This window comes from Seriola aureovittata, chromosome 13, assembly GCF_021018895.1.
Source record: "Seriola aureovittata isolate HTS-2021-v1 ecotype China chromosome 13, ASM2101889v1, whole genome shotgun sequence".
NCBI classification, from domain to species: Eukaryota; Metazoa; Chordata; class Actinopteri; order Carangiformes; family Carangidae; genus Seriola; species Seriola aureovittata.
Window position 1 is genome coordinate 20,165,294 of NC_079376.1, and position 144,179 is coordinate 20,309,472.

Sequence of the window (144,179 nt, forward strand, 5' to 3'; positions counted from 1 at the left end):
ACTGTACAACACATTACCTCCAGGGAGTCACACACACACACACACACACAAACTTTACAACACATAGGATGGAAGGGTGAAGCCGATACACAGGCAGCCGCAGTGATTGCTATCAGAGGAGACAGGGAAGAGGGAATCAAAGTCCTAATCATAAACTACATCTCCTTCCATCTCTTCTCTCTGTCTCCTCTGTCACAAACAGCACAATGATGTCCTGTACAATTAGTTATGTCATTTGCAGAAGGGCTTATTTAAAGCATATAAAAATGATCCAGAAAAAGCTTTTATGGGAATCTGATGTTTTTGTGCAAAACTTTTTTTTTATATTCCTTAAGTATAATCTTTCCGAGAAACAGCTTGACCTCTGTGCATGCGGGTTTATCCAATGGGGTTGATTAAGATTTTCATAAGCCCATAAGGGTTTCTCTCAACCTATAAAGAGACCATGCCTGACAAAAAATGCTATTGGTTGCATTATGGGAAATGTAGCATGTAGAAGTGTATCGGTTTTACTCCGCACTGTGTTGGAACTTATTGATGGTAACAACACCAACAATTACAATGACATCACGTCTCTCTAAGCAGTTTTTACTAGGAGGCTCCTTCAAGTGGTCAAACAGCCATCTTTAGCTCGTCTCGTTTGTAACGTTAAGTGTGAAGACAGCACACAAAGATGGTGTTCCATATTTTCACTGAATAAAGTTTGAATGTTGGCTGGGAGGTAGAGCAGGTCATCCAGTAATCAGAAGCTTGGTGGTTCAAAGTTTTCCTTGGGCAAGATACTGAACCTCGAATTCCCCCCCGGTGTGAGTGTGTGGGTGATGTGTGTGTAAATGGATGAAAGTGACTTGCTTGCTTTTAATGACGGACAAGACTAGAAAAGCACTTAAGTGCAGTCCATTTACCATTTATCACAAACACCTAACCTGAAAATGTGATCACTACACATCCCTAGCAGGATGAGGTGTTTTTAGAGCTTGACCCATACAGAGGACTTAAGTCAATCCGTTTTGACCTTTCTATCTCACTGTCTCTTACGTTATTGCCTGAGTACTCTTCCAGTGAGTATTGAGTGAAATGACTGTATGTGCATCAATCGGCAATTCACATGTATTTCTGTGTGACACTGAAATAAGACAAGCGCAGACGTACACCAGCTTCACACGTGCAGATGGTGCTCCGAGCAGCCAGCGGAAGAAACACTCTGCCAGCTGCATGCAAGCAGTGTGTAAGTGATGTGCATGTGTATTTGCATATCAAATGGTGACATGAAGAGGGATTTTGAGATGCATGTTGATGCCAAGTGAATGCAGTCTGCCTCAGACACAATATCAACACACCCACGACGGCCATAACATTAAAAAGCAGTTACCGGTTGTAATGCTGCGGCCGGGTGTCGATGGGTCTCACCACAAGAGGACAAAACATTGAAGGACAGGTGATGTAAGAGATAGGTGAAGAGGTAGATTAAAAAAAAAAAAAAATTAGAGTGCTCCTCTGAAGCTCTCCAGGCATCTCACTGTGTCCCCAGATGTGACATCAGCCTCGTTAAAATTTACCTTTTCACCATGTTAAAACACACACTCGCACACAGTGGCCATATCAAATCTCTCAAGGCATGTCTTATGCAACCCCAGAGTGTTGTCTGCCAATTGAATTATGCAGAGTGGAGTGGAATCGTCTTTAGTGCTCCTCTCAAAGTTATACATACTGGAGGACAAACGCACACACACACACACACACACACACACACACACACACACATACACACACACACACGCAGGCTCTCTCATTCTCTCACCAACTAAAAATCACATGTGGTTATGCATTTCTAACGCTCCCCTCCATGTCTCCTCTGTTGTTTTTAGTCCCCAGTGTGTCAGTGTTTGAAGTGGAGTTGCTGGAAGCCATTTTAAATCTGCTCTCTCTGTACCCGATATCAAAGACACAATCCTGAATTTATTTGACCATGAAAAGTCTACATATTCAGGTTGATTCTCCGACAGCGTTCTCCTGCTCTCTGCTCTCACTAACCTTCATTACTCAGTATAAAGACGTGGGACTGTAAATATAACAGTCTGTTCTGAATGCAGTGGGTGAACATTTTGCAGCATTTACAGCTGCACAGTGCATTCAGGTGTGTAGAAGTAGATTGTATTCATTGCTACGCTACCTGCATGGGCCGCTGTATCAGAGTCCAGCGGAACCCAGATGGCGAACAGCGTTTGTAACATTTGTGGTAAAGATCATGTCACAAACTATAAGAAAAAATAAAATGAAAGGTAAGTCTGCTGATTAAGACGAAGACCTGCCCCGGCTGGATTCGAACGCTGGCCGCTGTGGTAGGGACTCAGCCTAAATGGTATGCGCTCTACCAGGTGGGATCGGGTGGCACACCGAAACGCCCCCATGTTGTGTAATTTAACAACGCTTCTAGCCCACACTGGGTCTATCAAGGAGAAATGACACGTGGAAACTTATAGTAGTTATCACGTCTGTCCAGTGTCAGATTGATCACTAAGCAGATGATTATTACAACCAAACTTCCTTCTTTTTTTTTCTTTTTTATTTCTCATGCAGATTAAAGCCAAACACATCAACTAAATGTATGAAATGAGCAGTATAGCGCTGGTGAGTGGATGTGTGAAAGGGTGGTGAGAGAACAACCGAACCCAAACAAACCAAACAAAAGAAACCATGTGGTGCAAGGGGGAGATCCAGCGAAGGAGTGAGGTGGAGAACTGGGACGGATGATCTTAAATGCATTCACTGGCCAGGTGCACCCAGTTGCACTAATGCAAACTCCGCCTACCGAAGGGAGACGAGACACAAGCAACAACCAAGGATAAGCCCTACACCTAAAGGCCATGGCAGAGCCAGAGGGCCGTCACACTGTCTAACTGACATTTGCATATTTATTACAGGAAGATAAAGTAATTAAACAGACAGCTTTGCTATTTACTTTACGTTTTTAAGATACAATAACACGAAGGCCTGGTCTGAATGGTCAGGGTTACAGCATTTACACTCCGCTCACATAACACACCAGCTGCTATGAGAGAGCAGGGACGATAATTACGCTCTGTGAAAGTCCCAGAACGTGAAACGAGCAGGAACAGGAGGCCAAAATAACTCACGGAGCCACAGGCAAGCAGGCAAGCCTAAACCCAGTTTCAAATTCTCATGTCATGTATGAATGTTCAAAATGAACAAGCAGTCTACTTGATTAATATAAGTAAATCCTTTAAACGGCATATACAGTCTTTTTGATCCCTATAATCGTTGTTCACTGTAACCATGACGACTATAAGCGGTTTCCTCTGTACGGGTCAAAGTACAGTAGCTGATGTTTTAATTAAGGGAGCAAGTGATGAAATTGCTGCTTTTCTTGAGAGTTACTGTGTTAATATTTATAATGGAATATTTTTATAATGTGATGTTTCCACTTTGACACAAAAGAAGCATCTGAATACTTTTTCTACCACTAAAAGCCTGGCTGTTCTGTTGTCTTTAATCATTCGTCAATTCTTTTTATTCACTTTTTTCTTTTCTTTTTTTTATTGCAATTTTGTTTTAAATCGTATTTTGTTCTATTTTCCTATCTGTTCTTTTATTATTAATTTTCTCTTTTGTATGTAAATGTTGTTATAGCTTTTTAAATCTTTTCTTGTATCTCATTCTCAGCTTTTTTACTTTTCTTTTGAGTTTATCAGTCATCTCTGAAACACTTTGAACTCCACTAACCTGTATGAAAAGTGCTATACAAATAAAGTTTGATTGATTAATTGATTGATCGTGACTGTTGCCTGTATTAAATGTCACTGGTTTTAATACAAAAAAAAGGCTTACTTGAGCACCAGTTAATAACGGTGAAAAACCCTCATCAACAGGACACAAGTACACATGAATAAACTTCATATTTAGAATATGCACTAATAATATCCCACTAATGAAATATGGGACCTCATGTGTCCCGGCCCAATTTCACTGTTGATGATGATAATTATTAACATTACTGGCGACGATGGGAAGGTCCAGTTGAAACTTTCCCTTCTGTAATTAAAGCTGATGCCCCGTATTGTCCAAACTGCTTCTGAGTTGCTTTAATAACTCTGCAATAAATCAAGTATGTACCGTTTTAGAAATGAAAACACTTTCTTGTAATTCAGTGATTTGTGTTGATCTTGATCTCTGTAGTATTTGTCCCGTCATATTGTCTTCTCTTAACAACTGGTCCTTCCATTGCTGTTCACACGTGTTTTGATAAGTGATATATGACTAAAGGTTACTCTCATTTCTATATGACGGGGATTTTTGCTGCTTTCTTCTTTATTACCTCTCTCATCTGTTTTCTGTTGCTCCTTTACCGAGCTGTACTGTTTGTTTTTTAAATTGCTTATTTAAATGCAGGAATGACATTGAGGTAAAAATCATTTCTGTGTCTCTCGCTGTGGCGGAGTGGGTTTTTGTTCTAGACATGCTGATTTAAATTCATGTCTGACAGGAGGATTTTTGCTGTTTTTATTTTCTGTTTTTCTTTCCCTCCACTCTCCTCTCATCACGGGGGAGTCATGCTCTAAAGGAGCTTATTTAAATTTGGGACTCACTGATTTACTTTACTTTCTAAGTTGTCATTCAGTCTCTCTGTCTCTGCCTCTTTCTCTGCCTTCACCTGCCTCCATCTCGCTCCATCTTCTCCAATTTCAGAGTTTAGCTTTTGCAGAGATTTCTTTTATAGCCCAGCAGTTTGACTTACTACTGTAAAATACTGTGTGTGTGTGTGTGTGTGTGTGTGTGTGTGTGTGTGTGTGTGTGTGTGTGTCAGAGAACAAAAGCGCAAAATGAATTTGACCATTGGCCATCTATTGTTGTGCCTGGCTGGAGAACTGGACTCAGTCTGCAACTTGGTTGATGTGGCTTCTCAGCCTGTATTCAACTTAAATTGTCTTCTTCTTCCCTTTTCTCCAGTTCCATTGGGCATCTGTAGCACGAATGTACAATTTTATGAAAAAAAGGTTTCCATGTTGTGCAGCCCACTGCACCTGCAGTGATGTTGGTCTCTCCGGCCCTGGACAGAGACACACATGACAACCATGAAAACAGCTTTTCTAGACTCTGATGAAGATTTAAAAATATTCAAACCCTTGGTTGATGATGATAATAATAATAACAATAATAATAATAATAGTAATTATTATTATTATTATTATAATCATCATCATCATCATTATCTTTATTTATAGAGTACTTTTCAAAACTAAGTTACAAAGTGCTTAACAATAGATAGAATCAATAAAATCAATACGTTTCAAAGCTAAGAGAACAGACAACATTTAAAATAATGAAAACCAGTACTGAGTCATTTTAAGAGAAATAAAACACTTCAAGAATAGGTAACACCAGGAAAAGCTCTCAGATAAAAGTACGTTTTAAGAAGGGACTTAAAGGAGATCACAGATTCCGCCTACCTGATTTCCTCGGGCAAGTCGCTCCTGACTGTAAACGCTCTGTCCCATGTCATGTGGCCTCTGGAACAGACGGACTCAACTATTCACCGTACAAAGAATAAAGCCCTGTCACACCAGTAAGTGGCAAAGTGACTGTTACGATCCCATGCTGGTCCAGGGGAAAGGGGAGTAACATAAGTCCAGATGAGGAATTTGAGGAGTCATATGGTTCGCGATTTTCAAAGATTTATTGCCAACAGACTTTAACAACTACAAATCGAATGGTTCAACAAACATATTTAACAAACAAAAAGTCTCAGCTGGGGGCGCCCCGCTGCCTCACCTGGTGGATCACGGACCACGAAGGCTCAACAGTGACATTCACCCATGCCTCACTGCGAAATCAGCAGTGTTATAAGCAAAGTGACTTACCATGGGACAATAATGTGTCTGCGCCATCGATTTCTCTCTCATATCTTTTGTGGGGCAGTTGGGGAGGTTGAATTAAAGTGGATAGTCCAACATAAGGTCATAAACTATTTTATTTCTCCATCAAATGTGAGCACTGTCGCAACAGTTTGCTTTTCAACAGCACAAATCTGTGTGACTGAGTTCGACTCATCATCCTCTGTCCAGCTCTCTTATAATGTATCTATGCGCTGTAGTCACATTCAGAGCATAACACTTCTATATCTAATTTTTAGCATTTATGGTCAATATTCAAATGTGTTTCAGATGTCAGATTTAACTGTCAGACATGCTTTTTGAGAATATAAAATGAAATATGAAACAGTGCATTTCTGGTACTGACTTTTACTGTCTAATAATGAAGTTTATAATAATTCAATATTTTCAACACAATTGATTCAGGAGGTCTGTGCATATCATCACCTGCCTGGTCGTGACCAGACTGACACAATCAGCTCAAAACAGGGTGACAGAAAGTGTTACTCATTGCTCTAGAAAACGTATATTAATCTTCAGCTCAATGATTATCACACACTGTCTTTTAGAGTAAGAACATTTAAGTCAGTATTGAAATTTCTTGACCTCTGTGGTGATCAGTTTAGGGTTCATTCGAGATTCAAGGTGTGGCAAATAATATCAGAAGACACACACACAAAAAAAAACATGACAATGTCTGCAGGGGGAATTGATCTTTTTGAGCCTTCCCTCTCCCTGTAGCACCAAAAGCAGCTCAGACCCCGACCTCTTGTCAGTCTAATTATCCCTCTTTCGCTCTCTTTTATGCCGCTCTGAGGGAGAGGGATTTCAGGCAGGGAGACTCAGATGGCTAAGTGAGGATAATACTGTCATTAAAGAGAGAGAGCAGCGAGACCGAGCAGGAGATGTGGACAGAAAGCGGGAAGGGAGGGAGGGATAAAGCAGATGGGGAGAGCGGAAACAAAAGAAGCCATTCATGAGAGACTTAGTGGGAGAGAGCAAAAAAAAAAAAAATAAATAAAAAGTCATTTTTATTATTTGGGTTTTAGCAAAATCCACTGATGTCTGCGCCTCTTGCAAGTGTTGGATTTTAGCCCCCTGCAAGAATTTTTGGGGTTTGCCAGTAAGCACCTTTGTGCCTCGCAACAATAAAAGACACTTGAAAATGAAAAAAAGCCAAAGAGAGGGAGGAGAGCAGAGGAGAAGAAAAGAGAGGAGGATGAGAGGAGTGGGACAGAGAGAGGAACGGATTCAGACAACGTACTAACTAGTGAGATTAGCTTGTCTGCAACCCAAGGATACACAACCCTGTGTTTTCTTTTATGCCGACTGTGTTTGTCCCGTCTTTGAGAGATGACTGAAGACAAGTCAGAGTAATTCAGGTGCTTCACTCCATAATACCTGAACTTCCTGAAATGTATACATTTTTCTGTTGTTTATAATCGAATTAACACAAGGCAGGAAATGTTACGTCAGCAAATGTGATGGCGTCTTGTGATATCTTTACGTAGCTGGCGCTCTTTTCTTTGTGTTCAGTCGTAACGGAGAGAGCTGGTTTTATGCACTGTATGTATGCACTGTTAATTTCCCAATACGAGTTCCTTTACTTGTTAATCGGTTGCGCGCGCTGTTTTCTTTTTTTCATGATGTTCAGCCGAATACAGCAAACTAAGGAGCTGTTCTTGATGTCAGGAGGTCACCGTCACGTTTTCTAGTGCACACGTGTGGAACATTTCTGCCTACACATATCACTGATTGTAATATCTACAGAACTGCATGCACATCCACTCGCATGCCTGCTGTTGTATTTCATTTATGCGTGAATTTGAAGTCAGGTTTTACTTTCTATTTCACAATATAATCTTTGCTCCTCAGCTATTAAGGAATGGACGACAAGAAATATGTTCAATAACTAACAAGCATTCTAAAGAAAAATACTACATTCGTTTTCACCATTCAAAGTGGAGGACAAGGCACTAGTTTCAAATAGAGTTGTTTTGATTCTGATACTATGAAACTACTGGGTATTGGCCAGTAAATGAATCTATGCTCCGATCTGACGCCATGCAATTTATTAATCAACTCAATAGTTTCCCACCAAGGTAAAACAACAGTTTCACTGTTCACTGGCAACTACAGGAAAACTCATAAATAAGCCATTTATGCAACTTTACTCAGGTCATTTGCGTTTAAAAATAAAAATAAAGTGACACAAAAGGTTCCAATTGCTTTCACATTGCTAAACCCTGCTTAATAATAGCTGTAATATTTATAGTAAGAATAATACATTCAGTTTGTTGAATCTAATAAGCCAGTGCCACAGTTGAATGTCAGGAGAATTCACTGGGTGGCTTTTGTAATGTTGGCAAGTGTCATACTGCCTACACATATAATGCAAACTGTATCATTGCGGCGGTTAACAAGGAATATAACTATATAGCAATATGACTGCACTTGTGAGGGAGTTTGCACTTGTGGCCTGAAAATGTCAGCTAACAGGAGCTTTAGAGGAAAGAGACGGCGAAGGAAAATACCTTCACACAGGACAAGTTTATTCAGCTCTGTAGTTACTGGCATTAGATATAGGAAACATGCCTCTCTGGCCTTCTGCGTGTTTCTGAAACAAACCATTTAACTCAAGCCAATTAAAAAGCCACGATCAAAGATGCCAGCTGAGAACAAACATGCCATGATAGTTATGTAGCTCCATATTATTATCATTGAGCAGGTGAACCCAATAGAATTAGCATAAAGAGCATAGGACAACAGGGATGACTGATTCTTTATCTGTCGGTAAAAACCCATCTCCTAATGAAATCTCTGGTCTCTGAAATGCAAGTATCATGCTTCAATATAAAACAACTAACAAATGTCACAGCACGAGTGAAGTGCAGGTACTAATTAGCATTACCGTTGGTTAAACAACTGCAACGTTAGCCCCCCGTTTGCTCTGGCAAATTACCCTAATAAATGTTATCATGTGACTAATGTGGTGACGCAAATGGAGGTGAAATAATTAAAAAAAAGAAATGTACTAAAATGACAAAGAGAACATAGATTTGACTGCCGTTCTTATTCTTCCTAACTTTATAATTTTTATGTGTTAATTTTTTCAAGTTCTGACTGAGGGAGTTTGGGTATGCTTGTTTTTGTAATGTCCCACAATGTTCTGTAGAGTTTTCACCCCAGGAGGGTCGAGTGAAGCCTTGGCCTTGATCCTTCAGGAAGAGCCTAAGACAGAGATTTTTGGTCCCACCCACTATAAATCAATTTGTGATTGGTTAATTCACCTGCCACTTTCAGTACAAACACATGCATCTGTGGGGGCTTCAGGCCTTCTGTCCCAGTTATGAAGTCCTAACCAATGAGTGAACCAGCTAACCTTTATTCTGTCCTAGAGACAACAAAAAAAGAACAATCTGATTAGATAACTTTGTTTGGTTTCTGAAGCAAATTTGATAAAAAAAAAAAAAAAAAGCTAAAATTAGAATTTGAGGAAAATAATCATAAAATTAGAATTTAACTGAAGGCCGAGAAGGCCATGACAGTTCGCCACTGCAAGATTTTTCTTAAGGTTTCTTATCTGTGTTGGGATATATCTGGACTAAACCATAGAAAAACAATTTGCAGTTTTACAGGGGGTTAGTTTCGAGACTGTTTTTTTGGCCGTGTGCAGTGACTTCCTGGGCCATCAAAATAATTCATCCATGGTTTTTTCAAATAATCCCAAGAAAAAAATCATCTAAAAAAAAAAAAAGCTTCATGTTTTTACACTTTTGTTTTACTATGAATTAAACAAAGAAGATATAAGGTTTTAATTTGTGAGCTTTAAAGACACTGGTTGGCGGATTTCTTATTCCATGGGGAGGAGCAAAGCTGACTGTTTCCCCCCTACTTCCAGTCTTTTATGCTAAGCTAAGCTAACTGTTCCCAAGCTCTAGCTACATATTTACCACACAGACATGAAAGTGGTGTCAATCTTCGTATGCGAGTCTCAGTTAGTAAAATGAATGTGTACTTTCCGAGCTGTCCAACTCTTCCTTTGATGGCAACCTGCTCAGCTGACATCAACATCATTAGGCTCTGTTCTCTTCTTCTTCTTCTTCAAGTCACCAACTCTGAAATATTGTTTTATCCATTTTCAGAGGTAGAAAAAAAAGCTCCATTTATTTCCAGACATTTCTAAGAAAATACAAATTTGAGCACATTACTCTATAATCTTTTCCATAACAATGGTAGTTGCATGCTATAACTATCAAAGCAAGCAAAGAATATATAGAGTAACAATGAATTCTTAAGAATGAAGTAAAATGTTAAATATATGATGACAGTATCTCTGTCCATCTTCCAGAACCAATACTTTCTTTGCTTTATTGGCATGAATATTGGATGGTCTATCACTATGTGTCTTTGGGTTCCCTTACTGGTGTACAAGGACTGTAATTCCCTATTGACAGAGTCTGCAAAGGTAGAGGCCATTAGCAGTCTTGCTGTGTGCCGTGTGTGTATGTCTGTGCACTCTCAGAGTTGAAGGTCAGGGAAAGGAGAGGCAAACGCCATCACACTTGTCAATCTGAACATGAGAAAGAGAGAGAGAGAGGGACGTGGCCGAGAGACAGAGATGATGTGATGTACTGATGATAACATTAGAACAAGGGAGAGAGGGTGCAGGTAGAGAAAACAGAGGAAAGAACAAAACAGGAATCAGTACAGACAATGAATAATTGAACCGGCGCGGAGCTTGCGTCGCCGCTGTGAAGAACTGCTTTGAAAAGGAACACCCCCACAGACACACCCAAACACTCCGCACACTATAACCCAGATTCGTTCCTCTGATTTGGTGTGTCTGAGTGTGTGTTTTACTGCTTTTACCGTCTCCCTTGCTGCCAGTTCATCAAAAACGACTTTTTAGAGGCGGCCTAGAAGCTTGTGTGAACGAGCTAACACTTTGAAGGAACTAAAAGAGAGCCACAGTCATACAAGTCTCCCATGCTGCTGTTAAGATATAAACTACCAGCCAAATGTGGGGTTAATGAGCCACATTATCTGGTTGCAAAAATATGTTTTCATTTATGCATTTATTTGCCAAAGAATGTGTGATTTATACGGGGAAATAAATGTTTTATTGTGAAAATGTAACTTTTATTACAAATCTTAACATATTTGCTGCGCTGTAATTCTCTCATGCAAATGAGAATTCACAGAACTTCATTCAAACAAACAAACCAGTCCTTTGTTTTGTCCATATGCCATTGGCACACATGCACCGTGAAAATGCTGAGAAGCAGAATTTGTAATATTTACTAGAAAACCACAAACATGATGTCTAGTAAAAGAGGTGCATAATCAAAATTTTGCAGAGTGGGCCACGTGTGTGGACATACACAGACCTGTTTAGCCATGATAAACGCAGTGATAAATCCATCGTAATCACTCGCTTTCCATGCCCCCGTGTCACGTTATGCGACGTGTTGGGCATTATGTCGACGCCGTGCCATCTGTCTGTTGGTCGGCGTTTCCTGTAAACAACAAGCGCTTCAGGACTGTACTTGAAATACACAGAATTGGTAGTTACACCTCTGGCTTGTGTGAAAATGTGAGGCTAAGTGTGATGACACACGATTCATAAAAGCAGCATTCAGACTGCTGCAACCTCGTCAATCACAGCATATGGCAACATCATCCATCTTTAAATAGTCCAATCGATATACTGTATAGTCCTTGAAATGCACTTATGGTATTATAACTGAATACATTTTGCTGCGGTTTTTGCAACACCTTACACCACGCAATCTAGTGGTAAGATATATTGCCGCCCTATAAAATATATACATTCTTTTTAAATCGCAGTAGCTTGTAAATTTATTATTCATTATCTTCAGCTCTGTGTTTAAAATAAATTTCATTTATTTGTGAAATCCTGGCAAAAATCGTGATATTCTGTGAAAGGACTGATATGAAAATCATGGGAAATCATTCAGATCACAGCTGGCTGGTTGGCAGGTTTTGTTCCAAAACAAAGCGGAGCCAAACTTTAAAGCTGCTGGCCAGTTAATTGTTGAATCAATGGTATTGACCAGCACCCCATTAAACTCATGTTACTAATCCAATGTGTAAAGTGACCTTGTCAAGCAATGACGCAAGAAAAAATCTTTTGCATTGGATTTGAATGGCTACTATCACACGTTGTTGCCTAGGAAAAGAGTGAACTTCCTCCTCTCAGGCAGCACATCACATGGTTAAACCACTTCCCTGTTTCCAAGTCTGAGAAATTGCCTGAAAAACTCTGTGGCCAGCTGCTCATAGCATCTTATATACGTAGCAGTTTGAGGCTACATTAGGGCATAACACATCCAAATCTTCCACTGAAGTGTTGCCGGTCAAGTTGCATTGCGGGTAATGTCGGCACCAGGTTTTGAGAAGGAAGAAGAATACGAGGAATAGACGTGATCTCTGGTTCTGTTGCATTTTTTTTTTAAGTGTTCATTGTGAGTCATTGCAACATGTGATGGTGGTCATGTGATACCCATTTCACATGACTGCGGAGGGCAGTACTATGGCCACAACATTGCATGATAAAAGGTAGCAATGCACTAATAACAGAAGAAGAAGAGAAATGGATTTATGTTTGTAACCCTCAAGGATACACACAGTGTGTATTGGTGAGATATGAGCGGAAATGTTAACAGTGACTCCAGGTGAAGTATTGAAAACAAATTGCTTGAGTGGATTTAAAATAAACAAAAAAACCAAAATGTTATCAGATGTTTGGAAGGATTAAAGTGCGCCACAATACTCAGCAGCATCATTATCTGCATTTACACAATAACGGCTCAGCACAAAGCAGTTCTCTTAGTTATAATGTGTGAATAGGGCCGAGTGTTTGTGCGTCCAGTGGCATGACAGACGAAGAGATGGCCAGAATTTGTGAACCATGTCAGAAGCTAAAACTACAGGGGTGAGCGATACTGCTCAGGCAGCAGCGCCGCCACATAGTTCCTGCAGGGCAGAGTAAGACGTCCAAAAAAGAGGAGCAACGCTACAAAAACCCAGACTGGTGTGACTGCAGATGAGAGCCTAAAATAAAGGGACGACTGCAGCTACTCCTTCCTGTAATAAACTGTTTACTAAATGTGGGGCTGCTTTCCTGAAACCCTCTCGCTCCTTGATAAGTGACCGGACACTAATGGAGTCTCCTCTCATGTTTTCTCTAGTGTCATTAAGCTGATGGCGGGATGCAGCAGTTCAGTGATTCAGATCTAAACAGGCATCTGAAGGACATTTACTGTATTTTCAATGCGGTATTTAAGGTCCTTTTCTAAACATAATAAAACTTAAAATCACAATAAAGCTGAATTGCATTAGACCAAGCACCAGCGGATTTGTAGCACAACACCCAGTGATCTCTCTGCCTGAAAAGAGAGGCACAGCACCTTTGCTGTGTGAACGTAGCCGCCCGCAGGGACGGTAGCGTGTGTCTCACCACCACAGAAGCTCTTATCGGTCAGCAGTGAGCAATTTAGGACAGTGTTAATGTTTTTTTTCATTCTCTCTATAAAACCCAAAATGTACAGATAAAAAGTGTCTTTTCTGCCAAAACGGTTGACCAGTCTGCACTGAGAGGCAACGGTTATATCTTAGAAATCAAGTTATTATCTAGTTCAGTAGTCTGATTTACTCTGTTAAGTCTGTGGCAGTTCTGGTATGAATACCGGTCATATTTTTTTTTTTAAATATCAGGTCATTATCTCTTCTACAGTACCTCTGCCCCTTTAGAGAAATAGCAATTTCTGCAGGAATGCCTCATGCAGTATATTTTAGTCTTTTACTGGTCAAGCAGGGTAACTTTTGAATCATTTTAATTACATATTGGATATTTTACAGACTAATGTTGGTGTATTTCCTTGCTGATGGAAAATTTTATTTTTTTATTTTTTTATCTCTGAGTCATAACTAGAGGTACACTGCTTTTCATATTTTAATTGCTTTAAAAAGCTTTTTTTTTTTTTACACATCACAAAGGTGATTTTCACAATTTCCCAAACCCCCCACCCCGAAAAAAAAAACTCACCTATGCCCATGTTCACTCTTTAAATTTCATGGAAATGCTCTTTATGAAAGATTACTTTAATCACATTTCTGCTACATTAGACACCTCACAGTGAAAACAGACAGAACAGATGTCAGGGCGTCGTGCAACAAAGGTTTTAGGCTGAATTCAAACCCAGAGTATGACAGTAGCTAAGCCCCAAAGTCACCCTGGAAGAGATTTGTACCCTTTCATTTTCAGCCTGTCACATGCCACTGGGTTTGAATGAAAAACCTGCATACTCCTGGGCTTTGACAGCACATAGTTTGACACTACTGCAGCATACAGAATGCAGTGTTTTCAAAAGGAGAACAATTGTTGGAAATAATGCTGAGCAAAAGTCCATTATTCCGGCAGATGCAAATTAGCAACAAAAGATGAAGTTTCACACAATTTATCCTCTACTGCGGCCATGAAGACAAACCTGACAGCCATGCAGAAATAGATGTAGACACACATGTGATCCTTCTGATATTTTCATTTCCATTTGGCATTGATCGATGGCATTTTTAATTCAGAATTTATTTACAATACAATACTTTGTACACTGCAACTGTTTTCTGGCCTTCAGACCTGTTGGTACTACTTCTTTATCCACAACCTGCGGTAACAAACGGAGTCAAAGTCATAAGGACACATCATCTGGGTCAACCGAGTCACTGCTATCTTTATAACGTGGCTTAAAAACATTCAACCTTCACTGAATTTCACTTTTATCTCAGTGCCGGCTGAGATTAGTTAGTTGTGTTGAGAGAAATAATTCCAACCGAGAGCGGCAACACGAATCTAAGTTAAGCTTCGCAGGGCAATGTTATGTGCTAATAAGTCAGATTTGGACAATTTAATGCATGTGTTTTTCAATCGTTGCCTTGTCTTTGGCATGTGTCTGCCTCTTGTACGTTATCAACACCTGCAGCAAAAGCAATTGTCCGTTACAACGTGGACAACAAATGACCTGATTCTTCTTTGTGTTATTTTTTTTTTCTTCTTCTGTATACGGGGATATGGAAGCAGTTTTTCTCTTGGTTTTTCCCTGTCGGAAGGTTGAAGGCCAACAGCAGCTGAGTAAAGCCGAGAGTGCAACGGAGACCAGCAACAAACCACAGATAAAGACAACATCGATTGAATGAACACAGCCAAGATTGTATCAGCCAGAAGCTATCGTAATCATCTCACACGTACCACAGAGATTAATGTGGAGCCCATAAACCAAGACATTTGTTCTCTGTATCTGCTGCACAACTGTTAGAAGACAACCATTTCCAAAAGAAACAGTCGATATACACGAGTAACAACTGACCCAAAGAATTTATTTAAGAATTTAATATCACACATGGCCTGTTGGAATTGCCCATTAATCAGTTAAATGCCAGATCAAACTGTGCATGTGCTGTTTCTCTTGCTACATCGTTCTGGGTTAATTCTTTTCAGCTTCTTATTGACCATGTTTATAGGTCACCTTCGTGACTGCGATAGCAAACAGCTGACAGTTTGTGTATTTGACGTTGCTTTTCTGACAAAGAGTGAAAAATTAGCCCTGATGCTCAAAAAAAGTGGATCAGCCTCAAACAGGCCTTGAGCGATGAAAGTCTCGGCTTGCTGCATTGCATGACAAATTTGTCACTTCCTCCCTGCTTTATCCTGAACTCCAACCTTCACACCGAAGACGGCACCTCGCTCAGCTGTGATGGATAGAGCTTCTGAATGACTGCCTGGCTTACTAAATGACTGGCTGGCTGATTTCTCTGTGTATATTCATAAAACCTGAGATATTTGCTTATCATTATGTTACAAGCTAAAACGTGATTTTAACTCAATCAACACATCTGGTCATTCCCATTATGCTTTGCTATAAAGTGTCCCTGCAATTAAACCATGTACCAATGTTCATAACAATATATTTGGCTTCAAACTGTCAATAGTTTATTTCAACATCTAGAAACTAGAAACCTGTTGCATAGCGTCCAGTCTTACCTGAAGAAGTAGCACAGCTCAGAGGGCGTATTATAACCTCGTCTTGTAAATGTAAGGGTAGCTGCAGCTGAGGTTGGCTATGGAGCAACAGCAAAACCTACAAATAGCTACTTTAAAGTTAATTCAAAACCCAGCTGCAGGAGTTTTAACTGGAACAAAGAAACAAGACCATATTTCACCCATCCTGGCATCCCTGTACTGCCTAACCTTTTCAGAATTGACAAGTCTTATTGATTACTTACTAGTCTTGAGGGTCCAAGTTCAAATTACAGTATACAGCTGTCCTTTTAGTGCTTTATGTATGTGCTCACTCTCTCAGTTGCTTCGTCTCTCATTGATGCAAGATCTAGACTCAAGCAAAAAGGTAACTGCCCGGTTACCAGCTGACAATTATAGCCTGACATTCTTGAATATTAGTTTGCTGTCATACATTGTTTGCTGCCGCAGCTCCCTCCAGCCCCCTAGCCTCCTCCTCTTTTGAGGATTGTTGATTAATGGGTTAGTTGATTGACAGAAAATTAATCTTTTTTGATATTCGATTAATTGTTTGTGACATTTTAAAGCAAAATGTCAAGCAAACTGAGTACATGCTCCTTTTTTTGGTCTTCCATTATATGAAATATTTTGGGGTTTGGACCGGGGTATTATAATGGCCATTTTTCAATTCTTCAATTTTTTTTTTGGACCAAATGATCACGCATCAAATAATTGGCGGATTAACTGATTATGAAAATAATTATTATTAGTGCCCTTATTCTCTTTATTCCTTTATCATTCTCATTAATATTCATATATGTGTCTGTTGCGAGGGGGATTTGTTCTCCCAGCAGAATCCTTGTTGCTGCTGCTTGGATTCCTAAAAAAAAAAAAACTAACTGTATAACTTTCTAAAAATGGTCAGCGTCTTCATAAGCCTCTGAATGTATTAATATCCAGGTCAATATCAGCCCTAAAGCATTTTATGGTTTTCACTGTTGGTCACCTTTCAAGTCATGTTTTCACCACAGTGATTTTACGGATAAGTATATGAAGTTAAAAATCAAGCAATCACTTCTGGCTCCAAGGCCTTTATTCAGTATGCACTGGACAGCATGAAGACACAATTGTGCGACACCAGAAGACAAATAAAGTATGCATGGCTGTTCAGATATATTTGTCTTAACTGCTCACAAAGAGCCAAAGAATAGGACTTCACAGTCAATCATAATGCAGAATTCAGCCAGCATAACGTGACTGCTGCTATGACTGTACTCGGCAGAATGATGGATACAGCTGTCTCACTGAATCACTCCCATGTGTGCGCACGTGTCACTTTATATGTACTGTGTGTGTATGTGTTTTTTTTTTTTTTCCCAGAGTGTGTGACTGTACCAGACTGAAGATGAAGGATGCAATTCCATCTTAGTGACTTGGTGTATTTTATGTGTGTGTACGTGGACTTGTTTTTGTTTGTTTGGGTGTGTGTGGATTGTGTGATCCTGCAGTTGATGGATGTGTGTGATAGGTGTCTTGTATGTGATGGATGGCTGGTATTTTAGCGGTACAGACGCATTGGCAGGCAGCCAGAGTATCAGTAACTTGCTGTGGCCAAAAATAACATTACTGTGGTGTGTCAGTCTTCAACTCAGGTGACAATTTGAATAAAGGTACAGTAGTTTTAATGACGCTTATGGGGAAACTGGGTCACAGTAACTGGAAATAGTAACAAGTAAGGATACAGCAAAGAAAACTGAGGATTTAAAAAGAGAAGAGCAAGTTTTATTTGCACACTAAAGTATATGAACTGGAAATATGGGAATAAAATTCTGACTTACAGCATGAATCAAATAAAGATGATCGCACCGAGGGCTGGTCAGTTCTGCATGCTGGTCTCAGTGTGTTCACAGAAAGGATGTGCATGACTGACTTATACAACAGAGTAAAGCTCTCAGCTGAAAAGATGTGAAATATTGTGGTATGAAAATCTTGTTTTTTTCTGGCACTTGGTGGTTTCACTTCTCACCTCGCTGTGATGTTGAAATGTACTGCACAGTGTGTCAGTATGCTGTGACATCACTGCTTGGTGTGGGTACAGGTGCAATAAGACACACTTACAACCACACTCAAACGCACATTTAGTTATGCTGGATGTGCTCAGAGGTGAAACAGACTTCAAACGCTGTTTTTCAGTCTGGTATTAAAGGTAACCTGAGAAGTTTTCGACCACTAGTAGAACTGTTGAGAAAAGTTATTACAAGTGGGTCCCCATTTTGCCATTTTGTTTTTGATTGCACATATGCATGAGGACATGCCATCATGCTTCTGTGGTGATAAACATTCCTGATGCCAGTTTAATGCTTTTCCCCTGACTGACAGTAGATGGCTGTAATGTGGAGAGAAATGTAGTAACAGAAGCAGTGAAGAAGAATATTGTGAGATAGCTTTGGATGTAAAAAGTGCACGATTTAAAACATTAATTTTGAAAATGCTGTGCAAAAGTTTAATGTGGAAGGAAATGCATTCTGTACTTCAGGGATACAGACAGTATTCGGGTAGAGATTTGAAGTATCTGTGTGTCTGCTAAATATTTGGTTGTACGAGCTTTAAAAGCTTGGTGTCGTGGTCTGGTGACAATTCACTAGGCTAATTGGAGATTTGCTGTAGCTCCCCCGAGCTTCTCGCTGAAGTGTTGTTTACTTCCCCTGGCATTTTTTTCACTGCTGCGCTCCGTTTCATTCAATACATTTTTTGAGGGGAAAATAAAGCTCTCCAAGCTAACAAGCTTGCTAACTGACCATTTACAAGCTTGTTTACTTAGTTGCTAATGGGACAATAACTTTTTTTTTTAAAAAGGAGTTTTTGTACCATGACCTTCCTGTCTCATATCTTCATAGCATTGTGGATGGAGCAACACAGCTATCAAACTATGATAGTTTTCTGCATTTCAGAATCTCTGGCTTTCCGGTCCCTTAAAAGGTCAGAATTGTCAGAATGGCTAGCTACTTGGCAATGGTGCAAATTCACAGGTCAGTGTTGACCGAAGTTGAACTTGATGCAAAAAAACTAACACTCACTTGTTTCGTCCACTAATCACAGCAATTCCACTTGGGTGACCTTTGTCATGAAACTGCACTGTTTTAAAAGCTGGTGTGACCCGGGGGTTGGTTTCACAAAGACAGACTTTGACTATGGCATAGATATTACAAATACTCTTGTCTAAATGCATCTGTTGCACAAAACAGTTTAGTTCTTGATTATCTTAGGTTGGACTATGGTACAATGAATTCTGAGTAAAAAAATTGCTGCAGTCTCTAAAACTCTTTCCCTTCTCATTGCTCAATTTTCTGTCCTTAGCCTAAATTTGTCAGCCTTCATTTTTGTGAAACAGTTTTACTCGCACTAGATTAATCTATGAGCAAAATTAAGACTGGCCTATCACTACAGACCAGTCTAACATATCCTTGTGAAACCGGTCCCAGGAGGTGACTATGAATGTAAACACACTTTGTTTAGGGTTCCTGTAGAGTTACTAGATGAGTATTATGGTTGGTAATGTAGTTGATACACAGGCACTGCAGCTCAGCTTTTTCACATTCTGGTAATTGTAATTTTAACCTGCTACTGCTAATTCAGCCATTTCCGTTTTTGGTGTATGAGGCTTTAATATCTATATGTACGAGTACAGCATAGATCAATAGAAACTATATCCCATCTGGTAAACAGATGAACTCAACATAAAATAACAGAGTGTAAGACAAGGGAAGCGGCAGAAAAATTGGGAGGAATGGCAAGTGATGAAAAGTAAGAAATAAGTGCAAAGAGCGGGAAGAGGAAGTGACAGGCAGAGGTTAAAGGAGAATAAGAAAAGGGCAGAAGGAGAGAAACAAAAAATTATGGAAACACAGAGACAAAGAGCAAGTCAGCCAGTCAGAGAGAGAGAGAAAAAAAAAGGTGAGCAGAGTCTGAAAAAGAAGTAAGCGGGAAGAGAGAGAATCAATCTGCCATCGCAGGCTGCCACAGCTAGACTGATTACAGCTGCCTACAAAACGGCCTGTGGTGAATGTGTGTGTGTGAGTGTGAGTGTGAGCATGTGCGTATTGATTATAACCTCAACCCTTTGACTGTTACAGCGTGAGGTGTCCATGACTTACCCAATCACTGATGAGAAGGAGCCTGCTCACTTCGTAGTCTGTTTCTCCCACATGCAGACACACACACACACACACACACACACACCTGCACTCTTATCAGCAGTCCTCTTCCTATCTCACTGAAGCATCAAATTATATCAGTCTGCAGGTACACATGCGGCCTCAAAAACACACATGTACACATACAGTATGAACACACACACACACACACATACTACAATATGATAGTAACACAGTAGGTTTTCACTCTGCTGGATTGGTGCCAATTGCTTGACTCAATTGTCATTAACAGAACCAAGGAGAGTGGAGCGACACCGGCCGGGAGATACTGTACTCCAGTGGACTGCAGATGAGTGTAAAAAACTCGGGGATAAATTGCTATGTGCTGCAATTCTGAAGCATGTAGAAAACATCCATCAGAGGAGTTGGTTGTCAAGTATCCGTTCTTCATTGGGAGACACGTGTCGCTTTTGTAAGACTTTTCTTCATTCTTTGTATGTTTGACCAAAGACCAATATTAATTCTGTGCTTTTGCTGTTTCATACTTTCCAACTCCCTCAGTGGCGCCCATTTCTCACAAATGTATACTTTTATCTTTCAAAAAAGCCTTGGTTATCCTAGAACAGCTGGGCACTGTAGGTTTTAGGAAGCATTGCTCAAACAGAAGTAAAAACTGTTCTTGTTAGAGACTATTTTCAGGTATTAATGCACATTTAGAGATGGTAATCCTTGGACGGGATTTCTTTAATGTATGAAAAATGTCGATCAACCTATTGTTAAATTTTTGTATCCCTTATTGGAAAAATTTGTGCCCTGATCTGTCTGTAAAATTTTTGGCAAGCCGAAGGTGGTGAAGAACTTAACTAAAGCCCGGACAATGGAACTAGCGGTGATTTTGCGCAGTGGCACTGCTTCAGGAAAACAAGTGGCCGTTGTTCTGGGTAGTGGACCAACACAGTCTATTATGACTCGCTCAAATGACTCTCCGATGGCGGGTATGGGACACAATGGAGCCGGCAGAATGATCGGATTTGGTTTGTCTGCCAACTGACAAATGTGACAAGTGTGACAAGTGTGACAATGTTTAGTAACGTCCAACTTTAAACTTGGCCAGAAAAAGTGTTTCAAAATGCGATTGTAGGTTTTGTTAACACCTAAAATGACCATTGTTAACACCTCGCGACCATCTACGCATTAGCACGTCGCTGTCAACAAACTATTTCAGGTCTCCATCCCCACCCTGACCATTATTCACCACATCAGCAAAGCATTAACGGAAGGTTCAATCTGTTTTCTGAGCCGCAATGAGTCGTTCCCGAGTTACCGGTAGCCGGAGCCCGTCTGGCGCCAGGACACTGATCTTCCTGACCTCTCCGTTTCCAGTTTTTGCAGGGGATTCAGCCGGCATGTTGGTGTCCAATTTCGTTTCAGGTTGCTAGTTTGTCAGAGGGCTGACATATAGAGACAAACGACCATTCACACTCACATTCCCACCTACGGGCAATTTAAAGTCGCCAGTTAACATTAGCAACTGCGTTCCACCAAAATAGTTTTGTGAGGGAAGAACCTCCACTCAACACCACTGTACAACCGCGAGTGATAGATGATAACAGTGGGCTTTCCACTTCCTGATTCAATTTTTTTCCATATAGGACCTCTCTCTTTACTTCCTGACAAATATTTCCCATACCACTTCATGTTGTTTCTTTCCTCTAAAGTCCTTGACCAAGTCCAACAGACTGGCGTGTTAGAGAGAAGTATAATAAAATTTAATGATGATGATTGTCATAGCAACACGAGATTTCCAGAGGTTTACATTGAACTGGAATGAGTGCGCTTGTATGTAATGTGATGTGATGCACATGGGGCATGGAGAGGTGCCATGAAAAAAAATAATTACCCCAAAAGAGGTGCCAAGGTTGTGGTATAAAACATTTAGGGAAAAATAATGTTTGTATCGCTGAATTCTTTAACCAGTGAAATACATCACATCCAATGATTTAAGATTATCCTTACGGTTATGCTTTTGTAATCTGTTCTGTTCCAGCCTGTCACCGTCCTCTGAGGATAAGAGCACAATCTCAAACATGAAAAGACATAAGCTTCTTTATGAAACGCACAGAGGAATAATAAGAGAGGAAGAGCTGCAGCATATTGGTGAAAAGTTACCCTCATTTACATATAAGTACACACATACACATTAGAGACAGATTTGACACACCTGGACAGGAGAGACACTTTAAAAACAGAACATATATATATATATAAAAAAGAAGAAGTGAAGCAGTAATGGCAGTTTTGGGAAATACACATGTGAGAATTAATAAATTAGATAGTATAGTATCTATCTAAGTATCCCTGTTGCATTTCAGTCTTTATTACCCTCTGTTAGGTACACCCACCACTCCACACAAAACACCTGCTTTGTGTGTACGTACTTGTGTGCAATTGTCTGTCACTTTTTATTGCTGTTTTTCTTACCTAACTGCCCATGTAACTGTGTGCGTTTGTCTCGAGGAATGAGGTTAAAACATGGATTAAGTTAAAGGCAGTGAAGGACGTTTCATTAGTAAAAACTACTGCTGGCAGAAATACAAAGTGCTCTGTTTTACCCTCTCTGCTCTGTTTAGCTTGTTAATTGATTCACTGTACGGAGATGGAAATAACTTTATTACATTTTGGTAATTTGCCCATTCTGTCTTATTTTGCTCTGGCTGTGAAAGTGGATTTTACTTCACTCTTCTGCTTTATTTACCAAAGGTTTGTTCATGTCTTCATTTTCTTCCATTGCTCTTTTGTATTCGTCATTTATTTTTGTTTTCCCCTTATTCCTTTTTAGGGTTATGAACAAGCTTTTGGGAACAGTGTTGGGCTGTGTGATGATTTTGCCATAGTGGCTATAGTTGGAACTTTATGTCATGGTAAACGACTTGTGTTAATTTGCCTATATTGGTAAATGCCAAATACAACCTAATACACCCATGGTCTGAGAGCTAAATGTTTGGTCTTTGGAAAAATAATTCATAGTCAGTCTGACATTGGATCATGTGCATCTCTCTTTAATTGCTTAATTGCATTTAATTGCATTTACTTTTACTCATTTTGCCTCTTTGTGGTATGTAGAATGTCTTTCTAATACATCACCTGTTTGCATCCAGTTGTGATTATATTGCATCTATTTTTTTTCTGCGTGTCGATGTGGTTGCTTTGAATCTATTGAATCATTTTGTGTCTCTTTGTTTTGCATCTTTTTGGAGTCATTTAATGTCTCTTTAAGAACGTTTCTGCATCTGTTTTAGTCATGTGACTGACTTTCCAACAAGAAATAAAAGAGGCTCTGGTGCGGTGACCGCCCTGGCCTATTGAGCCTCTGGAGCTTGTTCGGAGCTCCATCCATGGAAGCAAGATGGTGCAGAGCATCGGTTTGCAACCTTTTCCAACTCAAGGACCATTTGAAAATCTCAAAAATGTTGGCAGCCCACATCTGACCCATTTACAATATGGAGGCCACTCTCCAAGCACTTATTATTTTAATGGTAATGATCAAACATTCATGACTGAACTGAAAGCAGGGGAAACATGTAGAAAGCTGTTTTTTTTTTTTTTTGATCACCATCTTTCTCTTGACTCTCTTTCCTTTTGATCCTTCCTTTTGCTAACCAGCTATCCACTTTAGTACTCCAGTTTTTGCCATGGATGTAATCTTTTAGTGAGGAATCAGGCTGAGATAGCAAACAAGGGTATGTGATCCAGCAGTGACATCATAAAATCGGCTTACCACAATAAAAGCCCTGAAAAGTTTCTTAAGACTTGTTTCATTTGATTTTTTAATTACATTTTTTCACCAAAATTGTACTGTTTTGCAAATTACTTTTTGCCCGAGTTGCAATACCTTAGGGTGCCACTGCTGTAGAGCTCCTTTTAAATTACCAATGTTGATTGTATGTGCTCTAAGTGCTAATATTGCTAGTTTTGTTTAGATGTGGTGGGAGCTTTTCACTAAGTAAGACTTGGGCCAACAGCCTTGTTTTTAGATTTAATGGGTTGAGGTCAGCGCGGTTTGACACCACAGAAAAAGCGGCCACTGCGGGATGCAGAATGGTGACTGTCAAAATAACTAGCCCCTTTGAGATGGATGCGTCATTTGGCGAGACTGTGGTTAAAGCACTTCCTTGCTGCACTTGGAATGGGATTCTTAGTGTGATATCACTCCTGCTCTTTATTTGTCAGTCATGTAGAAATTACTGCAGTCTGACGCCCTTCAATAACACAACATGATATTATCGCCAATCAGTGACAACTAATGGGCCATGAGAGAAATAATAATTTGAGGGACAGAGCGACACAAAAGTGTTCCCTCTGAGTCATAAATCAATGTCGGCGATGGAGTGACTTCTGCGGAGTTTACTCAATATGGAAACAATTCAGCTCTGGAAAAAGAGCGATGTACCGACAGCTAATCAAGTAAACTAGCAGCAGAGTTATTCATATGATTTCTCCTCAATGTTGGGAAGACATTAAAGCAAACACTGCAGCAGAGAGCATGAAGACTTAACTACTGCACTACAAATGACTAGTCAGCAGTGAGGTAAATATTAGCTCTGCGAGACAACAGGATACAGGTTATTTCAAGATAAAGAACGAGCTGAAATCTCATTGTTGTGCACAGCTCCAAATTCATTAAAATACACTGTAGATTTTGGCCCTTATAATTAAATATTGGGTTTGAAATGTTGTGTTGTATAAACAATACCTGATAGTTTTTCCATGCATGACTACCGCACAATTACCCTGAGAGGATGTTGAATAGTTTGGAGGCAGTTTTTTCAAGTTTGTGTTGCAGTGCAGAAAAACATTAGTAAGTTTTAGTAATAAGTTGTATTCCTTCTTCACTGAGTGTTTCTAATACCGCTGAAATTGCTCTGGAAAACTATTTCAAGAAGTAATGTGTAATTCTTGATTTCATATCCTTTCATATCCCTAAAATAAATCTATGTAATCACACAGTAGAATTAGGGACCATTGTTTCCATGGTTTCCATTGTAGCTCAAATTCTAACTGAATTTTGAGAATATCAGCAAAAGAAATAATGTATGTTGTTATTCAACAGTATTAAACAGGTGGTGGCACTAATTCTCCAGATGGTGCCATTAAATCATTGCAGAAGAAGATGCAACGAGATGATGTCATTAAAGAGCGCCAGTCAAACCTAAAATGGTGAAAAACAATGCAGAAAGCATGACAGAAATATGGCCTTTGTGAACTTTTGATTTATTGTTTAAGTTTGTTTCCACTACAACACCTCCACCATAGCATAGAGTAAAAACTTTTTTTGCGATATTTTGCTTCTTTCGGGCTTTTGCCGTTTCCATTCTAGCTTTTTTGATGCACACATTGAAGATACATAGGTGAATGGAAAGCCAACTTTTGCTAACATACAGATGTTAAGCAGGTTTAACAATGTTCAACATCTCAGTTTAGCCTGTATCATGCTAACATTTACTAATTAGCATTAGCTGAAGCTGTTGGAAAATGTTACTGACACCATTGGTGGTATTTGGTCATCAACCAAAACACTGGCCAGAAAATGGCTGGCTAAAAATTCACTATTTAATAACAGCTAACATCCTATCATGCATGTTGATGAATGCAAACAGAACAAAATATAAATAAAATAATCATTAATAATGATACAAAATATGTAACATTGTCATGTCAACAAAATCCATTTGAATCTGCCTCAGTGGAACTCCCATAAACGATTGAGACAACAAAATGACCAAGCACAAATCCTTCACTCACACACAAACACACACACACACACACATAACACACACACACACTACATCCATGTACAAGATGTACCTGCTTACGTACACTAGGTACAGTTGCTTAGCAAATCTTTCAAGTGTTATGTGGTGCCATTAAGTCTGAAATGTCTGTGTTGTAATAATTGCAGAGCTTGTATAAAGAACAACTCCATTCGCATCTGACCTTAAATCACCGCTTGAGACACTGCAATTTATCACAAGAAACACAAACGCTCAGACACATTCACTGAATGTCCAACAAGTTGCTTTCATCTTTGTTACTTTGAACCCCAACTTGTTACTGACCTCAGAACTGGATATTAAAAAACAAGTTGGAACAAAAAGTTGATAAACAGTAACTTAATCATATTTCCTGTCACAGATTTTCACCCAGATCACATCTGTTGCTGATAAATTCCAAGCAGGTACACAGAGCTGTATAGTTGCAAATTCAGTCAAAGAACTTATCACCAGCATACAGAATCTTCTTCTAGGGTTAGTAAACTACTGTAGCGGATGAAGTAATGACTAACATGCTAGCCCCCTCAAGCTTCCTTCTATCCTCTTTGTACTGTGCTGTTTAAAGACATGAAAAACACTTTTAGGTTAGCTTGGATGTCGCTAACAAGACATTATAGAGTTCTACATGTGCTCGTTTCATGACAGTTCTATGTTTATTACATTATTATGGTTATTAAATGTTGTATTCTCTCTCATCAGATATGTATGTAAGATAAGATGCTCTATATTTTACTTGGCTAATCAAGCAATATAACTTTGAACATTGTGGTAATAATAGCTGGAGTTGTGCTTCAGCTAGTCCTGTAGACTAACCACAGGGCCAACAGGCTGGTGGCAGCATGTCATTTCTTCAACCAGACACTTGGTGGTGAGCTCCCCTCTCAGGTCTGGCTCTAGAAGGGTGCCACGCTTTCCCTAATCTGGGCGAGGTGAGGTATCATCTATTTGTTGTGTGACCAAAAGAACGAGATTGTGGTTACAAACAGCTGAAATTAGTTTCCTTCGCAGGCTAAGGCCTTGGAGATAGGGTTAGAGCTTTGTTATCCAGGGGGAGAACGGTGTAGAGCCGCTGCTCCTTTGTGTCGAAAGGAAGCCAGTTGAGGTAGTTCAGGCATTTTGTTAGAATACCTCCTGGGAGCCTTCCATCGCGGGTCTTCCTGGCACGCCAAACCCGTAGGAGGTCCTCGAGGTAGAACACTGGAGAAAATCATTTATCTCATCTGGCCTGGAAACACCTCACAGTCCCTCAGGAAGGGCTGGAAAATGTTGCTGGGGAGAGGGAGGTCTGGGCTACTTTACTTAGCCTGCTGCCACTGCGTCCCGACCCCAGATAAGGGGCAGAAAAGGGATGGATGGATGGATAGAACGATGGATAGATACAACATCCCTTCATATGTTTATACAGCAGTTAAAGGCTAAGGCAGGAATTATAATACTTTCATTTATTATCAACAAATTTTAGGGAAAGACCAAAACCAACAATGTATAAGTCCTGTCTCTTTTTGACTTCCCTGCTTCATTCAGCTATTGTCCTCATTGTCCTCAGGTAGTTGGCCCCTAATTGTGCGAGACTTGTGATGAGTGTAATGTCTAAATACACCTCTCTTCCTCAAACACCAACATTTAAAAAAAAAAGTGTAAGGAGGTCAGTTGTCCTTTCTCCTCTCATTATAGTCTTATAATCTCTCCTGGAAAATCATTTGCCCTTAAAAAAAAAAAAGTCATAGAGCCGGTCAAATAAAATCCACATCATACTGTATGCTGTGGGGAAATCAGGGTCAGGTTGCCTTGTAAGTCAATAATGTGTTTGCAGTGCTTGCTTGTTGCTTGTTTAAAATGTCAAATGAGTGGCGAGATCACAAAAAAGCTTGCTTTGATTTTCCAGTTCATTAGTCAGTGATGTATTGCTAATGCCTTGATCGATGGAAAGAGACACTTTGGGGAGTGTACACATTTTCACACATTGCACCTGCAATAATGACGTTATTAAATATGACATCATCTTAATTGATCATAAACTACAGTTCCAATATTTGTATCCCAATATCACTAACTATAACACTGTCTTCGTTCTTGAAGAGATGATCATCTTTTTTCTTTTATGTCCCTGAGCAAAGCACTTAATCTCCTATTTCTTATTGTTGGACTGCTGTAAACATGGCAAACGCCAGAGTCATATTTAATCTCCAGCTACTGTCGCTGTATGTTTTTAGGCTCAGGCATTAAATATGTCTCTAGTCTCAGTGCGCAACTGCAATAAAACACCTCCTTAAATAATATATTAGCTTTTTGAGGTTGTTAGTTGGAGGATAATACCCAGCAGCACAATTTGTGAATCTTGGTTAAAGGGGCACATATTCCTTTTCCTGTAAATACATGCAAACCTGTATTCCTTCATTTAATGGCTAAATAATGGACAAGCTGTAAACACACACACACACATACCTTTTTGGTAACAGGCCAAACCCTTTATTCTCTGTATTCACACTGAGAAATGACAAAATAATTATGTACTTGGTAAAAGGCCAAACAATGTTCTCTCTCATCTTTAAACACAAGCGCACACACACACACACACACACACACACACACACACACACACACACACACACACACACATATATATAATGACACACATACTAACAAAAAACTGAAAGCTAATAGCCTTTTGGTCCAATTCCCAGTAGTCTGCTTAACTTATATACAATACAATTCATCATATACTTACACCGAGAATAACAGACAACACATAAAGAGATTAAATATTCATATATTCATATGCTCCTTTTTACACACATACACATATTTCCCTAAAATGTGTAGTTCATTGGTGTTCTGCACGCTGTGCACTGGTGTGGGACGTTTCAAAGTGTGGACCACAGCCTCAACATTCAAGCAACACTTCAAATCAATCCTGACCGGACCATACCTCACGTTTTACATAGGCAGATATTATCCTGGGTATACGTGTTGCAAGTGAGACTGAACATGCACACATGCTGATTATTACACATGTAACAACGGACAGACTTTGCAGACTCCCACACCATGTACCACCTCCCAGTGGTGAATCTAGAGTCCATTGGGGCCCTGGGCAAAAAATGGCAGGGGGCCCCTCCAATCAGTGTTCATCACAATTATGTATTAGATAAAATGTATGAAATTTATTTTTTTATTCTCCAAATGTTCACATTAGTACAATTTTCAAAATATAGATACAAAGACCATAAAAACCAAAATGAATAACTAAGTAAAAAATTGTAAATAACACACATTATGAGGCAAGGTAATTACTGTCAGTTTATTTTGATTTATAATAATTCTATAAATTCCATATAAATTCCATATATTTATAATTATATATAATAATTGAATTATCTTTGTTTAAGTGAAAATTTTGAGGTGTCATTGCACATCGTCTATTCGTTGTTTATAACATTTTGAGATATTGCTGAGGAGTAAAGTTTGTCGTCCCTCGGAGGCCCCCTAACAACCTGCACAAGGAGTATAATGGTATTACTGTGACATTGAGTTGCCACCAGTCAGTGACGTACAAACGTTATCATGAATGCTAGCAGCAAGATGTTTGCAAAGTTTGCAAAGAAAAGACATTTTGACAGAAAAGAAAAAAAAACTAACCCAGCACTAACCGTCTGTTTGGACTGATGAATACATAGCTCGATCAGCGATGATGTGGCGCTTTAATGCCCGAGTTGAAAGCACTGATTACAGGCCAATGTGCCATTCCTCCTGCTATGTCAGGCCACCACGCTGTCTAGTTGTTGGAGTTATATGGTGGGCAATTTAATATTTTTTCAAAAAAACATTTTTTTTTCAAATTTTTAAAAGATATTATTTATAGATTTTTATCTTTGTTGGTGTGCTGGTTGTTCTGTACCTCTTTCCTGGGGTAAGATTTAAATGCAGAATCTGTGTTTGACGACACCTGATCTCGTGTGATCACACCAACTGTTCTTGTTAATGTTCTGTTATTGTAATCATATCCCAACAATTATGTTAGTAAAGTGTGAATCAGCATCTTATATGTAAAAATACATCACTTCATTTCTAAATCTTCTATTACCACAGTGACAAAGCCAAAGCCAGTAAATGACACTGAATATGATGATATAACATTTCCAGCTGAGTCATGAGATGTGCCAGTGTCTACCACTATGGCTGGTGTAATAATGGTGTGTATTTGTGTACAGGAGTGGGCTCAGTGTATCTATGAAGCAGCGGCATTGTCTTTCAGTGGTATAAATTATTAACATTCACTAGAGCCACTGTCCTGAGAGACAGAGGGCACTGAATGAGAAAGCAGCACAAAGAGAGATGATATAGAGAGAAGGGAAGGAAGAGTCACTGACGGGAGTGAGAGGGGACAGACATATCCAAAAAACCCGGTCAGCTGTTGGGTCCTACCAGAGAACACATATGGAGTCAAACTAGCACTGGAAGCAGAAAATTGAGCAAATAAAACCTGTACAACACAAAGAATCAGAGTTCAGTGCACAATATACAATATGAACATAAAAGACTGCTGTGAATTGAATAGGCTAACTTTCTCAATCACATAATCATAGACCCTTTCTCAGCAGTCAGTGTGTCCCCCAGAGGTTTGAAACTAACACTGGAAACACACTTCCTGCGTTGCGTATCCATGGCGGCGTAACTGATTCAGCATACAGACGGACAACTATAGTGGAAGGTGTTAGTTTTATGTAATGTTGCTGGTATTGATGTCAGATGCATGTCTCACATGTACATCACGCAGGCAGTGTGACAGCTCTAACCCGTTAACGTGGGCGCCCAAATGAAAACCAATACGTTCCACGGCCACGAGGCTCACGCGACACAATCAGTGTGTTCTGGGCCTGAGATGTTGAAAAACAGTTTCATCCCATTTTTTCAAAAAAAGAAAGAAAAAACTTGTAACTCTTTGCACAACTCAAATATTAGTTTGAAATGTGCACTGACATGGTCTTGTGTCAATATTCCCCTTTGTTTTGAATATTGAAAATATTCCAAGGAGAATTACACAAAGAGAAACCATTTGAAAGATCATTAGGGCTGAGTAACACACTGTTGCCCATAAAGTTGGAATCATTTTGTTTTCAGACACCATCCTCTCTTTATTCCTATTTAAATGCATCAGTAATCACTTTCGACCAGGTGCAATGATTACATTATGTGTCCCAATTACCCAGGTGAAATGAATTCATGCATAACATTTGTTTGGCACTATAGAATACATTTGCTGTGTTTCCTGCTTAAAGCCTGTATGCAATAGGTCAACGTTTTCAGAATTGTCTGAAATAATTTTCAACCAAATTTGACACAGAACTTCCCTAGGCTATGCCTCGTCCGACGCCACTGGCAATACGCCAAAAAGTGCTTTCACTCCGACAGGATGGACACAAACAAGCCGATATTGCTGATTTGCTTGGAATATCCCAAGGTGCAGTCTGTAAAATCCTCAAAGTTCATCGAGAGGAGGGTCATTGGAGGCCATGAAAATCTCCAAGACGACCACGACTGACTACCAGACGAGATGATTGGCAACTCCTTAATCTGTGCCGTAGAAACCGGAAAATGCCATCGAGCCGCCTTCATCGTTTGTGGAGAAGACACCATGGAATCAACGTTTCCCGCCAAACTGTAAATCGAAAGTTGCTTAAGCATGGTTACCGAGCAAGACGAATGACCGAGTGTCCACGCCTAACTGTTCAACACAGAGTTGCTCGGCGTCGCTGGGCTAGGGAGCACAAAAGATTACAGCTTGGGCACTGGCGACATGTTATCTTTACGGACGGGAGCCGCTATATCCTTAACCATACAGATGGAAGACAACGGGTTCGGCGATTACGTGGCGAAACCTTCGCGATGACTGCATTGAAGAAACCACTCAAGCTGGTGGCGGCTCATTGATGGTATGGGCTGGTATTCATTATTGAGGAAAGATACCATTGGTGGTGATGGATGGAAACGTCAACACCGTGTGTACAGGGACATCCTGCTGAACCATTGCCTTTCAACAACAACTTTCGACAACGCTAGAGCACATAGGGCAGCTGCAGTGAGAGAATTTCTTGATGCAGAGGGGGTGCAGCAGATGCCATGGCCCGCTTGCTCCCCTGATATGAACCCCATTGAGCATGCCTGGGATGCCTTAGGCCGAGCCATCAAAGAGAGGCACAATATTCCTCAAACTCTACAGGAGTTAGCCCAGGCTCTGACCGAAGAGTGGGACGCCCTGCCCACTGACAACATCATCAAGCTTGTGGACAGTATGCCACGACGTCCTAATGCACTGATACGTGTCAGGGGTGGCCATACTCGATATTAGTGACTGTGTGACATTTGAAAGAGTAATATTGGACATTGTGTTTCCTGTTAAACTGACCAAGGCTGAAAAATTTAAACAAAGCTTTAATCCTATTGTTTCAATACCCCCAATTTTGTTTAAGCCTGACTACAGTTTGTAAAGGTTAATGTGGTTTTATTTTCATTGTGATATGTTTGGAAGAGATTGACTACTAAAGTTTTGAGAAGATATACATTTTATCTGTCAAGAATAAATCACATTGTCACAATTTTCATGGAAATAATAATAATTAAATATTATTATGATTTTCAGCTGAATTATTTTTTATTATGCTTAATTTCTGTAGAATTAATCATTCTGAATAAACTGATTCACAACTAATAAAAGCTGTTATTGGATATTTTGTTTTACATGTACAACTGCATCCTCAAGCAATGTTTAACAGTCAGATATGAAAAACAATTTTTCATTATTTCATAAATTTTATTTTGCATACATTTGTTAAATTGAAATGTATACTGGTATTTAAAAAATCCTTAGTATAATAACCGTTGCCCAGCTGGATCACCATGAATAGTATCACCAGAAGCTCAGTGATGCAGTTTGTGAAATGTAATCTTCACACACACAATGTCACATACATGAACATGTATTGAGCATGAAGTTTCAAAGAAATTTATGCATGGTCATGTTAGTGAACCCTTTTATCCAGGCCAGCTCACCCCACAGGAGCAAGCAGGCTCTGGCAACATCTTTGGACAATGACCTCAGGAACCAATTTATCTTGAATGATTTGAACACCCATTTTAAGTTTACAGCTTTGGGTCCCATGCTAGTCTCTGAAAAGCTCTATATGTCAAGAAGAAACAGCGGCTATCCTCTGTAAACCAGCACCATGCAACAATTTCCAGGGGCAATGTGACACAAAATCCCATTTCCCACTCTACAGTGGTTAACAGGATGGAAGACTCTCTCTCTCTCTCTCTCCTTCGATATGTCCTTCTTGCTCTCTCGTCTCCTCTGTCTACCTTGCTTTATCTCTCCCTCTCTTTCTCTAGCTCTGTAACCTTTGCTTTGAATTGCTTTCAAGCCTGTTTTTCCCTCACTCGTATCCTCCCCCTTCAGTCTGTTCTCTCACTCTCTTCTCTCCCTCTTCTTCCCTTCCTGTTTCTCGGATCTTTCTCTACCTCTCTCAGCCTTGCTCGCAAACACGTCCTTATTCTCAAGCTAATCCTCTTCCTTCCTGTTCAGCCTTCACTATTCTCACTCTGGTCTCTCTGTTCTTCTGCCTTTGCCCTTTCACTCTCCTCTGCTTACCTGTTCCTGATACGTCTACACAAAGACAACTATAAGTGTGAAAATGCTGCTTACGCAAAGCTGCCATCTCTCACGCACTGAGCAAATGACCCTTTTCACACCTTCTCACGCCAAACCTCCCAACCCAATTTCTCACACTGGGGCAGTTATTTCCATGGTCATCAGATTGCAGTTATATTTAGGCTGTAGTGAAGAGACCCGTATGACATTTACAGTCAGGCAAACTTATGGCCATCTATAGTAGGACCCCTTTCAAGACGAGACGCCGGGACCAAACTTTTGCTTTTCATTAAGAAAGTTATGGGCAGTTTGGGATTTAGTGCCACTGTTTTCCTTGACATCTATCTTTCCGCCTCTACTTTCCAAAGTCTGTGCGTACAGGTAAGTGTAAGTTGCTTATTTATGAGTATTTGGATGAGTTTATAAACTGCTACAAAACATGTAAATTAAAAAAGGACATAAGATAAATAGCAAGGCTGTACGTTAACTTTTTGGACTTAACACTGGTGCTACAGAGGCTGAAAGTTTTGTAATAATAATAATAACAATGATAGGAAGAAGAGGAGGTTAGAGGAGAGAGGGAAGGACAGGGAGAAGAAGGAAGAGGAAGTAATAAGAACAGGAAGGGGGAGAGGAAGGAGGACAGGGAGAATAAGGAAAAAGTAAGAGGGAAGGGTAGGGAAGGAGGACGAAAAAGGGGGAGGGAGGGACACTGATTTGTGATATATTTGTTTTTATTCATTATGTATTTATTTCAGCTTGTTTAAAAAAAACAGCACTTTAATTTGTTTTTGTTCCATTTTACAAGTCTTTTATGTTAATTATTTATTTTTTCTTTTTCTTTTCTTACAAAATGTATTTTGTCATTGTCAATTGACTTGATCAAATTAAACATATTCACAAATTGAGCGATGCTGTGTCTTGTGTCATGCTCTGTCTGTGTATGTTTCTTTTTACAAAGTTAGTATTTTCCTGGACCCTGTAGTGTGTGGGAAAGGCCCAGAGGACTGAATGTCTCTCGCTGACTCGCTGATTGAATCCATCCTGTCCACATACTGAGGTTGTGATCTTTGGCCGCCAAGTGAGTGATCCCTCCGGTTGCCAGGAACTGGTTGGGTTCAGGTTAAGGATGATTAGAAGTCCTGAAATGGCGCAATCCCCCCTACCCACCCAACCACCCACCCACCCAAAAATCCACTTTCTCACTTCAAGGTTTTCTGAAAAGTTGGCAGCCCTGGCTTTCGTGTGCAAACTAAATGCATGCACAGTAGTGTTTTTGTAGAGGTCTATATCCAAAACATCAGGAAAGCTGCTAAATGTCTTCTTTAGAGGCAAAATTGGCCTCACAACTAAGCGTGGGACACAGCCAGGTTACTCTGCTGAGTCTCAGGTGGTTAAAAGAGGTTATGCAATAATTGTTGTCCTAAGCACAAACACAATATAACACTGCAGGGCTTGGTGTTCACCAAACTGTGGATACGATCATTACTTGACCTATCAAGTTTGTTTTATAAATCCCAACTTTTCTTAACTGCTGACAGAGAAATCTCTGTCAGTGTGTTATGCTAGTAGCGGCTAACGTAGCCTCGAGCAGCAGGGATTTGGAGTCAGCCACAGAGGTCTGGGAAGCACACTTCTTTCTTACTCCATACCCTAAGATTTTTTTTTTTTTTCTTCATTTTCAGACTTGTAGTCTTCAGATCCAGCCGACATGAACTCATGAGGCAATTTATCAGACTTCACACAGCTCTCTCTGGAGCCACAAAAGGCTTCATACAATTTTCTTCACATATATTGTAGTACTCCTCAAGACTTTGATGTGTAGACTCACACACAGTATTTTTTTTTAACATTTTTAGATGAAAATAGATGACATATGCAACTAATTTTGTCCCATAGCACAACAGATGCAACAATAATGTATATTGGGAATTATTTTGTTAGCCTGTTATGGTCTTATAGTATATTTGCCAGTTCTGTTTCTTAAGCATGCGCTTTGATATATATAATCAAATAAAAATATTGTGAAACAATGAATGTTTTCACAAAAACTTAAAGAGTGAAAGAGTATTGTTAGGACTACATAGTTTGATCACGGTGTTACCAGTCTACAAGTAACTACACCTTTGTTTCTGAGTGTACTCTGAAACTTCTGACCATACAAAAGGAGTCCCAGAAATGCAAATGTTGCGTCTTGGGTGGATTATTAATATATTAAAGTAAATGTCAAATCCAGCTCCACTGACTGCAATCTCTAGGTATTGGCAAGGTATCATCTGAAACTGCCTCACCTCTGCCCCAAAAGTAAGTGTGTATGCACACAACAGAGTTGTTATCATTGGTGTCATCAGGTTTTTGTCTTACTCCATTCGTGACACACAGCCACACAATAAGACACACAGGGGAAAAAACATAGCTTCAGGTGCTGCTTGTTAGAAAGAGCAAAACAAAACCTAGTTCACTGCAGAGTCACAGACACATACAATACACACCAACAGTCATCCTCACATAAATACACTCACACATGCACAGAAAACACTCTTATTGTCGTGGTTCTCAGAAGAGTGAACCCAAGAGCACGACTCAGGAGGCAGATGTAAAAGTAAAGAGTCTTAACTCAGAAAAAAAAACAAAAAAAGAACAAGGATACAAAAATCTAAGCTGAACAACGTACAAAAAAACCCCAAAACACAGGCAAGGTCAAAAGCCTGATCAGGATCAAAACAGGCAGCCAAAGAACAGTGCGCTTGAAAGGTAAAATGCATGGCACAAAGACAGGGTGTCAGAGAGCAAGTGGAAATGGGCTGGTATATATAGTAGGAAGCAGGGGTCAGAAACCTGCGGCGCTTTAGCCCCTCTCTAGTGGCTCCCTTTGTCAAAAAAAAAGGAAATGAAATTTTTTTTTTCTATTATTGTTGGAGTGTTGGAGGCCTGAAGTCATTCTCACATAAGTGTAAAAATATGTAGCCTATACACCGAGTAAAAAATATTTTAACACTTTATCGACTTAAATGTGCGTCATACACGCTACATCAAAGCCAGGCGCCTTTTTGCCGAACTCAACAGCGATGGCTTTAGTGGGTATTTTCCTAAGCTAACTAGATTTAAGGGGAAAGCAGAGAATTTAATAGTGCAACAGTGGACAGAGTGGACAGATTTGTTTGCTTCTGGTTTAATGTTTGATCTGCAGCAGTAACAAAGATAACATACAACAAAAACCAGAAAAGTATCCGGCTGGGGATGAGTGGTTTCAGCGCTGCGGTGGAAAGCCAAGCAGAGCATAGGTAGTTTTAAGAAATCGATCCAAACCCCGCTACTACTGCTAGTTTTGTGGCAGCTCAGGAGATAGTAAGGCGTGGACAGTGGCAAATTCATATACGGGTGACATGGGCAGTTGCCAAAAAAGTTACATTAGTGCGATCAGTTATATATATATATATATATATATATATATATATATATATATATATATAGGTGTATTAGCCCAGGGCACCATACAAGCTAGAACCACCACTGGGCGTGAAAAACCTTCATTAAGATATCAACAGCTGTTCTCAGACTTCAAATATGAAACTGAGATAGAAAATGAAAGATGTGCCCTTCTCTGCAAAGACCATCAAAGACAGGGCCATAAAAATGGCAACAAATATCACCAGTCATCTCCAGCTCCAGGGTACTACACTCACTGCCTGTAATGACACCTGCGATGTGAATGATATTGAGCACGACAGCACTGCTATGCAGGTATGTGAACTCTGATTCGTTTATGTTGTAAAACATATGAGTGAATGCTCAATTAGACCTATTTGTAATGTTGATAGGATAATTTAGACTAAATGGCTGTGGTACCTGCATTTAATAAGGGCTTTAACACTTTTTGCAGCTCCCGACAATTATATTTTTTTTTTTCCTGGCCAAAATTTGGTCTTTTTATAGTAAAAGTCACTGCCCCCTCCTTGGGAGCTAATGAGGGAATGGGGAACAGGTGAACAGGTGAGTTGGGAGGAGGAGCAGGTCAGGGGATTTTAGTGGCGGGAAAGGCAGGCGGGAGCGGCAGGGTCTGAAATGACGGCAGAAGTAAAACACATGCACAAACAACTGGACTGAATGAATAAGAGGATAAATGAGCAGACTGAAACTCAAAGCAATTTCACATATATACTAACAGGGAATTGATGGAGACACATATTAGAAGTACAGTCCCTCAAGTTGATAATATATATTTTAATCATTCTTAATGTATGTGTACCTTGAGTAGCAGGATGAGCACTTTTCCTTTGCTCTACTCCTGGTGTGGTTCCGTCCCTTTAATTGAGCCCCAGCGTATATAAGAGAGAGGGACCCTTGGTGCTGCCCTTTCTCTGGCAGCTGGTGCACACTTCCCCTTTCCGGGTTACCTGGTCTCAGGTGCTGCAGACGCTCTGCACTCCTCTCTCCTCCGCTGTCGTGCATTCACATCTGACAGCGCAGACACTGGCAGTGTCCAAAATGTTTGGCTCCCTCTCTCCCTCTCCTCTTGGTGCTTCAACCACACAACGCTGACGGGGTATGCACATGTTTGTTCTGGCCCTCATCAGCTATAGCCATCCGGTTCCTAATTTTACTGTACTCACTTTACAGATAGGACGAAGGCTCGGCACCTAGCCGGCACGAGCCACGCCGCTCTGCACTCAGGACCGCTGCTGCTTTGTGGGGCTTCAATGTGCCGCCGTGTGGCACCTTAAAAGTACCTGTGCTTTTGCTCCTGCTGATGAAGATTTAGTAAATTGTTTGTTTTAAAGTCGCCCTGTGCTGCTCAGAGCCTACAACTTTCTTTGTTTTGGCTGTTAAATTGTTACTGTTTTCTTTTGGTCTTCTATTCACCCTCCTAGTTAATTTTCTTTCATTTAGTTATTTTTGGTTTATGTGCTCCAACCTGAGCCTGCTCGAGCTACACTACTGGCAGCATTTCTTTTAGTGTATCTGTAGCAAACAGGAGGGGGAGAGTGAGTGTAGTTTTCTTTGTTTAATAATTTTGGGGTTATTTTGATTTTCTAATTGAGATTATTTGTCTGAGTTCAGTTTGAATCATATCATTTTGATATTTGTTATATTTTGAGCATTTTGTTGAAATATTGTTTGGTTTTGTTAGTATATTTGTGTGCTGACCTTTTTTTGGTTGCTTTGTTTCAGTTAGTGGGTCAGTCACAGTAGTTTTCTTTAATTCTTCTTTTTTTTATTTTTTTTATTGTCATATGGTTTCATGCTCCACTAACTGTTCCTCTCTGTCTGCTTACTTCCAGGTGCTGAGGGCCTCACTGGTGACCTGCCCCTCTATTTTGTAATTTAAGTACTCCCTCGCCCGCCACACTTGCAAAAAACATAAAAGATGAAATATGGAAAAAAATGCATTACATGTGGTACATACTATTAGATGATTAGTATATACATACAATGTGCTTGTGCCATTAAGGAGTAAGAGGTCTGCAAGCACATGAAGGTCAGGAGAGAAAGGATTAGTGTGATTATATGTTTGAAGTATCGGATTATCTGAAATCAAAAACCTTGAATTCACAGCCTGCCCTCTTCATCCTGACATTTCCAACAAAGGCCACTTAAGAGTTGAAGATCTTTCCAAAACAGTGTGTAAAGTAAGTTGAATCAAACAAGTCTGGTTTTAAGTTTGGCCCTTTTTCTGACATTTCAGGATCTTGTACCTCTTTTATCTGAAATTCTGTCCAAAGATCTCTCCCATAACACCTGCACCAAGGCCAAATGTTTTGCAAACTGATTCTGCACTTAAGTGTTATATCATGATGGTTCCATGACCTTCCCCAAATAAAGTACAAAGTGTCCCTGTTCAAGACCCCTTGATCCTGGTATTAACCTTCAATAAAACAGTTCAAAGTAAAAAAAAAAAAACTTGCTAGGGTGTGGATGTTCAGAGACAAGTTGAGCTGTCAAGTAACGGCTGCAGTGTGGATACAGATAAGGAGCGTTCGATAGGAAACCGGAGACAGGCTCATTCTGGGGGAAAATACAAATGTGCTCAGTGTCTCACACTTAACACAGTGTCTCCACAGAGAGATACTTAATGTTCTGTAGAGCAGTTATAACATTGTGCGGCATCTGTATGTAACAATTTGAAAGGGTCAAAGTGCATGTTGATCATGTTTGGTCACTGGAATAAAAATGCAATACCCAAACATTTAATTGTCTGTTCACTGTCACGTGACTTTAATACTGAGGGGAGGGGAAAGGGCATTGATTAAAAACAGTCCCGAACTTCTTTAATGAAACATTAGATAATTAGATATTGAAGTCTGGAGAAATCAGCGGAAGACATTGCTTCAGTTCAGGGACATACACCAAGTTGTCATCTGCATACAATGATAGCGAACAACTGATTCTAGACTTGAGGAAGTCACATTCCACTTTATCAATGGGAACAAGCGGCTGCACCTGACTAATGCCCAAGGCCTGTTGAAAATAAAGATATGTAAAGCCACTAGAGGCTTATGGGTTAGCATTCATATAGCAAAATTACATACGCACATAACATACTTAGGTCAGAAATCTGGGGCATGGGCATTTCAGAGTTGTAAGTGTTGTGTGCTCTCCTTCAGGTGCTCCAGACATAGTGGGTTATATACTTTTGAAAACAGGCTTAGATTCAGTCTCCATCTTGGGTTTTTGACCAGCTGATAAAAGTATGCTAACAAGAGATATGATAGCAAGCGATGATTTTCAGTATAGAAAGAGATTGACTTTTTTATGGACTTTAAAAACCATGCAATTAAGGGAATTCAAGGCTTTGCACAGACAACTCTTTTTATACCTAGTCTCATGAAAAACTAACTTTGGTTGAGTGCCTTGTAGAAAGAAGGCTGCTTTTTTCTAAGCTGTCTATTTTGATCTTGGAGAATATGGCAGAGACATCCTCGTCCTACATATTCATAATCTGAATTTTGAGATCATAGAGTTCTCCATTCAAGGTTGAGCCAAACTGTTAGACTGATGGCCATGTTTCTTCTGCAGACATTATTGTCCTGGATCTGTGCAATCTTGGATCACATTTTAGTGTGAACAGGTGGTACTGTTACATTCTTGCCTTGTTAGAGCTAGAGTTGCCATATCTTTGTTATTGAACTCACATTAGCCATGCTTACGTTTTAAGTGTAGGAAACATTTAATTCCCCTCACAGTTTCTCAATAAATCGCAAACACATACACACTTCCTTATTTTCAGTGCGCCTCAAATGCAGAATATTGGTAGACAAAGCCATTTAAAGATGTTCCATGAATGCAGGACATTGGTAGATGCTACAGCAAACACCATCAGGGGGCAACAAGAATGAACTGCATAGTCACTTCATGGGATGATGAAGGGGGGGTTTATAGTTGTGATTGCAAAATGTGATCTGGACCCATAAAGCAAAACACAACAGGTTTGGTGGGAACGCGGAGAAGTTCATTATGTGTTTGGAGAGGCTGGCACACTGGTTGAGGGTGGCAGAGCAAGTCAAGCTGACAGGTAACCGCAGAGTGAGGCAGACGACGGAGATCCAAACATCAGGTGCAGCAGGTAGCTGGACCTGAGGCACAGGGAGGAAACTGGGTCACAAAAAATCCAAAAGACATGAGCAGGAGAAACTAGAGTCAGCTGAATCCTAATACCACTCCAAGTGACTGAACAGTCCGGCAGAGAATGAAGAGATGAGCCGGTTTTAAGGACTGCCACGGGGTGTGGTGTTGATTGGTAGATGGTGAACAGGTGTGCTTGAGAACTGGTGAAACCAAGGAAGCCACGCCCAGCTAGACAGACACACACATACACACACATACACACACAGAACAAACTGAGGGAGGGGAAAACAGCAGGGATAAGGGTGAGAGAGACCTAATCCTAATCCTTGAAACAGATCACCATCCCGATGTCAGTATAGGTGTCAATATATTATAGTTCTGGTTAGACACAGGAAGCTGCATTTATTTTTAGAGAATAAATTACCACAAATCAGAGTACCGATGCAGAATGCACATGCCACTGAAATGCTTCTTAAGTATATGTGGTCTGCTTTGTAACAGGAGGAGGATTTTTTTTTTTTTAAATCTATGTCATATTGCATTTGAGTTTGACTCTGTTTTAATGAACCTCAGTGTCAATATCCAAGAATTTTAAAGACTCAACCTGACGGGCCGAGAAGTGTAACACGCTTCAGAGTGGATTTTTATGACTCACTCGATTTGTCTTTATTACAAAATATAGTCTGGGTCGGGATCGCCCCAAGGTCTAATATTTCACTGTGCTTCCTTTCATAGCAGAGTGCCTGAAAAGCAGGTACATGAATCATTAAGATTCAGAGACAGTTTTCACCTTATTTATGTGTTTACCTTTAGCTTAGTGAAAAAATATAATACTAATAACACAAAAAGATAGTCTATCTACCTATCTATCTAATTTTGAAACATTTGTGATATTGTGAAAAACAGGAATCAATATTTCCTTTTCATTACAGTGAACTGAGTGTGCGTTAGTGCATGTGTGAGTCACACAGAACCACGGGCGTCAGTGCAACTGTGTATGTTGCCATGTGTTTGTGTGCATCCAAGTTGTTGTCTAGGAGGCAAGAGAAGATTTTCAGATGCCTGCAATTCTCCTGACAGACCCTTAGTGCTCTCACACACTCCCACACACACACACACACACACATGCAGGTACACACACACACACACACACACACCTAGCATGGCTCACAGCCATCCGTACAAGCTGTCTAAAAAGGATTTGATTCCATACGGGCCTGTCTTCAATGCATCAGACCTCCCTCTTTTTTTTTTACGTTCCCTCGTTCTCTCTCGCACGCAAACACAAAAACAAAGAAAAGCTATGACTGCTCGAGCATCATTCAGCATTTTTACTCGAGGGGGTTTCTGACTGTGTGAAGGGGAGGGAGGGAATAGTGCAAAAGAGGGAAAGACGGGTAGATAGTGCATCCACCTGGAGCCGGGCGAAATGTGGAATTGAATCTTTTGCTATGGGCTCTCCATCCACACTAAGGCAGCGTATCTCACCTCTGCAAACAAAGCTTTTCTGAAAACGCTCTGTCCAACTGAACGATGGCTTCACATTTCCTAGTTTACAAGGAAAAACCGATGACGACAGTGAAGTTAAAGGCACAGGAAACTCAAAATCATGAATTTGTAGCTTATTTGGTGTCAGATATATGAGTTGTCTTGCCATCAGCTGTTTCTCATAGTTGTGAATTTGTTCTAGGTTTTTTTTTTTTTTACCTAAATGTTTTTGTCTTTATTTCATTACTTTAGTCTGATTAGGTCCAGATAGGGAATACTGCTCCACTTGGGCATCTCCTTCCATGTCTGATTGACAGTCATGAATCTCAGTAGCGTTGACAGGAGTTGTTGATGGAAAGTGCAGGACTATTACAGGTGAAGAGAGATGACACAAGCTGTCGGACAATCATAAAGGAAGTAAACAAACCGGCAGTTTAGGGCAGATTATCTCGGCCACCTTATCTGGAGGAGAAACAAAAGTGAGAGAGCAGTGTTTTTTCTTTTAATCAGGTCTCATGTTTGACTGGTCAAATCACAATCTTATGATGTCTCATAACCGAAAGAGAAAACTTTGTGAATGATAATTACATCGTGAGTTGGGCTGAATGAAAAACAGTATCGGAGAGAACAGGAGGGGGCAGACTGGAGGTTTCTGCAGCAGCTGTTTAATAACTTATCAAGTACCTGTCTCAGAACCAGGATTAATGGCTTGAATCGAAGAAGATACTTTTACCATTTAGTGTATAAGCATGAATTAATTAGTATATGTGTGTCTATGAAAATATGGGCATTGAATACACAATTATTTTGAAAAAAAAAATGCACTTGTAAAATGAACCTACTAAAATATGACATAACATTCCCATTACATTCCTTGTCCACAGAGAAAAGTAATTAGAATTTGGTTTGAACTACTTTACTTCAAAACTGTGTTTTTACAGCAGTGTACCTAGGTGTCCTTTTGTGAGCCAAATCCTCTCACTGAAATGTTTTTATTCCCCAATATTTCAAGAAATAACGTTTTGTTTTTTTTGTTTTTTTAATCTTCACTAGATTCTCAAACCCCTCAGAGCTCAGAAGAAAGGGTTGGAAAAATGATGCTCACACTAGGTCCCAGTCGGCTGTGGAGCTCACCACAGCGCGGCTGAAATGCCCGGGATGATGCCAGGATGCGTTGGCAGGTTCTGGAAAGTGTAGTTGATCGCCTCTCTGTCGTGAATATTTTTTGTTTATTTGTTTGTTCATTTTTTTTTTTTTTTTTTTTTTTGTCTCTGCTATGAATTTAATTCGTTTTTTTTGTACAAATTCTCTTCAGTGAAAACGAGTGCGCTGTCAGGGGCACGATGCAGGTGCACAGATTGGACTGCAGACGCTCTCCACCACCTGCATTTATCAACTGTGAAAATGAGAGAAACATCAATATGCTGGATTTTTTTTTTTCAAAATTTAAACACAGTATTTATCATTTTTGCTTCAGTGTTAATGTCCCGCTGCTGGCCCGTACACTGGTGGTGTGGAACAAAAGCGTTTCAGACATTCACCTCCTGTCTGACCACTGGGTTTAATTTCAGGATCCTTCCTCTGTGTTGCATTAGCGGCTGCTGCGGCCATAAACATGTCCTCATCATCAGTCCTCATCATAAAGCGGGAAGAGTTTATCATAAATACACTCAAAAAGCAGCGCTGCAGAATTCTGCTCATTTATTAAAATTTAATTTCAAACTATTTTGCTGCACATCACTAAATGACGCAACCCAATTGACTTTGGAAAGCTGTGATGCAATCAGTCTGAGCGCTGTAAACATATAAATACACTGGTGCATGATGGATGCACTGGCAAGGTTGGAAGAACATGTGAATGGAAAGCTTATGAGGGAGCAGGTTTTCAGGGACTGTCATAGCGTGAATGGGTGTTGAGCTGTGTGAGGAGTGTAAATGGTGTGGTAGACCACCCACCCCCCTCTCTTCAGTGAAGATTGTTCCAGTTTGATGAAGATGGCTTTGTTCACTCTTTCAACCCACCGGTCTTCTCTGGTCAAAAGGTGGACTGCAGAGTCCTGACCTGAGGAGTTGGCTCTCCTGTGTTGTCTGTGTGAGGAATGCCCACTGTGAATCAGCCACTTTGAAGCTACTTTAAAAGCACAGCTTTGCGAGCTACCAACGACTTCACACTGGCAGAAGCTGAACTACAGCAAAACTAACCTAGACAGAAATCTAGCAAGATTAACTGAAGCTACTTAGAAAATGTAGTTCTAACACATGCCAGTTGATGTCAAAAACTGCCTACTTAATTAACCCCCCCCCCAAAAAAAAAAAACAATAACTGCTTTAGTGTTGCCATGGTGATTCAGGAGGTGTATCCATGAAGAAGGTGTCGCTGTGTGAGCACTGAGCAACACCTGCCTTTGGCTTTTGAACATGCACCTGCAGGTCAGGTGTGTGGTGGTGGCTGCCTGATGAATGCATTTCCAGGACATGTCTTCACAGCAGTCGCAGCTAGTCAAAAGGGGGTTCAGCTACAGTAGAGAAGCAATGGTGAGATAAAAATAGTTTCAACTAGAATTACCGCCTCACAGTTGTCCGCCTCTGCCGTCAGACTAGTTTCATGTTACATCCCTGTTTATCCAGAGTCATATCAAATATGATAAAATCATGTTTTGTGAGGTCCCCACGTTTTGACAAGAAAGAAGAATGCATGGATTAAAAAACACTTCTGCTGCATCAGTTGTGATTCTTTTTTCTGCCTCCTCGCCGGCGACAGCCAGAGCCTCAGGCATATTGTTTTCAGGTTGTCCGTCCGTCCGTCCCATTCTCGGGGACATGATACCTCAACCATTCCTTGACAGAACTTCTGCAAGAATTAACTGATTACATTTTCGGGGTCAAAAGTCAAGGGCATGGTGACCTCACAAAACATGATTTTGGCCTTGTGAATGCGATATCTCCAGAATCCCCTCCAATTTGGCACAAACATTCACTTTGATTCGAGGATGAACTAATTCGATTTTGGGGGTCAAAGGTCAAATGTCATGGTCACGGTGACCTCGGAATACATTTTTTAGCCATTACCCAAGACAGCAATTAAGACAACACATGAATTAAGACAATACATGACTCTGGATAAACAGGCTTGTAACCTGTAACTAGTCTGAGTGGTGGAAGCAGACAATCGCAAGGCGGTAATTCTAGTTTTTAACAGTGGTATAGGAGAGCAACACTACTAGTGCACTGTACTTCTTGAATATGCGCAGTTTCTATTATATATGACCTTTCGTTTTCATCCCAGCAGCCACTTCTTTGTTCTGATTCTGGCTCACATTTATTTCAGACCACAAAAAACTGTCCATGCTCCGTACAACCTCAGTGCTTAGAGTGTTGTATTTGTATGTAACATACAACATATTAATCTAGTTAATCAAACAACAGCCATGTTTGGGAATACAGGGAGTACAGTGCAGTACATTATAGTATGCACTTGCATTTGATGTCTCCACCTATAATCTATCAACTCTGTATGACACACTCACACCTCCAATAACCTAGTGCATGTCTTTCATTATGTCTTGCGACACACTTTGATGCACTTATTAGTGTGTATTAACCTTGTGTGTTGTGTGTCAGCCTATGACTGACTTGTTGTGACACACTGATCACATCTGTGTGTGTGTGTGTGTGTGTGTGTGTGTGTGTGTGTGTGTGTGTGTGTGTATGTTTTAGCATGTCTCAGGCTGCCGTGAATTCACTGTGTGTGTGTATTCACTGTGTGTGTGTATTCATTGTGTCAGATGCCTGTGTGTGTGTGTGTGTGTGTGTGTGCATGTTATTGTGTCTGTCAATTTTTCTACACTGTTAATTTATGAAGTCTGATAATTTGGCTGCATGTGCCAACTCCCTCATCTAGAGGATTGATAATTAAATCTCATGGCAATAACAATGGTGTGCACGCACACACACACACACACACACACACACACACACACACACACACACACACACACATGCACACACACTAGGTTAGAGAGAGAGATATACATTTATATGAACTGAGATAAGAAGCAGAAAAAGAGTTTTAGCTGGAAGAAGAGGAAAGAATAAAAAAATAAGGGAATGGATGAAATACGTGGAGAAAAATCAAGTAAGAGAGATTGAGAGACGGTAGTGATAACTGAAGAGTTCAAGTGAGTGAGATAAAACAGAGACACAGCTGAGGAGAAAAAGAGGGAGAGAGAGACTGAGTAGGAGGATCATGGGAGAGTTGGCTACAGAGAGCGTGGGTTTAAAATGCCAGGAGACAGTGTGCGGTAATTAAAAAGCTCTTTATGGCCGGCTGAGCGATTTAGTAGATTTATCCCCTGACAAAGGTCAATGCCGGTTTGGAGCATGACCAAAACAACAACAACAACAACAACAACAACAAAAAACAACTTGTGTCTCAAGCCATAAATGGCATGACCAGTAAACAAATATGACAACAATGGCAGACGGCTCCATGAGGAACAGAAAAATGAGCTTGGAGCAAATGAACGTGGACAGTTTGAAATGAAAAATAAAAAGCTTAACAAGTAAAAAAAAATCCCAAAACATGAGCTTCAGCTGCCGATGGAATTGGAGGAAGATGCGGCTGGACACAACAGGAGATACACAGGGCTTATAATAGCTTGTGGATGTTGTACTAGAAGATTTGCATAATATTTGGCGCTCTGTGGTGTAACCAGGAATGGAAATGAGCCAGATTTCATCCTGAGAGTTAACATTTGGAACAGCATCCCCGCTGAGATTTTGAGAGTTTGGTTTTCTAACAAGAACATGTCTCTGTAAAACATTAACCATCTTGTCTCCAGCAAGTCTCTCTGAATGAAATGACAAGATACAGTGTTCACTGATGCACTCTACATCACAATCTGATCTGACACTCCTGGCAACAGGACGGCATCGATTGTGAGCATCTGTTTCATAATGTGACAACGCTATGGTTAAGGTTCGGTTAGGTTTAGGTGGTGGCGTGCCGTCAGGGCAAGCAGGCCGAGGAATTTAAGTGATAGTTTTGGGGTTTTTTTTAATGTAGGGTTGTGTGAGGTACTTATCTATAGTCGGTGTTTGTATGCATTAGCTGCAGTAGATTCCGATCAGCACACTTCGCACAAGTAGCAGGAGCTCCGGCACAGAAGCTGAGCGATGTGCTGCTGTGGACGGGGTCACCAAAAAATTTATTTTAGCCACTTAAAAACATGACCACAGAAAAAAAAACCTATTACCATTTGAAGTGCACACTATATTTTGAATATTTTCACCGCTTTATCTTTCCCCTACTCCAATAATATATATATTGTAGGAGGCCAAACACACTATGTCATGTTCCTTTTTTGAGGCCTTTAGAAAATATAGACAAACTCAATTTGCCAAATACTGGGAAAACATCTCCCATCAGCTGCAGTTTGTGTAACATGTATGAAAGACAAATGTAAAGTATAGAAAACCTCAAGAATGACCATATAATTTATTTATTTATCTTTCATTTGTTTGGATCCCCATTAGCCACTACCTAAGTAGCAACTACTCTTCCTGGTGTCCACTCCAAATTACATCATAATTCAAAACAATGTAAATTCAAACCAAAGGAAAAAAAAAAAAGGAAACAAGAAAATAACAGCAAATACAAACAGTAAAAGCGCTACTGCACCGTGAACATTTCTGACTAGTTGAAGACTTGCTGCATTTTATGTCACCCGCCATGTTTAAAAGTCCGCAGCAAGCGAGCGAGCACCGAGCGAGCAAACACATTTTCCACACCGCGAAACAGGTCCGGGAGAAGGTAAAAAAACTGGAACAGTGGCTAAGGTTGCCACCCGTCACGTATAATACGGGATCGTCCCGTATTTGAAAATGAAATCCCATGTAATGTATTGAATATATACGGGACGGAACTTGTCCCGCTTCTCCTTCATGTTATGTCCTCAAAGTGCTGTGAATCATTTCTAACTAAATAAGTTTAGGCAGCGGTGGAAACACAGACAACAATGGGCCACAGGAACCTTTTAGTTCCTGAAGAAAAGTACCTGCAACTTTTAGTTCGAGTTTTTGGTCGGTATATTGTAACTCAGGAAGGGAAGATTGTGACCATGTATCCTGCAACTTGACTGGTTATCAGAGGAAAACAACTGCTGCAATTCTATTTAAACATAAAATAACAACAACGCTTTTTTTTTGTTTATATGTATTATATGTTAAACTGTAAATTGTGATAATTCTAACTAATTGTTCAAAGTAATAATGCAGTTGATGAAACACAATTTTCATTTTAATTCTCTTTCAAGTCTGGTGTAATTTAAATCCTTACTTTGCCTTAAGTTGCTTCAACTCATTTTCTTGGCTTCTTCAGTCTTACAGTTCTACTAACAAGTTTTCCCCACTCAAATGACCAGATAACAGTATCATCAAGAACAATTAAGTACGAGGACGCCGTATCAGGGGCTGAACAACTTCTTGTAGACCTGTGGGGGAAAACAGTGGGGGTGAAGGCACATGGATGAAAAGAGAGGGAAGAATGATCAGAGAAACGGTTGTAGTGAGTAGGAAAGAAAAAAGGGTGAATGAGGATCAGTGAATACATTGTAATCAGAACAAATGAGGGAGAACGAGTGGGCAATAAGGGAGGAGATGGAGAGGGATTAGAGCAGAGAGAGACAGCGAGGGAGAGAGAGAGACAGAGGCGGGTCTCTGGTGGAATAAAGCGAGGTATTATCATTTTAATGATTGACTTAATATTCCTGCTTGTCAAATATGTGGGAGGCAGACGTACATAGCCTACATATCTGCTTATCCTCCCTCTCTTAGTCACTCATTGCCGTTATTTTTATGTTTCATCTCCACCTCCTTTTAACGCCTGAGCATTTTTTATTCCATTGTTCCATGTAAAGCTTTGTTTAACCAGGATACTCCCTCTGAGATCACAGGCTGCATGTTTTTTTTTTTTTTTCCTCCCGGAGACCTGGCCAACTGCCATTCAGTAGGACAAAAACAACAAAACACAAGACAAGAAACAGATTTCATAAGCAGTAAGAGACAGAGGAAGAAAAATAGAGAGGAAAGTGATGAATGAGGACAAACACTAGCCTGATTCTTCAGCTCTCAACATTCAACAGCTTGCAATTCATTACTGGTGACTTGTTGATTGTCAAGTCTTCCTGAAGGCTATTACATCCACAACTTTGATGAAAAACAAACCATTACAATGTCAAACTATTCTACTACTACTCTGAATTCTAGGGGATAAATAAAGTATCTATTTATCTATCTATCTATCTATCTTCTCTTCATATTTCCGAATAAAAACACATAAATAGGGAATTTCCTTTCTCCATTTGTCCCTGCTGTCATGGTTTTCATATAATTGCTCCCCATGTGACACAGAAAACGTAATGTGGATTTGAATAAATATTGAAGCCTGCATTTATTCGTTCTTTTTGTCCATATAATTTTTTTTTTTTTTTTTTTTTTTATCACTGCTGCTGACTGATGGCAACAATGCCAATCTCCTTTAACCGTTTTTATCATCCAATCATTTTATAGATGAAAAATATCCAAGATCTGCCTAAATCTCTTGCATTCAAGTACATGGTTAAAAATAAAAATGTATTTGGTAAATCTGGGTTGGTACATAATAAAAATACACAAGCAGCTGTAATCATAATAATAACATTAGCAGATGTTTCCATCAGGAGTTGGTGGAGACCAAAACAAAGCTAAAAGGAGAAGGAATATTCTACTTACAATCATCAGGTGGTCAGAAAGGAAATGAATGACAGACACAGTGAAATGGAAACAATAAATATACATACATTTTCTAAATTCTAATCCTGTGTTCATGTGTTAATTGCGTTATCTTGTTGTTAAATGCCAAATGTATTTAAAGAGCAGCAAATCATTTCTGTGTATTTCTGTATCAGAATCCTTCTCCTTTCTGTGTAAGATGCCACAGTATCTTCGATTGACTCATCCTGCATTCAGCGGCTTCGGCACTGCACTCGACCGTTAGCTGGAGAGCGTCAGTAACTAGCAAAGTGATCATCAGTTGGAAACAAACTTCACATTTTCAAAAGAGCGTGGCTGGCGTCCAGTGTAATAATTTCTCCTTCATCCACCACCTCCTGATAACAACACCGGTGAGAGAGATGTGGGTGGAGTCCTCAACTGCTGCGTATCTCCACGTTACACCACTGTAACTGCTTGACTGTCATTTTTTTTTGTTTGTTTGTTTTTACGGCGATGGTATTATATCACGGTATTACGAAGTGAAAAGGGATGCTCAAACAGAGTTGAAAAGTGGTACTGATTGACCTACGCACTCTAATAGAAGGTATACAGGAACAATGACAATGTGTGAAAAATACAATGTCAAGTTGTTTAGTCTGATAGATATAAGCTGCTGTCATTTTATCTCTTCAGATCATTTTTCAAACATCCAATAACAGCCATTCTTGATTAATGACATCTACATACACTTTATACTATATAAGTGTTCGGGAAGCAGAAGGTCTTTTGAGTTGTGTGAAAACGCTGGGACCTCAGAGCCACCTGTGACATTTAAAAGATCACTGCATCCAGTTTGTGTGGCTGCAGTGATTTTCAGAGCAACTACTCCAATGGCCACTTATTGGTCTTAAGGGCAGAGATGCCTTAATTTCATAAATAATTTAAATAAAATGTGACAATGCATTAGCCTCAGTGAACCCTGTGACATTTAAAACAAGTTAGTCACTGTTTTTCCTTCTGTTCTCTCTCTCTCTTTCTCTCTCTTTCGCACACACACGAACACACGTGCACACACTCTAAAGGGCAAAATGTGCATACATAACTAACATTAGATATTGTTGCATTTAACAGAAGATATCAGCTATAATTTTAGCTCAATTTAAACATAAAGCAATTCTCTTTTTGTAAGAGTGAGTTGCGTGGACTCTGTTCGTCCCTGGAGATATTTAACAAAGAGGGAAATAGAATATTTGCAGCAGACGGATGTTCATTTCAGGCCAAACAGCTGCTGTTTTTTTTTTTTTTCTTTCTTTCTTTTGTCACACGCATTTACAACTAACTACGATACGCCAAGCAACCTCTGCCTTCTCTGTGTGAAACACTCAGGCTCTGCAGAACTGAAAGGTGACAGTGTCAAGTTTGGATTTCATAGCAGATTCCGATAGTGACAAGATTCACAGCAGGAGAACAGTAACAAAACATTCATTGCTTCACAAATAACTTCGACAGCATAATCCACCTCTCTGCTGTCGATAAGTCAGCTCTGGAAAACAGCTCAATGTTGTGACGAAAAAGTCTCCCTGAATTATTTTGGGATATTACTTTGCAAAGAATGGCTGTGTTTTATTAGGATTGTTTGGGATGGGAGTGGTTCATACAATAACCTCTTCTGACAAACTTTCATCAACTCTGCTTAAATCTACAGAGGTGGAGCTCAATATCAGGAAGGTGCTAACTGAGTTGTAACACCACAGAACTGAAACTAATGGTAGAGGATTTACTGGTAGGTGGATGCCAGTTAAGGTACTTTAAAACAGTCGTTCTCAACCGCTTTTTCCCTTCAAATTTCACATACCAATATCATAATGTAGCAATTATAAAACAGATTTGAGGCACTGAGTGAAATTAGTGTGTGTGAATCTTGGAGGGAGAAGTCATCTCCTCCAGCTGGAGTGGCAGATTGACTGCGGCACAGCTCAGAGGCAGATGCTAAACGTTAGCAGCCTACTGAAAAGAGGCTGATATGGAGCGATGGCTTCTCTAAAAAAAAAAGTGCCAGGAGACAAAGAAGAGATATGTGGAGGTGGTGCAAACTGAAAGTAACGTTACACTGTCTGTAATGCAAGGTTTGTGTACATCTGGTATCTCATGTGTTAGAGTGTGTGGTTGCAGCAGAGAGTCGCTCAATCTTCCACTGCTGTGAAGTCTGTGTCCTGTGTGTAAATATGCGCTGAACACTGCGTGTGTGTGTGTGTGTGTGTGTGTGTGTGTGTGTGTGTGTGTGCGCGCGACTGTGTAAATAGCAGTGTCAACAGAGGCGGCAAAGTGAAGCGGGTCACTGCAAAATGTGTTTAAAGGGTGAGTCGTGAGGGAGGAAGTTGCGAACCCCCGAGTTAAATTTTTCGGGCAGGGTCACGGCTCACAAAGGTTGAGAAACACAGCTTTAAAACCTTAGCACCTGCTACGATTAGCATCAAAATTCATACTATGACACATATTTTAAGACAGGGATATTGTTATCTCTGATGGTCATGGCAAATAAATGTCCACAAATCTGCTTAAAGATCTTAGAAAAGCGACACTCCTTGTAATTCAACCTGCCAGAGAATCATCACCTTTTTAAATCAAATCAAATCAAAATAACTAATCCATATCCAGTGACAGTTGTCTGTACATTCATGGGTACGCTGCAAATGGGAACTGCTAACAGCTAACAGTGGCATAGTTTTAATGGCTGCAATTTTTCCACAATGTAAACAATTTTTAGCCCACAGCTAACTCCATGGCAGCATTATACTTCCTGTTTGTATCTCCCAAATAGTCATTGTAACCGTAGTTCCAAAACTTAGAGCATGTCTATCCCGCAAATCGAAATTAGGCAAAGAATAATAAGAACAGTGACAAAATCCATAGATACATTGATACTTTCGTCATGTTGGATTATAATTATCTGTTTTGACATTAGAGCAGAGAGACAGGGGATGTTGGGGGGGCTCACGGTGTCAGACTGTACATGAGAGTCAGGGAGACTTTTTTCCTGATGTCCATCCAGCACACCCTCACTACTCACCCCCTCCTGTATTGGTGCTTAATTCTGGTATTAATCATCACATGCAGAAGCGTCCGATATGGATATAATACCTGTGGTTACTCTGCTGATTTTCCAGACAGGTTACTCTCTCTTAATAGTAAAATGTCAAGTGTGATCAGTACTTGCGAATCAAATTTATTTGGCATCTCCCCATATTTGCATCTATCATCCATCTTCCCTTTTCCCTCGTCTTCACCCGTGAAGTGGGTGTGCTGCTTGGGAAGGCAGACGGTCCATAATCGTAATGCGTTCTACTTAAGTGCGGGTGGGTGAGGAATCGCATGGGCAAGTGAGTGTATGTGTTCCTAGTGTGGGTGGGGTGGGGGTGGGGATTTTGGGAACATGAATTTATCAGTGATGAACTACATGTAACTGTAGGCAAGAAGACACGCAAACACAGACACACTGATACTGTGAGAAGTAAGTCTATTATGCTGACAATGATAGCTTGCTCTCGGCTCTTGGCTCCTGTTCGGGGCCAAAGAGCTGTTATTACTGAGCAGGAGATAACAGGAACACATGCACAAACACGCAGTCAGAACTACAGAGTAGAGAACTGTTGAGGTCAGCAGGATTCAGGATGTTTTAACACTGTAATAAATAGGTGTAATTTCTGCCGTAACTTCTTGTTCTGTCATTATTTCTGCCAATGTTTTGTCTGTTTTGTTGGTTTGTTTTGTTTGCCAGCAGGATAACGCAAAAAGTACATGAGAGCATTTGATGATGGAAGCTGAGTGGTGTCCATCCACTCATCAATAATATGTAAGTGTGAATGTACAAAATGAAAATGTGATTCAACCTGTTTGTTAACATAACCTAAGCTGAGAATGTCGCAGTCTGATTGCACGCCCCTTAAATAACGTTAGCAAAAGAATTTACAGAGAACATTTCAAAGATGCAAAAGTAAAGGTACAGTGGATATACAGTTCCAATGTGACTAGATATTGTTAGCTAACCCTTTTCAAAATTCCCTATGGTAACTGAGCATAGTAGCCTTCATCTAATGTCTATATGTAACATCAGGCATGAAGCAGACACCAGACCAGCTCAGTGAGCACCAAAGTAAGGCCACAAAGGGTTGATTTCACACTCTACTACACCACAGGCACACTGGGCACTAATGTGCATTTATTCATTTATTAAAAGAAGCATGATCCAGGAGGGAATGTCAGTCCAAATAGACACAAAGTTAACTAGACCAATTAACTTCCAAAATGCTTCCAAGATCCAAAATGCAGTGGACCTAAAAAGCAAAACAGACCTAAATAGAAAAAGAGAACACCAAGCATGATGTGCCACCAATTAACAAAGAGCAGCAAGAGTAGTGGTACATGCCATTTTTTCACAGTTCACACTCCACAGCTCCCTTAAAAAAAAAAAACACACACACACACATTTTTTTTCCTGTGATGACAATGATGCACCATTTCAGGTTCCCAACCTTTTGTACTTGTGACCCCTCTCAGGACGGTTTTATTTTCTGTCCTGAAACAAGACAAAAGCCTCTATTCTAATGAAAGTGTGCAGACGCAAAAGCAAACAAATTCTCCAGGCACAAACGCAAACAGACGTGACCAGCTAATTCTTCAGTTTCGGTGACCACATGTGCTGGCACAAACCACGCGCAACGTGGAAGAGAGGATGAAAACATTAGTCTGAAAAATACAGAAGCAGCAGGTGGAATCAGAATGAATTTTTTATGAAATTGCATCCTTTTTTAAAAGCAGCAAACAGTGAAATGAAGAGAGAGAACTCTCAATGAAGCACCTCAAGTTACAAAATAGAAAAACACACCAAAAATTAATATCCATCGCTCCAGGTATGCTGTTAATAGTCGAATGAACAGACAGCTGATGCATGTTGGTGCCTCAGACACAGGAATATCAGTGCTGCTGGTAACACAAACATTTGATGAAGTCTAATCAATACATTTTGTTCTCAGTTTTTCTCCTCTGCATATTTGAAAAAACTCATTTATTTCCAATAAACAAAAGTCCAACAGGTGAGTTATCATGTATTCCCAGTGTTCTGTCAGGGGTTTTTAAAGGTTTAAATACTTTATGACGCCATAAAATAATGCTTTTGTGGGAACTACATCACCTCTGTTTATGTCTTCATATTTCTCTCAATTCACTAGTAGATATGTTGATATAGCAGCAGGCCAGACAGGGCAGTGTGCTTGTTGTTGTTTGCACTGTGTGTGTGAGCATTAGACCGAGATTAAATGAAGAGGGAGGAAGAATGACAGGGAGTTTTCATGTTGAAATGGCCTCAGGTCGGGTTCTGGCAAAAAATAAAAAATAAATAAAAATTTGTTAGATAGCGAGACCAGGTCAGGCTAAGGCTGAAATTTCAGGCAGTACAGGGCAGTAGTCTGACAGGCAAGCAACCTCTAGTCCACACTTCTCAGACAGTCCAGAAGAAGCTTATTGAGTGCTACATGTGGAAAAACCTGACCCATCCCTTCTCTCTTCAGTCTTTCAGCACAGCTTGAGTCATGAAGTCACTGTTAGTAAATTGTCTTATAAACTGGATGCGATTTTCTATTAAATATTGAAGTTTATAAATAATTGTCTTGGCATGCCTGGCGAGTGGCACTGTCCATGGTGCTGAAAGGGGGATTCAATTCTGCCATGTGAAATAAGCATTTAACCTTTGGTTGTGTGTGATTGCATCCACCATGTGTGTGTGTTAAGATAGGGTGGGGTGGGGTGTGGGTCTCTCCATTCACTCCCCACTGACTTTTTTTTCCACAAATTATAAGAAATTTGGAAATAACAGGTGAGTGGTGAGGTGAGTGGTTGTGAGAAGCATGATGAGTTTTGTACTAACCAGGTGTATTTATGATCACATAAACCTTTACGGTATAATTTAAAGCTTTCAAGCAACTTAAATTGTATGTAAGTTGAAGCATTCATCTTAGTATAATGGACAAATTTCTATACAGGACATAAAATCTTGTTGAAGGTTAATACTAATGCATTTCTCTTTTATAGCAACAGAATCTTTGAATTGAAAAATATGTAAAATTCATTAGGGAACAAAAGGGAAAAAAGTGTACCATGTACAGATTTTTGCCCAGATGAATGGCATTTTTGATCCTATGAATCATGAAGAGGAGCCTTTGTGCAAAACTGTTACAGAAAACAAGTGTATGATGTACAAGCTGGTAGAGTTAGGGTACACCTCGCATAGGGGACATCGCGGGGCTGACAAACAACCACTCACGTTCACATGCACACCAAAGGGAAATAACCTAACTTGCGTGTCTTCGGACTGTGGGAGGGAACTGGAGAACCCGGAAGAAACCCATGCAGGCATGAGGAGAACATGCAGAGAAGGGCCTCTATGACATTACAAGGGAAATAAAGCGAGAGAGCTGAGGAGATACATAGGAATGAAAGACAAAGACAGAACAGTGATCCTGTAGCACTCTCCTGGAATCATTTTTCATGAACTATAAACCTTTACACTCCCCTTGTGAGTTTGTTTCATTCAGTTCAACTAATGTCTGACCAGGAAAAAGAACATTTTGGCATTTCAACAGTGCCTATCACACCATCCCCTCGTATCACTCAGCAAACAGGCTATGGATGAAAGCTGTGTAAAACCTGTTGTGAGGACATCAAATCAGTGGAACAGGGAAGTTATAACGGATCTACAGGTGTGCTTAGACTGTACTGCTGGGGAAGCTTTCAGTACTTCTACCTGGATGAGTTCACAGAGGCTCTGACATCCTACATCAGCTTCTGCGAAGATTGCCATATACCATCACAAACCCTGGTTCGCAGCTAAGCTCAGCTAGGAAAGGTTGCAAAAGGAAGAGGCGTTAAGGAGGGACAGGTTTAGAGAGTCAAAAGAGAGGTTTAACTAGGTATTGAGAGAGGCTAAATGACTGTTCTCAAGGAAACATGAACACCAGTTCTCAGCTTCTGTCTGGAAGGGGCTCAGACGGATAACAAACCTCAAACCTAAAGCACCCCACCCCATTGATGCCTTACGCCTGGCCAACAAGCTGAATGAGTTCTACTGGTTCTAAACTCTACAGGTAAATTCAGACTGGACGTCAAGCAAATTTCAGATAGTTGGATTGCATACAATGTCTATGTTGTCAAGTTGAAAATGATTCCACTTTAGCAAGGTTTGATGGATCAACTTCAATCGTATTTAGTAGGCAACAACTAACATATATACAGTCGAAACATTTGTTGTTTTGGACCAAAAAAAAGGGTGAAAAATGTACCTCTCCTTCAGCTGAACACACCATAAGAATGCTTCAGCCCTGTGCTGCAAAAACCTCTTCTGAGGGTAATAAATCAGGTACACCCTCTTTGGCCCCATTATGGATATAATTAAACAGCTGGCGGGGTACTGTTTCCTGTTTACACTCACCAACCTGCAGATTCCTTCCACCACACAGGTTTTTTTTTATTGAACCCATAAGATTAGCCAGCTCACCAAGACAAAACCAACCTCTTCATTAGGCATCTACAACAACTCTGTCTTACACAGGGTAAGACACAAAGCCCGCTCCTCTGGCACTGCCTCCCACAGATGGTTTGTCCTATGGTCAGTCCCTGGACATATGGGTGGAGAGAGTGCATATGTATTGAGGTAAATGAGCTGCTTTGAGAATAGTAGAAATATGAGGCTTCACAATGCAGCTTTCACTTGGTGAACACAAAAGCTTTGTAATACTGATTAAATTAGTAATGCTTTCTTTGAATAATTTCACAGAATTCTTTGTGATGCCTTTTGAATAAGTAATGTGCTCTCCCTATGAGTTGTTATGCGAAGTAAATTAAAGCATTTTTCATTTTATCACTCAGAAATTCTCTTTGGTTTCAGTGATGTGTTGGCTGTCTTTGTTCTTTTCTTGTTTTGTTGTTTGGTACCATGTCTTTCTTCCCTTGACCCTCTGCCTCAGGTAGTTTTGCATGGCGAGGTCTCTACACCTTTCACAACAATGAGACTCCAACTTGAATAAAAGGATCAAAAACAAATTGCACTGCTGAGCTTCAATGGTTCCCATTGGTCAAGCATATTTCATTACCATGTTGTGCCACTGAAAAAAGTCAAAGGTTGGTAGATCAATCAGTCATCCTTTACAATTGCAGATGATTAAAGGGTGAGTACTTTTTCAAGTCCATATTTCCAAAATACTCCATGCCATATGTACATTGAAACACGTAGTGTGCACTGCAATCATTCCTCTTCATCATGTGGACTCCAACTGAAGAGATGGGTGTAAACCTTCTTTCTGATGGTAATATCGGCCATCAGCACTCTGAGATAGCAAAGTCTTCATCCTGGTATTCCTTTGAAGGTTTATTTTATTATGTATTGGAGTAAGCCTACATACAACGGCCAGATCATAATGGAAGAAAAAACTTCAGGGAAACATAAAAATTTTATTTTGTACTAAAGAGAGAAATAAAGATGGAAGACATTAACGATGTTGATTCTCCAGTTTTTTACAGATCGAGTTGTCATGTAATATACTCGATTCCAGATTTAGTGATCACATCTAGAAGTAGCCTACCATATTGGGCAGAATATTAGACACTCCTGATCATAAGACGTAAAAGTATAACATGAAATACTACCATTAAAGGAGCTATTTGTAAGATTTGCTATTGCTGCATAGCCAGTGTTAGCATTAACATCATTCGTTAATCATTTGTTTATTCATTGCGAGTTCAGCGTCAAACTTCCTTCCTTTACACCAAGAGCTGTCGCCAGCGATGGAAAGCAACAGCAATGTTAACTCTTGTGTCTATCATGTCTCTATATCAGTGGCGATTGCTCTAAGACTGCAAGGGAAGCTCAGCTTCCCCTAAAATGTCAACAAAATAATTGGTCAAATATGTACTGTTGTGTGTACATTTCATTGACTAAATATGCGCTAGAACACGTTCATCTTTTGTTCAGAATCAGCTACTTATCACAGGTAACCGACACGACTTCTTCTCATTCATCCCCGCAGCGCCACAGCGCTTTACACAGTGTAGACGCCGAGCGTCTACTGACTTCAATGGGGAAGCATAGAGTGGGTTGTTCCACTGCAGCGAAACTAGACGGTCATTGGATAAATGCTGGGCTTTGTCTCGCCCATCAGACGCTCAGCGTCTCTGGGGGTCTATGGGACAGTGGGCTGGCCCGGAAGCTCGGCTTCTGCATGATGATTGGATGATCTGTCTGAGGCTGAGTCCCTTTTTGATTGACAGCGAAATGAGCAAATCAGCGATCTTGAAGTATAAGCATCCACCGGAGCAGTTTTCAAGTTTTTCATTCCGTTGTTCGGAGTTGATCTGGAGACGTTACTGATCCTCAGCGACTTTTTCTTTGTTAAAAACGACTAGCGTTGTGTTTGGCGACTCTCTTCTGTCTCTGCGAATTTACATTTAAATAAACGGACACATTTTATGATGTAGGCTGAAAAATGAGCTTCCCCTCCTTATAAGACCAGCAGCCGCCACTGCTCTATATCATATATCAAGTATCAAGTTAGCACACTAAGCAGCTGGCCCCGGCCCGTCTTGACAGGTGCAAACAGGTTTTTTTTTTCCATATGTAAAAGAAAATGGATCAAATTGAAAAATAATGAGTAACACGACAGAGTGAATTAGTCCTACACTAAGGTGATCTGTGCTGTCTGTGAGCTTGCTAACAGCATCCTAATGGGATCATGTGAAGACTCAACATGTCAACCAATGAATTCTTCAGAATGACAAAAAGACGTGGGAAAAAAAACTCACATACTGTTCACAACAGGAGTCTAGACCTCTGGAGAGTAAAAGGCCTAAACATATCTGTATTTAAAAAAGGGCTGTACAGTTGTAAATAAACCAGTAAATCTGAATCTAGAAAAAATTGACATTTGCTGCCAAGTGGGCCTCCATTTCTATCTCCTGCAACCACAAAGCAGAAAAGTAACAGCATCACACTCACAGCTTGTATAACCCGACTGCTGAGAATGCAAATGATTTCCTATATCTTGTTTCAATTTAACAGGGCAGGATCCTGTTTCACACACGAGTGCTCGGTTCGAATTTTGTTGTAGAAATTGTGATTATTCAGAGTGAGATCAGAGTACAGCAGTCATGGAGGGTGAACAACATGACACAGCTTTAAGAGCAGTTTTCAAGATAAATTAAGTTCAGTTAAATGTTTATTACCAAGAATTTGAATGACTTTATCCCTTCTTAACCTGATTAATGTGGCACCGAGGTTAAAGGCTACATCGGGGCTAAATCACACTCTGTAGTATAGAAAACTGCTGCTGCACTGTGGCTGCACTCCAGTCATCTGTGCCAGTGTGCTTTGTGTTTGGTATCAGCGAGGATGGGGAAACCTGCTCACAGTTTTTCCTCAGCTGCTCTGGCACAATTCTCAAATGATAATCTTTTAAAAACATGCAAATCTTCACAACATCCAGCACAACAGATTTCAACTTGTCGTTTTTTTAAACAATTTGCAAATGCCCCTTTAACAAGATCAGCTCCAACATTTAATTGGTTCTTCCCTCGTCCATGCAAATCACTTCAGTACTAAACTTTTCATGACCACTGTCTGTTAACCTTTTTATAATGACTCAACTTGACTGGCTTGACTTGACACCACAGTAACTTGGGACTTGCTGGAGATGTGAAGATTAAGATTTGAGACTTGCTTGTGACTTGTACATGACATGTATGTATGTGATGTAAATGACTTACTCCCACCCCTGCATCTTACATCCACCAGTCACACAGTTTGTCAAGTTAGCTGACAGGTGCTACGAAGAGAGCGGAGGATCTGAGGTGTTGTAGTGAGGGGAAGAGAACAGAATAGAGGCAGAAAATTACAAAGTCATAAAGCTGTCCCAGATGAAATACAGGCCACAACTGTGGCCCATGTAATTAACCATGGCCTTACAATGGCAAAGGCTTCTCGCCGAGTACAGCCTAATGTAAACCATGCTACAGTAGCTTCAGTTATCTAAACATCCCGCAGGGAAAACAGGTAGCCTTTATACTCAGTCAGTACTGGAATTAATCATGTTGCAGTATTCCAGCTGTAGTAATACAGCAGAATTAAAGAAAAGAATTACAGTAATATTATAAAAAGTCAATAAAAGGCAATGCATCTTTGAAATTCATCCTGTAAGGAATACGTGAGGCGTACAGTACAGCACATATACAGTGATGCTATCTATTTATGAAATGTGTAGGACTAGATGTATTTTTACACCTCGACAAGAGCAAGAGATCTGCAACATGGTGGTAGCGAATAATGCTATTACACTGAGAGAGATCCAGAGGGTAACCTTAGAGGGCAATGGCTTCTTTTAAAGAAGATCAAGTCTGTAAGCAGTGAGTTAAAAAGAAATCAGATGACCATGAATCAACTCTACATGGTGCCATTTGAGAGAAACTTACAGAATGGAATAACTGACATGTCAGTATGTACAGGTAAAGCAGCGGCGTTTCACTACATCTGGTATACTGTGCAGTTTTATGGGAGGCATGCATATGCTTACATTGTATAGGCCCGTGTATACTGTCCTGACATTTATTGCATCGTAGAGAAGAATAATGGAGCAGGAAGGAAGTGAAGTCTCTCACTCTCTTGTGTTTGTGGATGAGGCTTGGTTTCAATCTGGCCACAGGCAGGAGATGTGGTCTAAATGTTATAGGCCGCTGAGCCAGTATCACTGCGGGGCAATATCACTACGTGTGCTACAATATTTGAAAATGGTGTGAGTTCACATATTCACAATATTGGCCCATACAACACCCAGAGACCCCTGATGTTCTTGCGCACCCTCCACAGGATTCTGTCCCTGAGAATGAGAGTTGTTTGTCGTCAGGGGATGGTTTGCTGATGGCGCCTCATCCACTAGATTCTCCGGTCCTGAATCCAAATGAGGAAATCTCTTTCTGCCTGGAGGTGGAAGGTGTATGATCATCCGTCTCAAGACCAAATATCTCCGCAGTGAATGCTGCTTGTTATGACATCACAGCAGAACATTGCAGGGGATGGTTGCGAGACACAAAGGCATGTGCCTACCTGGTTTTGAATAGTGTGATGACTGTACCCACTCCAGATGAGGTTTGCATAGCTAAAATGGAGTCATAAAAATGTACATAAAAGGTTTTTTTTGAAGGAGCTATTTGTGAGTTTTGCTATTGCTACATAGCTGGCGTTAGCATTAACAGCTGTTTACTGACCAGTTGCAGAGTCAAGAGGTCAAAGGAAGAGTGAAGATGGAAAACAAAACTGAAAGCGAGTGATAACGTTGCTCCTATAACTGCAGGATGTGTAACCGTTAACAATTTAAAAAAGAGGTGATGATATGTCAGTCAAAAGGTGAAAGATGAAGCCATGAGAACCAACTGAATAATTGTGCAAACTCGTCTACATGCTAGCCGGGCAGCTAAGGCTAACTATCCAGCTTTCTTCAGATATCAGGTTCACTTAGTTTTATTCACCTGGCACTGACTCTCCATAGCTACGGATATAGGATGAGCCATTCGAACATGCAGACAGACAGTCTTTTAAGTGGTGCAGACGTTTAATTATTCTGTCTCTCACAATGAGACCTACAACATGATGTTTTAATAATCAAAACCAATTAGGATTGTAATATATACCCAGCTTAATATAAGAAAAGATCTTATTATTCAGCCGTATGATTCATCTCCATACGCACCCCAGTCAGGGACGTGTTCAACAAGCTGAGCGCAGAGCAGATTTCTACCCACCCTTAAAAGAAATGTTGGTGTGTAAAACATCATCACCTGTAGGTAAATACTGTACGATCTCTGTTGAAATCCAAACTGTTGAAATTAATTGTTTGGATGGTTCTTTCAAGATAAAGCTAAGCTTCAATTTCACACTTGAAGAGCAATTTTGATTAAACTTACTCTGAATGACATCAGTGCGAGGCAGTTATGAAAATGCTTCATTAAGAATTACTGGAACAAAAGCTCTGAGAAAACTGATCCCGATGTTTTATTAGCCCTCAGTGTGTCTCTGCAGATGTACACTTTACCATTCTCATTTTCTTCAAATCGATTTCCATTACTATTATGGTGAAAATGTGTTTTTAGCAAGATAAAGTGACATCTCTGTGGCCGTCTTCTCCCCCTGTACCGACCTCTGCTGTATGATTAGCCACTGTGGGACTTCATCAGTGCCGGTGTATTGACTGCAGATCAGCTTAATGAAGGTGACATTTTAACCCACCAGTCAGGACCATGTCATCCGTTCCCCAGGGGGGCCGGGAGTGAAGTGGAGAAACAGGAAGTAATTGATGGATCTGATTAGCTGACCAATTTGTCCTGTATCCTTATACATCATAGGTGTGTGTGTGTGTTTGTGTGTGTGTGTGTGTGTGTGTGTGTGTGTGTTTGTGTGTGTGTGTGTGTGTTTGTGAAAGTTTGACACTGTAATCTTTTGTGGCTTCATTAAAATGATCACTGTAAATCATTTGCAAAGCTTGGCTCACATTTGGTGGCTTTTATTATTCTCACTATTGTGCATTTCAGCATTATATTTCACAGTCTGGGATTCAGTATGAAGACTCATCATTGATTCCCGTTCTGTCACAATCAAGAACAGCAGGGTGTCTGTCTGGCTTCCTCCAGAGAAAACGCTCAGAGCCCCAACAGTTCAATCTCGGTTTCATGAGACCAGACAGTCTTGTTTCCCACAGTCTGAGTCCTTTAGGTGCAAATCCTCAAGGAGAAGAGGCTTCAATCTATTAGCCATAAAGCCCAGATGGGTGGAGCACGGCAGTGATGGTTGTCCCGGAAGTTTCTCCCATTTCCACACAGGGAAAGACAAGCAAAGAAGACGTGCAGTGTACCAGTGGAACTATCCAGCTGCCACAATTAAGTAATTAGCACACAAGTGTTTAACAGCATTTGTGTGCAAGTGATAAAGGCTATGTGCGGCACAGTCACACCAGTGTGTACTGTATGTTTTAACCTTAAACGCTCTGAAGTAAATCCATACTGGACATTGTGACTATTCGACCGACTTCTATTCTCCATCTGCCAAATTAACAGCCGTTTTATGCAGCTTTTAAGTAGGCTGTTAAAACTGGTGCCTGCCTCGGTGTGAAATGTGGTTTTAAAAGTGTGATGAGCCAAAACCAACTGCTTTTTTTATATTTTTTATTTATTTTTTTTTTTTTTGATTTTATCTACTTATCTGTTCACGGAAAACTCAACTTTTAAATCCATTATTCCAACAGGCCGTGCCCTTATTTACCCCGTTCACTGGATCTTCAGTCTCACAGAGGCCGGAGACGAGAGCAGCTGAACTTCCAGCCTCACAGATCCATCACCTCTACACTGATCACTGACTCAGCCGTGTGTGTGCTGAGGAGGCTCGCTGGAAAGCCAACTTTTTTTTTTATTTATGATATTCAGTCTTTTTGTCAATTTCGGCAACTCTGTGTGTGTGTGTGTGTGTGTGTGTGTGTGTGTGTGTGTGTGTGTGTGTAATCTGCTGAACCATCAAGAAACACTGGACTGTTTTTTCTCTCTCTCTCTCAGTGTTGTGTTTATGGTAATTCTGTTTTAATTTGCCCCTGCAGCACAAATTGCTATAAACTGTAATGGGACCCAGACCGCTGGAGGTGCGAGAGACTTTACAACCTGCGTCTTTTCATAATCTTTCATACTTTACCCTCTGCTTCGCCAAACTGACTATTTGAATGCTGTGACTCTTAATACGGCCAAACAAATGTGTTGTGAGCACTGTTTGTGCCATAACCCGTTAACTTAACAGCCGTGCTTTCGATTAACATTTTAAAAAGTCTGTATTAAAAAAAGGCATGTTGGCCCAGGCAGCCTGATGGACACTTGATATGACAAACTGGACGTCCCTTTATGAGCTAAATGTGGCACCAGCTCACAGATGATGTTTATGCCACTCAGCATGCCCAGGAAGTAAAAGCGGTCATAGAAAACGGTACATTATCAGTATAAATGTGATGTATGGAAATTAAACTTGCTGTGTGGCATTGTTGGTGATGGTTTGCAATGAATGGCTGATATTAAATCTAGAGATTTTAGCAGCAGTGTGCACTTCAGCTTTACTGTGGACGTTTTTTCTCATTAAACTGTGAGGTAAACAAAGTCCTGTGCTTTTATTTAAATAAATGTAAAGTGCATTTCATACGACACCCAGTGCATGTACTTGATATGTAATAACCACCTGGTCTTTGTTTATCATCTTCGTGATGGAAAACAAAATCACTGTAATTCACACTATTGCTTTTTAATGGTGCTATTTTTTCAAGTTAAGGTACATTTAATGAAAGCAATGCTTTACATGGAGATAGTTTTCCGATTTTTTTTTTGTAATGATGATCCCCAACACCGCTGGTTAATATGTACACAAGCTCCTGTTGTGAGCTGTTTTATGTGTTGCAGCTAAATGGGCTTTAACGTACCTGTGCGTTGGCCTACAGTGGGTGTCGGTGTGCTGGTTTAGTGGTCGAACCCCACCAAAAAGAGACGATAAAGAATGGTTATCCGTGTATCTGTGGTAGTGTGCATGTGTGTTTGTGAGCTGCGTGCAGTAAAAGTGCTTTCAGACAGTGAGTGGTTGCCATCGTCACCGCTGGACGAGAAGAGGGAGGGCGGCTGCTCCTCTCATGAGCATGCACAGCTACAGGAAACAGACCGATCAGTGAAGAGAAAAACCGTGATGGAGCAACATCAGCTTCAAAGTCTGATAATCCACGAACAATATCCAGAGCCATAGACAATGTTTATCATACTAGTTAACAAAACATGGTCTTTCAACCATGTCATGCTGCTAATCATTTCCAACTCTGCTCTACTTAGCTGCATGATGTAGGAGGAGATTAGCAGCCTGTCTTGTTCAGGCTGGTGGGATTGAAGGTTAACACTTAACAGTGAGTAATAGCTTCACGCTGTGTAATACCATAAGCTGGAAGTGAAAGGTCTGCATATGTGACAGGTCCCTAAAAAGTATAAAGCAAGGGTCAGCAACGTTCACCTGTGGGCTGGTTTGTGTCAACATTATTTATTAGAGGTCAACGTTACATACATGTCGTAACTATTTATTGTTTGTTTATGTCTTTCAATTAATTTAAGAAAGTTTAAAGCTGCTAACAGAGACACAGCAGATAGTATTCACTTGGTGTATGTACGTAAATAAATATGTTATATATTCTCCACACGCCATAAACAATGTCCTTCCTTTACAGGAGCTCAGAAAGGTCATATTTACAAGGTTGTTATATTTATGTTGTTTTATTGTTTATTTTGTAATGTATCCTTGAGCAGCTCCCAGGTGGCACCAGGATCAGCAGCTAAAAGATTATTCAGAGCTGTACATGAAAATAACAGAAAGCTACTGTACCTTTATCTCAGTGGAACTCAACATCATTTCAGACCAGTTAAGTTTAAGTTCACCATAGGCTCACTGTGATCAAGAGGCCTCCAGAAAAAGACATGTGAACCTGTTGAAAGGGCAAAAAAAAAAAAAAAGAGATATATATCATCTTGAAAGATTTGCACTAAGCCGTTGAAATAAGCTCCTTATTTTTCTTTTTTTCTTTTTTTGATTTCCATAATGCTCAGTTAAACCAACTTTATTTCACTGTTGTGATGATCATGACCAGCATCCTGCTATATCATGCTTCTGCTCATATTACTGTGGAAGTGGCTGGCTTGCAGGTCCTCATGTGAGCTTCTGGTTCATTTCCTGGACTATTCAAGTCAAAGTCCAGTCTGCTGGCAGTGACAACCAGCTTTGTTTGCATGTCACTGAACCACATCTCACCTTGTCGGCTTTGCAAGATGTTTGGTGGAGCGGGACATAAATTTTCTCTCCCTCTTTTCAAATATCCATTGGTGCCATTTTGTCAAATTAAATTCAGCTTATTATCCTTTCATCTCCGCAGCCAAATGGCATGCAAAAGAGAAAAAGAATCATGCAGTGCATTCATACTCAGGTAGCAGAAGAATAGTTAGGAGATTTGCATAGTGGTAGTGAATTGAGGATAAATTATGGACAGAGTACCGAGCAACTAATTATACTCTTTTTCAAAATGTGTTTCCTAATTAAAGTTTGTAAATAAAGCTAGGTGGGTATTTAAAAGGAGATTTGAAAAACTTGCCCCAACCTTCATGCTTATTTAACTGCAATGCTTTTGCACTGTCTGTGTGAAGACAGGTATGAGTGGTATACGTGCTGGTGTGTACTGTATGTGTTTGAGAACATGAATTATGACTGACTGGCATGTCTCCTGTGAGCTTCTGGCATACGTCAAAAACGGAGCACACACATACACAAACAGTTCAATCTGGTTTACAGCCCTGAGACCACCTGTCTAAGTCCATGTCCACGTCCTGCACAACTGCTGTCAGGGTGCCACTGAGCAAAGCACCAAACCCCCCCAAAAACTGATTGAACATAAAGTATGGAGCTTCTAGTATGGACTGTTGGTACAGTCAGTGTACTTATTATTGTAACCATGACAACCAAGGTCTAGTACATCTGCCGCTGTAGGGGCACTATTTCAGGAGTCACTCCTATGGGTCAGATCATATGATTGAAAAAAAAAAAATATGGTTGTTCAGGTTGGAGGACTTGTAACAATATTCTGTCTCAAACTTCTCAAATTTACTGTAGAGCTTACACAGATGATGGATTACAGCGAGGGTTGCCACCTTTTATGTGAAGAAATAAGAGGATGACATGTAGCAAAGGGTTACCACGGGTCACCACGGGTCAGACTCAAACCGGGGCCACTGCGGTCAGGATCTTAATCACATGCGCTCTACCAGGTGAACCTCTGCTGTCTGCTGCATTTTTTCTCAGCACACGGAGCCCTTCCGTCTACTGCTCATTCATAAATTTCTCCAATCCACTTGTAGGCTATAACCGGGTTGATTTTACTTGACATTACATTACTCACAGCCCTTTGAAGATGGAAACATGGGACAACTTGTGTCCTGTAGTGAATCAATACAGGATGCAGCATTTTTTATTTTATTTTTTTTTAAGTATATTTTTTGGGCTTTTATGATAGCACAGTATAGAGAGACAGGAAATGGGGAGGCAGAGAGAGGGGGAATGACATGCAGTAAAGTGACATCCGATGCGGAATTCGAACCGGGGCAAACTGCAGCTTCAACATATGGGGCGCCTGCTCAACCCACTGCGCCACTTGACGCCCTAGTGTTCTAGTTGAAACATGGGACTATCCCATAATATACGGGACAGGTGGCAACCCTAAGCACAGTGTAATTTTCTCGTTTACCTGCCGCTGCCTCTTAATGCTTAGGAAGAAAAGACTGCGGAATTCTAATATGCAAGTTTAGTCTACACACAGGCTTGCACATGCGTATAACGTGTGCAATATCGTAACTGATCTCAGATCAGTGGAAGCTGGGTCAAGGACAACCTGACAAGCACACTTTAACTATAGCTATTCAAAGATCCCAGGGTTATCCTCAATGTGCAAATATTTAGGAAATGCTGATCTCCTCTTCACTTGACAAGCCCCAGCCTTTGTCGACAGAACACGGTCACGCCTACGAAAAAAAACAGACACTATAGACAGAATGGTTACTAGTCAAACTCAGAGACTGTCAATGAAGATGGATGTAGCTTCTGTACGTCACCCATCTGAAGAGCAGAGAGCGAGCTGCTCCGCTGTCGCTTTCTTGCCAGTTCCTGACTCCGCCAAACTCTCGGCTAGAAATGGGCAAGGAGGAGGGGAGCAAGTGGAGCCGAGACTTCGGTGCACGCTGGTTTGTGGCAAGCATACGTTCACCCGCCTGTCTTTCAAAGTGGACGCGCCCTCAGCTTTATGCGACAGAATGCTTTTCTGAGATCAGACGTAAGGAGAGATATCACTTCCTCTCTGGTATCATTCTAATTGATGTCTATTTTTGGCTTTAACTGGGTAAGCACTGCTTGCCTTTGCTTGTCCTGATGGTACGCCACCGCTTTATCTCACTGATGATTCTACTCATTGCACTTGAAGATGAACTACTGCACATTCACAGACCATCCGCTCAGTAACACCACATTGCATTAAGTATTTTGCACATGCTGCCAGCTCCTCCACATAAAACCAGAGTATGCTGAATTGATTTTCTTAATGGTACAAAACTACAAAACTCACTCCAGTGAAGGTGATGTCTACTTAACAAGAGAACATTAAGACCCTTACATTCTGCCCAAAGAGGTAAAAGGTAATATGAAATAATACACAAAGGCATCGGTAGAGACATGAAGTGATTTGCTGGTATTATGCCAGTCAAGGAAGGAAAGGGGGGCAGACAATGATTTATATAGTGTAGCTGAGTTAACTTTTTGGCGATATTTTCACATGACACACTGGGGGGAAATGGATTGTACTTTTTTGTCCTACTTGTCACATGATCCACCATTCACAGGATGTTAACAACATTGTCTCTGCCTTCAGTTTGTGCCCGTGCCCTCAGTGAGACAGCACTGCCAGCATTATAAATATTTCAACAGAAATAAGCCTGACACATTTGATATCTCCTGATCTCTTGGTCAGTGAGTCTCAACAATGAACCAAAACAGTTATTACATACTGCAAGTTATTGAGGGTTGAGTTCGGTTTATTATAGGAGGACAGAGTAAGGCCCTATAAGTCATGAGTCAAAGCACACCAAGTTTAATCACATTTTATGAGTCAACTCTTTTTTTTTCAGTAACCTGCTTAACAGTACACAGAGAAATGCAGGTAACACTATGTCAGGCTGTTATCTTCAATTCACCTGTCTTAAAATGACTGAACCACAAAACTAACTGTGACGGACGACGGGAGGGAGGACTGTGCTGATCCGATTCTCTCAGCTCCAGTGTCTGGCTGACAGTGCTGTCAGCAGCCCGGCAGGAGACACACTCCTTGGTAGGATTTCATACATGAGCTACGACCACAACAACAACTTTTACTTTCTCTGACTGTGAGGAAACCTGATGTTTTCAGATCCCTGATGATAAAACAGAACAGTCATATACAGGAGCATCATGTGGGGCAGCTGCACTCACACTACATCTGCAGAGGAGTCCATGATATATTCCGTCCATTTGTAGATATAAGAGTAGTCCTTAGTAATATTGCTAATTGTTTATTAAAAAAAAATGAAAAATTAAAAGAAAAAGAACCAATTAATATACTGAAGATGACCCAGCTCATATCAGTTAATTAATGTTAATTCTATGAGTAACTTTCTAACAGGCCAACATTAAAACTTGTCGTCTGGTTTGTAAGCTCTCTGCAGCCAGTATGCATAGACTGTATATAAAGATGGATGCAGACTCCGCGACGTCACCCACAGGATTCTGAAGAGTGGTTTTGAAGCTCAGAGTGAGCTGCTCCATCATCGCCATCTTGGCAGTCCCTGACTCCTCCTAACTTCCAGCTAACCCAAACCGATACTTCGGTGAATGCCGAGCATACGCTCCTCCGCCTGTCACTCAAAGTGGCCACACTGTTGTGGTCTGGGTTTTTTTCTGCGTTTACTTTTTGCTCCTGTTTGACTTCTCTCTCCCCTTCCTGCAGTGAGTGCCGAGAGGGGGGGGCGATCTCCGGGAGCGCTCTTCCACCGACACACCTGCAGCTAATCAGCACCCTACTTAAGATTCACTCTCCTTGTCCCCAGTGCCGGATTATTCCTTTGGCATCCGCCTGTCCCCCGCGCTCCCGTTGATCTCTAGCCTCTCGCCACGCGATGTCCTCCCTGTGTATCCCTTTTTGTCTAGTGAGCTTTTTGGTGCTTTGACACTATTTTCTGTTGTACTTTGACCTTGTGCCTTTTTTCCCATTTGAATGGTGATTTTCTGTTCTACGATTTGTGTTGGTACTTTGTTGATCTTTTATTTGGTACTTTACACTCATTCCTTCCAAAGTGATTTTTTGTTGCTACTTTGTTTAATAAACCAGTTTTTGTATTACTCTGCATCTAGGTCTGGCCTCCCTTTGTCTGGCACGTAACACACACCCTCAATTATGCAGAACTTTAAGCCTTGATACAATGTAAAGAGGAGAGTCATATAAAAATTCACACCCCCATACAGTTGTCATGAATTTAGACCAAAACCGTTTTGTGATCCAGGCTGTAGACAGCTCATTTCTGCTGTAAAGGTAAAAGGATTGACTCACTTTTGGAGCCAGACTCAAGTGGCCATTCAGGGAACTGCAGTTTTCAAACACTTTCGTGTTGGCTTCATTTTGCAGCCCCAGAGGTTGCAGATTGCCAGTGTGTGTACTCTACAAAAGAAAAAAGTAAAAAGACAGAGGAAAATAAAGTGTGAAGTTTTTGTGATACAGGACCTGCAAAGCAGAACACAAGCCAAGGGTTGAGGGTGAAATCATTTCTTTATTGCAAATCCAAAGGGAAGGGGAAGTTGAGCTGGGGATGAGCATGGTGGAAAGAAGGCTCTGGGGTTTGGGCAGGACGACAGAGAGGGGAAGTGTCCAAGGGCAAAGCTGTTGCAGTGTAAAGGGATTGGCTGCAGGCAGAGAGGGGGAGGGGGCGAATGGATTCCTCCATGGATGATGCTGTAGCGGGAGTGGAGCCAGGCGGAGAGTCACAGGTGACGAGAGCTCCTACAGATAGGTTAGATGAATCTGGAGATCCCTTAATTCCACAGACAGATGAGCACAGGACCGGACTGGCAAACGAAAAACAGAGATGGATCTGGCAAACCGGGGAGAAGAGAGATAACCTGGGGCACAGGAAGAGTTGAAGTTATCAAAAAAAAAAAATCCAAAATAGCAAGATGAGCCCCAAAAGATAAAGAAAAGTTTGTAGCGCAATACCACTGTGGGTAACCGAATGATCTGGCAAAGAAAGGTGGTCTCTTTATGCTGCTGCAGCAGCATGTGGTGTTGATGGCAAGATGAATATCAGGTGTGGAAGCAGACTGGTGATAAGAGGGAGCAGAGAAGGCCACGCCCAGCTGCACTGACACATACACACACACATACACACACACACACACACACACACAGACATACCCAGAGCATGGACTGGGGACAAACAAACACAAGAGGGCAGGGAACACAGCAGAGGAACACCAGGAAAACACGGCCAGCAGGACCTAATCCTAGCAGAAAGACGTTCATGCTTGTGAGAGATGACCGTTCACTCTGCCATCGCAAAGTGTTTTTGTAGTTCCAGCAAATCCAACAAAGTGAGACGTCTTCTCTCCAACACATCACGTCACAGTCTCCAGTGAAACTTTCATTCATATCACATCAATAACGTACATTGTTGTATTGTTAATTCTAAACATTTCTTTCGAATCAGGACCTTCAGTATTATATCAGACAGCTTATGAAAATAAAAGTTCAAATTCAGTTGCCTGCAGCTGTAATTTCAATGTGTCGGATACATATTTCATAAACACTTCAATATCGGACGCATCCAGCCCATGGATGTATTAAGAGAGCTGGAAACAGTGACTCAAGCTATTGCAATGAAGAATCCCCACTCCAACCCAAAAAGCATTTTCACCATACGCCACCACTGTCAAAGAGATGTCTATAAAACTGTTGACAGGACACCTTGAGCTGCAGACAACATCGGCTTTTAATCTTTGTATTTTCAATGTTTAATCCATGCAGGTTTTATATTTGTAAAACTTTCCAAGAGTCTAGAAAAAGCGGGTTTTATTTTTCACACAGCCCAAGGACTTCGCCGCGGCGACTGACGCCAGGTGCATTCGATTTAATATACAAGGGAGAGGGAGCAGGAAAATAAAATGAAGCCGACAATGAAGTGGGGACAGGACAAAATATGTAGACCGAGGCTTTCTAAATGGCAAAAACCACAATGCAGTGGAATTACAAATAAATTAGAAGAATTATGAAAATGCCACTTTTTCTGGAGAGTCTTACATTTACATAATATCTTCACGCTTCAGCAGGGTCTGCAGAGGGACTCTAATCGTGCTTTAATTCTCTTGTTTTGAATCCTTAAAGGGACCCTTCAGCCTGATTTATTATGCACATAAGAGATTCTCCAGTTTGCTGAGCTCAGGACCCTGCGTGAGGAAACAGGGGTGCTGATGCTGGGAACCAGTATGCGGGTGTTTTTGTCATCATCGGGGGACCCAGTGGAAACATTTTGGAGCACAGGCATCCGTTTTTTTTCCTTTTTAAATCCTAGTAATCACACAACAGACATGACAGGTTCATGCCAGTCCCGGACAGTCGGATTATCAGAATACACATTTGGAGCGACCTCCGTGCCGGCCTGTTGTGAGAAAGGTCACCAAATTCCATTAAAACACTCTGGGCTATTTGAGTCCGCAGATTGAACATATGTATCACTCCTGCTGCTGCGGGTGTTTAATCAGCTGAAAGGAAAGGAGCCACCATTCTGTGAGCAGTTGTTGATGACGTTCCTGCCAAACACAGGCAGTGGATGTGCAGTGCAAAACTCTCATTACATTCAGTGACATGTGAACAGTATTATTGGTGCAGACTGTTTAATCTAAACCATTATACCTCTGTCTAATATTGTATTAATATTATATTAAAAGCCTCATTTTGATGGATTAACTCAACATGCGTAAATTAAAGTTTTATTTGTTTTTATGCAGTGACATCATAACCCCTGGAGAGCAGTCACGTGATGTTTGAAATTTTGGAACCAACTGACAACAGTGGTATTATGATTTGGTTCAATATTTCTATGGGTGTGCACTACAAATAGTTCATAATATCCAGCCACAATAAACACATACAGAGAGCCAGTACCTACTATAAAGTACAGGTTTCGATTGCAAAGTATAGAACACACAGTATCTTACCTTTGTAGTAGGGAATGACTTGAGTTTGAGGCTGGCTTCTTTACCACAGAGAGGGCACTTATCAGGGTTATCTATCACCTGGACCGGAGCCTGCCTCAGAGGAAGTGGGGGCTTTGGAAGAGGGTGAGCCAGGCTCAGTGAGAGGTGAGCAAGGCTAAGGAGAGAGATCCTCCACTGTGTAGCCTGGAGATTGGTTACTCTTTGACCTGAAGGACTTTGAGAATGCTTTTGGTTTTCTTCATGGGGTAGTCTCTTGAAAAAAAAAAAAAAAGAAGAAAAGAAAAGCTTTTTTAATTTATAAAATTTTGTTAATTCATCAGCCTTTGACATCCATGTCACCGAGTCATCGGCGCCGACCTACACAAAAAGAAAAGGAATCAATCACTAAATCACAATAAATAAAAAACATCCTGTATTAACATTCATTGGCTATAAAGCGCTATGACGTGCTCAGCTGTGCAACACAGGGTCGGCATTACAGTTAAAACTGTGTTTCTTATTAATGCATAAGGGGAAGTGAAAATTCAGTTTCAGATTTGTATTGTTGTCCTATACATGAAATTCTTAGCTACATTTCATGGATTGATGAGCAACCCACGGACCAATTAGGTGAAATGAACAAAATGAGTCCCGCAGTACCCCCGCATCGTCAGGGTGTTTTATGGTTTGAGAGAAAAGCTTCATATTGTCTTGTTAGGAGCACTATGCCTATATAGGCTTTAATGACACCCATTACATGGAGAGAGAGATGAGGATAGAAAGGTTAACGCAGCCTTGTTGGGTTCACTATCACTACGGCTCTCTAATGACACTCATTCATGTTGTTCAAGTGATTACACCTCATTTGTGAGAGGAACGGTGAAGCAGAGAGAGAGAGAGAGAGAGAGAGAGAGAGAGAGAAAGAGAGGGAAAGAGTGTGGAAACTGACTGAGGGAGAAGTTACAGAGGGAATGTGCCGGAAGTGCCAGACTGAATACATCATTTATCAGAATTATAGGGACGACTTATGTTGCACACACTCTTTCAGTCACACACACACACACACACACACACACACACACACTGTGATCCAAGCAGGGAGCTATTTAGCTGCTCTCCCAGCTTAACTGTAAAATGCTAAAGGCGCACTAATGTATGTGTGTGTGTGTGTGTGTGTGTGTGTGTGTGTGTGTGTGTGTGTGTGTGAACTTGTAAATACTCAGGAGAAGTTGAAACTTTTTACCTTGCGCGAAGTTGTAAGCATCAACTTAAAGGTGGCAGTTTACATGCACAATGTGTGTATGAGTATTTCAACTTGCATGCACATTGGTGTCCTTTTTAGCATGGCTTGTGTGTGTGTGTGTGTGTGTGTGTGTGTGTGTCTGTGTCACTCCTCTGCAGCACAGTGGCACTGAGACTCAGCAATTCAGACTGTAAATGCTATTCATTTACTTCCCAGCAGGCACTTGGCTACCAGCTTTTTAGCACTGTTCCTAAAGTTGTTGTCAACGGGGAGAGAGAGGGAGGAGGAGAGCAATGGAGACAGACTTGACTTTGATTATACTCTGACTGACTCATCCTCTACAACCGCCATGTGAAACCTCTCAACAAGGACCGGGTGGATTGAGATTCCTCTCTGCGTAAGGTCAGGCTTGTACTGAAAGCCAACAAGACAAAACGATTTCAGTTTGCATCTCCTCCAAAGAACACCTGTGAATTTGGCTGGACAGCTCCCTCCTTTCCAAACAGCATGTGGAGCAACTAGCACAGAAACTACAGATAAAAATGACTTTCTTATATCAGAATAGAGCAAGTTTCTATCGTGCCTGTGCCCAGCTTTATCCTTTATTCTCATTCATCTGCCTTAAAACTTCATATAGTATTATTGTGCTTTGCGCTTCATTACAGGAGATAACTATCATACTCATCACTGTGGAGCACATGACAAAGTGGTCCGTCCTTCACCAGCAACAAGAAGAGAACTGAATCCTATCATTTTTATTTATGAAGGTTTCCTGAAAAAGCTGCCTCAGTACAGCTCTTCTCTTCTCAAATTCAAACACACTGTTCACCAAACCAGGTCCCTTATTTATAACCATTGTTTATGTGCATTCAGGCATGAAAGAGACGAATGTCACTTCGATCTATAGTGCGTTGGAAAAGTATTCAGACCCCTTCAATTTTTTCACATTTTGGTATGTTGCAGCCATGTTGGGACCTGGGCATTCACACAGCAATACGAATGCCACTAGGTCCAGCTGCAACAAGGTCAACTCAGCTCTGTCATCCCAAGCGGCTGAAAAATAAAGCCGACACAGAAGCGCCAAAAAACTGCAGTTCTCCGAATGGCCTGATACAAAAAAAAAAAAACGTTTTGATTTTATATAACTCACTTGTTTGAATGTCATGAAAGCTCAAAGTGATGCATAATTGAGAGCGTGCCACTTTGAGTGACAGGTGGGTGCTGTCACAGTTGGCTAGCTGCTCTGTGTGTAGCTGCTAGCTGTCTGCAAGGCGTCACCTCAGTTTATTTGAGTCACTGAACCTGACCTGACGTATTTGTGGTGTCGGTTTCCCCTTCGAAGGCTTTGTCATGCAAATATCAGACAAATATGACTTGATTGACTAAAAGAATATGAAGAAGTCGGCTCCTGTTTTTTGAGGGGAGTGAAATTCTAGTATTATTTCATTTATGCGTTAGCAGCAATAATCACCTATAAATACCTCAGTGTCTGAGTCTACTTCACACCCTTTTCTTAGTCCTTTAGGCTTTAAAAAGAGGAAAGGTTTAGGTTTTATTCATTTCAATATCAGGAGCATTATTCAGCATAGAAAAACTGGACCAGCTGAAAATCCTGGTATCTCAAACCAATCCTGACATTATTGTTGCAACTGAAACATGGTTAAACTGCTCCATGAAGTTGCCTTGGATGATTTGAGCTTGGTTTCAGTGATCGTTGTCCGATAGCTTGTATTCGAAATACAAAGATGAAAAAAATAAAAATAAATTGTGATAAGTAGGAATTTTAAACATTTGGTTAAGCAAGCCTTCCTGTCTGATCTTTATGAAAGTGACATGATATTACTAAAATCCCTGATGTTGATTTTGCTCTTCACCACTTTTGTAAGACTTTGGTCGAAAAGAACACACCCTTTAAAAAAAACACAGGGTGCAGAGTAGGTGAAGTCCCTGGTTCTCAGCTGAAATCTCGTCCTGCCTGAAAGAGAGAAAGAGAAATAAAGCCTGGGTTCTAATACTTTTTTTTTTTCATATACGTCTGTGTAAAATCACTGCAGTGAACACAACAGTGCTGTCAGGTGCAATGGAGACGCCTCAGTGGCTGCCACACACACTCTTCCTTCAACAGCCTCAACACTCAACACCACTTGCACTCAACTGTGACAGACTAAGACTAAATGTTGGATTTTGGAATTAAATACAAAGTTTGTCGTGTTTTTTCGTTTTTTTTATTAGATATTTCATATGTGTGATTTTATCAGCTATGTACGTGTCTACAACCTATACATGGTTACCATGAGATGAGCCTTGGTGTCTTTCTGTGGGCCGGGTTGTACGAAAAACCAAAAAAATCTCAGCGCATAACTCCTCTTCTCAGATCACTTCATTGGTTATCAGTCCCTGAAACTTTAAATCCTACTACTGGTCCATAAACCACTGCATGGCTTAGGTCCAACACACTTATCCTATCTGCTGAACCAATATGAACCTTGTAGACGGCTCAGGTCGACTGGTTTAGGATTACTGGCTGTTCCCAGGGTTAAAACTAAACATGGGGAAGCTGCCTTTGGCCACTAAGCTGCCCAAAGTTGGAACAAAATGCCAGAAGATCTGAGACCAGAGACTGTGCTGAGCACCTTTAAGTCCTCAACTTTTACAGTCACATTTAACTTTTTTCTTCATTTTCCTCTTTTGTTCAAGCTTGTTTGTTTTAGTGAGCAGATGTTGGATGATTTTATCCAATAGTTGTTGCTCTGATATGGAAACATAGCTGAGACAGAGCAAATTACTGGACCTACTTGGATTCCACTAGGATTTACATGTGTCAGAGGAGGAGTAGCTTAGGCTTATGTTGACTGCTAAATGGTAGTGGGGTCCCCTTAGTTTCATACTACCCCTAGTCAGCTGCACATAGTGTAGAAAGTGGACATTGCTAGTAGCTCTGTGAGGCTTTGAGCTAAATGCTAACATCATGAGACTTCTTACTCAACAAACTACAAATGCCAGCCTTATGGTTTTACTACAGCAAAAGCCACCTTCTGGATCACCAATGAATGCCTGGATAAAATTTAAAGGCAATCCATCTAATAGCTTTTGAAATATTTCAGTCTGGACCAAAGTGGCGGATCAGCCGATCGACACTGCCATCCCCAGAGCCACACGGCTAAAGTGGCTAAGAGTTGTAATCCATAACATAATTGGAGTCACCTGGTGTGCGTTCAATACGTTTCTCTTGATAAACCCAGGGATGAAATATCATTCCTGCGGGCACTTCTATTTGATGTCTTTACCTTTAAAATCAATGAAGCTTTAAATGGAGGCAACTCATCTTTCTGTCACCCATGTAGCAAAATAATAAATACTGTTAAAACAGTCACGCCATGGGACCTAGGGCTCATTAAAATGCATTACCGCTCTAAGCATTTGGGGAACCAGCTCAGTTAGGTCCATCGTCCATTTGACCTAACTAGTGTAATGAGCTCAGTGCATTAGAATACATGGAGAGCAGTTATTTGAAGTGTTGCGTGTTCATTGCTTGAACATATTATGCAGCACAGCCGCAGTGGCTTGGTGCTTGTTAGAGGCCAGAGCCACTTCACATTTACATTTCAGGCAATCAGTTGACACCTTTATCCTGAAAAGCTAAGGGCAACAGAGAATACGCTTCAAATCCCAGATCCCACTTGGACACTTAGCACATGTTTTGACCCAATGCATGACACAGTGTGCTGTTCAACTTTAAATTACTACACCGGTTACTGCAGACATCTCCTGCAGGTAGTTTCAAGTCACCAAAGCAGGAACTGCTACAAAACAAAGAGCTCTGCATTAGCAAGATAATTTATCAACAATATCATCTGCAGTTTTATCTCAAATGTGCTCTAATGTCTGCGTTATATTGCATATCCTTTAGTTGCCCTACTTTGAGTATTTTCTTATCTATTTTATACTTTTTTTAAACTGCTGCTGTAAAATAGTTGTCCCCTGGGCAATCACTAAATATTCAACAAATCTTATCTTACACGTAACAATGAGAGAGTTTTTTTTATATACAGTAGTTACCAATATTCAGATATTATCTGGAAGGCTTTCCTCAAAGAAGCAAATGCAGATATTTGTATCTCAGCATCAAATATAGTCTATCACATCCATGTCCTAATTTTACACAGAGTGTGAAAGAAAAAAAAGAAAAAAAAGTCATGCTTTACAAGATTATTGTGAACGCCTGTATGAAAAGAACTTATATTTGGGCAGATTTCCACATGTTTTAAGAAGTTACACAGTTGCTAATGAGATGTTTGTTATTGACACTATGGCCTAAACACTGCATACCCGCTTACCTCCTAAAGCAGTAATGTGCACCTACTAAATACAATTAACTGAGTAGTTAAATTAGTTTGTGGGGTTCCTGCTCCCCACCAGCACATCCATTTTACCATGCAGAAGCTGGCTCTGGATTAGTGTGAGGTAATGTGTGGCTCTATTCAGGATATTGTTTGGATATTGGAAGTTTGAACCTCCCACAACACCAGCCAGTGTTACCCAAGATAGCATTATGACATTGGCTAATCATCAACCTCAAAGCTTTTACTCTTGTAACAATTTTAAAATACAAACAGATAGTTAGCAGGAAGCTAAGCAGCTGGAAATAAGAATTCAGCTTTTGTCTACCTCTGTCTAAAATCAAGAACCCACTTTTTTTTAAAGGTCCCATATTTTACACTTTTCCTGTGCTTTAATTGAAGCGTTGATATCCATAAGAAGATATATTTGTGGTCTTATGAACCAAAAACCATCTCATTGTAGTTTTACATGCCCTCTCCTCTCTTCTGGTGCTGTAGTAACAACAGGTTGGTGAGTCAATCAGAAGAGAGGATCCTGTTCCTCTCTTCTGATTGGCTGATTGTTTTCTGAGTGATCTAATAAATATACAGCAGAATTCAGGTAAACACTCTGAGAAACCAAATCCTGCAAGGTTGGATGGTGCATCCAGGTGGGTGGGGCTTGGGGCATGGCTGAGGGTGGTGACTGATTCGCTGTGACATCACAAAGTTAAGGAAGTCCTAACGGCTCGTTTTAAGGCTCAGTGTCTGAATACAGGCTGTGTGCATTTCTCTGTGGACTGAGTGCTTTGATACTTTCACAGTATTGATACAGAACCAATACCTGCTATATGAGAAAAGAAATCTTGCTTTCTACAATATGGGAACTGTAAAAATGACTATGAATTACCATGTGAAGTGTGTGAGGACAAAGAGCTTAACAGGTGTAGCAACAGTAACTAATGTGGCCAACATGTGGCTGTGAATTTACATTATATGCATCATCAATCATAATCAAAATGATATACTTGCTTGGCCTGATTTTCAGTCTGCCTACATTCCAGTATGTTTACGCAGATGCAAAGGTTTTCCCTGCGTATAGTAAATGTTGTGACAATCTTCAGACAGCAGTTGCTCCGTCGGAGGCTTTTTCCTCTTCCTGTGACCCACCTTTGGCCCCACACAAACTGTTTGACAACCACAGCAGACTCAGTTCAGTTTGTGCTCAGCAATCAGGAGAATAACTGTGTGACTAGTAGGGTGTGTGATGTTGTCGTCTTCTAAGGCCTGTGTTCACACAGCGAGGCTCAGCGAGACAGAAATTGCGTGGGAATGTGTCTGTCAGTGTGCTTTGTGTTAGTTTCACTCTGCTGAGCACCACTCCAGTTTCACACACGTCTGTCGTCTTCTCGTTCTCAGTCGTCTCTCGGCGTCTTTCTTCCCATGGCTTCTCTCTGATGCTGTTGTTTTTCTCTTTACATTGTTCCCTTCTCAAACTCCTTCCTCCATGTAAATTACACGCCGCAGGTCCGGTCACAGCGTACCAGCCCTCACAAGCCTTTTCAGATTCAGCTGTAAAGATGGTGCACTGCCTGCACTTGGAGGCTGCGCACTTTTCCTGCCCCTGAACTCCAAATACCTGCCTTAGGGAGTAATTTATCTGCTAATACATTTTCAATCAAAGAAACTTCTAACAAGTTGACCTGCCCACTTATCCATTATTCAAAGACCACTAGAACATCTAAGCTATGATAAGTATGAGATTCTTAAATGTAAATCTGTATAATGTGGTGAACACTGTGATTAATAAGTGGGAAAACTGGTACTACGGTGGAGCTGACTCAACAACCACCACTTAAATCTGTCTCGATGGATAAGACAGTAATGTTCAATGTGAGAAAAAATGGTCTGCCCTGCCCTGAAGTGATTCTTTCATTTGACCAAATGTTTGGATTCTTGTTTCATTTTGAAACTACTTACCTGTGTCTCGTGCTTTCTGATTTTTTCCTTCTTGTCTTTGTCCAGCTCCCTCCATAGTGATTGTCTGCCCCACCCTAATGTGTTACACCTGTGACTTGTAATCTGCTCCACCTTGTGTGTATTTAGTATTGCTTAGTTTTGTTTTTCACTTTTGATTCACTGCATTACCATCCAGTAAGTTTTTTTTTTTCTTTTTGTGTGTGTGTGTTGTGGTTTGAATAAAATCCTTGAACTGCATCTGCTGATGTGTGTCTGCATTTGGAAATCCAATCCAATCAAATGTAACATGGTCTGAATCTATCCTTGTTTAGGTGAAGTCACTAGTCTGTGAAGCTTTGGGTCATTTCCAAACCGTACTGTGTTTCAACCGCACATGAAACTGACAAACTGTATTTAAAGGTACAAAAACACCTGAAGACTCGAGTCCAAGACGGTGTTCATCGGAGACGGTGTCTGAGAGTCAAATTCTCCAACTTTAGTCAAAGAATCAAGACAACAGATGATACACAATGGTATGAAAACAAGGAGGAGTTCTAAAGGTGAAGTGTTTTATGACTGAATTTTGATGTAAATTATGTAATATACAGTGCTCACAGAAAAATAATGGTTCCTCAAATGACTTCTCCAAAGAACCATCACCAACTGAAGAACCTCTTAATTTAGTGGATGGTTCTTCAGGTACTTCGTATCCTTCTTTGAAGAGCTAAAGCTTCTTCATTCATATTCGTGACATGAAATGATTTCAGTGAATCGGCTTCTGTGATTCTACAGAATGATAAAGTAGCGAACACTAAGGCATTTACACAGATAACAAATACATACAAAAACTCTACAAAAACTGTCAACACACACACAGAGACTGTAGATAATCTCTATTGCACGTCATACATGGAATTGAGGTCGGCCACAGTTTAACAAACCTCCGGAGACCAGGCACAGCCAGATTAGTGGGACTGAAGAGTGAAAAGGAGTCAAAAAAAAAAAAAAAGGTTGTGGGATGCACAGTCACTCAGACAGAAAGCAATGAGCGACCCTCGTGAACTTTCCTGCACAAATAAAACAGCTCTCAGTGATGCCGCCTTTCTCTGGGTCCTTTTACATCACAGCAGAAACACTTAGAGGATTAAACAACTATTACTCATCTGAAATAAATGGATGGCAAAGAATTTAGTAAGCAATTCATTCAGTGAAGCTGTAAATCAAACAAGCGGAACATTTTCTGCTGTCAGCTTCTCAGTTTTGCAGCTTTACCAGTTATATGTCATTGTAAGGTAGAGGGCACTTGTGACTGGTACTTGTCACATTTAACAAACTAAATGAGGATTTGATTACCAAGAAAATAATTCATACACATATGACTATGTAAACATTACATGTACAGTTCCTATGAAGGTGGAAATTAGCTATAGAGACAAACATTGTTTTTGTGCAGGTTGTAAACATGTTTATTTCTGCTGGAAAGTTGGGGATTGACTCACTTTTGGAGCCAGCCTCAAGAGGCCATTTGAAGAACTGCAGTTTGTGGCACGTCCGCGTTGGCTTCATTTTTCAGCCCCGGAAGTTGCAGCTTGTTGCAACGTTATCCTGTCTAGCACAACAGATCTGTATGCATTCATCAACAAATACTTAAAGTGGATAATAGTGTTTAGGATGCTCTGCACCAATCAGTGAGAAACAAGCTCCAAAAGGAAAGAAGGCATTTAATGAATGTGGATAGATAAAGTTTGATAAAATTAGACGGAAGTACTCATCAAGTGTTCAGCCCTGCATCCCTTTTAAGAAAAACAAGGCAACTTTAATCGACACAGAGTATTTTGTTTTGTTTTTCAATTGGAGCTCTTAAAGTGTTTCTAATAATGAAATCATATTGTATACATTTAAGCATTGAGGTGCAAGATGTAATTTTGTTTCCAATACGCTGACCAGCAAACTCATGATGATGCTCACAACTTTTTGTTGGGCTGATTTCTCCCCAGTTTGACGGACAGGCTTTGTATGGGACAGTCATTTAGTATCTGAAACTGCCTCCCTTTGAGCCTTCAGCAATAAAACTGAAAGTCCCGCGTATACTGTATATCTTTAATTTTCTATTCTAGCTTCTTGAGGAGGCAGCATCAGTGCTGCTCGAGACTGGTGCCGACAAACAAGCCATTCAATAATTCAATAATGTCCATGGCGCCAAACATCACAAGAGCCTCTGCCTACAGACTGCTGACAAGAACCAAACTGACACTGAAAGGAGTGGTAATCACGCATGGCAGTAATGAACTAAAACATTTTCTCCACTGTATCATAAACAGTTGTCACCATTTAAAAATGAGTGGCAACATTTCTCCACTCCTGCCATCTCTGCACTGATGCCCTTGCCCCCACAGAGATCTGTCCAAAAGCTTGGTGTTTACACTGAAGTAGTCAGTTAATTAGATATACACGTGCAATCCAACTGAGTCAAACTCACAGGCCGCACTAATAATCTGCCTGTCAGATTGAATTAAGATGCAGATTCGACTCGACAGTGATTTTTGGAGTTGTACTTTGTGGCAGCTCTGAAATAGACTGCATTATGCTGAAAGGTGTTTCTACACCCTTTTCTAATTTTATTAACTGAGTGGGCAACACATTTGTATGTGTTTATATCATTAGTTCTTTTGCGGGTCAGTTGGCAAATGAAAGACGATGCCTCATCCGTTTGAAGTTATTTGTGGGAATTCATCAGGTGTAGAGAGGGGAAGTCTTCAACTATTCCAATGCTTTAAATGAGATTTACACACTTTGGCGTCAAACAACCCTTTCCTTTGGGACTACAGTTTGTGAACAGTTGAACTACCATATTCAGAATACATAACACTAGCCCTTACCTGGCTGCAGGATACAAATAGTTGGGTGAGTGGGGTAGATGGAGCCCCCGTGTTGCTCAGCGTGTTGGGTTAAAGTGGGGGAGGCGATGGTGAGGCTGTGCTGAAGTCTATTGAGGGCACATTGTAAGCCACTGGCATTAATCACGATTAGCAGTGCTATGGAATTAATATTTTGAAGAGAGGGTGCCTGTAGTTTGTATCTCATGTACAGACAGATAGATAGATAGATAGATAGATAGATAGATAGATAGATAGATAGATAGATAGATAGATAGATAGATAGATAGATAGATAGATAGATATTCATGCTCTAGGGGAAATTCATGTGTCCATTAGCTCATTATTATTATTAGCTCATGTATTGCACAACGATGCAAACATGATGTGATACATTGTCCAGTCAAAGGTTTCATGCTATATGACTGACAGAAATGATTTCATTCAGATCTTTTTATTCCTAAAGGATACACACACAAGGTGATGAAAATGGTGAATAACTTCACGGGGTACCTTTAAATTCCCCTTGAATTCTTAGAAAAAGTACTTTAAACATGATGAAATTTCCTATTTTATACAATGTACATTTGAAATAATCATAATGTACGTACAAGAGTTCCACATTATGTAGTTATTTTATTTTCTTCCTCCCTCAGAAACTGGTTTGGATGAAATGCTACCAGTGTGTTGGTTCTGAATGAGCCAGGATGTATTAATAGAGGATATGGGGCCGCTGTGCTGTCAGTGTCCATCTCTTCCTCATCATCACAGACGTCATCGTCTCTGAGGGTTTTTGCTGCAGTGACCTTTCCTCTGACCTGTAAATGTGACTTAAACAGGTAAAAGACAACAGTGACAGCAGTGTCGACAACCTGAAGTGTGATAGAACCTTTTGTGGACTGTAATGTTGTCGGTTTGACCTTTTCAGAAGCTTCACCCATATGCTTTCATGTAATTGTTGACATTTGGATCCCTGGGTGTACACACTGCAGCTCCTCAGCAGACTGATGGCTCTTTGATTGGAACACTTGGTCCTGCTGAGAGGTTAAAAAGTCTTGCTTAGAAGTCACAGAGCTGTATTGCTGGGGGGCTACTGCACTCTCTGTGGATGCTACACGCCAACTTTCATTATGTTGGTGATGTGAGGAGATTGACTGTAACAAGCTTCCTCTGAGCTCCAGTCCTCAAAGGTTTGGGATGTCCAGAAAGGCCTCCAGCTACCTCCTATTTTTTTCTTACCAGGGGGTGTCTGGCTATAAACAGGGTATAGCTACATTTTAGGGCTGACAATCTAATAATCGTGCATAAATTGACCAGTGTTTTCTTCTGTTTTTTTTGTTTTTTTTTTTTATTTTCTGAGCCCACTTCTAAGGGAATTCTGGAGCAGATCAACAGTAAGAATATGATGTGGTAATAAATAATATATGTGACATTGGTTCGGTATTTCAAAAGCTACAGTTACATTTACACAGTCCAACGGTTGATCATGAGAACTGTCAAAGAATTATCCAGGTTAAGTTGGTAACCATGGTAACATATACTGTATGTGCATCAACACTTGAGCATAGGGACCAAAAAAACATTTCTATCTCTCCATCCATATTTTTATTCTCATTGACAAGGTCCAGCTTCAGTCTTGACTAATGCTGCGGAGCTATTTCTAACCATGAGAAGAGACAACACGCATAAACAGGTGCAGTACACTGCAGCATGACTTCCTGTCAGTCACTTCCCCTCTGTAAATCTGTTTAGACCCTAAAACTCTACAATGAATGAGATACCTGTCAGTCCATATATCTTCATGTTTACACCTCTTGGTTAGTTTGTAACTTCAACACAAAACGGATCATAACTAACAGGCAACAATGTCCTATTTTTTTTCCTTTGTCCAGACCAAGGAAATTGAACTAGAATGCAAATGTATAGACTTTACCAGCTGATACGCATGTTAACTATTGAGACTGTCCTCCTGTAAAAAACGAGCCAATAGGTCGTTTGTGCAGCAGGTTATTATGACCCACAGTTGTGTTTTGTTGTTAAGCGACATCGAGCTTCTGTAGTAATCACGCAAGCAGCAAAGGAAAAAGTGCTGTGACGTAGGACGTAGAGCGACAAATCGATGGGTCAACAAAACACAAGACTATCACACAGGAGAGCGGTGTTCGATTCCCATGAGAAAACAGCTGTTTATAAATGCAAAGGAAAATACCGGGTGCTCCTTGTTATGCTGTAGTGAGTCTCCAGGTGAATGCAAGGTGCCCTTAAAGTTGAAATGTAGACATAATGAAGCTGTTGGGCTAACTTCAGGCGCACTCGCACAGAGGCAAGGATATTATTAAAATTACATTTTTTTTTTGCTCAGGTATATCAGAGTAAAACGTCCAGATCAAAGATCCCCGTTTCGACCAGTACAGGGTCTTCCTCAGGGGATGGTAGGAAAGGGAAGTAAACCAGAGTGGAGCGTCGTGTTTCCTCATGTAGACAGATCGCATCATTATAAGTAGGCTATATAAACAAGAAGTTATTAATTGTCATCATGATTATGTTCAATAAAAAAGTTAGCATAAAATGATGCCAACCATTTTTAAACTGTAAATAGGAGGTTAGCCATGACTGTTTTAACATTGTTATAATTATAACCATGACAATTTAGATTGTGTTATGTTAAGGATTTATTTATTTTAACCCAAACCACAATCTTTTCCTAAACCTGTCCAAGAAGTTTTTGTTCCTAACCCTAACCAAGCTATGACCATTTATTATTGTAACCATGGCCAAATATATTATATTTTTAGTATATTTTCGGAGACACACCCATGAGTCGTATCAGGGGGTTGGAAAAAAAAAGATCTATGGTTGTTCAGGTTGGAGGACGTGTTGTTACGCAGCTGAGCTCAGGAACCTTTGCCTCATTAAGCTGTGAAAAAAAATTTGCTACGGTAAAAGTTTGGAAATCTTGTAATTGTTTAAAGGAATGTAAAAAGGTCAGATTGAAAGATTTTGAACATTAGCTCAAAACGTATAAGCTCTTGATATATTCAGCCCTGTGAATATCTCTTCCAATTCATTCTTCAGACGCCCTTATCAGTTAAACCCTGCTCTCTTGCTCAGGCATTATGAACGAACCAGAGTTCACGTCAGGTATCACATAGAACTTATGTGTGCTTCCTCTCAGCTCGCTGACTGCATTCATTTGCATGCTTTCAGATGGATTTTGAAATCTTCACTGCTGGCTGAGCTCTCTCCCTCATTGCTTTAAATCTACATTCATCACAAGCTAAATTAACTGCAGTGGGTTCACCCTCTCCATTCAGATTGTTTAGTCGTAATGACAGTGTATTAACAGATGCTCTGGCAGAGGAGAGGAAGAGAGGGGAGAAGATAGTTTCCAAAAAGCCCTGTTTTATTAATGTTAACACGGTCACTGGGCAGAATGATCAGTCTCCTTCAAGCATACATAATTACTATAGTACCACGAAGAAAGAGGGAGATAAAGAGCAGAAGGGGAGAGGGAGAAAGGTCCAGACAGGTGCAGTGAGGTGAACAGCGCCGGGGAGAGGAGGCTCCATTAAGTTTGTCATCAGCAATACCCTACCAGAGGTCACTGCAGATGATGACACTGCCTCTTTCTCTACCCCCCCCCCCCCCCCCCCAAGTATCTCTATGGGCTAATTGTTTGCGTCTTTCCATCTCATCTTCTATACCTGTCTCTCACGCTCGTATCATTTCTGTATTTAAAAGCCTCTCTACCCATAAGGGCGATTACAGGGGAATAGAGTGTGAAGTCAACCATCCCCCCCCCCCCCCTCCCCCCTCATTCTGTACCTCATTCTGTATTTAATATGCATGGCTCTAACCATTACGGTGAATGGAGCACTGTATTCTAGTGTACCTCAATCCATCTCTCTGCCCATTATGCTGGCACAATAAAGAACAATTTAAATCAAAGCCTTGCTCTGGGAGCTGGGGCACGAAATGCATTTATCTGATAATGTAAAGGAAGTGAATTTTTATGTATAAGTCTGTCTAGATAACGATGAGAGTAAAACGTCAACCTATAAATTTAAATAGAGTGGTGTTATTCTGATAGGGCGACAAGGTTTAGGATTATTCAAATTAATGCACAGCAGTTGACAAATTTCATATTATCCAATAATGTGAAAAGGGAGAATTATGTTCCTGTGATAGGACGTACGTGATGTAGTAGAGAGGAGAAATGCAATAAAACTGATAAAGGCAGTAAAATCAGTTAATATACACCAGTATAATGAAATACATATTTCATAATGAATTCATTTATAGAGATTGTTTTATTCAGGAATATATTTATTTTGTACAGAATTCCATATGTTATGAGTAACAACTTATCTCTAGATGCCATTTAAGAAATGAAAGGTCAAAGGTTAAGTAAAATACAGATTCAAACTGTCATCATTTCATTTTAAATTTTTCATAAAAATTTTCAAACAACACAGAGCAAAGAGAACTGACTGATAATATGAGTCATGTCTTATTACAGCTTATACTGCTCTTTCACCCCCTCATTTTAGTTTTTTTTGTGAAAGGAGCTATTTATAAGGTTTGCCATTGCTACACAGCTAGCATTAGCATTAGCAGCTGTCAGTCTCGAAGAAGCGTCTCGAGTTCAGCATCAAACCTCATCGCTTTACTCACCAAGAGCTGTCTCCGGAGGTGGAAAGCAACGCCAATGTTAACTCTTGTCTCTAACACGTCTTTAAGTTAGCATGTTAACCAGCTAGCCCCGGCCCGTCTTGTTACTTTCCAATAAAGACTCACCGTAGTAATCCTAGTGTGCACATCTATTTATATGGACATTGTGATAAGCATTTTATTCATGTGTGTTTATGCTTAGGACCAATGCCACCCCCAGTAATAGTGAAGGCAATCACATCCAATCACTGTTGCTTCTCTTTTTTATTTGACTGTGGTCTATTTAGCTCTTAGTTCCATTGATTCAGCAGTAAATTGCTGCTTTGATGAGGTTAAACTCCTAATATTTGTATGCATTTTAAATATAAGCAGTGGCTGATTTTTGTCCTTGTTGAAGCATTATTCCAATAAGCCCATAGCTGCAGGCTACCACTTAACAAATGTCCAGCACTTTTCCATTACGGTAACTCAATTTAGGCCTGAAAAGAGACAGAACGTGTGAGAAAAGAAGGGAAATGGAGAACAGAGTACGGTGGTGAAGAGGTCACCAGAAAAAAAAAAAAAAAGAGAAACTATTTAGAAATAGATGTAAATGGTCAATGGAGAGGATGTACACGAGAGAGAAAAGGAAAGGAACGGTGAGGGAGGCAGTTAGATGAATAGATGGACATGTTGGTCCACAGAGAGCGACAGAGAGAGAGCAAGAGATAATAAATGATTGTAAATGATCCTTTATTACTGTGCAGTGTGCAGCACTCAGCATTCTGTAAACTGATGAGCCATGAAAGGTGGTGCGTATGTGTGTCCTCTGTGAGTGTGTGCTATCCTCTGAGAGAAGGCAGTGCTCACATTTATTTTTCAGCCCCTGTGGATTCCTGTCCTGCCTACTACAATTACTCTGGCTTTTTGTTTCATGTAGAGATGTGTGTGTATGCGTGTGTTGGAGTGAGAGAGATAGAAAACGCCCTGCTCTTTCTTTTCTGGAAAACATATTCAAATAATTGATATTTCTCAAGCAATATTAGATATTTTAAGTGTCATAAGTCATATTTGTATTTTATGAATGTCAAAATTCCTCGATGTTTGTTTTTATGCTGTGTCTAGTGTTTTTGTTGTTGAGAGTACACCAGGGAGTCTGTGGTGTCACTGGAATAATTCACCTATTTTTCATTTCAAATATACCACAGTCCGGAAGTCCATAATGGAAATGTCATGGAGGTGGTCCTGCAGAACCTCTCTACAACACGGTGAAAACACATTGCTGCCACAGTGCTTTCCCCAAGCACCAGTAAGACGTTTTGCCAGAGCTGCAGCATGCCAACGTGAACATTGATCATACTGTACTAATAAAATGTCTTATTAGTTTCATGCACGCTTCTGGGTGTGTTTGTTTTGCTGTTGTGTCACACACAGTGTCATTTGTGTTTAATGTAGATCTTTTTTATTTGTATGTGCCAGAGTAACGGGGACTCCACTCAGACTCTTCTTAGGTGACTTTGACTTCGACTCAAATACTGTTGACTCGAGGCTCAAGTCAGACTCGAGGTTTAGTGACTCCACTACAACACTGGATCCAGGTGTGTTCTAATGGGGACGACAAATTCTTATGAATGGACCAGAGTGAAAAAAACACACACAAAAACCGATGGTGGGCGCGTGCAGATGTACATACAAGCATCTCTGTGTGGTCTCAGTCTGTAATGTGTGCCACATTTGGTCCAAATGCACACTAAAGGAATATGGACACATTCACTCATTCATACACACATGTACCACAGCAAGTTTCTGCACTTTTGTAACCCCTGCAGGTTCTTGAAGCTTAGCTGCAGATCTCAAAGTGGATCTATATCAATTTATCAATGGATGTGATTCTACTGTGGAGGTGGTGTCAGCTGATCTCATATAAGCTTAGTACTATAAGCTACTGTGGTTTAAGTCTAGTAAGCGGGAATCTGATCTATCACTTTTGGAGCTGCAAACACACACACACACACACACACACACACACACACACACACACACACGACACACACAGTGGGCAGACATTAGTTTTGCATATCCTCTGGCTAACAAACATATATAGCTGTGAACAAAAATGTGTGCTGTGTGTGTTTGTGTGTGTGTGTGTGTGTGTGTGTGTGTCAGCTTAGACCCCCATAGTGTCAGAGATAGAGTCTGGTTGACAGTGAATGGAGACAGGCTTTGTGGACACTGTGACAGGACCCAGGATGATTTTAGGGGGATTATCATACTTCTATGACAGTTGGACACTTTCCAAAGTTTTGACTCAATTTGCAAAGAGGCACAAGCCTCTCTGGGAGCAGAGAAAAGACAGGAAAGACAAGAATGTAGTCAAAGATTTGAGTATTTGTTTCCTTCACAAAGAAATAAAGGACATACACAGAACAAGTGAGGAAATGACAGAAAGATAGAGAAGCCAACTGATGTATAAATGAGGATGAATGGATGAATACAGTGAAAGCATAAACAGTAGGGTCCAAAAAACTGAGACCACTTTCCCATTCAAGTGAGTATGAATGATGAATATACTGACCTGTACGAATGGAAGGTACAATTGAATGGTCCTATGGGTTTGCACCACAATTACAGTATAATCAGCATAGAAGAACATTTAAAAGAATATCTTGGCCACTTGGCAAGTTATGTGTTATAGCCTAATTTAACTTAATTTTATGAATACCCCCCCCCCCACCATCCACACCCCCTCTCACCCAACTTCTAACTGAGTTTTGCCCCAGTCAAATTTAATTATTTTTGACACAACTGAATGAGCATAAACAGTGATTTGACTGTTGGTCATTATTAATGCTGTTAGCCGTTACCAGACAAACTTGTACTCCTTTGTGAGGGTTGTATTGTCGAATTTTGGTTGAAACTGTTTTAGAGAGTTGTTGATTCAACTGAGAGATCATTTTGGAGGCTGTAGTCTGTGGTGCTGTTCAACTGTATTGCATCATACAGAGAGATGTTTCTGTTATTTAGCCTACACTCATTGATATGAATGTGATGGATAAAATGATAGAAACACCTGCCTGTATAATGCAAAGAAATTCAATAGCAACAAACTTCAGCCTCCAAAATGATCACACAGCTGAATCAACACCTCTCTGAAGTACAAACTGAACATTATTTCCATCTTGAATGTAAGATTTATTACTGGTGCATTACACTGCATTAGTTTTAACTAGGTGCATGTAATAGTTGGTTGAACAAATCAAGCAACTTCAAGCTGTTCTGATATACAAAGAGGTAGGGCTTCTAGTTCTGTTTGCTCCACTGAGTCTGGTCAGCTCTTACAGTCTGCACATTTATACAATTCTGGCTGCATTCAGATATTTGCAAAAGAAGCACAGACACTCATGGGCAGATAAGAAAAATTTAAGTCATAGAGGCCCTTGCAGCTATCTGGATGCAGACAGAATAACTTAAAGCAGTACACAACGACAACAAATGCATGTGTTTGGAAATACCCTGGAAACAAATAGCACCACCACAACATCAAGGTAAAAAGAGAATGAAATGTAATGTTTCCATGTATGAGAACATTTTGTGAGTCGATCATTGGTTTCATCTGAAAGCCTCTGTAACAGAAGACAGAACACAGCAGGAAATATGAGTGATAATAATGTTTGCGTAACTAGCAAGTCATTACATTTTACATAATTAATTTCTGTGACCCTCTGAGTCCAGCCCAACCTGAACTGTTGCAGATCTCAGATTGGACCAAAATAAAGTTATTTATCACTTGTATGTGCTGCATCTTTATTCAGGAAGTGAATGTGAAGACTTTATATTTATGTTTATGCTATGTGGTAAACAGTAGTAGTTTTACTAGGACTGCTTGATCTGGCCTTGTTCTCACCCATGGGTGCTACAGTTTGATCCCACATCAGCCTACGGAGTTGTTTACCACTTTGAAACGCCACTCAACCTGAGAACAGTCAGTATAACCCCATCACCCTGTGCCTGCTGAGAGACTACGACGTTCATCCTCAAACACACACAAACACACACACAGTGGAGTGTCTTAAGATCCTGATACAGGGTGGTTTGGACAGAGTTGACCCTTTAAGGAGCTGTAGAATGAAAGGAACACACACACACACACACACACACACACACACACTCACACAATGAGACCAGTTGCCAGACATGAGGCACCATGTGTTCTCACTACGCCTGGTAATGCTGCTAATTCCTCCAGGACAAACCTTTCTCAGGTGATTCAACCCTACTACTGGGTGAAGGCTAAATAGAAAAAGATTCCACCCAGCTGACACTTTGTGTGTGTGTGTGTGTGTGTGTGTGTGTGTGTGTGTGTGTGTGTGTGTGTGTGTGAGTGTGCGTGCATGTGTGTGTGTCTTTTCTGACTGTTCATTACTCTTCAGTCTAACACAGTCATTGTACCTGTGTTGTGTTACCTTAAGCATTACCAGACAACAATACTGTCTTATCTTTAAGCTAATTATGAAGCTAGCAGACATGGTAACCTACCTTAACATAAAGACAGGAAGCACAGCCACGGTTTTGACACTCTTCAATCAAACGAGATACAACATGTTAAATGTTGAGGTTTAAAGTGCTGAAAGGCATTTTACATTTCTGCATTAGCATTAACGTTTCCCCCACTGGCAGTCTTTATGCTAAGCTCAACAAAACCTGTTTAGGTTCAAGCGTCATATTTACCATAAAGAATCGAGCCCAATGATCAGAGGAAAACATTGGTGGTTCATTCTGTGACACTGATAGTTCAACAATAAAATTGTATATTAATATATTATATTAATGTATTTTGTCACATCTTTTATTCTTCATTCGTAATCAATCTTTTTTTTGTCTTACTTCCATTTGGGAAATAATCATACTTAGACATACAGCTTTTGGGACATTTTGTGTTGCCATGGAGTCAGTGCCTGAGCTACAATTGGAGCCTTATTAACCATGTATTTCTTAACATCTCATAAAACCAGCTCCATGAAAAGTATGCTGAATTGGCTACTATTGGGTCTTGTTTGCAATGCATCCCTTGGGTGTACAGACAACTATCACTGGATTACTTTGATACAGCAGAAAACTTAAAAACATGATAATTCTCAGGCAAGTTCTGTTGTCATATGGAGAGTCATCTTTCTTTTTTATGATTTTAAGTGGATTTATGGATTTATTTAAAATTTGTCTGAGAATGAAAACTTAAAATAAAAACATATATATGTATAAAATCAGGGGAAACTGCCATTACCACTAACTGAGCTTTGAGTTACAACTGCAGTCAAAACAAAACCTTGAGTGTGCGTGTGTGTGAGAGAGAGAGAGAGAAAGAAAGAGACAGAGTGAGAGAGGCCTTAAGTTAATTAAAGTTAATAGAGTTAATTTATTTTCTAACACCAGTGACCCTACAATCCGGCTGTGGAGAATTAACCTCATGTATCCTCACTCTGTCACACCATCCCAGCCTGTGCACACACATACACACTGCCGAGTAGCGTTCAGACACAGACACATTTAATGTGTGTGAATACAAAACAGAGTCTTGAACTTGAACCACGCAGTCCTATGAACACCCTCACGGTAATCTCTAGTCATGTGATCCAGCTGATACCTAATCTGACCTTTGACCTGACCTCTGCAGCTGATCAGTAGTGTGACACTCCGCTCTGTGGAACTGTGGGGAACTGCAAAACAGGACCGGAGGTAAAGTATGCTCACTGTAGCGCACACACACGTAAAACACACTGTGCAGCTTCCTGTCACTCAGCACAGCATGGCTCTATTGAAGTGTCAGCACAAAACAATGGAGCCACTTATCTAACAAGTTCTTATTACTGAGCAGCAAAGTCTTCCAAAAATCAAAAACATTATTCTGTCTTGTTATAATCTGGAACATCAATGACATATATACAAAATGTATTTTAATGGTTAAATCAAAGGATCTCATGTTTGCAGAGACATAAGAACATCTTTTTCATGATGCAGGTGAAGGTGAAGATGCAGGTGAAGCGACGCAGTGGTGCTTAACCCTGCTCGTGGTTTCACACTATCGCACAGAAGTTGATGAAGCAGCTATCCACACGGACAATTCCAGTGTTCCAATTAGACTTCTTGGAAAAGTGGATGTAAACAATGCAGGTTTAAAATTTTTGCAAAGACCTCTGCTTTGCAAATGTTTTTTGAGGATGTAAATGTGTTCATTTGATATAGCTGTTAAGGCTTCAATCCTTTTTTTATGAGGGAGAATTTGGTTATTTTAGAAAAGAATGAACTGGGTACCTTTAACTCAGAGATATATACCTGCAACTAATTCTTGTAACTTGTTTCGGGAAAAACAATCCGTCAGTTTGACACCCCAGGTTTAGACAGTATGAAGTCTGGATTTAGGCTCAGGGTAGCAACATTTTGCAATACAACATCCACAACTTTCTTTCACTGCCTGTGGAACAATTCATTTCTCATCTACTCAGAAACCTTTTCTCTGTCCCTGTGGTCTGGTTGTTGACAACTGGACAAACTGAAGTTCATTAGGCTGCCGACAGGCTTTCATCTCATCACAGTGGCTCTGGTTCTGTCCAGATTTAGCAGTAGTCAGTTTTCAAGTCCACATGACCACCAATCATATTTTGATTAGTTTTTTCCTCGTGACGAGTCGTTTTGTTGCACTTTGTGTAAGTCTTTTCCTTCACTCTTTTGTGTGGCTCTTCACTGTGTGTGTTTGTTTCAGAAAGTGTATCAAGCTCTATTAAAGGAGGGTGGTGTGTGTGTGTGTGTGTGTGTGTGTGTGTGTGTGTGTGTGTGTGTGTGTGTGTGTAGTGCATGGAATGACATGATTTTATTCCTAAATCTGTGATTCATCGCTGAAACTAAATTGATTTCAAATGCATGTCAGTCATTTGTGGGTTCAACACAAGAAAAAAATGTTTTCACTTATATGTCCTATAGTTTCACAAATCCAGCTCAAGTATTCTGACATGATGCACAGGTTTGCCTTTGATGTAAAAGTCTGAGGCTATGATGTCAGATTGGATTAAAAAATCTTATTTAATGTTTTAACAGGGGATCAGGGCGTCCTCTGCTTTGATGAAGGAATCAGTGTCTGGTGTGTGTTGCATTCAGTGGTTCTAGCTGTGGTGGTATTCTGGGAAATCAGAGTGACTGCCTGATGAGGATTCACTGTCACAAAACTGAAATTAAGTGGTGGCAGCTCGAATCCAGTGGGAGAGAACAAGAATGTTTGCACTTGAACTGCAAGTGTGCCAGAGCGTGATCCACAGCTGAACCGTATAAAAGCAGCTTCTGACTGCACCGACGCAACAGACAGATGGGCTATCTGAGTTATCTGAGTTCATTACGTACAGATGTAAACTCTTGTATTTGATAACGTTGTCCCTTGAGGACTTGCCGTACAGTGGCGAAGGGACAACAAGCCCCGAGGGACAAATAAGCAATCCCACAGCAATGGGCAACTGACAGTGTTAACTGCAATTTAATAACGTCTGCTTACATTGCTGTCATCCTCCATGAGGACCCAACTGAAACAAATCCCACAGGCTGGTAGAGAGAGAGAGAGAGAGAGAGAGAGAGAGAGAGAGAGAGAGATGGTACATGGTTAGAAGAGAAGTGAGGCAACTGGGGGCTCAAGGGATGTGTGGAGGGTAGAGGGCTGGGACATGAGGAGCAAAACAGCAATTTAAAAACGAGGGAAATTAGCAATTCAGAGTTTGATGCAAACAATAGCTTTTATTTATTACCAGAGGTGATTCTGGGCAATTTATTTATTTGATTATACTGTACATTTAATGTTTATGTTTATAAGGGGCGTGTATATCACATTGACCAGTGCCGCATGGCTTTGCATTTTTAGCCTTTTCATAATTTGCAATGATCACAAAACTCAACAAGAAAATACACACAAAACCAGTGGTGAGAAATAAATAAGTATTGTATGTAAGTACAGTTTCGAGGTGTTTTGAGTATTTACATTTTCTAACAATATGTTGCTACTCCATACTTTTACTCCACTACATTTCAGAAGGAAATACTGTAACTTTTACTTCACTACATTCACCTGACAGCAGTGATTAGGAGTAATTTTACAGATTAAGAATTTACAAAAATGTTACAATCAGTTTAGAAAAAGTAACACACTGAATAACACGACATTAAACCAATGATTTCCAACCTTCTTGGCATGTGACCCAAGTTTTAGATGTTGAGTTATCAGCAGTTCCACCAAAGAGGGACTTCCTCTCTAAACTTCCGCTCATAGTCCAAATTATGAATACAAATATACACTACTTTAGAATACCCCCATTTTTTCAGTTTTTATTGAGTCTGAGGCTATATTCTAATCAAGGGTTGCTACAACAACGGAAAATGAAGTGTCTCTTATGTGACAAAGAAATTGTTTTAATCTTTTTATTTTTATTATCATTACTAATAACCTTTATTTATGTAGTATTTATCAAAAGCAAGCTTCACTAGTATACAAGAACAGGTGAAACTATATGATGATATGTCGTGAAGAAAAATGCAGTTCAGTAAATGTAAAAATAAAAGCCTTGGCCACAGGGGCCGTGAAAGATGAAAGTTATTATCTATAATGTCATTGTGACTAATATGAGTTTTTTTTTGTTGTGGTTTTGTTTTCTGTTATCAATTCTGGATCTTTTTGGATTCTGTTTGGGGAAAAAAACATGTTTATATAATAATATATATGGGCAAAAACCTGCTTTTTCAGCTATTAAGATAAAACCGTGTGCAGCTTGACCCACACACCGTTATGAGCATATCTGGCTTCAGTGTTGGGGAGCAGTGAACTACATGCAACTAAACAGTTTAACCACATTTAGCAGTAGCTTTCTGGTAATTCAGCTACATTCATGTGTGTATAGTGATTCAAGTAGTTCAGTTACTTTTTGCCATTTTTGTGTAGTTGGGCCATAAAAGTTAAGGAATGATTTTTAAATTTTTTTTTTACTATTTTACCATTACTTCTTTGCTGTAGTTGAACCCCCTTTGATGAGCCCTGACCACTGTGAAGGCATGTCCAGGAAATGCATTCGACAGGCAGCCACCGCCACACACCTGACCTCTGTATAGTATATGTGCAAAAGCCAAAGGCAGGTGTTGCTCGGTGCTCACACAGTGCCAACGGCATCATGGATACACCTCCCGAATCTCAGCCTGAGGAGGAATCACCATGACCATGCTTAAGCAGTTCGTGTTTACAAAACCAAAGCTGACATTTGTTGCATTTTGCCATGAATAGTGGGGTATTTTATTGTGAAGAAGTAGACACTTTTTGCAATAGAATTTGAACGGCTTTTGTATTATATTTTCTCAACATTTTGTATCACATGTAGGCTGTAAAATAAATGATGAACTTGACAAAGTAATTTGAATGACTTTTTTCTAAGTAGCTTTTGTTCACTAAACTAGATTTCTCCCTACAGTAGATTTGCTGTAGTTCAACTTCTTCCAGTGTGAAGTCACAAAGTTATGCCTTCAAAGTATAGCTTCCCTATTAATCTCTGGCTTTACACAAGGTTTCAAGAGTGAGGATATTCTACTATATAAAAACCTGTATTGAGCGTTACAAGGTTTTCATATTACAGCACTGCTGTGTGTCTGAGTCTGTTTAAATGTGCGACTGCATGGGGCGGTATAAGTGTGGGCAGCTGCTTCACAGACAGAGTGGATTTTATGTAGCTGAGAAACAGAACACGTTTCGCCCAAAGCGAGAGACAACTGAGCCAATACTCCACTGTTATAATCTTGTCAAGAGACACTGTCTGCAGCTATTCTTTCACTTCATATGGGGGACTGACTCTGTGGATTCACATTGTTTGCCTCAGCCTTTACACCCAAGTGACTTTTATTTCAGAGTAGCACTAACAGCTCTGAAGCAGAAAATTGACCCCTGACTAGCAGTTCACCCTCAGTACTGCCATTTGTTCACAAAGTCAGCCAATTTATGTCCTGTGCGTCCTAGTCCTGTCAGCACTGGAGAGCATCCCTCGATGACATCACAGGCTTTAAATGCAGGGCTTCTCAGCTACTTGTTGTAGAGATGTTGCTGTGTTCTCAGATCTCAGCAAAAGTCAAAAATAAATAATTCAAATGGAGTGTAAAAGGAATGTGTACTTTTCCTTTAACCCTCACCTGCTGCATCACAGTTCACACACACACACACACACACACACACACACAATGCTCGTATCTTCATAAGATCTCCTTTCAAGTGTGTCTCTTCTCTTCAGGACCTCGATGGAAATATGTGTTGGACTTTTATTTAAAGATGTCTGTGATTTACTGACATCTCCTGAGCTCCTGTAAAATAACATTGTTTGCTTGCCATCTAAAATGCTTTAGCTACTTTTACAAAATTTATATACAGTAATCCTCTAGCTGTATGCAGTATGTGGATGATTAACTGCACCCACTGGCTGGTGTAGGGTGTTTAGATGTTTAGCTACCAGCATTTTCATCAAGCTAACAGATAGCAGAACAATTGTTTTGATAATTTGGGGGCAGTGGAAGCAACTTGTGAACTACAGTGACAAGATGTAACATATGTAAACTTCATAGACTATGATGCCGCCGGCTCTTTCTGACAGATCCTGTCAGTATGCTAATGGCCGGCCGTCTCTCCGAAGAGAAAGTCTGTCTTTTCTAAAGAGCTCCAGGACGCTTCCTCCTTCCTTTTGTGAGGTACCCGGCAACAAAAATGCTGCGTTCATGGTGTCCATGATGTTGAAATGCACGCTGGGTGAGTGTTCTGAGTACTGAGATTTTCCCCCATCCTGACGTAAACGCCAATGGTGTATGTATAATATACCATAAATACATATACATGTGCATGTGCATGAACATGCAGTACATTTATCTGTCCTGGTTTAGGGGTTTCAAGATATGGTCACCCTAAGTTGGTATGGCAAACTTTTGAGCAACCTGTTGCTTATTTACACATCCAGCAGCTACGAAGCAACATTAGCATTCATTTGGAGTTGTGTCTCTGGCCACCTGGTAAATTTAAGTCTGATATTCACCCTCCTTTATGTTAGGAGTTGGTGGAGACCACAGTGCAGACCAAAAGCAGCGGACAATACAACTTTTTAGCTGATCCACTATGTTCATCAGTGAGATGCCAACTGTGTCTGTCTGACAAGACTTTTGGTTAGATTTTAAGGTTATAACATTTCAAGCATATTCAATACATCCGTTTTTTAATTTATATGTTACGATAATTATTAAGAAGAGGGTACATATTGAAAATTTGCGGGTGTAATCTCATGACTCCATTTTCCATTACCTGAAGCCTGATTAATTCATTTGAAGTACCTCTGAAGAGCAGACCCCACCTCATCCATATTTCTCTCCTGTCTCCCACAGACTGCCTTCAATAAAAATAATATGAAGTGCTTAATAAATTTAATATTTTTTTAATGCAGTGGATACATTTCAAAGTGAATAAGTAAGAATGTTTAGACAGCTATTATTCTTAGCCCAAATTATACATGAGTGGCTGGAAGTGAAAAGTTTAAATGCAGGCAGTGTTCGTAGTCGCTCAGAAAAGTATGTGGAAAAAGTGTAATATCATGACATAGAGGTATGGACCCCGTATTTACATCTGAAACAACTATGATAGACACAAGACCAGAAACATGAGCTTCTGCTCTTAAGGGTTGGTTGAAGAAATGGAGCAATGTTTTCATGAGTGGGTCCCTGTTATGTGTGTATGAATATAAACATAACTTTTCTTTGTTTACAAGAGGACTCCTCAGGGCACCTCCAACTTAAGCAACTAAAACTACTAGATTAAGGTTAATGTGTTAAGGCTAGTTTGGGAAACCAAGTGCAGAACAGTGAGACTGAAGGAGGATTATTTATTAACAGCCGGAGGGCAAATGGGGGGCGAAGGAGCGGGGGCTGCAGCAGGGGCAGGAAGGAAGAGGGACACAAGTATTAGCAAAAGGCTAACGCTAAAGAACTGCTGAATCACAAGAACAGATGGATCTGACTGACTGTATAACTGAGTCTACGATCTGGTGGAGAGTTGAGGTTGGAGGTATTTATGCCAGAGTGGGATGATGATGATGATGAGGATGATGATGATGATGATGATGAGCTACAGCTGCTGGCCTGACCTCCTGCGCACCTATCTTCACTCCTGTGATCAAGCGCTCACAAAAGAAGTGAAGTGCGGGACAAAGGATCGGCAGAGGCAGGTTTAACTTGGGTGAATGGTTGGATGAATACAGAGAGAGGCAGAAAGCACAGGGACTGATAATGGATTCAATTTTTTTTAAAAAAGGACCCACTTAACTTTTTGAACTCCACTTTAAGAGGGTCTCTATCACCTCACTGACCTGCTCTGGGTTGGTATCCAGAGGAGAGGCTGGGTGTGGCCCCCGGGGTGGAGCAAAAAGCCTTCTACAAAATGAGCAGCCTTGTAAAAACGGTAAGTGATGATGAGTGTAATAGTTTTACCGTTAGATGGAGGGAGACCGTTCACGAAATCCAAAGCGATGTAGGACCAGGGGTGACTATGGATTGGCAAGGGGAAAAGAAGGCTGGAGCTGGGTCTGGATGACTTATTCTGGGTGCACATGGGAAGTAGGCTCCCAGAACCCGGTTTACACCAGGATGGCAGGTGAGTCAAGATGAGTGAGACCACTGCAGGACTCGAGACAGTCAGGGAAAAACAGGCAGTTAGGGGGATCGTGACTCCCAGGTGATGGTTGCAACAGAGCAGGTGAACAGCAGGATGGGACTCAGGATCTGCTCCTGGACAAGGTGGTTGTGCAGGTCCAGTTTGGAGAAGACAGTGGCACCATAGTGGGGAACAAAAGCTGAGCTGATGAGAGGTAGTGAGTATTTGACTCCTCCCCTGATAGCATGTAGCTGCATCTTTACTGCAGACTGGATGGTCAAAAACCTTTTGCATCTCCTTCATGAAGTGAACGAATGAAACGCAGATTTCAGATTGCTTTTCCCATTCTGCAGAGCCCCAAGTGAGGGCGGCTCAGGGCGGTACAGTCTATGGCAGGAGCACTGGGTCAAAACAGGGACAAAAGTCTCGTGGATAGTGGGGGGTGGACTAATGGCCTGGTCTATTGGAGGCACTTAGGGAGGTTCACTGATGCTGTTCTCTGATCCTGCTAAGGTTTGCATAGAGGTCCATGATGTCTTCTAGGGCTTGGTCATGCTCTATAAACGAATGCCTTGTTTAACAAGGACGTGGCGGATTGCCTTCTGTGTCTGCGGGGTTCATTTTAATGGCCAGATCGTACTGTTAAAGCCAGTCTGGGAATCCAAGTGCAGAACAGGAGGCGAGTTTAAACCAAGGATTACTTATTAACAGGTTGGTAGAAGAGGCAGTGAATGAGCTGAGCAGAATGGATGGGGAACTGAGGCTGAAAGACGAGGAGCAGAGGTTGAGGCGGGAGCAGGCAGCAGGAGGTCAGGGTGGAGGCTTCTGCTGGGAAATGGTGCTAAGCAGGATGGGGGTTTTGCAGTCCAGAGAATGGGGAGGCAGAGCGGATCCAGTAGGCGATTAAGGCGAGGTGGGGTGGGGCGATGTTGGCTGGAGTCAGACCAGGGAATACTGGAGACAGCTATTAGCAAAAAGCTAAAGCTAGAGAACTGCTGAATAACTGCTGGAGCATGACTGACTGCATAAGCGCAGATACAAGTGTTGCAGTCGGAATCAAGTATTTATGGCAGGGTAGGATAATGATGACGAGCAGCTGGTGGCCTGACCTCCTGCGCACCTGTCTCCAGTCCCGCAAAATTGAGCACACACAAGACAGGAACACAAAAAGAGAGAGGGAGAGGGAGAGTGGCTGCCGGCGAGCAGGGAGCGGTGGCACAAGTGGAGGGCCTGACATAATGCTGCTTACATTTTGTTGCTTCAGTGATAATAATCCAGTTATGTAATACAATAATAAAACAGTCTGAAAGGACCACTCTGTCTGCATAGAGTGCGTTTACTTTTAATGCTTTTAAAGGCATTTTACTGATAATATGCTCCCAGCCGAGGGAAAACTCTGGCGAAGCATGATAATAACACTAGTGACAAGACCTCAGCCCTCAGTGTTATTCTTAAGCCATTTTCAGACATGGGATGTGTAACGTTGTTGGCTTCATCCACCTGTTACAGTGGAGGCTTTTTTTTTTTTTTTTTTTTTTTTTTTTCATTCAGACATGGGTGACTTTTACATGAATCTTCCCGACTGCTTCATTGAAACGCGACGGAACATTCATGGAAAGAGCCACAATGCTCGCCAAATATTTTGCAGCAGGTGCACATGTGTGAGAGAGAGAGAGAGAGAGAGACGCTTCAATAAATGACTTGTGGTGAGCACCTGCTTCTCACAGTTGATCCATTTGCATGAGTTTCATCATTTGACATTATGAGAGAGTCAGAACTGTTGCCTGTTTCATGACATCCGACAGTGCTGAGTTGTAGTTAATCTATTCGTCCACACAGTTGGAATGAAATTAACACTGAAAATATGTGAGACTGTTGGGCGGATCGGTTTTACGAGGTGTTTTTTTTTTTTTTTTAAGTCTTCTGGACCAGTAACATTTTATTTTTATACACTGCTGAGGCATCAGATCAATTTAAAAGTGGCTTTTTGACAGCAGAACTGACTTCATTACAGTGATGTTAGAAGGTGATAACCTTAAGACACACATTTCTCCCCGTCTTTCTGTGCATCTTCACCTTGTGTTGTGCCATGTTGACAGTGTTATAATATAATAATACATCCACAGTTGCATATCTGAAAGGGGATTCATATATACATAAACATTTATATATAAAATACACAAAAAGGAATGAAATAAAAGCAACCTATAATTACCCACTCCAGCAAAAAGGAGGCGGTTATTTAAGAGGTTCAGCAGTGCTGCTGTTTTTCTGATGAGGACTGGCGAAGAAATGTGTTTTATGAGTAGGCTCTCTCAGGTCCCTCTCTGCCCTGTGTGCCTGTTGCTCGGTTTGTGCGGCTGTTTTCTTTGCAGGTACGAGAGATGGGTGTGGCAAAGGGGGTCGTCTGCAACTTGGCTCATCAGCAATCCTGGTGGAAGTGCGCCCCGCTTGCCAGTGCTGCTTTGTAAAACTGTGTTGCAGCTCAGGTCTGGTTCTCTCTCCTCCATGAGGCACCCAGCTGATGTTGGTTGGCATTTAGTTTGTGTTGCTGCACCATACAACATTGCAATCACACATTTCTTCACTCAAGTACCCACTTAAGTTATTTTCTCTAGATTTATTGTTCTTTTGTTTGTTTGTAATAAAAACAAATGTGTTAATTGGCTTGTTTGTGTGTGCGTCTGCCTCTTCTGTCATGTGACATTAGCTGTGCCCAAATGGGGTCAGCCCTATTGAAAATTAGGGTTAGGGCTGTGGGAATATAGGGCTGTTGGAACATAGACACGCTCCCGCCCAAAAAAAACTGAATTAAACCTGTGCATTTTTTTCTTACTTTTTTTCATTCATCTCTTGGATTCACCCTAGATAGATATTCTGTGGCCAGAATATCTTTGTCAATTTTGATTTTATTCCTCTTTATGACTGCCTTCAATGTGACTATAAAAATCTGTAAGTCTCTGATACTGCTCATATTACTGGCTTTCTATCCTTTTCTTTTCTGTCCTTGATTTGAATTTTGTTCCTTCCTGCTGTTGAAGGTGGACCTCTTTTAGCTCGTCAGTGGATCGATTTGGAGTTGCCGTGCGGTGTCCATAGCTGTCATGTTTTACACTAGAGCGATCCAGAAGGCCGCTCGGATAATGACCCTTCCCTCTGCGCTTTCTGACCGCGGATATGTGAAACATCAATAGCCTCCATTCAGCCATTTTAATGAGAAATACCTCTGGGTGTCCTGTCTCGAGGTGTTGAATAGCAGAAGAAAAGACGGAAACAATTTATTGGTGCACCGAAGACAGTAGTCATGGTAACATCTTTTATACGTAACTACATTGGGTATCTCTCCATCTCGCCATTGTTCTGTTACTCTTCAATATTTGACTAATTCTTTTTCCTCACATAACAGTTTGGCTTCAGTTTGGCTCACAGACTAAAAACCATCTGGAATAATGAATCGTCACATTTTTATTTCAGTAGCTGACGTATCTAAGCTGGATCAGCGTGATTAATCTGCATATTCCTTACAACTCTGAACCTTGTAACAGTAACATTATGCAGTAAAATGACTGTAGTTTGTCAAGTCTCAAGTGAGTGAATGCAGTCAAGTTTTGAAGTTCCTCTCCAGACATGTAGAAACTGTGTTTAAAAACTCTGCTATCGTTAATATTTTGTTTAAAATGGTTGTCCATTGAAAAGCAAAAAAAAAAAGGAAAACTGGGACTGGAAGAACATCTACTCCTACTTCCTCACTGACAAATTCTGGATCCGGGTTGTGCCCCGCCCACCACAACTAACTGTGCTAGGTTGACCGGTGAAAGAGCAAAACCTATCGGTTTAGTGGAGGAAACATCAGAGAAACTCAGCCACAGACTCAGGAACCTAGAAGACGTATCAGAACAAGAAGTTATTTGTTCATGTCATTTGTTAGCTTAAGCGGCTGACGCAGTGTTAGTGGTTGTGCTAATGCTAAAGTCTCGCTGTCTTTACTGACAAGGTTTCGGTGACCGGTGAAAGAGCAGTGCTTATGGTTAGTGTCAGAGGAAACACTGGAGACACACAGCCACATGTTGGAGCCTCAGTCGGGCCCAGACACAGATGAGGAGTCTGTTGACCACAGCAGCGCTCACACTGTAATACACTTCCAGAATAAAACATGAAATGCTAACTAATACTAAAAAGAAAGTTGGGATGGATGCAGTTACACACAGGATTGATGAGCTGCACATAAACAACTGATTCATAATGGACCAGTCTGATGCCTGTAATATTTTTCGGGTTTTCTTTGCAGCAGCCTGGCTTCATTTGTACGTCATTTAATAAAGGCAAACGCAGCTGACAGCAGTGTGTAATTTCACTGCACTCTGGTGCAGCACTTCTCAAATCATATTTATCAACATATGTGTCCTGCTGTTTTCAGAAGGCTGCAGAGATTTAATGAATCTTTTTACAGAAATTAAAGCAGCTGTGGTCAGCAGATAGAGTAGGAATCACTCATACTCTTGTAGAGATAAATGCAGAGTGATTTACAGATCATACAGCAGTCTTTTTTTTTTTTGGCATCAATGCACAAAAATTCTTTAATCACCTTTCAGCATGTTGTAATTCAATTGGTCTGAGAGTAAACAAGATGTCTGCACCTCCTCTTGGCTCCGTTCTCAGGTTTTAGAAAATCTAGCCCATGGCAGGAGACTTTGGCCGAGAGAGAGAGAGAGAGAGAGAGAGAGAGAGAGAGAGAGAGAGAGAGCGTTCCTATTGGCTGTTCCAAAAGCAGATGTATATTTGTCAGTAACGGTGAAACATTCCAGAGATGGAGAGAACTTGCTGTACTTCTCCTGAACATGTAACAGGATGTTAACTTAATTTTCCTGTAATATCTTAATATGTTGTTGTGGTTGGTTGTGGACGTGTAGATTTACCATGAAAGCAGGCGATGAGTGGTTATGTTGAATGTTGTTACTAAGTTAGCCTCCTGCTACCTTCTTTTGCTTTACTGATTTCTGCCTACCCCAGCTTTAAAACACAATAAATGTTCATTTTTAATGACCATTTAAATGTGCCTTTTGGCTGGGGACTGATTCAGTTAAAATTATTTATTTACATTTGAATCCTTTTTCAGTAATTGCTGTGAATTTGCTTCATGTGTTAAGTTAAAAGCAGCGGCGGAGTGACTTTGCATCAGAAAGAGACTGAGGTGTCACTTCTCAGCGCAAAGTCTGAGGCACATTTTGCACAGCCTCATCTGAATGAACCTCCCACCTGTTTGCACCTTCTCCTCCCACCTGTGCACCCTCTGTGCTTGGCTCTAAAGTACCACGCAGACGGGCAAAGTGAATTTCAAGGACAGGAAAATACCAATCTGTCGGAGTGCTGCTGCTGGCGCCGGCCGTTGTGCCGCCATGAAAATAGAAGCTTTTGATTCACAGGTCAAGGGAAGTTTTTAGGAGACAGATCTCAACTTAAAGCTCACAGAAGTCACAGAAGTCTCAAGTCAAGTGGTACATGGTAAAATATTCCTCTGTTCCTGATAATATTTTTTATGTTTCATAACAGCAAATCAAAATAATTCAACAATAAGTAATGACAGCCTTTTTTAAACTGAGTAAAAACCAATGACAAATATGGATCAGATTTTTACTCATAACGAGCCAAACACTCATCAGGTGACGGCTTTGAGATCCCCAGCTGCGGGGGCTATTATACAACCTCTACATGCGCGTTACCTTGACTACAGTACAATAGCTAATGGCCTGTATTTCACCACATTACACAGTGTTGCAACAGAATCCAGCCAAACTGTGAAAAGAATTAATGTTGTGCCGTGACTTGACTTTGGTGGACTCACAGCACGACAGCTCAGTCGGTGTGTTGTGTATATGTAGGTGTGTGTGCATGTTTGTGTGTGTGTGAGTCCTTCACTGAACTGGAACTCTATTCACATGAGTAGCTCTCCTCACAGACAGATATATGCACGCTTTCATTAGCATTCAGTATATTATCTGCCACAAAATGACGTTAACACCTCCCATAAAAAATGGTCTACCTGTGATTTCATGTGTACGAGGACGTGGATATTTCCTCTGTGTGTGTGTGTGTGTGTGTGTGTGTGTGTGTGTGTGTGTGTGTGAATCTGTGCAGAAGCCTCCTGGTTGATATATAACCACTCAGGCATTATAATCATGGGTAATGTGGCACTGTTAACATTTGCATGCTAACCTGTCATCTTGTAGTGAGTACGCTTGACTTATTGAAAGACTCTGTATGTTTCATCTTGAAGTGCTGCCGACTGCACCGGGTTAGTGTGTGGGTGAATGATATTCTCTCTGTGAATTCACTATATGTATGTAAGCGTGTGTGTGTATGTATCATCACCTGTTCTATCTGATGCTACATTACAATCTTGAGAGACTGACCTGCACAGGTGTGAGTACGCTCTGTCATAATGACTTAGACTTCTAAATGCTTGACAGAGTGACCTTTCGTATGCGTCTGTCAGTTTGTATATATACTGAGCTGTATGTGTGTGTGTGTGTGTGTGTGTGTGTGTGTGTGTGTGTGAGGCTTTCAACTCTGTAAAGCAACAGGCAAATCAAATCTAGTCAGTGTCTAAAATACAACATATAGAGTTAAGAAACTGGACGTTTTTGAACTTTTTTTTTTTTTTTTTCCCCATATAGAACATTTGCCAGAACAAGAACTAAAAATAAACATGTTGTTGACTGCTGTTTCTTCTGTATTCAATCTGCTTCAAAGATTAGCTGCTGCTTTTTGTTTTTAGCTTGTGCGATTTTGTCCGTCTTTGTCTTTTGTGCTTCACTACAGTTGTTTTCCGAAGGATTTCTGCAGTAATTCAGCTGTTAGTCGCCTTCTGTGAAAGTGGTAAACCATTTGTATGAGAGAGATGAAACGCGTAAGTGGAGCAGATGATGGCAAAGTGGCATTAAATCTCACAGAGATGATTTTGTTCAACTGATATACAAAAAAAAATGATTCAAACTCTGATATTTTGCTTAATTTCCTTTGCTATAAAAATGTTTTGAATTAAATGATATATAAAACTCATAAAATTGAATTGCAAAGGCACAGTAAGGAGGTGTGATGAAAATCTTGTGAGCTGGATGAAGGAGTTTTCAGGAGATACACAGAGGTAAACAGAAGTATTTATTGCAGCTTCATGCATCAAGGAGATGATTAATGGACAATTACAGATGTTAAGAGGTTAACTACTGCGGTGGCTCTCAACCTGGTGGGTGATGAGATTGTTTTCGGGGGTTGCGGGATGGTTTTCAAAATAAATGATATTAAATAAATAAATACATTCATACATATTTTTGAGAATGATTTTTCCATTAAATCTCCCATACCAATGTTACAGTGTAGTCATTATAGAACAGATTTGAGCCAGTGAGTGAAATTAGTGTGTGAATCTGGCTGGAGAGGCAGACTGACTGTGACAGTGGCTGCTGCTAAACGTTAGCTAACTACTAAAAAGAGGCTGAATATGGAGCGATGGCTCAAGATGGAGACCAGGAAGAGATACGTGAAGGCGGTGCCAACTGAAAATAATGTTACACCCCACGTAAGGTGTCGGCGGCTCCAACAGATTTGGCCTCCGGCAAGTGTGTCTGGTAGCTGTCATGTGTTGATAGTAAGCCCTGGGATGAATGAGCAGAGAAGTGCGTGTTTGCAGCAGAGAGTCGCTCAGTCTGAAAAGCAGTACCTACAGGGCAGGGCGTCGAAGTGAAGCGGGTCACTGCGATGCGTTTCAAGTGGCAGAAGAGAGGGAGGGGGTTGCAAAGCACAATGTACATTTTTGGGAGGCTCACTGCTCAAAAAGGTTGAGAACCACTGAACAGGTGTAATGCCATCCTTCACCGGAGGGCTTTGAGGCATTTCACTGATAATCTCATGTCTTGCCTAACTCACATGGAGGATCTTCCATGACTTTTGTCCCAATAAACGGTGATGTGTACTATCTCATGTTCTCCCTCAGGCTACGTCCACACTAATACGTTTTCATTTTAAAGCTGTGTTTTCAAACTTGATTTCCGTCTAGACGACTGTTTTAGCTCCGTATCACAAATGATCTCCGTCCATGCTATCACACCTGAGAACACATATCAGATGACCATTAGCGTACAACTGGGCATGCGCATGCCGGTGTAAACAGGAAGCAGATCGTCTATTCTGCAGTTGGGTAGTTGTGAACAAGGATCTGCAAAGGCAGTTGTAGACTTGAAATGGAGAATTCAACTGCACAGCAGCTGCTAGAAACAACACTTGTTGCATTCTGTTGTATTGTTGTTGCACACTGGTAGTTTTAACTGACAAGACTCAAATCACGGATTTCTACGTCATCGTTTCCAACGTTCTCCGTTTCTCTCCGAGTTTTCAAACTGAAACTGGGCCAGCAGCATTTCCAAAAGTCTCCGTTTTAGGGGCTTGTAAACTCCGGAGTAATGGGGATGCCAGGAGTAAAGATGTTCACCACTATGTTTTAAAACTAAAAACATAGTGGTGTGGATGTAGCCTCAAATGTTAATGTCTTTCTACACCGCTATCAAATAAGGGGCCTTCTGTGACCCCCGGTTTCTGCTGAAGGGAGCACAGCAGCTGTGCACTCACCAAGCTAAAAATAAACAGCGGTCTACAGTGACCTGTGACTGACGTTGCATGTAGACACTTTGTGAATGAAAGAATACAGACTGACTGAAAAAAGAACAGACTTAAAGGAAGAAATCCCCTCACAGGAGGCGGTTTACTGGCAGCGTCACACACTGGAACAGACATGTACATGGGCAGACATGGCAGGAATGCATTAATGCAACATCAGTGACGTGGCAAAGAGGGAAGGTGAACAATCTTCTTTTTGTAAAATTATGTTTTTACTTTTTTTTTTTTTTTTTAAATGGGAACGATAAAGTTTGTATTAAACAACAGTAGAACACATTCATGCTCACACATGTTCATCTTGTATAGCTAATGTACAGTATACATGCGTTTTAAGGAGTGCTGGAGTGCACCCACTTTTATTTTCCCCGTTAATTTATTCAGCTACTGTAGTAACACTGTAACAAGTGTTTCTGGTTTAGAAAAAAAAAAAAAAAAAAGTAGGCCAGGCTGTTCCTTCCTTTCTGGTTTGCTCCTATTTTAGAACAAAGTGGGTGGTAAAACAGAGTTGACAGACAGTATGAAATGTGGGAATGTATTATAGCTATCTGCTACTCTGATATGCCTGGCTGTGCATTCAGTCGGGGAGTTGATACTGAATGTATGACTTGACAGAAAACACAGACCCACACAAAACACTGGGCCTCCTCAAAATACATTATGTTATTGAGCCCAGCAGGAACTAGAGATAATTTTTGTATATATAGTTATACATAAAAATTATTATTATTATCATTATCATTACCTTGGATTAATAAAGTTTAGGCACATCCATATATTTTTGTCATTGTATCATATCATTTTTTTTTTTTTTCCACATTTTTCTTCTTTGTCAAAACCGGTTTCCTACATTATCCACAATGCACCTTGATTCGACTCAGTAGACTGATTTGGGTGTGTTATTCTAGCAGTCAATGTAAGCAAAGATGAGCAATGGGCTACAGAGGTAGAGGCCGACACCGCCTTCCAACCACATAAACATAAGTTTAGAGGGACTTATATGTCAAACCATGAATTAAAACTTAAATAACAATAACAGTAATAATAATATTATTAAGCAAAAAAAACCCACAAGTTTTATTTCGTACTCCCCAAAACCTGTGAACAGATTCTGATGTTTAAAATCATTTACATTCCTAATTAATTTCCACTCTTCTTTCTTTTGCTGCTTTAAATTCAACTATCTGTGAGAGCAATCTACTGTTTATGGGAAGACATTGAAGTCACATTTAGCAATTTACAGTCATCTGGGTCTGATAAAGTAAAACCACGACTGGTCTTTCACATCTATTTTGAGCCACTGTGCTTTTAATGTGTTTAGATTCCCCCGCCATCTGTTGTCTAAAGGCAGTCAGTCTCTGAGTGTGTGTCTCGTTGTGTCCGGGTCACTTGGCCTGCTCGCACTGTTTGGAGTGTTTGTACAGTCTGGGCTGCCTGGAACGCCGCAGCGTGTCAGAGCTGTATGGAGTACAGAGGGCACCTTGCCAGCTTCACCATCAGGACCGTCAGACTCGCTTTCTGGGTTAATTTCCTCCAACTGTTCCTGCGATGTCACGTTCAGCAATAAAAACCAGCACGGCATATCCGACGGTACACCAGCCCTGTGACAATAACATTAAGGTGTTTCTTGTAAGCTTCATCACATGCTATCTCAATGACTGACAGCAGTACAGGTTTGTCATAATAAAAATTTTCAAGGCTACAAACTGTAATGATACAATGCAATATACTGCAGCGGTACAGTGAGTACCTGACAAAATCTGACCAGCTACATGCTGGCTCCAAAAATCTCTTATTCTATGCAGACTCTTTCAAAAAGTGCTGACTTGTATCTTGAAATGCTTGGTCAGTGAGGAATAAGTTATGCTCTCAATTGATTTGACTTGCTCTTGTTGACAGTTGTAAGAATCAGTGTCCCATTACAGTGATAATAAAACTTAAGGAGCGTTATATTATGGGGCACGTTTGAGGACTTGAGTTGCATCGTCAGGGAAATCACTGACATTATCAGTGGACGAAACCCCACTGAACTTTATATGCTGTACTCATTACACAACTGTATAAATTATGTCAAAATGTAAACGGCAGGCAGCTTTTTTCAGCTAAATCTAAATAATAACACATATTCCGACAAAGTAACAAGGATGTGCACAGCAACAAAGCAGAAAACACGTTTCTAGTTGTTACGAGTTGAATTTGTGTCTTTCTCTGGCAGCAAACGTGAAACATATTCCAGTGACAAACAGCAGCTAGTAGCAATGACAATATGAAACAAGGCTATACACAAAGCTAGCTCCACAGGAAAGTGACCCCTGTGCTTTCAAAAACAACTGACAGCATGGGCTAAAAGCATTAGCGCACAGACTCACCCACTTATGTTTGTAACATTAGCATGTATGGAAATCCTGCTCTTCCCTCTACCAGACACTGGATGTATGCCAGATGTGTTATAGTAATGCAAAAGAGCTTCTCCCCTCACAGTACAGGATTTAGCCACACAGGATCATGAAAACAGACTCTGTACATCTGTTGAATCTTTTTTTATTGAAAACACCTGCATACATTGAAATGATGACATCACACGTAAACCTAGCCTTTAACATATTGAAGGTGAGGGGCCGGTTTCACAAAGATAGACTTTGACTATGGCTTAGATATAACCAATAGTCAGACTTCAGATTGACATGTAAATTCATCCATTGCACAAAGCAGTTTACTTCTTGACTATCTTAAACCAGACTGTAGTACAATGAATTCTGGGTAAATTAAGACTTTTTCAAGAAAATAAAAAAAAAATGGCCTAATGAGGAGCCACTTCAAACCGCTGAGCTCCATTTACGCCAGCAGAAAATGTTTGTCTTTTAGAAGAATTCAGCATTCACAAGAGTGTATGAGGGGTGCAACAATAATTTCCCCAAACTTTGTGCTAAGGTAAGCTAACTGTCTGCTTGATGTAGTTTCATATTTAGAGGGTACATAAGAGTGGTATTAATCTTATAACTCAAAGAACCCTCATTTAACTATTGGCTATAAAGACATTTTTTTCCCATGTCAAATGAAACCACCTTTTATATTTGTGTTCTATTGTTTTCTGCTATAGTCTGTTTTTGCTGTATGTTATATGTGCTTTGTCATTGTTGTTTGAAATAGTGGTCTATGAAAATATTATTATTATTATTATTACTATATACATGTTCTACAGCTGTACTGAAAGCCTTGAAGTTCTTTTCAGTTTTATTACTTTTGTAAACCATATCTTTAGTCCAATAACAGCTACACATTTCATTCTAGGTTCCTCTCCTTGTTAAAAGTGAATCCTCCTTATCTCCTCCTAAGCTAAAGTACAACTAAATTGTCTTGCCTGACCGCAGCTTTACAGGATTTCTGAGCAGATTTATTGAAATCCTCAGCACTCATACAGCTTCCTGTGCCACTGGGTGTTAGCATGCAACTGCACTGCAGCTTTATGTGTGTGATGTGTGTGTTGTTGGTTTCACACTCTGTTTGGTCATGTAGTGTGTCCCCAGGTTTAATGTCTTCCTGTCTGTCTGCTGTATGGCTAATGGCCTCAAATTGTCAGGGGCAGTAATTACTGTCAGAGCTGAAGAGGGAGATAGGGCAATGAAAAAGTGGTGAAATGGGATGTAAAAAAGAGCAATCACACCCTGGATTGATCGATAGAGTGGTGGACAGAGGGAGGAAGGAGTAATTCCCAATGAAAATAGAAAAGAACAATGGAAGTGATGAAGTTAGGAGGAATTGGAAAGAGGGAGGTGGAACTAGAAGATGGAGATATTAAAGTGCCAGCCTTATAATCATGAATATCTGTGACTGACTGACTGATCACAATTACATCTTTGTTCACCTGACTGGCATGTGATTGAGTTGGAGTTTGCACATTGGCTGTTGCTCTTTCAAAATAAATTGGTGCTAACAGTTTCTATTATGGGGGCATTTATACGGGGCTAGAATGGTGACGGCATTGAAGACAACCTGGTATCCAGAATACGTGTTTCTTGGTCTGCTTTTGTGTGACTCAACTTCAAATTGTTTTTTTTTTCCTCACAATACAGCATAACAACATGTTTAAATTTATTTATGATGGGATATTCTATTCCCAAAGTAAGTGATGAATGGTTAAATAGATTTTGGCAAAAGAGAGAGTAAAGTTAAGTGCTGTGGAAATGAGCCTCACTATAATAAACTTAGGTAAGGTGAGGTAAGGTGAAACCTCTGTAGGGAATAAAGGCGAAAATGACTGTTCATTAATTTGATGTTGCAGATTGTGTGAAAACAGTTCAGTGTCACAAGTGGACGAGCGGTGAAGTGTGAAGCTGTTTGGATGAGCGGTTGTCGAGATCCAAACCCAAACATAATCTAACCCTCACATTAACATGTCACATGAACAGTGATGTCATCAGTGAGTCTCAGAATGTGGCTTTGAACACAGATGAACAATGATGTCATCAGCTTCCTTTGATTTTGGTTCTAGCAGCTACATTTAGAAGGAAACATTTCTCTTGTGTCAGTTGGTGAAGTGAAGAACGACGGTTTTTTTCAAAGTACTTTATTCTGTGTTTCCCTGGAATCCAATACCTGAGGACGATGAGAAAAGCATCCAACTCAAGGAGCTCAAGGAGCACACGATACCGCTACCGTACACTGGCTCCCATCTCACAGGTGGATGACACCCTGTTTGGGAGCCTTAAACCAAGTCCACCGGAGAAACCTGAAATCTCCCTGGCCATGCCTCAAGAGGGAGAGACGGCTCAAGACAGACAGCGTCAAATGGAGAGACATCAGCTCCGGGAGAACCAGGAGAGAGTCGACCTGGAAGACCTCGACCAGAGGAGAAAGAACCAGCAGCGTCAGCAGATGAAACTCAATGCTGAGACTGTACGGGCCGAGGAGCAGAGGAGAGAGGAGCGGGAGGAAGAGCTGCTGAGATCCAGACTGAGGGCCCAGAGAGAGAAAGAGCTGGCTGTGATGAAAGAACGAGAGGAAGCTCTGCTGAGGACAATACTCAGACAGAAGGAGGAGGAAGACAAGCTACGTCAGAGAGTGCTGCGCAAGACTGTCCACCAACAGCTGTGGGAACGTGAGCAGTCAGCAATGTCCAGGCAAAGACAGAGCATCAGCGCAGCCGATCAGCTGATCATGGAGGAACAGCAACGACGTATGCGCCTCCATGAGATTGCAGAGGAGACGCTGATGGAGCTGAGGTTCATCGGGATCCCTGAAAAATACTGCAGGAGAGTGGCAGTGTTTCCAAGGCCCCGCACACAGGATTCAACCAGGATCAACAGCACTGAGTCTGAGCTGAGGCCAACCTGCCTCCCAGCCATCAGCAGATCAGCTAAAGCCCCCGTCTGCAAACTCCAGCCGGCCTCTGCTACGTCATCGTACACCCGCCTCCCACCCATCTGGTCCAAATACCAGTGATCTGGACCAGCCTGATCCTCCATGTCCTGCCAGCCCCTCTCCCTTCCTTACCCTAACCCTTACCCCCTCCCTCCCTTCCTAACCCTTCCCCTTTTCCCTTCCTTACCCTAACCATGTGGGTTTCCTCCTTTTTTTCCCTCAATCCAAAATAATTGAAAGGTGATTTGTCTTTTTCTTTTGTTTTTTTCTTTTGCAAATTGAGGTTGATTCACATAAATGAAACTTTAAATTTGTGAATCAACAAAGTCAAAAACAAAATAACCTTTCATAAATAAACTATACAAAAATATAATACAATGTCTGGCCTTACATATTGTTTACATTTATGTTGCTGTGGTTCAATGTCAATATGGACTCTAAAACCCAGAATTTCTGCAGTGGAGATAATTTCAAATGAGGATAAACACAAGAAACATATAAAGGGTGAACCAGTGTAAAGTTATATGCCATGTAGGAAATACTTCAAGATAAAATGAATGAATGAATGAACACTGTACATAAAATTTGATTAAATTGACAATACAAACACAAAAATTCCAGGACTGCGAGGAATGGACATTTTCAAAACAGCTGTACTAGTTTACGTCAACATGTCAACCAAAGAAAATCTTGGTCCTGAAATCTCACCTACTCTACAACCAACCAAAAAATCTCTATAAATTATTTCTAGATTAACTAAACTGCCCACAGTGCACTGAGTGCACACTACCTGGTAGTCTTATTAGCCTAAATAAATTATACATAAACATAAAAAAATTGTATTTGCAAGATAAATATGAAATATGCCAACTCTGATGTGTTCACACTCAAAGCCTCAAAGCCTTAACAATGGATGGACCATCCTAATGCAGACAGGTTACGGTGTATCCCCTGCCATTTCCTTGGGGGAAAAGCATGTTGCAACAAACCAACAATAAATAAAAATGAAATGTAGAAACTGACATTTCATTTCAGATCAGTGTGAGAGTCAGGGGAGTTTACAGCTGCAGTGTGGCCAACTTGGCATAATGTCACTAGATTTAGAGACTTCTTGACTGGACTGCAACCGCAGAGCGGGGCCTTTCTGTACCTCATCTTCTGAAGGTAACTGCCCTTTGTTTCTAATTCCCTCTGTATGACATTCAGCGCGTCAGACATTTCCCTAATGTTAATGTGCAAAAAACATAGAAGCTAGAAAAAGTGCTCAGTGGAGCGCAGAGCTCCACCAAGGCCAATGTCAAACCACATAAACCAGGGAAGGAGTGGTAATAAAAATCGCCCCAGGACTTTTGACTTGGACTGACCCACCAAAACCCATCTGCAGACACCATCACATAGGCTGTGGCGCGTAGTGTCACACTTTACAAGATTCGTGCTTTAAACAGAGTAAACAAAAATTACACAAGGTTTTGTAGAACAATATATGAAATAGAACAAATGGTGCAATGTAGTTCTTTTTTACTTTCCACCGTATAATTTAGTATATTTAGAGTGTGAGACTAGAATTCAGACTGGACGGTAAAGTAGTAAATGCAACACTAGGCATATCAATTAATTGATTAATTAATTTCAATTTTAGTAGTCTTCTCCCTTCATTGGATCTTTCTGTATTAAAATTATGTAGATCTGAGCTGATCACACAGACTTTGAGTATAATTAGCGTATTAGAATTTCTGTTGTAAAAAGAGCAGAGAACAAATCTATACAACATTGTCCTGCTAAGAGAAACTCAGACTATATTCCCGTTATGTTCTGCCTACCATTTATTCTCTAAAAGTCACCACCAGCGGAGGTCCTGAACTCACTCTGCTGCTCTGCTCTCGTCTGTCCGTTGCCCCACTGGACTGAACCGAGCTGGAGTGAACCGTGTCCTGGGGAGGCCGACGTGAGGGAGATGACGGCCACACAGAACCACACTGAGCGGCGCAGCCTGCTCCACTGGGCCGATCACCACTACACAGCGCTATCGATCTCTCTCCCTCTTTTCCTCTCTCTCGCCCTCACGGCTCAACAACCACCTGTTCAAATCGTATCGAAGCTTAAAATTATGCATAACCGAGGAGTGACAGGTGTGGGTGGGTGCTGTCACACTTGGCTAGCGGCTCGGTGTCTAGCCGCTAGCTGTCTGCTCGGTGTCACCTAAGCCAATTCGGCGGGGTCATGGAACCTGACCTGACCTATTTGTGGTATTGGTGTTGTTGGAGGAGTTTTCATGCAAATATCAAACAAATGACATGGCTGCTTGTGCGGTTAATTGACTAACAGGACGTGGGGAACCTTACGGGCCTATTTCCATGCCCTCAATTGTACATAACTTTTTTCTAATAAAGTTTAAATGGGCGAGTTATATAATAATTTACCCCCCATACAGTTGTCATGAAAGGTGATATCAGCTATAGAGACCAAAACCGTTTTATGTACCAGGCTGTTAACATGTCTATTTCTGTTGGGCATTTTAACATGGGAGTCTATGGGGATTGACTCACTTTAGGAGACAGCCGTAACTGGCTTTTTGAGGAACTCTAGTTTTATCCACATCTGCGTTGGCTTCATTTCTCTTTCCATTTTTCCATCTGACAGGAAATGGGAATGAACTGAAGCTGACTAAACAGGGGTCTGGGTCTCAGGTAAATCACAGAGAGCAAAGGATAATGGAGAGGAAGAGAAAAACAGACGACAAACATCTTGAATTGAATCAAGCTAGAGAGACACTTACTGAATATATGGCAGACAGGAACAGGAGATGAAGAAAGCAGGGGAGCAGTCAACAGGAAAGGTGAACTGAGAACAAGCGGAAAGGATGTAAAAACTGAAATTCTCTCCATCTGCCTCTGTAGCTCTCGTTCTCCTTCAGTTCAATCTCTCCATTAGTGATATTTCCTTGGTAATTTTAGATTGCTTGTTATGTTAGTAATCAGGGACTTGATGCTTATTGTGCTGTTGCACTCAATTAAAGTAGACAGTCAGCACTGAAGTAATCAGGTGTTTAAATCTTATAAGCACGTATAGAAGCATCATGCCTACTGTATGGAGCTTAACGCTGCAATTAATTATCTGCATACTGTGTCTGTATCTCTAAGAGCACTTGAGAGATGAATATTGTCGGGCTTCAGCAATCAACAGGAACTTTACTTACACTGTCAGAGTTTAAGGGTAGATTCATTTCTCTAAATATGCAAATTGAGGTTTGATGAGTTAAAGGCACCCATCAGTGGAGCTCAGCCTGTTACATGTAAAGGTAATCAGTAAGAAGAGCAAATAGTATCAACAGAATGTCGTACCTATAATCAACTGCAGTGTTATCTATGATGAAGAGTTCTGAGAAGACGCTAAAGTTTCTAGACTAAGAAGTTGTTTATTATTGTTGACACTAATCCGACAACTGCCAAATCTCATGAAGAGTGTATTTAAACACAGAAATGAAGGAAAATCAACTAAGCTTCTTTAAACTTTCTCATTTAGTGTAAGTTGGAGTTGCAGAATGACAAATTAGATTGATTTGCCTCAGGGATTTAACTGAGGCATATCACTTTTGTAAATATAAGGTATTCACTTAAAAACAAGCTAATTGTTACATTGTTACACTTTTTAAAAGTATTTTTTATGATTTTACAACAAAACATATAATATATATTATATAATCTTACAGTGTTAACACAGGTGGTTTTACAGGTGGAGGCAATAAATTCCTGTTCTGTGTTATTATATGACAGATTAGAATATTACAAATAAGCAAAAAAAAAAAAACATATATAACAACAAAGGAAAGAAAGAAATACGATGCAAATCTTTTTATTTTTTTAATGTGAATTTTTAATGTGTAATGCCCTAACCTTAATTAAAATCATGTTTAGTTTGCTTGATTGAGATCAATATTTGCATCTTTGTGGTTTCCTGCCTTATTTCTGACTCGTGTAATTCTAGTGTCTGATTCTGAACTGGAAAATACATGGAAGTGGTGAAGTACTTTTCACAGCCCTGAGTTATATCTGCAGGTCTTGTGGGGTCGTTGGCACCTTGAGAATCGTTAAGGTCACATGTGAGTCGTTAACCCACCTGGCCATCATTAAAGTCATTAGAGTCGCATGATGTCACATCCAGAGAAGCTGGGGACCACCTTTTTTTTATTTTTGAAGGACTGGCCATAGTCTTTTAATAATAGTGTAAGTTTCCCTAAATTTGATTGATCATTAGGTTTAATTGTATTTTTTATACCTACGGAGAGGTTTGTAAGCAACGCAACAGTCGTACAGACATAGTGGAATACTGAGGCAGAGAATCTGAGATAGTTTGCTTATAACCTTCAGCCAGAAGTGTTGGACTGTTGGTTGAAGCCAGAGGGAATTGAACTAGGACAGAGTGAACAGGTGTTGCTTTAGTTAAAACCCATGTGGCAAAGTTTGTTGGTGGTACTGTGGGTTCTGTGTAGGACTTCATGCTACATTAACTGGGATTTGGCAATATTTGACATTGAGAAAATATTAAATAAATATTTATTCTTATCTATTGCCAATTAAAATTATAATGTATGTTCTCTGCAGTATGTCATTAATCCATTTGTTGACTGGCAGAGCAAGTGAATTGTCGGCGGATGCTAGAAATTTCAATATTTTCAGAATTTCAACAAAAAACAATCTTGCGGTACTTGTTATTTTTTACTTGAACTCTCTGTCATAACTCTCTTGGGTGTTTTAAGTCTTTTAGAGAAAGAAAGGCTGTTATTGTGCTTGACTCATTATGCACTTTTTGTGTTTTCCTGTGCTATTTTTCCTGTCTTAATGTTGCTTTTAGTCTGTTCTTCTAACCTTTTATGCTTTTACAAAGCACTTTGTAACCTAGAGTTTGAAAGGTGCTAAACACATTAAAAAAAATACTTACTTGACTTACTTCTTCAGCAGCTGAAGTTTTGTCAGAAATAGCCCTTGCCTCTGTTTAAGATGGCCTTTAGCATCTTGATCTTTCCCTGGCTGTCCACTGACTCCTAGTTGATGCCCTCTGACCCCTGTGACCAGTTTTGATCTGCTGTTCACAAACAACTGATGTGTGCTTCCATGTGTTCATTCTTCTACACTCTTCTCTTTAATGTTAGCAAGCAGAAATCTTTATTAGTTTGTGGTAAGTGCTTACTCCTTGTGACTTGTGGACCGGCTAGATGTTCTGACAGTTCAGTCATGGTAGGAAGTCCGACAGGGGTACCTCTGGGATCCTCATTGATTTAGGAGTGTCCAAAGTTACATACTTGGACTATGTGATGACCACTGAGCCATGTCCATGACAAGCCAGCAAAAATGGAAAAAATGCTTTGAAAAGATACACTTAAGTTTGCTTAAAGGTACCATGTCAAGATTTTGGCCTGTAGCAGAGCTATAAAGCATTTCTTATTTTTACGTGTCATCTGAGTAATACATGCATTAATTTGTTCATTATATATACACTATTATATACACTATTACACACATATATATATATATATATATATATATATATATATATATATATATATATATATATATATATATATATTCTAATACACACATACAATTTTTTTCATTTATGTTATGTTGGCCTGTTTTGCTGTGGATTTGCTTCAATTTTAATAGAATCCAAGCTAACAGGGCCTCCAAACTTACTATTAAAACTCAGGAAAATAGAAACAATATCACACTTGGATTTTAGATACTAACTAAGCTGCTTGTATCACCATTTAATATTACAGAAAATAAATTACAACATCTGTTCATTTATAAATGACATAAAGTACATGCAGCTTCTCACTGATGCAATCGATGAAACACAGACAGTATACAGTGTAGTGATGCACAGTACTTTAGACTGACACAGGGGAGATGATAGACAATAGTACTTTATTATGAGATACACATTTACCTGGCACCTCTGAGGAAGTTTTATATGTGTAATTCACCTGGATCATTTTCAGTTACATTTCTAAAGCCAAGGCCGTGCATCAGTGCAATGCATCAATCTTCCCAGAGATGCACATGTTTTCAAATTTTTGCAGCCTTTGAAGCCCATTCTGCCTGAAACCATGCACCACAGCAGCGTCCAAGGTACTAAAGTACTGCATTCTGTGGTACACTCGGGCGATAGAATGGTGATGAGGTATGTCTGGACCAGTGAAGCACTTCAGAGGCATCTGTACATGAGACGTCTAAATGGGCTGCAGGTTTAGAGATGTTATAACCTGAGATGCTTTGCAGTTTAGCCAGCCAAAATGCTCCTCAGTTCTTTAAGCCTGGATGGCTCATGTCACATGCTCTACTGCAGCCAGCACCCCTGACTTCTTCTGACTCCTCTGCTGCAGAGAAGTGTTCAGCTCCTCCAAGACTGCCATGACATCTTCTGCCAGAATGATGCAGAGAATTGTATAGTCCTTCAAAAAGTTGCCATGAAGGCCACTTGCTTTCGCAGACATTTCCCTTGTGGTGGATTTAGATTTTACCTCTGTGGCTCTGAGCTTGGATTCGTATCGGGTGAAGAAAGAGCTCATGACTGATGTTCGCTCACTGATGATGTCTACCTGGTGGGGCAGAGAGATTTGAGAGATGTGTGATCAGACTTTACTATAGCGATGAAGATAGCCTTGAACTTCCTGGACCCATTGAATAAAACTGTTCACAGTGAAGAGAGACAGGGAGAGTCTTAAGACAGACAGGGGCATGCTCTGGAGATACAGATGATAAGGTGAGAAATTGGAATCTGAACTATAATGCAATTCAGTAAAGCTCATGGGCAGCAAGTTTAAGTATCAAGCTAAATAGGTATGGGCTTTTAAGTTTTCTATGAAAGGTTACACAGCTGACAGCAAGCTAAAATGAGCAAATCGTCTTGTTGACACAAAACCAGGTTATCCGACCCTGTGTCTTAATATTATTAAGATTAGAGTATTGCTGCCCATGTAACAGTCAGGTATACACAAGATACAGTCTGCACTGCCTTACTAAGATAGCTATTTAGCTAGATACTGTACCTCACTGTCAGTGTGCTCTACTGTTGGCTATGGTTGGCTCCACACACTGGGATGCAAATAACATTGTTGGCTAAAGACACCTGGGTGCAAATGGCATTGTTGGCCACAGACACTTGGGTGCTTGTCTCTGCTATGCTATATACATCCAGGTGTAAATAGACACATTGACATTCCACCCCAGGTGCAAATAGCATTAGCCATAAAAAAATCATAAAATTTACAATCACAGCACAGAACAATGTGCTCAATCAGACAACTGAGTTGTGTGTGCTAGATAACCATGGGTACAACAAGTCTATTTTCCCAGCACTGGGAAAAAAGAATGCATGGTTACACCCTAGCTCTCATTAATAAATATGGTGAGTGTTTATACTTTAGTATCCCTTCTACCACTAGCATATACAGCACCATAGGCGTAGAATATGTATTCACCCTGATTGTTGCAAATAGGATGTGGCACTCATATTTGCCACCTAATAAATCGACCACTTGTATAGTTATCCTCAATATCAAAGGGAATATTGGTGTGCATTTGAACGTAGCAGAGGATATGAAAATGACTTTTTTTTTTTCTATTCCTCCTTTCACTGCTTCCTCTTCTGTTTGCCCTCTCCCTCTGTCTCTCTCTTTTCTCTTAATGTGAAGCATCGATCACAGTGAAGCCTGTGCCTTCTTTTACACACACACATATACACAGACACACTTAAAATAGCTCTCTGGTGGTACAGTGCAGCGTGAACAGTATGCATGTGTAACCCTTCTATTTCCTCTGTGTAATGTTTGCTAGAATGTGTCTCCCATCTGTCAGCTGTGCATTGTGTGTTATGAACAATGAGCTACAGTGCAAATTCATTTGCACAGTGGCGCTTCACACCCTCTGTCAGTTTCACACACACATGCACACACATACAGCATACAACAACAATCTCTACAGAGGCCATCAATAACAGAAGTGTGTGTTTGATTGGCTATATAGTGATAAATTAGATGACTTTGTCCATTGTTTGGCCTGTAGGCAACAATTACCTTTAACATGACTCACATGGAGATATAGTGTCGAGGTGTGTGTGTATGTCTGTGTGTGTGTGTGTGTCTGTGTTTGCTAACCTGGGTAAATTTACCATTCTACCAGCAAGATTTTTAAAAGGAACAGTTTGACATTTTGGGAAAAAACACTGGAGGATTGATACCACACTCACATCTGTCAATTCAGTATACAACTGCAGTCTTTTGAACTGAAAAGGCGGCAGATGTCCCAGAATGGTAAAACAAATAATGCTTCCATATGTATCAACAATTTATAGCTGCTGTCATGATATAATAAATGAAATAATAAATGATTATTTACCTAAACAATACACACATTTACCGCAGGATATGTAAATCCCTATGAGTGCTGTGGTGAGTGCATGACTGTGTGAAAGTGTAGGCTAATGTGTGCAAGGGATGAAGTGAAAAATAAAGCCAAACCCAGAACACAACCAAACCAATAATCCTGCTTGCTGGGAGGAGAGAGAGAGAGAGAAGTGACCTCTCTATCCCTCTTATATGACCACCTCATACAGCGATTTCCACATTGACCCTGCTTGTACCGGCTGAACACAGAGGGTGGACTCAAAAGCAGAACTCGACACTCAGCAGGTAGAGTAACATTTTTTACTTAGAAATATATTAGCAACCAAACACTTAGAGGAAAGGCTGGAACTCACAAATGCACAATACGAACTGGCACAGAGTGAAGGGAACACTCAGACTAAATACACTGGGGAAAGGGGGACAATGACACACAGGTGCAACACATTAGGGCGGGGTCAAGTAATCACACAGGATGGAAGCACAGGAGGGCGGGAAGTGCAGGAACCTGGAATGAGACAAGAGGTGAGTATAAAAAATAAAACAGGAAACACAGTGAGACGTGAGGGAAGAAGACAAAAGGGACTTTGACAAGATGTGACCCTGCTGCTATGGACTTTGCTACTATCTATCCATGTTCATATACCTCATATGCAAAATATGCTTATTATATACAGCTATACTGTATATAAGTAACACAGGGTTTTTTTTTTATGGCACTAGAACTATCCTTCATAAAATGTGTTAAGTCAGTTATTTATGTGTACAGTAATATATTTGCACTAGTAATGTTATTCTCTCATGTTATTGGTACTGTCATTCTCATTATAATATTACAGGACTTGTTTTACACCATTGTTGATTGTTTTTTTTCTCTTGTCTTGCACAGGTTGTGTGTTTTTTTATTATGCATTTGTGTGTGTGTGTGTGTGTGTGTGTGTGTGTGTGTGTGTGTGTGTGTGTGTTTTAATCTCTACTCTATGTGTCGTTTTAATTGCCCCCAGGGGACAAATAAAGTTTATTAAATTGAATTGAATTGAATTGAAATGAGAAATGGATTCAGGTGGGGCTCCCATCCTCCTGACACACCTCTGGCACTCTGACTGCCTCCTAAACAGGAAGAGGAACAAACACAAACACACACACACACACACACACACACAAGGAGCCACAAGCAGAGTGGGAGGGGTCGCCAGCGCCATATGTTTGTTTGTTTTCATTCAGACGTGTGGGCAAGTCCGTGTATGTGTGTCAGTAATTATAATCTGAAACCTGTTTAGAAATTAGCCCCCCGAGACTAATGTGCTCTGCATAAACAGACACACACACACACACACACACACACACACACACACACACACACACACATACACATTAGCGATCATAATGAGAGAGAGAGAGACAGAGAGAGAGAGATATGGACTATAACAAATAGAGAGGGAGAACTTTTTAAGACATGTTTGCATGTTAGCAAGCTGCAATTTGTAATGAAACCACACAACCGTGCTCAGCTCGGCTGCTTTTTATACCCCTTTGATTTTGCAGTAAACAACTCTACACAAGCACCCACAGCAAACACTTCATCACCGCTCAGCTTCCTTGTGAGTGATTGGGGTTACAAATGGTAATATTATGATGAAGATATTACTTATCCTATTCCGCAATGGAGGAGGAAAATAGTAATTAGTGTAAATTATACATCATTATCCGGGCAGGATAATCGTCATTGCGCTTGTGTCGGCAGTCTCACATTAATATTTTAACCTCTAGCCAGACACCTAGAGGTTAGAGCAGCTCGAAAGTCAGAGTTTGATGGATCAAATCAAGGCTGGGAGGAATAAGTAAGTGCATAAGTGTACTTTCCTCCGAGGCAAATGCTTTGATTCTTCCCTATGCTAACGTTCGCTGTCATCTTTACTTTTCCCAACAAAAAAAGAGTTTTTTTCAGATTCTTTTTCACCAGCTCAAACACTCAAACTTCTACAAAACAGTCCAAAGGTCTGATGCCTCCAACAGGTTAAAAATACATGAACACCGACTGGCAGCTTTGAGCTGTGAAGTTGTTGTGGAAGTTATTCCCATTCGATGTGAACGCAAATTTAGTTTTGTCAAGTGTAGAGAAGCTTTAAAGTTGCTCCCCTTGAACAACACTAGTTATAGAGCATTTCCAGCTTTAAAGAAAACAGGAACAGGGGATTTTGTTGGGAAAAGAGAGGATAATATCCATGTTGAAGCACCGAGGTGGGTTTTCTTTGGTGATTTTCTTGAGCCAAAACTTTTGACAGCTGAGTGAGCATTCAGAAACAAATAGAAAACAAAAGAGAAGAAAATTGTTTTCTCTGGACCTTGACTATTGCATTTTGAAACCTTGACTCCTTTTAGAAAACACATTTATATGTATTTCTTTTTCTCTCTTTGCATTTCCCTGGGAAACCTGACTGAAACAGACTGACCCGATTCTATCAAAACAGACCATTTTTAAAACCCCCGCCACCGTGGCTAATAACTCCACTCATGCGTATGTAACGACAAGTACATTGACATAAAAAACAGATTTGCCTATCAATGCATTAATTACCCTAGCTAATGACCTTATTAGCATAACTGTTTATGTTGAATATATCACAGTAATTATGGCAGGACATTAAGCAGCTCAAGTGCCGGTTCATTCATTGCCTTACATTTCAGCACACTAATGTTCCTGTTTTATTCGATCCACCTGCAACCGCTATGTGGTTTATCCAGATTAAGGATGCAGTCATTTTCATAATGAGATGTATTGATGACTCCTTTTCCCTCATGCAGAATGTTTTTCCTTTCTTTAGCCAAATTAACATTAATCATTTTATATACTGAAACTGACTTCTAAAGCAGCTCAATAAACAAATATGATTATTTAATCAACAATGTGCAGTCATTACCCATCAATCATGTGACAGCTGAAAACACTCGCCTCACAGTTTGGAGCTTTTTCTGGCCATAACGGGGCTTAAGGTGCGAATGGGCTTCAAAAGAGTTGCCTGTCAGTTGTTTCAACTGACAACAACAACTTTTGCTTTTGTCTTTTTTGAAACAAGCTGCAGACACAACTCTGGCTAGACGCTTTTATCCGAAGCAACTTACAAGTGAGGGACATCACTAAAGCTTCAGTGCAGTAGGAAACCTCGGTATACATCTATTTAATAAGTGCAAGGAGACATCCAGCAGATATATAGCAACATTAGGAAAAAGAAAATGGAGTCTCATATTTCTTGCCACCTAGTGCATGAAAGTCCAATATTTATATATATCTTTTCAGCTTCTGGTTTCTGGTTTTTACTAACTCAGGAAAATATCTGGCTCTTTAGCTGCTAAATGCTCCATGTCTCTGTTGTCACTAACTGTGTGTGTTTGCTGTTTGGCTCTGAACAGTAGTGTACAATGGGTTTCTAGAGTTTTTTTGTTGTTGTTGTTGTTGCCTGGAGCAGCTAAAAACAAACACAATGAGAGCAGTAACAGTGAACCAAAAGAGTAAAGTTGTAGACTGTAAAAGCCAAAACGAGCTCAGAGTAATTCTGTAAGTAGGACTGAGGGGAACTGTAGAATCAGGTGATAATTACATCATTACAAGCGATCTCATGTGATCCATTACTATTATAAAAACATTGACTGTAGGTGCTTTTAAAAATTACTTTTATAATTTATTATAATTGTAAGCTATTAATTGTTTTGTAAAATGAACAGGAGCATTCTTTTTTTTGTTTTTGTTCCTCCTTGCACCTGGAGCTAAACCACTACATAGATTAAGTCTTGTTTGGTCCCTCCAGGTAAGTGGCCATCAACCAGTTGATCACACCATTGACTTTGATCGGCCCGCCAGACTACAGCTGTGAGAATTAATTATGCGTGACATTGATTAGGAGAGAAATAGCGCGAGGCACGAAGTGAGAAGTAAAGGTAACCCAGGATGGAGAGATGATGAAGAGGAAGAAGGAATTGAAAAGTGGCTTGGAGAGAAAGAACGAAAGAAGAGACGGAGGGAGGGAAAGAGAAAGAGAGGCGGCGCTGGATGGAGAGCGAATGATCTGAGCGGAGAGAGCGATAGACAGAAGTTATCAACCAGCCATGTCTTGGTCATGACTCTTCAAGATCAGCTGACTGACAGAAACATGCAGCGTGCACACACACACATGTACATGTACAATCACTTCAGTAGGAGACACCCTTTGTAGATAACACACACACACACACACAGACACACACTGTTGGCAGCTGCACAGCCACACTAATTGATGTGACAGTCTCTCTCTCTCTCTCTCTCCCACACACACACACAAACACACACACACACAGTGTCAGTTAGTGCAGTTTAATTGGTAGTGAATGTGTGCTGTGAGTGACAGGTGATCTTTCCTCATGACAGAGCTGGTTAACTGAGGGATGAATCTACTCCCTGATTGTTTAAGCTGTAGAACTGTGCCATCAATCAGTCGGTCAGACAGGCGCTGGCGACTGTATTTGAATAGCATGAGCTCTTTAAAGGCCATTCTTATGTGATTACTTTTAATTTGTTACCTACTGGGTTTGAATTACAGCTCTGGACTCGCCTGTTTCCGCAGGTGGGAACAGTGCTTAGGTATTGAAGGGGGGGGTCTGTGGGTGATGGAGGCCGTCTCATCAATTTTACATTTTATTTGTTGTGGGGACAACTTCACAGTCTGTAGCATACCAGGTAGGGAGAGTGTAATGAGAAGTTTCTATCGGTTGCATTATGGGAAATGTAGGATCCAGCATTTTCTAAGTGCTTGACCCATCCTAGGAACTAAAAGACGACATAACTGGAATGAAGGGAGGAGGAAGAGGAGAGCACTGCATTGTTGTTGCTTCTCATTTGATACAGCAGTGTTTTTAAATGTGTGACACTAATTATGAGCTTCCCAGCTCCATCAGTCTGTTCCCTCAATGGCAGGACTTCACATGCCAGTTTACCCAAGTTTAACTTTGACTTTATTTGAAATTCAATTTTTTTTCTCCCCCCTTTATTAAGTGAAAACAAGTGACGACCAAAACATGCAACGGAGGATACAACAAATGTGTAAGAGAAAAACAGAGAAAAATCAGAAGAGAGGAGAAAAAGGAGTAATATTAATTACAGATGGTATTATGCATTATGAATTTCATTTATTATAAATGAATAAATAAATAAATACATAAATAAATAGATTAAAAAAGGGGGGAAAAAAAGAAATAAATGTGTGTGTGTGTGTGTGACAGAATAGAATGTCATTGAGGTTTTGCATGCATGATGAGAAAATACTACACATAAACACACAGCACCAGCTTGTAAACTCTGAAATTCAATTTTAAGTTTAAATGTCCTATGTCTCCACAAGCAAATCTCCACTGCTCACTGTGATCACATTGAGAGGAGTCAATTTCAGTCGTACGAGGGGTTCACTCGCACCTGGCCCGGCCGAGCAGTTCGTGAACAGCACGGAAATGCAAGACAATGCAATGAAACTAGAATCGGTGTCATTATAGGGCCGAGGTTAAGATTAGCATTACCTTGAGAAACAGTGGGGGCTAAATGTCTGAGACCACTATCCCATTCACTTGAATGAGAACATTTTCTGGTTAATTCTAGTAAAGCTATAGCGAGGGAGATATATGTTTGATATCAGTTGTGTACACAGGCTGCAAGTGCCTGTCTATAGAGACTGGATTTACAGTTGGTTTGGACTTCAGGGCTCAGTGCGGTTCTTATCCAGTAACAATGTATATGTTGATATTGAAGCTACAGAGGAAACTGCTTATAATGATCACATCTGTCAGGTCAGATTGATCGCTGTAAGAAGATGGTTATTTTAACCACATTTTTTTCCTTTTTCTTTATTTCTCATTCAGATTACATATAACTGACATTTTTTTTATTTATTAACATGAATATAAAGTAAACTGACGGCTTCACTATTTACTAAAAGATAAAATGACATAAACTGCTCCAAGCCTGGTCTGAATGGTCAGGGTGAAAACATTACACTCCACTCACATAACACACCTGCTCCTGTGAGCGAGCAGGGACCATAATTACACACCGTAAAAGTCCCAGAGCACGAGCAGAGCTGGAACAGGAGACAAAATAACTCACTGAGCAACAGCAGTGAAGATATCATGTGGCGCGTGAGTACACACAGCAAGCACACACACAAACACACACACACTAGCATGGTGAGTTTATGTTGGGCTAGCAGGCAGGGGGCGGTCAGCAGTGGTCATTACGCACTGTGGCTGTCCAAACACCTCACACAAGTTAGAAGAGAGCCTCAGTATATGACAGCGTGATGTAGTGGATTACAACAGTTTTCAAATTTAAAATCCATGTGTTGTCATGTATGAACCCAAGATGAATGCTGTAGGTAAACTACTTGATTATTTTAAGCGATTACTTTAAGTCCCGTCTCATTAGAACATTTACTCCCTTTAGATCCATCCCAGAGAATACGTCTCAGAAACAGTCCTCTTCATTCACTGTGGTTAAGATAAAAAACAAAATGTTTCTTTAATTCATTGATTAGGTTCTTTTCAAAGCTAATTTCTCCATGCTATTCATCCCTCTGGAGATGCATTAAATGCCTTTGGCAGCAAGGGAGGCTGAATGTATAGGATACAAGTTCTGCACAGCGGTTACTACATAGAACTCAAGCAGTTTAAATGCACGGCGTCTTTATGTGATATAGACAACTGTGTTTATTTGGCAAATGTGATCATAATTTCTGCTTTGAAAACCCAAATATCTAAGTACCAAGTGCCAGACAACTTCCAGCCACATAACCCACCTCTGCCTCATGTAAATACGCTACTCTAGAGCCATGCTGCAGTTCAGTCTGAGCTGGCATTTGAAAATGCGCAACATTTAAGGTATCTGGACATTCCTCCAAGCTTATCATATCTCAGTGGAGTCTGTTCAGCTTACACACCACACTGTCTATCTTCCTGTGGCTCATTTGAAACTAGTACCCACTCTTTTCGGCGCCGTTTCGGGTTCTGTCCAACGGCTTCTGCAACGCCGCACTGCCTCACCACCTTTAAAAACATGTTCCCATTGCGGAAGAGAAATCTCATGTGTCCTTGCCTACTGTGTCGTCTGGATGGCCTGTACTTATCTGATAAAACAGGAGGTAACTGTAGCAAAATGACTGGTTTCTCTCATCTCCTGCTGTCACCTTCAGGCAATCGGTACTGCATGTATAGGTGTGTGTGTGTGTGTGTGTGTGTGTGTGTGTGTGTGTGTGCATGTGTGGGTCCAGGGCAGGACACTAATAAGCACTGCTTTGTCTCTGTATGTCCTTGTCCTAGTTTAGCAGACAGAGAGAGAGAGGGAGAGACAGAGCGAGAGCCTGCCGCTCTGGGTATCACACAGTATCACACAGACACTTCAATGAAAAATGTGAAGATAGGCCCATACCAGCTAAAATCTACTGTATAACCTTCACTTTCTTATCCGAATGTGAACGGCATACAGTGGAGATCCACTTTACTATAGTTTATTGTGGTATGTTTTTGCCTGCTTTTACTCACATTGCTGACAGGTATCCAGAATATGTGTTCTTTTTGCTCTTCTAGGGGGGGTTTTCACAATAAAGCTAGATATATATATATATATATATATATATATATATATATACACACACGTTTAACTTTATATATCATGGGATATTCCATTCCCAAGGTAAGTGGCAAATGGTTAAATAGATTTTGTCAATAGAGACAGTAAAGTGAAGTACTGTGGAAAAAGAACTTCACTATAATAAACTTATGAGGAAAAGTGGTTTGTACCAGTGTTGCAAGTGGAGGCGAGGTAAGGTAAAACCTCTGTAGGGAACAAAGTCGAAAATGACTGTTCATTAATTTGATGTTGCAGATTGTGTGAAAACAGTTCAGTGTCTTTTAGTGTGGGCAGCAGATTTTCAGTTTGTACCATAGCCTACGAATAATGTTAAGGCAGATCAGATCATAATCTGTTTTTTTCTTCAGCCTTCCTACAAACCCTGGTTACTTAGGCAGGCTGCAACCACCCGCTCATTCAGAAACTGGACCCCGGAGGCCAGTGAGTCTCTAAAAGACTGTTTTGAGTGCACAGATTGGAATGTCCTGTTGGAGTCACAGGAAGATGATAAAAGCAAGGACCCTGACCTTGATAGAATGGAATATATTAACTTCTGCATGGACACTATAATACCAGCAAGGACTGTACACTGCTTTCAATACAACAAACCCTGGATCACCAGTAACATCAAGACCCTCCAGAAAACCAGAAAAGGAGGTCTTCAGGGATGGAGACAGGGAGAAGCTCAAGTGTGTGCAACATGAGCTGAAGAGGAGATTAAAGCAGGAGAAGGAGGACTACGAAAAGAAAGTAGAGAGGAACCTGCAGCACAACAACACCAGAGAGTTGTGGAAGGGGATGAGGATCATCACTGGCTATAAAGAAAAGAACAGCCAGGCAACATCAGGTGATGTGGACAAGGCCAATGAGTTCAACCTGTTCTACAACAGGTTTGACACAGCCTCACCCGTTCTCTCTCCCACTGCTTCAGCTGCAGCTTCTCCTAGAGCATCTCCTCCACAACCTGACACTGCAGCTGCAACTCCCTCCACACTGGGGTCAAGTCTCCTGTCCTTTACAGCGGAGGAGGTGAGGGCGGAGCTCAAGAGGCTGCGTCCTGGAAAGGCAACAGGCCTGGATGGTGTGTGTCCAAGGATGTTAAAGGACTGTACAGTCCAGCTGGCTGAGCCTCTCCAGAGGATCTTCAATTTAAGTCTACAAACAGCGAGGGTCTCGGTCCTGAGGAAAACATCATGTCTTGTTCCGGTACCTAAAGTACAACGACCGGCTGAGGTAAATGACTACAGACCAGTGGCCCTCACATCACACATCATGAAGACCCTGGAGCGGCTTCTTCTCCACCTTCTGGTCTATGCACTAGACCTCCTACAGTTCGCCTACAAAGAACATATTGGAGTGGATGGTGTCATCCTTTACATGCTCCACCTGGCCCATTCTTACTAGGATGAGCCAGGTGGTTACATGAGGATTATGTTCTTTGATTTCTCAAGTGCATTTAACACCATCCAACCCCCCCATCCTTAAATACAAGCTGGCAAGGGATGGGGGTGGATCCCTGCTTCACGTCCTGGATTGTGGATTACCTGACAAGACGACCACGGTACGTCAGGCTGGGTAACTGTCTCTCAGCGCAAGGGTGAGGAGCAGCACTGGGGCTCCACAGGGGACTGTTCTGGCTCCATTCCTGTTCACACTGTATACAGCCGACTTTAAATACAACTCTGAGTCCTGCCACATCCAGAAATACTCGGCTGACACAGCTATTGTGGCGCATATCAGTAACGGGCAGGAAGAGGAGTACAGGGATCTGACGATGGCCTTCACTAAGTGGAGCGACAAAAACTGCCTCCTTTTGAACACTTTCAAGACCAAGGAGATGGTCAGCCACCATCAGAGGTCTGAGCCCACCCTTCAGCCAGTCAACATTAGAGGGAAGGACCTTGAGGTGGTGACCACTTAGAAATACCTAGGTGTGCACCTGGACAGTAAACTGGACTGGTCCCTGAACACGGATGCCATCTACCAGTTTTCCCTCAGGAGGCTCAGGTCCTTTGACATCTTCAGTGAAATGCTGCACGTTTTATCAGTCAGTGGTGACCAGTGGACTCTTTTATGCTGCAGTCTGCTGTGGTGGCAGCATGTCAGACATGAACACAAGGAGACTGGACAAGCTGGTCAAAGAGGCTGGATCTGTGCTTGGCAGAGTCTGGACTCACTCAGGACTGCTGTGGAGAGACACATACAATGTAAGATGGAGGCCATCTTGTACAATACCAACCATCCTCTCCACAATATTCTGGCAGGACAGAGAAGCAGCTACAGAAGCAAACGTCGCATCTCACTGTGCTGCAGAACAGAGAGGTTCAGGAGATCCTTTGTCCCCACTGTCACCAGGCTATACAACAACTCAGCCAAAGACAGTGAACTAATCTAATTATTATTGTTTACTTGTTATTAACTGTTTTTATTATTTGTTACAACCTGTAGATGTTGAGGTACGAGGGAAGCAACATTTAGCTGATGTTATCAGGCGAGTACTGCCGTTTCTTGCTTAGCACCCAAAAAAAACAGTGTACAGCACTACGGCAAAGAACAAAGGGCGGCGGGTGGTGCCAAAACATAAAACAAACAAAACAAACCTTGCTTCCTAACCTGACCAATCCCTACCTACTATACCAGAACACAACAAAAATAAAACCCTATCTCCAGTCTTACCTGTCAAACAAAATTACAATCTAGCAGCCACCCATAAACTAGTGTTGTTAGACTGAGAACAATAGACAGGAAAGAAAACACAATAAACTAAAATAAACTAAACTAAAGCCTATAGCCCATGATCCCAAAAACTGCAAAAACTAGTGCCTCCACGAGTCAACATCCACTCAACAATCACAATCTCAAAGCCAATTCCAGAAGAGCTAACTATACACACGTTGACATTTTGACATTCAGAACAAAGAGGCAAAGAGGCAGACTGCTCAGATCAAATCACAGCCCACCCCAGCCATTTTATACTCCCGAGGATGGGACCGGGACTTGTGATAGGCGGCTGGGACCAACTCTGCAGGAGAGGAGGGAGCAGTTGAAAACGAGGACCACACAGGCATAGGCGGAGAGGAGCGATGTGGAGGCGAAGACGATGAGGAAATCCACTTCCGGAGCAGTGGATGATAGTTCGCCCCAGCCTTAATTCAAAAGGGGAAGACTGCACCATACCACATAACACACAACAACAAGAGCTGTACCTGGAGCCTATTATTATTATTATCATTATTATTATTATGATTATTATTATTATAACCATCAACAGTGAGCTAATGGACACATGAATTTCCGCTAGGAGATAAATAAAGTATGGATCTATCTATCTATCCTACTAATAAATGGAGAAATCCCTTTCTCTCTCTCTCCATTAATTTTCTGGACAATTGCTCGTCCACTTCACTTCAAACTTGGCAGGTTTATTGCTGAGGACCTGAGGAAGTGAAGTGTGAAGCTGTTTGGATGAGCAGTTGTTGAGATCCAAACCCAAACATAATCTAACCCTCACATTAACATGTCACATAAACAGTGATGTCATCAGTGAGTCTCAGAATGTGGCTTTGAACACAGATGAACAGTGATGATGTCATCAGTGAGTCTCAGAATGTGGCTTTGAACTCAGATGAACAGTGATGTCATCAGTGAGTCTCAGAATGTGGCTTTGAACACAGATGAACAGTGATGTCATCAGCTTCCTTTGATTTTGGTTCTAGCAGCTACATTTAGAAGGAAACATTTCTCTTGCGTCAGTTGGTGAAGTGAAGAACGACAAAAGGTTTTTTTCAAAGTACTTCATTCTGTGTTTCCCTGGAATCCAATACCTGAGGACGATGAGAAAAGCATCCAACTCAAGGAGCTCAAGGAGCACACGATACCGCTACCGTACACTGGCTCCCATCTCACAGGTGGATGACACCCTGTTTGGGAGCCTTAAACCAAGTCCACCAGAGAAACCTGAAATCTCCCTGGCCATGCCTCAAGAGGGAGAGACGGCTCAAGACAGACAGCGTCAAATGGAGAGACATCAGCTCCGAGAGAACCAGGAGAGAGTCGACCTGGAAGACCTCGACCAGAGGAGAAAGAACCAGCAGCGTCAGCAGATGAAACTCAATGCTGAGACTGTACGGGCCGAGGAGCAGAGGAGAGAGGAGCGGGAGGAAGAGCTGCTGAGATCTAGACTGAGGGCCCAGAGAGAGAAAGAGCTGGCTGTGATGAAAGAACGAGAAGAAGCTCTGCTGAGGACAATACTCAGACAGAAGGAGGAGGAAAACAAGCTACGTCAGAGAGTGCTGCGCAAGACTGTCCACCAACAGCTGTGGGAACGTGAGCAGTCAGCAATGTCCAGGCGAAGACAGAGCATCAGCGCAGCCAATCAGCTGATCATAGAGGAACAGCGACGTATGTGCCTCCATGAGATTGCAGAGGAGACGCTGATGGAGCTGAGGTTCATCGGGATCCCTGAAAAATACTGCAGGAGAGTGGCAGTGTTTCCAAGGCCCCGCACACAGGATTCAACCAGGATCAACACCACTGAGTCTGAGCTGAGGCCAACCTGCCTCCCAGCCATCAGCAGATCAGCTAAAGCCCCCGTCTGCAAACTCCAGCCGGCCTCTGCTACGTCATCGTACACCCGCCTCCCGCCCATCTGGTCCAAGCACCAGTGATCTGGACCAAGCACCAGTGATCTGGACCAGCCTGATCCTCCATGTCCTGCCACCCCCTCTCCCTTCCTTACCCTCCCCATTTCCCTTCCTTACCCTAACCCTTACCTCCTCCCTCCCTTCCTTAGCCTAACCCTTTTCACCACCCCCACCCCCTTCCTTAAAAACCCTTCCCTTCTTTTTCCTTCCTAAGCCTAACCATGTGGGTTTCCTCCTGTTTCTCCCACAATCCAAAATAATTGAAAGGTGATTTGTTTTTTTGTTTGTTCATTTTTTGCTAATTTAAAGTTGAAATACACAAATAAAACTTTAAATTTGTGAATCAACAAAGTCAAAAACCTTAAACCTTTGTTTAAATTCTGATATATTGAATGAGGAGGCTGTTCATTGTAACAACTGCCTTAAAGAGCTTTCATACAGTAGAATTGGAGTGAGAACAGATATAACAACATATATTTATGTTCAAGTGACAACGTCCTGTGGTGTCTGTAGTAATTATGACAAACAATGGAGGACGGTTGATGTTGAAACGGGCTCGTGTAGGACCCAAATGCAGCACAACGGCAAGGGATAATTTGTAATGATCTTTATTGAACAATTCACAGCAAGCAATATGGCAGATGAGCAGGAGTGAATGAGTCCAGAGTTCAGGGGGAGAGTCTGTGGCGGGGAGCACGGTTCGGGGAGGCAGAACCGGGACCAGAGAACAGCACCATTGAGAATGAAATGCCAGGTACTCACAGCTATGGTAACACTCAGGATGGCAGGCGAGCGGATACCAGCAGGAAGCGTGGAGGAATGCTGAGTAGATCCGGAGGCAGGTGAGCAGGGGCAGGGAAACAGATCACCTGGGGGAATCACCGAACAGCCAGGGAAACAGGCAGACAGACACCAGAGACGCTCCGGCAGAACTCGTGGTCAGGGACGAAAGGCTGAGGTGATTACCAGGGCTGAGACAGACGAGCAGGTCAAAGGTAGGCAGAGTCCGCAACGGGAGATCAGTCCGGACAAAAGTGCTGGAAAGACTTGCATGACGCGAAGAACAATCTGGCAGTGAGTGTCAAGAGGTTGGTGCTTATATCCAGGGTTGATTACTGATGAGGAGCAGGTGTGGAAGGTGGGAGAAAACCATGGTGACTGATGAGGAGGCAGAGCAAACAGGTGAGTGGAGGTGAGTGGAAAATTACTGGGTGCAAGTGAATTGGAAAAGCAGGCAGGAGATCGGAATGGATTGTGACAGATGTTATTATAGATCGACAAGGTGCACACAGGGAGGAGGTCAGAGTGGATGGACGGTGTAAGTGGCCACCAGAGTCGGATGCCGCCTATTGTTTACATTCCAGGGTTTGGCGCACCTCCTGGGGTGAAAGGAGGAAGGTGAATGCTGACGTCAGACGCCAGTTTTGCTGCACGATGGGATGTTGCTGGACATTGGTTGCCGATCGGGGGAATTAGAGTGGAGATTTGTGCTGTTATCCGAGATCGGATGCCTGTTGCCGGCTGATGGGGCCAATTTTGCACCCTTGGTAGGCGAAGAGAGGTGTGTTATTGATGTTCATTTTGTATTGTTCGATTTATTTAAAGTTGAGTTTCGTATTGTTATGGTCAGTGGGTTTATGACACTTGTAGGTTTATGTAAATGTTGAGTATTATTGTGGCCGGTGCGATGATGAATGTGTGTTTTTAAGATAGAGAAGTGTTCGCCGGTTGACGTTGTGTTTGGCGTGAATTTTAAATGCTTATGTGTATTTTGATATGCGATGAATTATGTTCTTTTTCTTCTTGCTGCTGTTTTTTGTTCCCCTGCTGTCTGATGACGGCCCCTCTCTGGTGACGGAAGGCTCCTCCTCATTGGGGGTGATGGGTGGAAGAGCCGGGAGGAGTCTCCGACGAAGGTTCCTAGGGGGCACTAATGTCCTACTGGGCTGGTCGGGGTGACACTGGTGGAAATCAGCAATGATGCGAGGATCAAGGATGTGATGAGCCGGTATCGAGGACCTTTCTTCCCTCCCAGTCGACCAGATACTGGACCCCACGGCCACGGAAACGAGAGTGCACAAAGCGTTGGACGGAGAAGGCTGGACCACAATCGATGAGTTGAGGGGGAGGTGGAGTGGGTACCAACGGACTCTCTCTGACCGACTTCACTCTGGACACATGGAAGGTGGGATGGCGACAGCGGCGGACATAGGCTTGGACTGACGGACAGGAAACCTCCTTCTCCAAGGCTGGGAAGAGCAGTGGCTGGTAACCGTAGGCACCTTGGAAGGGCGAGAGACCTGTGGCAGAGCTGGTGAGGGAGTTATGGGCATACTCCACCCACAGGAGCTGCTGCGACCAGGAGGACGGATTCCGGGAGACCATACAGCGAAGGGCTGTCTCCATCTCCTGGTTCGTCCGCTCAGTCTGCCCGTTAGACTGGGGATGGAACCCGGAGGAGAGACTGGCAGTGGCTCCCATCAGAATGTAAAACTCCATCCAAAAAACCAGGGAGAACTGGGGCCCCCGGTCGGACACCACATCGACAGGGAGACCATGCAGGCAGAAGACATAGAGCAGGACCAGCTGGGCAGTTTCCTTGGCCGATGGCAGTTTGGCCAGGGGCACAAAGTGGGCCATCTTGCTGAACCTGTCCACCACCGTGAGGATAACTGTTGCCATCTGATGGGGGCAAACCAGTGACGAAGTCCAGAGAGATGTGAGACCATGGGCGATGAGGCACTGGCAGGGGCTGCAGAAGACCAGATGGAGCCTGATGCGAGGGCGACCCACTGAAGCACCTTGGACCTCAGGGCTGGAGGAACAAACAGGCGGTTTGGGGGGCAAGCGCTGAGTCCAGACTGTCCCTCGGTGGCGGACCTCACCCTCTCCTCGATTTCCCAGGTAAGGGTGGCGACAACGCAGGGAGCAGGGAGGATCAGGTCGGGCCCCAAGGCAGAGTCTGTTTCTCCCTGGAACTGGCATGACAAGGCGTCATGCTTGACGTAGAAGAGGGAGAAGTTGAAGCGGGTGAAGAAAAGGGACCATCGGGCCTGACGAGAGTTAAGTCTCTTGGCCGTATGGTTGTACTCAAGGTTCTTATGGTCAGTCCATACCAGAAAAGGTTGCTTGGTCCCCTCAAGTCAGTGCCACCACTCCTCTAATGCCAGCTTGACAACCAGGAGCTCCTGGTTGCTGATGTCATAATTTCTCTCGGCAGGGGACAGATGTCAAGAGAAAAAGGCACAGGGGTGAATTTTCTGGTCCGAGGTTGCACACTGGGATAGGACAGCCCCCACTCCCACGTTGGAGGTGTCCACCTCCATAATAAACTGTCACTCGGGATCTGGTACTTGAAGGATGGGGGCTGATGTGAACCGGGCCTTGAGGGTGAGGAAAGTCTCCTCGGCGGAAGGGTTCCACCTGAAGGGCATCTTGGAGAAGGTAAGGGCAGTGAGGGGGGCGTCTATGCTGCTGTATTGTCGGATGAAGTGGCGGTAAAAATTGGCAAATCCCAGGAAACGTAGCAGTTGCTTACGGGAGTCAGGGACTGACCAGGAGGCGACCGCTGATATCTTCGCCAGATCCATCCGTATGCTGTCTTCAGCCCCAATGTACCCCAGGAAGGAAACGGTGGAGGCGTGGAACTCACACCTCTCTGCCTTAACAAAAAGTGAGTTTTCGAGGAGCCGTTGTAGGACTGTCTGTACATGGTGGATGTACTCTTCGCAGCACTTTGAGAAGATAAGGATGTCATCTAGGTAGACGAAAATGTAGCGGTTCAGCACGTCCCTCAGCACGTCGTTCACCAAGGCTTGGAACACGACCGGGGCGTTGGTTAAACCAAAGGGCATGACGCGATACTCGTAATTACCAGTTGGTGTGTTGAAGGCCATCTTCCATTCATTGCCCTCTCGGATCCGGACCAGATGATAGGCGTTGCGGAGATCGAGCTTGGTGAATATGGTGGCCCCCTGGAGAAGCTCGAAGGCGGAAGAGATGAGTGGAAGGGGGTAGCAGTTCTTAACAGTGATGTCATTCAACCCCCGATAGTCTATACAGGGTCTCAGAGTCTTGTCTTCCTTTTCCACAAAGAAGAATCCTGCCCCCGCAGGGGAAGAAGAGGGACGGATGATGCCGGCCGCCAGGGATTCATTAATGTATGTCTCCATGGCCTTTCTTTCAGGGGCTGACAGGGAGTACAGACGTCCCTTGGTAGGGGACATGCCAAGCTGGAGGTCAATGGCACAGTCATAGGGCCGGTGAGGAGGCAGAGACGTGGCTTTGGCCTTGTTGAAGACCTCTCGGAAGTCGTGATACACCGAGGGAACTCCAGTCACGTCTGGAACGGTGCTGGGTGGTGGCGAGAAAGGAGGTGAGGCTGCTTGTTTCAGGCAAAACAGATGACAAGATGAGCTCCACCCCCGTATGGCCCCAGTAGTCCAGTCTATTTGGGGATTGTGCTGACGAAGCCATGGGTCAGAATCAGGGGAATGTGTAGAGAGTTGAGGATATGAAATTGAACTGTCTCATGGTAGTTTCCAGATATGAGAACGTGAACCTGCGTGGTCTGGTGGGTGACGGTTCCCAGGAGGTGTCCGTCAAGGGCGCTGGCAGGAACTGGGTGAGGCAGAGGAACACGGCCGAGCCCCAACTGGCGAACCAGCCCCTCATCGATACTGGCATCAGCTCCGGAGTCGATGAAGGTGGAGACGGTCTGGGACCCATCAGGGAGGAGAAGCTTGACCTGGAATAGAGGTCGACGGTTGAGGGAATGTTGCGTGGAAGCCGGGCTCACCAGAAATCCCCTCCTTACTGGTGAGCGCTGTCTTTTACTGGGCAGTGGCAGAAAAAATGGTCTGGCCACAGTACATGCACAGATTACCATGCCAACCAAGCTCCCGCTCCTCTGAAGTGAGACTGGTGCGGCCCAGTTGCATGGGCTCAGGACCTCCGGAAAGCGACCCTGCTGAGGCACTGGAGCTGATGGAGGAGAAGGAGACTTGAGGAGTAGCAGACGGGGAACGAGTCGGACCACTCTGCCTCTTTTCTCGTTTCCGTGCTTGGATCCGAAGGTCCAATCTCGTCGCCAGCGCAATCAACTCGTCCAGCGTAGACGGGAGGTTGTGCGGCACCAGTTCATCTTTAATATATTCAGCTAATCCGTGAACCTGTCCACCACTGTGAGGATAACTGTGTTGCCATCTGACGGGGGCAAACCAGTGACGAAGTCCAGAAAGATGTGAGACCATGGGCGATGAGGCACTGGCAGGGGCTGCAGAAGACCAGCTGGAGCCTAATCCGTGAAGAAAAGCATTGCACAGCGCTACAGAATTCCAATCACTCTGGCGAGCCTTGGTGCGAAAGTCTATGGAAAAGTCAGCCACCGTGTGGTCGCCCTGAGGCATGCTTATCAGACTCGTGCTGCGCCGGTGCTGCGTCTCCCCGGAGAAGAGCTGAAGGGAGGTGCAGGCTGTAGCCTGCACCTCCCACTCAGTGGTTCCCCAGAGACGAGCCCTTCCCATCAGGTGGTTGATAGCAAAGGCTACCTTAGCCTCCTCAGAAGCAAACGTGCGGGGTTGCAGAGAGAACAAAAGGTAACAGTTCGTCAGGAATGGACCACAGGTCTCAGGGTCCCCCTCATACCTTTCTGGGGTTCCCACCCAGGGCTCCGGGACGTCACTGGGCAGTGGGGCTGCAGGAGTCGGTGGAGCTGTGGAAGGATCTGGAACAGGAGCCCGGTTCAAGGCGGTCATTAGCTGCTGCATCTGGGTGGCTAAAGCTGTTAGCGCCTGCTCATGGACTGCTGCTGAACATCTTGCTTCAACTTGTGAGGTGACAATCATGGCTTCATGCTGCTGGAGGGCGCTCTCAATCCTCTCGAAGCGATTCGGTGCTGAGGAGGTGTGCTGGGTCCATGACTGGCCAGATTGTACTGTAACGGGGTGTGATAGGACCCACGGGCAGCACAACCAAACAGAGGGATAGTTGGAAATGACCTTTATTGAAATACCAGCAGATAGAACACACACAGGTGGGTATGAGGAGTCGAGGATGGGGTCCGGGGCTGGAGAGCCGCGGGTCCGGTGAGTGGAGCGAGGTGACTGCACTCACACACACAGGGGAAAGTTCTTGGACCTGAAGGCTGGGGCTGGCAGTGCCGAGCGTTAGGGAGCAGGCTGGAGATGTCGTCGAGGGAACTGGAAAACGCCTAACAGCCACAGGGACGAGCAGACGGGAACCAGGAATCGCACAGGCAGAACTCGTGGTCGGGGACAGAAGGCTAAGGTATTTACTGGGGCAGAGACAAGGCAGGATGGTCAGGGGCAAGCAGAGTCGAAAACAGGAAGTCAGTCCGGGGATAATCGCTGGAAAGTCAAGCATGACGCTGAGAACAATCTGGCAAGGAGCGAGTGAACCGGGGATGTATATACAAGGGTCTGATTGGGGATCGACTGCAGCTGGGGGCAACTGGTGGCGACAGTGAAGCTGATTAGGAGGTGTGGCAGAATGGGAAGTGGGAGTGGATAAACTGGCATGTATATTCCCCTGTTTCTTCTTAATGAATTATACTCCATGTTGTAGGGTTTCACCAGCTCAGCAGTTATACTTACAGACATATTTCTACCTAATGTCCACCAACCTGATCTGTAAAATACAGAAAATCAATGCAGCAAATTTGCTATTCAATTAACAGTTAAAACTTTTGTCAGTCTGTCTTTTGTTACTCTGATGGACATTGTCCTCATTTTATGAATTATTTTATTCTTACCTAATACATAATGTCCTTGTTCTTTCCTCAAAACTTGAATATCTCCAATTTTGCAATTTGGTAGAAATTATGAGGGAAATGGAAATAACTCTGCTACAGTTATTATAAACCTGCTTGAACAATCTGGTCTTCCATTCCCCTGGTAACTTCTACAAAATTGCACAGGCCTTTCTTGGAAATATCAAATAAATACCAGCTCATTTCTAGGAAATGATGAGAATTTTCTTTCAGGAAATTAGCTGGAAAAAGTGGAAACGTCAAATAAAATGTTACTATAGAAAAAAAAAAAAAAAACAGAAAAATCAGAAAACGTAGATGATAGAACATGCCAGCAATTGTCGGCTCTTCTTATTCTGTATAGTCAGTGACTGGTACCCGCATATAAGAGAGAATAATTGTTGCTTCATAAATGACAGCTATACAGGGAAAGATTAGTCAATGAAGAAGATAGCAGTTTAACAAGTGCCATTTTCAGTTTTGCTCAGCAGCAATCATATCATTACTAATGACCAAGATGTTCTTCTATGGACCAGCCGGTAATTAAACAGTCAGTAAGTAAACAATCAACCTATCAAGTTAAATTGAGTTAGCTTATTATCATATAGAGTATATTTAAATGAGTTGCTGTTAATAGCCTACATTTTAAAAGCACCATGGCGATCAGCTGACACAGAATGAGTTTGGAGA

General features: G+C 41.3%; 1 protein-coding gene across 1 annotated transcript; it reads left to right on the top strand.

Moving 5' to 3' along the window:
* Positions 1 to 115,212: 115,212 nt before the first annotated feature.
* On the top strand, positions 115,213 to 116,233 carry LOC130180539 (trichohyalin-like). Its single transcript, XM_056394110.1, has one exon. It carries the CDS (start codon positions 115,276 to 115,278, stop codon positions 116,110 to 116,112), a length of 837 nt encoding a protein of 278 aa, XP_056250085.1. The 5' UTR covers positions 115,213 to 115,275; the 3' UTR covers positions 116,113 to 116,233.
* The last annotated feature ends 27,946 nt before the right edge of the window (positions 116,234 to 144,179 follow it).

Excerpts from the sequence above, each read along its gene's own strand:
- LOC130180539 (XM_056394110.1), top strand. The coding sequence starts at position 115,276 with ATGAGAAAAGCATCCAACTCAAGGAGCTCAAGGAGCACACGATACCGC.